Source organism: Camponotus floridanus, unplaced genomic scaffold (genome assembly GCF_003227725.1).
Source record: "Camponotus floridanus strain SB8 unplaced genomic scaffold, Cflo_v7.5 scaffold20, whole genome shotgun sequence".
Lineage (NCBI taxonomy): Eukaryota > Metazoa > Arthropoda > Insecta > Hymenoptera > Formicidae > Camponotus > Camponotus floridanus.
The window spans coordinates 793,261-933,188 of record NW_020229326.1 but is presented as its reverse complement, the minus strand read 5'-3'; the positions used below and the strand labels follow the sequence as shown (position 1 = coordinate 933,188).

Genomic DNA, 139,928 nt, shown 5'->3' with positions numbered 1-139,928 from the left:
TAGTCAGTTCGGTAGAAGCATAAGAAATAAAGACTTAAGCGATCGTTTCGTCCTCCAGTAATCGCGCGAATGTGAAGGGGAAACTGGGGAAAGATTCTCGAGGAGGGTCGCTCGCTCGCCATAATTTCTCCCGATGGAATGCGAGTCTGAGAGAACCATCGCTAAAGTATCCGTTATAGGCGAGCGAACGGTAGGAGAGTCGGTTATTTTTGTCGTTTCGTCGAGGAGAGATCGCGAATAAAGGAGCGGGCTAACGAAAAAACAACGAAGGTTGGCGCCCGGGAAAGAGTGGAGGAAGGGAAGAGCGATATAACGTACCGCATAAGAGCCATTAGGTTATTAAAAACAGTGGTCGCTAGATGCGAATAATGAACCAGCTGGCTGGTGGCCACCGAGGGGCGCGACAAAGGCGGAAAATTAGCCCTGATAACTTCACGTTTGAATGCGGGGGAGGTTCGGGCGCGGAGAGGAGTGAGAGGAAGGAGGGAAAACGAAGCGCGCTCGTAATCTCGACTCGCCTTTTCCTGTGATGACGGGCTTGTTCCCGTCGGCTGTGTGTTTGCGAAGACATCACGGCGAAGACGTCTCGATTTTCTCGAGCGTGACGCTCGCGCGATTTTCCACAGTGGAAAGCGATACCTCCCTTGGAATTAGTCCCGATGATCTTCGGTTTCCTCTCGGGGAGAATAGGATAGTGAAGAAAGGAAGTTCAAAAGAAGGACAAAAATATGCATTCGACATGCAAACATGATATTACTATACTTATCTAATCTTGATTAGACGGGGAAGAGAAATCTGTTCACAATCGATTTAATTATAAATTAATTCAATCTATTCAATCAATTTAATTACAAAGGACACGCAATTATTATTCTTGAATTAGCAAGCACTTACACATATCTACCTTTGAAAGACATAAATAAATATTATACGTATTTTTAGATATCATTAATACACTTTTAATCAAAATTTATTCCTTACATAAATTATTAAAATTTATTACAAATTATTCGTGAATTTTATTGCCATTTTTAAACATTAATAATTCAAAGATTTGATGAACGCGATAATGTGCGAATCAGAGCAGAGATTGACGTGTCGCTTATCGGTTACGATCGCGCCTATTATTTTCCTCAAATTTACCTGGTATTTCGCGGCTACACGAGCGCTGGATTAGCAAATCGTTTTCGCACGCGCACTCATGCGCGCGTCATCGGCGATAACGTTTCGCGAAAAACGATCTATGTCACGCTGTGCCGGTTGAATTGCGCCCGCGTTTGACGTCTCGCATAACAAATTTCGATCGAACGCCGATTGTTTTTGCATCGATTATCGATTTCAATAAAAGCGCGTATCTTCCCGCGGCTCGCAATTTCCATCAATTTTTATCGTCCACCTGGTGCGAAGTGACGTTTATTAAATTCAATCATTATATATACATATATTTTCAACGATGCTTGGGTAGGCACGTTCGATTAATCATCGAAATGGTAAGTTTTTCCACCGTCCTAAAGATACTTTTCAAATAATTAACAATTAAATTGTGCGACTGTAAATACTTATCGCGGAAGAAATCTCGAAACTACTGCATACGATGGTAAATCTGAATCGTTCTCCCTCTCGAGTATGCTTGAAATTAACACGCACACCTATGAAATACACGTGCAGCGTCTCTTACGTCTTAGAATTAGTCGAGTTTATTTTCGGCATCCTAACGAAAACTTCTTGCATAGAGGAAATTTCGTTACGAGGCTCGCAGCCCTCGCAGGAAATATCCGAAATCTATGAGAGTCTTAGAAGTACATAGAATAAGCTCCGTACGCGTTAATTTTCGCACGTACGTTTTGCGCGCGAACGAAATAAGGAATAAATAAGGAACGACCGTATCTAGGTGAATATCTGCTTTATACGGCCGTTTAATATAGCGGGCCTCTCGTTAGTATTCACGCCGAATACGAATTTGGGCTAATCGCCCCAATACTCGAGGACGCAGATTTATTTCCCGTTCTCAGAGAAGGGCGTAAACATCATAACTTTGATTAGATACGTTGCAAAGTATCTACTCTTCAAATAACGCAATATTAAGACGCGATAATTTTAACTGTCGGATAAATCGAGAACTTTATAATTTTTCAGAAAATTATCAGTTAAACGTTCATAATTATTATTATTGCTGTTGCATCTTAATATTAATAACGCAATGGTCCAACAAAAGAAATTCAAGAAAGAGAATAAGCATTCTCTGTAATTTCTGTTTACACTACGGTTCAGACTTTCAAATTGTTCCATTACAATTGTGAGAAATTTGCTTGATTTCACAATGCGAAGCAATTTGGAATTTAGCATCAAAACAATAAAACTATAAATTAATAAATGAATATTAACTATAGATTAATAAATGATTATTCTCTTTCTTGCATTGAAGAAAAAATTAATTTAATTTTTGTTGAACCGTGTAATTATTATTAATATAATGCATTATTGATGTCTTTACGACATTAATGCATTTAGAGTATAAATGCGCCCGGGAATTATAATCAATATAGATATTATTAAATCATAATTGTTATTAAACTGAAATTCTATTATCGCATTATTGCGTTAATGGTAGGAGACTGCCGATGTAGAGTAATATACGAATCGCGTAACCATGAAACTCTCCCCAACAAGCAATTAGAATGGCCATCGGCACAATGTAGTCGCGTTAGGACGTTCTTTTGACAACGGCCCAGGTAGAGGAGGCGAATGATCCCGAGCGACGTGATCGATACATCCGTTCATTCGACGCATGTAAACGACGCATCGTTCGCTGCAATGGGCCAATGGGCGTTTTGTTAAACTCGAAGCCCAACTTTTGTAGTAAACTATACGTTTTTATACGCGGATAAAGGTAAAGAGAAAACGCGGCACGCATCTGTGCGGGACGATTAGGCGATGGAGGACGAAGAGGATCGGGGAGAGCGAAGAAGCGAAAAGGAAAGAAGAAGGGTTGAAGGGACATAGGACGAAACGGAGAGAGAATGATACGAGGAGAGGATGGAAAGGACTAAAGAGAAAGATAGAGATAGAGAAAGAGAGAGGGAGGGGGGAAATGAGTGAGGAAGGCGGAAAGAGGAAGCATCGCGGGGGGTTGGTTTCAATTAGGAAGCAGTAACTCTCCCGGGCATTGTTCATTTCACTCTAGATTTGTATTCCCCGTTTGTTTGTTCCCGTCGCATTTGCGTTAACCTGAGCAAAAGCGAGCCACCATGCGTGTATACGCGATCAGCCCGAGCGGAAAAGACGAGGCGGGAAAGATGAGGCGATGACGGCGCGGCTTCGGCTCTGATTTTCAGAGTAACCGGATTTTCAGAGCGGAAAATATCGCCCAATGTGGAAGTGAGCGGTGATAGAGATAAAATATTATCGACTCAGCTAATCGAATTATGTATTCCAATTCGCTTATGTCTTTCCCCCAAAGAGACACATCGTCGATATTTTTGTAACAAATCGTATAATGATTCGTCCTTTCGCAAATTCTCATAATCGAAAGCGCGATCGAAGAATCGCGGGACGCCGAAGAACGTGAATTTTCGTTCATTTCGCACGAGACTAACGATCCATTAGAACGATCAATTAATCTCTCCCTCTCCAATACGCGACATTATTCACTTCATTAATAACCGATAAGCTCTTTCGACCATTATGCGATTCGTACGAGCGAGAATTGATAGAATTCGCGCTCGTGGATTTAAGTAGCGCGCAAAGGGAATTCGGGAATTCGCGGGAACGCGATTTTGGCCTCGTTAATGGGCACGATCGATGACCGATCGCACGGAATCGTCGTCAATTTTTCATGATATCCGTATTCGATATGTCGACGGAATAATTCAGACGGCCTTTATTAACGTGACTGAAACTACGGGTAGATGCGAAAACTGCATTTATCATATTTCAAAGACTTTGCTCTGGCGCAAAAGAGTCTCGAATTTTGCGAAAGTTACTCCCGCGAATATCATTCGGTCGGGAGGAGGAAAGGACAGAGGGATAGTAGCTTACACAGCGGATATTACGAGGTGGCACGAGTGCGGAGGCCAAGCGGTAAACAATTCGAGGCATTTTAATGGGGCCCCTAGTGAGCCGTAAGAGCGGGACGCCAAAACTAACGCGCGCGTAAAGACGCGACTCTTCTTTGGGAACGAAGGTGAGGAAGCCTTATCCCTTAAGGCCGCCATACGACCGTCGAAAGGGTATACGTATGCCGTAATGTACCTTCGATCTCGGATGAGCCTTACTCTCTCCAATTTCTGATCTGCCCGGATCTGTCCCGTTTTATTTTTCTTCCTTTGTCTTGTCGCAGCGCCAAATCCGAAATAAATTTGTGAGCAACGCGAGCTCGTATTTAACGAGTTTCCGGGACGGCCTTTGATTTCCACACGATACTTTTTCTTTTTAGATGCCTTTCACTACGTCCTCGTTACTTTTCGAAGCGCATTATTACGAATTTATCGCTCTGTCAAAATTAATAAATTAGTGATAATAATAGCGAGATCTTTATAAATCAAATTAAAATACATCCTTATTTTTGATCCTTATTAATATACATCCTTATTTTTGAGAAATTATGAAAATTTATTTTTGTTTATCGAATAAACATAACGTTAACTTTATTCGTCATTGAAACAAGTGGAACGTTTCAGATCTCTGAACGTTTTGCATTTGGGAGAATTGCGTTATGGTAGGAATTTTTATTCCTTGCTCTCTCGAAATTTTAGATGGAAGAAGTCGAGAAGCTCGAGCGAGCTTTAAGCGCGCGATGCTCTTAAGGGTGCGTTCACAAGGACGATCGTTGTAACTCCGAGTGTGGCGGCGTCTAAACGAAATACGATAAGCACTTAGCTGGGCCGTATCTATCAAGTATAACCCTTATGCTGCTGCTTTGAGGGTGTGGTGTACCCTGGGGAGAGAAGCCCGGGGGCAGGACAACCTCCTGGAATTTATACTACGGACCTCGCCCTCATCCTACCGCGGCTTTATCACTTATTCATATAGCGTTGCGCGAGGAAAAGTTGCCCTAAGTGCCTATAAACGTTTAGTCACCGAATGTTTCTGCGTTTCCCGCATCCGCGCAATTCGATATCATTCGATTTCTGTCACCGTGGGATCGGTTTCCTCTTCCCGTTGGTGCCGATGCTGACGGTAAGTGATATATCTCGCGAAATAATAATGTAGAAAAATCTATTCTCTTTTTCCTACGCGATAATTCAGAAATAGAATTACTAGGGATATATTTCATTCGAAGTAAAAGAAAAATCGATCGAAAAGAAAGAGTCGCATCGACGCATTTGCCAGATACCTCAAAATTTATTACACAAAAATGTAAATTTATTTTAACGTAATAGGGGACATATACACAGGAATTTATTTATTTGAAAAAAGTTATATAGTTAAAAAATTAATCATCCTGTCTGTTTTTTTATGTACTTTTCTACATTTATTTGCTTTATTATACTTTTCCCCTTCCCCCGCTTATATTTATTTGTTGCATACGCTCGTAGAGATATTTTTGAAAAAGATATTTCTGTATATACCAGGAAATTGATCAGCACGTATTGACAGCTTCGTGTATGAACTATTGTGTGATCGTACGTGTGTTTGGCGAGCGAAGATACACAATAATCGATATATTCTGACTTGATTATCGTGTAATGGAATGTAAATGTTAACGCATCCGGCTCAGTCGCGCGATTAAGTCGGTATGTAATTAATTTTATTGTGACGGCAATTGGAATACACACAGGCACGACCGCTTTTAATAACCGGGATCTTCCGTGTAATTGAAAACAATGTGGCGGATTAAAATATATCGATGTTTGCACTAATGATCCGTTTTCGTCCATCAGCGGTTTGTGCGATATTCGCGTAATTAGCCGAAGCGAAATAAATTTCCGAGGACCTAATGATGCCTATCGCCAGATCGCTGTACGCAGTAATACGGACGTCTCGCGGTTGAAATGATATACGATTCCGAGACGACAAAATCCCGTCTGATTCCTTCGGGATATTCCACGGGGTCCTTATTCTTCGTATCACGCACCATCTTGAATCCTTTCTGCCCCGACTTGGAATTACTTTCGCGCGTTTTGCGGTCTCCCTCTTCTAATTCATTTAAGTTAAATCCTCATTTCAATCATAACAATCATAAATTATTGTCTAATATCAAGCAATAGAGATATAATAATTAATCTAACGTTTACTTCTGACATGAAATTTGAAAGATGATTGTTTCAAAAAGCTGTATGAGATATTTGAAGTAAGCTTGACACATTTTAGTTTCTCTTTATTTCCGTAAAATATAAATTTGAATACGAAAGAAACTCTTCCCCCCGTTATTATGCGATAAGTTTCAATTATTTTATTCACCGACATGTGATTCATTCACGATACCAACGCGCGTTTAGATGCAATTCTCGATCCATTCGACGAATGGAAATCAAAGAACGTAGGATCATCCTTCCGAGGGTGCAAAACAGAGAAAAGGGAGGGAAAGCCACCGAAGGGTGGTTACAGAAGAACAGGGTGGAATTAAGCATCTCGCCTGAAGAGACTTCAAGTCACTTCAACATCGTTCCATTCCCTCCTTTGGTACGACAAGGATTAAAATCTGCCTGCTATAGCGACTCCTAGCCACCCCTCGCTCTTCCGATATTAAACGGATGTTACGATATCTCGATCGCCTCGTATGAGTTCCCGTCTTCCCTCGCGAATCGCTCGATTCCACGATTTTCCACACGAACAGTATACATATACATATAATTACGTATATTACCTACATATCATATTATTATATTATATAAAAGATATGATTTAGACTATCAGTCTATTTTATAAATAATTACTTGCACGAAAAAAGGCCCTGTGTATTTATTTTTATTTCATCTTTTTTGAATTTATATGTTAGAGGAATGCAAATTAAGATAGTAATAATAAGATTGTGATAACTATCGTAAGTGGTAATATTAGTGACGATTATATGCAAATCGTAATGTTGACAACGACGCTTTTTCCATTACCTGGTATTGTATGTTCAGTTATCTATACGCGCGCATGTAACAGTATCAAACTGTCAGCGTGTTTGACAATTCAGGAAATTACCGTATCATGACAGGAGCTAATACCGCTGATTACATACAACTCGCGCTTCGGTATCGCGCCGACAAGATATCACGCGCGTATTACAAGACCCCCTTCGAAGCTTTAATTATTCCCAACTACAATAGTACGTAGCTATTGTCGAATCTCTGAAGATGCACTCTTTATAATATGTACAATAAAATTAGGTAACTAAAAGTTATGCAATAAAACGCAAGATTAAATAACTTTACGATATATTAAATTTCAAATTTATTAATGTACATTAAATATAATTTTTTTATTTTGTTACCGATCAAATATATTTTTAGATATATTTGTACTCACACACACGTTGTTGGTTATCCTGCTATAAGAACTTCATATACTTTTGTAAAATATTTGCGCAGATTTCCAAAGGCAGACAACAAAAGTGTGGAAATAACGAACGCGGGAAATTACAAGGGAATCATCGAAAATCCGAAAAGAGCGACTCTCGCGTATATTCTCGCGTCTCTGGTCATTTTCCCCACGAGAGAGAAAGCGCGGGGAACTGCAAATTATTTTCCAGTCGTTCGCCCGGTAACCCCTCCCGGATATATAACGGGTGATCCGTCCAAATTCCCAGCGGACGAAACGAGCGTCCTATACAGTCGCACCGACGGCGTCAGCCACGTATAGACGGTCTCACGAAATATCCCTCCTTATGGTGATCCCATGGCACATCCGACGCGCCCTACGGAGTACATCCCCATAACTCGCCTGCCGCACTTTAGCCCCGTGCGTACACTGCGCGCGGATATGTTGCGTACGAAAGCTCTAATGGTATTGGATCCGCGATCTTTACGCGTTTCGGTGCGGTGACCGAAGATGAGAAAATTGAAGAGTCTGCATCTTGCATTGGCGCCAATAGGAAGTCGAAAAAGACGACAGAGATATCTTTTTCCTCCATTTGCATTGTCAAAACTCGTTTGCATATTTAAAAAAAAAATATTTTTTTTCCTGATACCGATAAAATGTGCTTGTAATAAAGATACTTAGATATTTAGATATTTTTGCATGGCGTTTTTACGTGAACGTTTCTCACTGGGAAATAGTTTCTTGTATCTCTTAGCGACGGTATCGCAACTTTTTACGGAGCATCGATCGCGTCTCTCCTCGAAAGTTCTCTCTCGTTACTCGATACACTCGAAATCTCATAATTAGTGTCCGATGGCAGTTGAGTAGCGGCGATTTTCCAGGTCGGCGCATTGGGAAAATGCGGCCTCCGCTTCCCCACTTTCCCGCCAGCTTTCCGCTCCCTCGTCGCAAAAAATTCCGTAGACATTTCCCCGATCGGTTCCCCCCCTCGCGCCATTTTCCCTCTCCAGCTTCGTCGTCACTCTTTTTTTTTTTTCATTATTTTTCAGCATTCTCGCCGGCAAATGTATCTGTGTCCTCGAGCGCGCTGCGCCTTTCATCTCTCGTCTCCGCAGGCGGAGCACTTATACACTCCTCTCGGCTTCGCCCCCCCCCGCCGCCTCTTTTTGTCTCTCCCCCGGATCCCTCCTGCGGCTGCCTCTCTGTCTAAAGAGACTTCGCGTTGCACTCGACTTTCTCATCTTTCCTTCCCTTTCCGCTCTCATTCCCGGCTACGTTGCCGGGAGCGCAACATCGCGAGCTAAAATACATCGTGATTTTAATACTTTTAACTCCTTTATAATCCGCTTTGCACCTATCCCGAGGACCGGTAATGCCGGCGATATGTTTCACTCGACTTCTCTCTCTTTCTTCTCGTCAAGCCGCGGTAAGATCGAGCTAAAGCGAGCTGCGGTTGCATCTCGCGATGACGGAAAACAGCTGCATCGGCGATGCTCGCGAGCGGTAATTTCGCCATTCATTTCTGCCTATCGCATCTTGGAGCGCAGGATTTTCTTCCCCGCTCCTTTTACGCAGCACTTTGGATCGCGTGGATTTCTGCATACGCGAGCTGAAAAGTCATTTGTCCCTATAAGAGATTATCGCGGATGATTATCGCGTTCTGTATAAGGATCGCTTTATAATCGCTCGAATTATGCGAGAAAGATTCAAATGGATGAGACGCACAGCTTGAAAAGATGAATTCGCGACTTGTAAATTGGGCGACCGGAAATCGATCGAGCGAACGATAGTGACTTCTCGCGTTCGCGCAGCGTAAGACAGTTCCTAAGTACAGGTAAAACCGAAGCAAATCCCGCGATCAGGTCCCACCGATGGTCTTTAAAGGGATTTCAGCCGGCACGTCGTTACACGCGGAAGGCGGACTGCTAAGTAAAGATTGCAAGGCAAAGGGGTTGCCGCCTTAATCCTTCCCGGGTGTCTGTTTGTGGTATTACCGCGTTAAGGGATGAATCTCCAAGACACAGCTCTCCCCCGCACCCTCCGCAGGCGCCCCGCAGCCGTATTACGCATCCGCGAGCGGTTTCGAATTCACCGCAATCTTGACAGCTGTTCTTGATTTACTTAAATTATTCTCGCTTACCTACCGCCATAGCGAATTAATTCTGCGCGCAATAACAAAGCGCGATGCACGTCCTACGAATTTAATCGCGCTTCGCAAAGATAGAAGACACGTGCGTACATCATGTTTAATTTACATCGTACATTGTGTTTGATATTGATCGTAAAATGAAAATGATTTTCAACTGCATCTTTCCTTCGTGAATACTTTTTTTTTTGCGAATTAAATTATAATTCGGATAGATACGTTGATAAAACTTTCCTCGCTTCTCGCGGCGACCCCGAGGGGTCGAAAATAGACAAAATTCGAGTGAGAAAAGATACGACGCTTCCTTACGTTTTAAGCAGGGGAGGTGCGTTTCCATTCTATTGGTAGCGCAATAGTAGTTCGATAGCTGTAGCGCTCCTCGCGAATTTGAATGGTCGGCTTTCTGGTTGCGGCGGCACCGCGATGCGGCAGCGGTACGCGTGGCATACATTCCGAACGCGCGGAATCACGCCGGCTGACACGTCGTCTTCTGACGGGACGAGGACGTTCCCGGTTGCGCCGGAAACGCAACGTCCGGCGATAATGTCCGTCAACAGACGACGATGCGACCGTCCCGCCAAACAATGCGCCATTGTTGCCAACTTATTCCATTACAGATAACTCCCCCGTTCATTGTCTCCTCTCTCGCTTCCTCTCCTTCTCCCTCCTTCTCGCACCCTCGCTCGCTTTTCCACCCCGTTTCGCAGCCCCGATGCTGCTGGTCTTCTCTCTCTTTCTTGAGCTCCGGTTGCAAACTGTCGCTCCCCCTCTCCCACCATTTTCCCTTGTACTTTCCGCTTCTCTCTTCTGCACTCATCCGCTCTCTGTCTCTCTCTCTCCTCATTTTCTGTCTTTCTCTGTAAGTCTCCTTTCCTCTTTTTCCATCTTTCTTCAATCCTTTCTCTTCGCCTTTTGCATCATCCTTCTCTCCTTCTCTATTTTGCGCCGCTTACCCCCGTGCTCTCTCTCTTCGACGGTCCTCTCGCGACACGGAGGGCTCTTCTTCACGGTTGGAAGATGCACCTGGGATCGCAGCGATAAAAGAAATTGTGCCAATAAGTACGCCCCCGCCGATAATTGCTCGATCAATCGTTCATGGATGGTTAAAAGGGGCCGCCTTAATGCACTCGCGCGCTTAGAATACGCGATTAACGTTTTATGAACTTTTCCCGCACGAAGCTACTACGGCGGTTTTGCTGGTTAGGTTTTTTGCCGGATGATACCAGCGGGAGAAACTGCACATCCATTCTCTTTCTCTAGAGCCTCCTTCTTCCCTATCTCGCGTCGCGTCTTCATGGTACGTCTAATTAAGTATTTAGATATTGCACGTCAATATCTGCAATAAAATTTAAAATGAATACATTTGTCGACGAGTAGTATGGTATTCGCAATTGCTGTCATAAAAACTGTTGCAAACTTTACAAATAGAATTTAATTTAATTCTAATTTAATTCTCTCTAAAAAACAAGGTGATCGAAAAATAAAAATTCCCTCCTCTTTCTCTCTCCCCTAAATAAAAAATATCTTTTTGGGCAATAAAAATCTACGCAATCTAGTGAAAGAACAGAAATATCGTATTTTTGTATTTTGCAAAATCTACTAGAGGGGGATAGATAATTACACGTACATGAATTCCGGTGCTTCGAATCGCGCAAATGGAGATGTCCGCTTCGCGGACAGACGCTGACGCGCCGCGAGTGTATTCGCGAGAGGATCGCGGGGGAGGGAAAAAAAATCTCGCGTGCCGGTCCCAGCCACCCTCGACGCGGATGCCGTCTTCTCGGTAATGCCGGGTCTGATATGCATCTACGTGCCTGCCAGGGGCAGATCCGCCCCGGCTTATTAATATTAAACAGCGCCACTTTCGCCGAGACGACGAAAGCGACCGCGGCGCTATTGTCGATCGGCTCGTGGCCCGGTCGTTTCGCAAACGCGGGCCTTAACTTACCCCGCCGCTAACCGAGGACACTTTTAAATAGCGGAACAAGCAATCCGCCGCTGGATGGGATCGTCCCCCGATCCCCGATGGATACTTCATCCCCTACGGCGCGCCTGTCTTCCGACAATCAGGTTGTTTAAGAGAGTCGCGTCAAAGAGTTGAATCGGCCGGAGTATCGGCAAAAATTCATTATCATTATCACATCGAAATTTATGTATATTTTGACATAATGGATATTTATTCTTTCATTCTTTAGCATAGATCTAATTTGTGATTCCTTAATTTTTTTTTTTTACTTTTAATGTTCTAATGTTAACTTTCATTAAATACTATATTTATTCTTTTATTCTTTAGCATAGATCTAATTTGTGATTCCTTAATTTTTTCTTTTTACTTTTAATGTTCTAATGTTAACTTTCATTAAATACTACATTTAATGAAAGTTAATTAAATTTTTATTGAAATAATATCATTATATTTGATAGAAAAGAGTAACGCTAAGAATTAAAAGAAACATTCTAAAGGGTGCTCGAGGCCTTCAACTTTGCTAGACAGGCTTGCAGTCCTTATCAGTTTCCGACAACGATGTTAAGGGTTTTATCCTCGCCTTTTTCCGTCGCGACTCTCCATTCGCGATTGCACACGTAGCAGCGGATTTCATGCAAAACCGAGTCCCGCGGCAAGAGCCGGAAAAAGGGGGCTCGAGCGACATCGCTCACCAGTGCACGTGTGCTCACGTCGCGCGGAGGATACACGCTCGATACGTCGCCTGTATGTGTTTTTGTGTGAAAGAATTCGTAAATTATATTCTAGATGTGCTATTTGCAACACGAAGTACACTTTTGGACATGGTGTAAAATCGCGTGTGATTCCGTCTTCGCATAAGAAGTGACATTCCTACTTTTTATCGTTGCATCCGTAGAGCCTCTAAAATTTGCGTACATCTAATCAAGTTTTAATTTCATCATCACGGTTTATTGATCTTTTCCGCGATGCAATATTACCACTGGAATTTCATTTCATTCTTACGAACATTAGGAAGATTGGCGAAAGTATTATAATTTATAAATTTATGAAAAAGAGTAAGATAAATCTGAAAAAACTTCTAAAGAGAACTAAATACATCTCTTTTTCAGTAAATATGTTATTGATTAAAAAGCAGTGGCTTAAGATTTTATCGAAAATTAGTAAATTTTGTATGATCTCTGTTTCTTTATTTTATGTCCATCATTAATTAATTCTTTCGGAAAGAAATTAGTGAGATTTCACTAATTTATACTATTATATTTATAATTGAAATGACTTTTTTTATGTGTTATTTTTCAGTAATAATATTGATTCCATTTAAGAAAGATTGCAATAAGAATCTGAATTAGTGCATCGCTATTTATATCAATGCATCCCAATTAATTAACGTGCAACACAAAGAAGGCCGACGAGTGTTTTGGTCTGAAAGGGTTGGTGCGAGAAAAGCCAAAGGGAAAGGAGGGGAGGAAGCTTAAAAGCCAATATATCAGAATAATAACTTGTCCATTAAAACGCTTAAGTAGTAATAAGTACGCGAGCCTAAGTGACAGGCACTTGGAGATTTCCGCGGATTAAAGTGTCCAACTCACGGAATTTATTGAAGAAAATAAATAACGCTGTGCATTCGCGTGCGACTAGCTTTTCTCGCTAAGTCCTTGTAAGACTATAGACTTTCACGAACGTGAAGGCCCTTCTCCGTCTCGAGAAAATTACGCCGCAAGTTTTCGAGCACACGACGCAGACGCGCCACGCAAATTTCCGGAAAAAAAAACTAACCGATTAAACTTGAACCATTCTGCGTACACTCGAGCTTCTAATCGTATAATTTTTAAACATACTATTTCGGAAAAATTCGAAAGAAATATCGCCGCATATTTCAAGAAGTAAAATAAATTTCATGCAAAACCGAGTCCCCCATTTCTTACTGTTTTTTTTTACGATTTTTAATAAGAGATAATATAATACTTGTAGCCTAAGTAATCACAAATTAAAGTATTTTCGCGACTTTTCGTACACATGATAACGTAATATATTTAAAAATTTATTTTATTATATTTTTTAATAAATTTTCTAGGTGTATTACTTGTGCAGTTGATATTTCTTTTATAACTTTGATTGCAAGATTGCCACAATATCCGTAGAGGAATCGTACAGAAAAAGAGATAACAGAGCATGATATTTTTCGTGCTTGTATTAATAATTGAATTGCTGAGGAATACAACGCGCAATCTTTGCCTGTGCTGGAAGAGCGGTTACAGCTTCCATTCGCCCGGGTCCTTAACGGAAGATTCAATTTTCGATAGACGGGAAGATGAGTTTTAATCCCGGAAGAATTGTGTGTACGTGCCTTATTGATTGTTGGCTTATCACGGATCTTAATTCGGCGGGGAGAAGATGTAACCGCGTTAAACTCACCGTCACAAACGTAATTAACTGTACAACTGAATATTCGAAAAATCCGGTGAAAAGGGTAAGAGGAACGTTGCTTCGCGGGTGGAAATTTTGTCGCCAAACATTCCGAACACGATCGTCCAGCAATTAATTCAAAAAAAATTCAGTATCAATATGAATCCTGATTATAAGCATATCCATGCGTATCTCCATATTTTTAGCGTAATCTGTCGCATGCATCGGCATTTCTATACATTTCTTAAAATTGCGCAAGAAAACTCAGCAACTTGCAACACGTATTACGCAATGTTACATAAGATTGCATAACACGTACGAGGCTCGCCTCGCAACCCGGCTCGGAAAATTATAAACAGCTTTATGAAACGAAGCCGGGGTATATGTTTCTTATGACGTATCTTAAAATTTTCTTCGAAACACCCAAGTCCCGTAAAGCACTATTCTACGGGTGGAAAGTACCCGCGGCCGCCATAGCGAAAGAAATACCTCGCGGTAGACATGCAACAGCAGCGATGGTAGCAGCAGCAGCAGCAGGAGGAGCGGGGGTGGCGATGGTAGTGGTTGTCGGGGAACAAATCGAAAATGGATTTTCTCGGTGTGCGATGTGGCTGGTGTAGCTTCAAGCGCCGGTGAGCGAAAGCATTTGCCGGTTTATTCGCGGCTGGCTGTTACCCGGCAGCCATCTTCCGACCGTCTCGCTCAGCATGAAAGTTGCAGCGCGCCTTCAGTGATACGCCCATATGTGCTAAAAGCGCACGTGTATGTGTGTGTGTGTGTGTGTATGTGTGGGTGTGTTGGTGTATCATGGGTGTCTACATGTGAGCACGACACCGCGGTACCAACCTTTCTACTGCCGCCAACCCACCGGCGAACTTCTTTTTCTTCTTCCTCTTCTACTATTGCCTCTTCGCCCGCTGTCTTTCAGGCTCCTTAATCTCCTCTTTCCCTCTCTCCTTCCGTCGACCTCGCATTCTCTCTCTCTCTCTCTTTCTTTCTCTCTCTCTTTGAGACCCTCCCTTCGCTTCAAACTCGAAAAGGATGAGAAGGGAAGAAGAGCCGGCGGCGGCATTTCCTCGGCGAAATACGGATGTACGTGCCTCCATATCCCGATCTCCTACGTGGAATACGGCGAGTCCAAGGACGAAGAGGCGCGGAGACTGCTTGACCTTTGAATGTCGATGTCGACTGCGTCGATTCTGCGGCTTTTCAAGATGAGTTACGTTGTCCCGGTTTTCTCTTGTCGTTTGCGAGCGAACGAGGTCGGTGGTAGAAACCCTTCGATGAATTTTTGATTGTGAAGGAGCGACCTTCGAACGGTCAGGAATCGATGTGTTCCCTGAACTCTTAGACTTATTTAACAAATTTTCTCAAGACTTATTCGTGCCGTTTTCGCTCAACACTTGAATCCCGTCTCGTTCATCGAGAGACTAGAGAGCCGCGAGAAGGAAAAATGTGGCGGACTTGATTTTTTTCCGAACAGTCGGGGGTGACCTCGTCGAGAGGTAGATATTGCAACTCCGGCTCGAGACTCGAGTAACGTTAGGGCCAAGAAAATTGGAACAGGAAGTATCGATCTTGCCGGGATCCTGCCGCTGCCCCCTCGCGTTATCGAAGATCCGCCGGATATTCTTGCGGCTCAAGGCTACTAGCTAGCGGGAGAGGCCAGGACGAAGAGGAGAGACGGAGTCCTCCCGCTGTCCTTCCAGCGGCGGAGCGCGACGGAGGCGGCGATAGCGACGGAATAAAAGAAAGATGGTCGGGGTTGCATTTTCGTAACGGAGATACGAGCGAGCCGACCTCCCTCCCGGCCGGGTCCTCGCGTGCAACGTCGTCAGGATGTCGTAGAAAGGAGTAGAGAAAAGGAGCGCACATGCATCGCCGCCGCCGCTGCCACCTCCGTCGCCGCGTAGGGTAGGTAAGTAAAATAATAAAATACAACCGCGGGACGACGACGGGTTCGCGGCCACGTCGATACGACGCGGCCAATGGGAGTCTGCGAGAGCTCGTGATGTCGCTGGAAGGGCGCGTTGGTTGCTAGGAGGGTTGTAGGTGGAGCCAGGAAGAGCGACGCCCCGGAAGGACAGGTGGAAAATGCAGGTGAAAGCCACCCGGGACCGTCGATGCCGAATTCGTGTTGCACCCCCTTCGCGCCCCGGCCGGGGATTCATCCCCCGCGTCGAACCAACCTTCCTCCGACTCACGCGCGGAACCCCCCTTCCGACCTTAACGGAAGCCTACGGCTTCGGGTGCGGCTCCGTCACCCGGGGAGTCGGCGAAACGCGGATGACATTATTCCTTAATCCCGCCGCATGCACTATTCAATTTTCTGTATATTTCTTCGGTAAACGCGCCGCGAAATTTCGTTATTTGTCGCGTATCTCGTATACACGAGATGCGTTATATGCTTGTCGCATTGCAAGATTTCGGGCGCGGATATCGAAGGAAGATAGAAGGCGATCACTTCAAGATTGCAATTGAAATGTTCTTGGGGATGCGAATGATTTTGAAATAAAAGAAAAATATTCTGCGAAAGAGTCAAGGCCGAGAATATAAATGTCGCGACGGTATAATTAGTAGCGAATGCGCTGGCGCGACGAAAATTCATCGGAAGGGTGTAAACACAAGAGCCGACATCGTAAACAAGCTGTCAAGATTATTAACCATTATGTCGCGGTTCCTATTCCGTTCACGTAGTCGCAAGCAGTTGCCATTTACCTTTCGCCCTTGTTGCATTCGTTTTTTTTAATGTTCAGAAACATCACTTTATTCGTCGTTTTTAAGGGCCACGTGGGAGGGTAGTGAAGACTTAACGGTCGCGGAAATGGAATTTCACTGAAGAATTCATCAGCGCGGATGCGCTGTTTTACTGCGCGCGGCTTTGAACCTCGAAACGATAACTCTGTGGATAATTCATGACGCACAGTGTTCCTTGAAAAATTCATCCTAGCGCGGACGTGTTCTCCGAATTTCTCTTTCTCTATCTTCTCCTAGCAGCACCTTCGTAGAGCAATTGCGAAGGTTTCGCCACCGTGCCTTGAAATTGCATCCGGTCGCGCAAACCTATTCTTTTCCTTGACATCAAAATAGCTCGACGTTTCAAACGTGGCGGGATATAAAATCTCAAGATTTAACTAGTCCTCTTATGCGCGGTTGAATAAATTACGCGAGGGAGAAGGGGAGAGGAATTTCTTCGGCTACACCCCTCGCACAGGATCATCTCGCGCGAGATACCACAAAGAAGAATGACTTTCCTCGGTCACGTAGAGAACACACTCTCGTCCGTCTAGACGATCTCTCCGTCTCTGTTCCATCGCCTTCGAATTTCTTAGCCGACCCTAGCCCGACCTTACGGACCGATTGGTTACCATCTTCTGGTTACGGCGCGACAGGGTAACGCGCCGCCTAAAGACATCTAAGCCGCAGGGGTTAACCCAGCACCTGGTGCACACTCCCACGAGACGCTGCTTGCTATTCGTCCTGCGCTACCTCTGTTCTTCCTTCACTTTCCCGCGTTACCTCACCTTCCTTTTATGTCCTGCCACTCTTCTCTTCTCGTACGATTGTATTTTCCGCTGGCGGAAAATTGGCGGGGGATGAGTAGTCGTGTCTGTGATAACACGGAGAAAGAGGCGTGTCGAAAGTGTCGAAGCTTTATATAAAAAGCTACATTCCCCGATTATATTTATCATTAATCGCATAAATAATAATTATCGATCAAGACTAACGCAATGATTTATACAAACGGCAATCGTGATAAAAGTGGAATTTTAATTTTACGCATAAAAAGTCGAAGTCGCATGTTTCGCTCCGATTGATAATTTCTAATGTTAAATTAAGCCGCGTTTCTTTTTTCAATCGTACAATAGAGTCAGTTTGAATATCGTGCATGACGATAAAAAAATATACTTTACTTATACATATTATACGTTATTAGTATCTTGGTAAAAAGTGCGTATCCTGTTCTGTGTGCAAAATTGAAGCCAAATGATGGCATGTAGACGGATATATATTCGTATATGCATACATTACTACACCATGACATCTATACGCGCGACAGATCCATACTTTTTCGCGCACATGTGTATCTCATTTCCCGTGATTGTGTCGGAATCCAATAAGACAGTCGATGCAACCTGTCCCTGTCGTAAAACAAAAGCAAACAAATTTCGAGCCGCGCGACGACACACCGAGTAAACCGCGTGTCTCTCCAGAAAAAATGGCATATAAAGCCGAAGCAATAAGGCATCGCGAAAGACAGTAATTAAATTAACACAAACGATCGAAATGATACAGTATCAATAAATCAGAGACCAATAAGATAACTTTTATATGACATTTTTAATTAAAAGAGGGACTGAGATTGATTTTATATTATATCTAAAAATACTTATTCATCATTTGCTTGTATGTTATATATATTTTTATCATTATTATTCCGCTTATATATTCATTTCTTAATATTGTAAAATGTTTTTATCAATTATGTTGAGTTTTTTTAAAAAGCAACAATATTTTTTATTTAAAAATTCTATCAATTTTATTATTAGAAAATAATTTTATTTACTTGCCATTTAATCACAAGTTTCAATTACCCTTTCTCGAAGAAGCCATTCTCAGACAAATTCATCGAGCACATCTTGTTAATGACTAATGTTGGCGCGTCGAGACGACGCCTCTAATTCCCAGCGCTTCACGTTCACGGCGAAATCTCCGTGCGATTTGGAATTAATCACCAATTAATAATCGGTCAACCTCTCCTCGTATTAATCGCCGACGAAATCTCCAAAATTGCTCAAGTTTAATCTACCGTGGCCCTTCGATCCCGAGTTTATACCTCGATACGCTCTCGTCATCGCTGTTGGCCGTCTGCTAACTTGGATTGCGTTTAATATTACAAAGTCAATCAGGGGAATAGTGTTACGCTGCTCGGTAAATGTGCATTAATAACGCGTCCCGGTGATTTTAATCGATATTACAACGCGTACGTCGTCCTGCCACTCGAGACGTTCCATCCTCCACGAATAAGTCGCGTAACGATATATCCTTTGACTTTACGTCGATGCGTTTCTAACTTGAATTATTCCTTCTCGCCACGACAGGATGGCGAAAGTGCCACGGAAGAAGAGTCCACCAAGTTTCGCCGCTTTGCTAGAAGCGCGATTAAGCGAGGCCGTAAGGTAACGGCGTGCTCGTTAGGCAGGGCTTGCCTTAAGTGATCTCGTATAACACGGGATTTTATGGAGAGTGCATCGGGTCTCTCTTTGCATGCATTTGCGGCGGTCTGAGTGCCTCTTACTGGCAAAATGACGATTATCGTCCATCTTGGCGCGATGTGCCTGCCTAGTGCTGTATCTACCCTGCGGGCCGATATACATTTCTCTCCAAGACTGCCCTCAATTTCTCCCCGCGATTTACGTCACTCTCTCTCTCTCTCTCTCTCCCCTCCCTCTCTTCCTCTCTCTGACCGATTTACACGTAGTGACAAGTATTACAACAACAAATGCCGCATGTTAGCTAATATTACAGCAGCCAATATAAGCTTTCCCTTAATTTTCTCATTCTTATCTATAACAAATAAAAAAAATTTTTTTTGAAAATAAAAACTGGAAAAGGAGCAAACTTGAACTTTGTCATCTTCTTTTCATTTTCGTTTTATAAAAATTTTTTCTCTATTCATGAATTTGTACTCTTTGCTTGATCCTATTATGCGATGATACCGTGTGTTTGGTGTTTCATCGTGTAATATGAGCAAATCGCAATATCGTAGCTGTTGCTCGCGACGAAGCTAATAGATCGGGTCGGCCGGTCGTTAATCGCCGGATTAAGTGCGAGCGGTTCATTTAATTCGATCTTAGAGTTAGTAGGCGCGCGAGTTATAGGTGAATCCGCGCTAAAGGGATGCGTGAAACCGACGAATCGATCATTAAACGTCCAAGCTGTTAGATTAACCGTCATCCACTCGCTAATAAAGTGATCATTCTCATTTCCCCTTCGAAAGTAATTATACATCCACGCTTCTCGTTATATCAATCGATGTACAACCACAAAAATTTATGGTGTTCATAAACTTGTGTCTTTATAATATCAGATCGATTCTGATCAGTTACGAAAAAATATACATCTTTGAGATAAATTTGAAGATAAATTGTTCAATTTTTTTACATAACATCACGTCTATTATATTTTTATATTTATATTCAAAATATTGGGTCATATATCTTTATACCATTAGCATTATTGTATGTATTTATATGCGCTTTATTTAATATATTGCGGCACTATTTTTGTATAATATATTTTTAATATTATAGAGAGAGAGAGAGAGACAAAGAATGCGCTGCTATTTAAATTACTTTTCAAGAAATTTGTAACACACTTATAATCGTCGTGAAAGGAGCATTTTAGAGCGATGTAAGCGTTCTGCGAGTGTGGAATTAATTCGGTAGGATCGTAGAAAGGAGAGCGAGTGCGCGAGTCCCGAGGGGACTATTCGCGAGTCCTTCGGGGTGGATCAATTGGCGTGCTCGTCCAGGTCGACAGCTGCGATAGTGAGACGCATTGTCCGCAAGGCTGCGGTGGATTCTTAATATTGAATAAGATCGACCTCGCTCTGCACCTCGACCGAGCGAAATAGTGGCGGTCACGACGAGTAATTTCGAAGGCGATTCGATTTTCGATGTCGAATTGAAAAAACGTAAGGGACTGCTACGAATGACTTTTCACAGAAGAGAAAAAATAATTCACAGATTATATCAATGACAATTCGAAAAAAAAATTCACTCTGAGAAAAATAAGAATTTATAAGCGAATTTTCTCTCTCTCTCTCTCTCTCGGACTATTTTATTGTGGATTATCTTTCCACCTTTTCATATAAAAAAATATATAAAATTTTAGTAATTAAAATTAATGTGAATCAGTTTTTTATCTCATTTTTAATGTGATTTAATATTCCTTTCAACGCGATCGAGAATGCTGCTTTTCAAAGATATTACTTTACGTAGATAAGGTAAATCGTCTGAATTATTAATCAAAATGGAACACTTTTAGCGAGCCGACCGAAATAAAATATTAATAACTTCGCGACACTTTATTCGCGGCATTTAGTCGGTGAATTACATGCAATAAGGCTAATTCATAATATTCGAGGGATCGAGTAATTAGTTCCGCCTTTCTAATTAATGTCTCGGTCCTATGGAAGGGCAACCCTCCATAGCGCGATAAATATGTCAATGTGTACGCGTTATAATCATTTTGTATACGAATTCAACGTTATGTCATCGTCATAATCCGGCTTGAAGACACTTTATTAGAAGGCTCTTACGAAATTTCGCGATATACTGCGCCTTTAATAATTTCGTAAGATCAACCAAGTCTCGATGTTGGCTTTCGGAAAATCGTTTCGATATGAAATATTTCGAGGGAAGGGCATCCAGAAAGAAAGAGTCGAACGAAATTTCTGGCAGTCGAGAAGGTCTCCGATCGAATTCCTGTATAAGCATTGGGGTCTCTCTCCTTTCGCTTGATTCCCTTCTGCTTGCCCCTCCCCCCCCTCTCTCTCTTTCTCTTTCTCTTTCTCGAACAAATTAAATTTTCCGAATCACAAGACGCACCGAAATCATTCGTCCGGCAACACCTTGCCATAAATCATAATCAATCGCATTTCTACGAGTAGCCGGTTCTGACAGATTGTCCTTTCTGCGTCTGCAATCTTTTCTCCTTTTTTCCTTCGATCTATATATGCCACGCTACATTTACTATATGTGTTTCCTTTATCGGACAAATACTTTCTTGAAAACTATTAGAAACTACGTACAAATGAACATGTAACTTGCACGCATCAATTTTCGTATTTTGATTAGATTTGATTACTTTTCTTATTGATAAATTATATCAAATTGTCTTTATTGCAACTTTTTTTGTATTTAAATTTTAAGGAAATCTTCAAGGAATGAAATTTTTCACATAATGAAAAATTGCACTTCGTTTACGTTGTCGCAGTTATAAGGAAAATTGTGATTTTCGTGGATCATTAGCATACGTTAATCTCCAAAAGTGCATCGACGAGGGAAGAAAACTCATCTTTTAATGAGATTAAATTGAATCTTACTCTTCCCTTGCATTTCCCCCCGCGTGAAAACGCTAGTAATTCTCCTCTAATCTCTCGCCTCCCCTCGCGACATCGCGCGTAGAGCTTTTACTAGCTTTAAAAGTAAAAGCAATCAATTGCTCCAATTCTGCAAAACGTGAAAATATAAAGCGCTTCGCGCAATTTACGCACGGACAGTCGCGCATATTAATTAATTAAAGAAAATAAACAATTTACATTGAAATAATCTTTTACTTTTGCCGTAAAAAATTTGTCTGAGCCTCCGAAAAGCGCGAAAATTCGAGAAAATCTCCGTATCCATCGCTATCCGGCCGCTGTCCAGTGCCAGAGCATCGCGAAAAATGGCGGAGATTAACGTGATACGTCCGTACGATCTCTCACATAACTTCTTGTAAAACTGAGGTCGGGTTCTGAGCCAGCGGCTCGCTGGTGAAAAAGGCGCGCAACCGCTCGGTACCATTTCACCTTCGACGTTTCTGGATAAACGATCGTCTAGGACGAATAAATGCGCGCATTCGTGAATTCTTCGCTCGCACTTCACAGTTATTTCGCCCTTTATCACGACTTGCGCAGCTCGCCTCCTCTTGGACTCTCACCATTTCCCGCCCGATAAATTCAGTATATCCGCTTACCTTCCTTTATCCCTTACGATGATTTTATCGAAGAAGCATGCATGCCCACGGTTACGCCTCAATCAAACATTCACACCTCGATATTCGCGCCATTCGCGAACGGCATTCCGAATCACGTACTTGTGCGCGAGGGGATTATATCCTTCCGAATGTTCCTTTTTCACTCGAGCGAGCGCGCATTTTCGCGAACGTAATCTCGTCGGTAAGTCGGACACGATATGGTCCGATGGAAATTTCGAGCGTCGAAAATATCTGTAGTAGGCCGTAGAGCAAAGCGTACACTCGGGTACGGAAATGTCCAACGAGATAGCCACTCGTAACGAACAATGGTTCTCTGGTCTGACCGAAGTCGGGAGTCTCCCGGTACACGATACGGACGCTCGTTCTCTGTTCAGCATCCTATGCCACGGCTCTTTCCACTCACTTTCGACTTCTATCTCGTGCCATAATGCACGGTATCGCTACTTTCGCCAAGTGAGCGACTTCCGTCTTCCTTTCGTCGTGCATGACAATGGTATCCAAATTTAAGAGTGTCTGCGAGGACGTCGCGGACACGTTCAATCGGCTTCGAAAAGATCTCGTCGAGTGAGATGCGTCCCGATGGCTCTTGAGACACACGCGAATGCTCGCAATGTGTCCTCCGATCCTTTCAGGAAGAAATTATCCTTTCGCGCGATTTATCAAATTAAACATTTTTGTGAAACGTTTATTATTATTTCTTTTTAATATTAGAAAGTTAAGATTTTAGAAGAACACGAATAATTTATAAATCTTGAAGTAACGAATTGATCAGGATATTCCTGTAACATTAATTATTATTCCTTTCGAGTATATTTTATTTAGTGATTATTGCAAAATTTCCAGGATTTGATTAAACCTGATGCGCTTGCGTATGTATTTTAAGAGACGAACGCGATCGTGGACAGGAAATCGGATTATCATTCATCGCATCTGTTCCATCATATGGATGAAAAATTTATTAGCACTCGGCATCAAAAGTCGCGAGGTATTTCCGAGCTATGATTGTTACTGCGCAAAAATCCCATCGAGTATTAATTTGCAAGAAACTGTCAACAAGAATAAATTGCCCGACTGATTTATACCAATTTTTCTATATCGGTTTATCGATTTAACAATCTAGCGATTATATATAATATTGATAGAAAAACTTATCTATTTGAAAAATCAGCAACACTGTTTTTAGTTCATTGTAGATTATAAAATCGCAAATAAATTAAAGTTGCTCGTTGTTTATATCGAAATTATTCTAATTTCTCTCGAAATTCGCTTCAGTAATTTCTATTATTCACTAGATATCATAGTTGAAAAGCTGGAAGCTATTGTTCAACGTGCAAGCAAGCGTGCAATTGTCATTTAATTAAAAGCCGAGTCCACCGTTTTTCGATCCATCATCGATCGTCAATTAGATGCAAGCAGCGCGCTAAACATTGCATCGGCCCACTCGAAAGATGTAATCGGCCGGACCGTTAGGCGAATCCTTGGTAATTAAGGAGGTCGATGCCTGTCCAGGATGGACACCGGACGAGCACGGACAGGGCGTGGTTGCAGTAAATGTCATCGGCAGGGCACTAGACGTCATCAGCATCACATACGCGTCACATTTGCATGATTCCGTATATACGCACATCGTGCGAGCGCGTGCGAACAACGGTTGCAATGCGGACGCGGTGCGGATGCGATCGTCGCCCGCCCGCCGCCCCCGCAGCCGCGTCGGCCTCTTCCCTCCCCCCCTTCTCCGGGCCCCGGCTCGAGTGCCCCGCGTTGACACTCTTGCCGAAATTTCGACGACCCTCAATGTTCCAATGATTTCCGGCTTCGCAGCATTCGCGTCCCGAGTCCTCGCGCGATCTATCCCCGAAACCAGCGGATGCACGAATGTTCTTGTACTTATTAAATCCGCCCCCAAAATATCCCGGCACGTTGAGAGGTTTGTTATAAATTGTATGTTGTTTGGAGATAAAATAAATTTTAATATATATATCTTATATATTAATTTGACAGGGATTTTGCACAATTAACATTGAGTTTTCGGAGAACTTTTCCATTGAAAACAATAGGCGGCTTTTGCGCAACGTCGACATTTGTGAACGATCATTCACAAAATGCTAGTCGCAAAGTGCAGGACTAATCGGTATTAAATCAATGTGTTCCTGAATAGTTTATGAGTAGTATTCTGATGAATTCCTGCATCACAGAGGCAATCGCGAGCGCGCGCGCTAGATGGATTATCGCGATGGAAATATTTCATTTCTCCCGAGAGAGAACCGATACCGCCGCGACCGCTTCATCCATCGTGATCCGCGGTGAGGAAGTGAAGCGACACGTTCGGAGGAAATGATGTTAATGAAATTGAAAATAATCTCACTCCGCTGAAATCTTTTATTATCTTCTTAAAGCGTTTTGGGAGATTTTAGAAAATTTATCAGATTTATTATCAGATTTATGCGTTATTTCAACTTGAATTAATAAGTCAAACTTGAGAGAAGTTTGAGGAATGCTGAATCTCGATTTAAAAAACCTCCATAGATAGAAGTGAGGTATCTTAGCAAAATTATCATTTAAAATTAAAATAAAAATTATAAAAAATTACTTTAAATTAATAATTCCCTTATTAAGTGTTATATAGATCAAATTTTTATTTGATTTATAGCTCTTTTTTTCTCTTATTTTATTTTTCTCTCATCTTATTTTATTTTCTTTTACTTTTTTCTTATTTTCTCCATTTAAAATATAATCTCAATTATGTAATTTAGTATACATTCTTTGTATTATTTCATCTCCTCATGCATTGAAAGTGATAGAAATTAGAGAAATACTTCGAATAGAGCAATATAAGCATAGAGCATATAAAGCATACAAATTTGACATTTCATGCGTCTTCTCCCTCAATAAACATACATTATCAGAGGCCGTGACACATTACGGATCAAACCCTGATCATCGGTATCCATATATAACGAACAAAGACGTTCCTAAGCCACGAGAATGTCAATAGATTTCGCGCCATTGCAATTGTCAATGTATATCTATTCACCTCAAAATTATCTCGATTATCTAACCAGAGAGAATCCCTTTAATATCTAAGATATAATTATCCAACTTAAAGAATATCTGAATGGTTCAATAATATCTGATACTTTTCTCGATTATAATTTTATCTACAGTACAATTAAAAAAAGAAAAGTCAGTTCTAAGAACATCGACCAAAGAAATATTAACTTCATATATATCATTTTATTATATTCCATTCATATATCTTTAATTTAGAATTAATATAATGTAGTTTATTTCACATAAAAGCTAATCCTCGCGCTTTTGTCGTCATGAATACGTGTAAGAGATCACTCTCGCGTGTCTACCCCATCGGAATCCAAGCTCATCGGAATTATACCCTTCTCCATCCTCTGCGGTAACCGCAGCCGCCCATCTTGCGACGATGCAGGGGAAACGACGATTTCCCCGGTAGTCGATGACACGAAATCGCCAAGTGCTCGCTATTGTTTTCACAAGAGCAGAAGACAGAAGGCGCGGGAGGAGGGGGGGGGGATGGACCGTCGCAACCCCTCGCGGTATCGGCTCGACATGCTCGCGCGGAAAGAGAGAGAGAGAGAGAGAGAAAGATAAAGGAGGGTAACCGCGGGTGGTCGTCGTCAAATGAAGACGGAAAGAGTCGCGCGGTCCGACTTTTTAATATCCAGGGATGATCTGTAGCCGCGGCGCGCTGCGTCAGCCGCTGTCATTGTTATACGCCCGGATCTCTCAGCGCAATGACAATCTCGCGGGTTTTATTCTCCGAGAGCGAGAGAGCGGGGGAACGCGCTTCCAACCCCCTTTCGTGTCAGCCCTCGTTCCAGTTTCCGTCGCGAGTAATACTGTGCCCTTCCACACCCCTCCCCTTGTTCCTCCGCGAAGATCGCCTTGTTCTCCGGCAACTTCCTCGCGAACTCCTCGATTACTTCGTTTGCACATGAGGCAAGTACACGAACAACTATGTCGACGGTTATCCTCGCCCTCGCTACATCGAGTTTTCTCCGAGACAATTGTCGGGAAAATGGCTTCTCTTGTCACATTGATTCTCTAATATCGCACATTGTAATACACATACGTAATCGTGTACAACGAGAGACAGGAGAGAAAAAGAAATTGATGATCAATTATCGAAAGAATACAAATATATTTAAATTATATATGTACGATATGAAGCAATGTGTTTTGTTGATCAGAATAATTAATATAATTATCAATAATAACTAACAATTGTTACACGTAATTAAAGTTTTTATTTGGCCTTTAAAACAATATTCAATAAAGGATAATTTTTTAAAAATATTTTAAATATATTATGATTTTAAAATACTAAATATATGTGTATAATATACATTAAAATATAATTCTTAATTAAATGAAATAAAAACTTTAATTTTATTTAATATATATGTGTAACACACACACATACAGACATATGTGTGTGTAAAAATATATTAATTATTAAAAATATAAAACTCGAAATATAAAATTAAACGAATCAGTTTTAATGACAATACGAGTCAAGTGTCGACCTTATAACACAGTTATTTATCATACAAACAAATAAGTATGGAACAAATTACAATAAAAAGATTGCGAAAGAGGGCTCAAAAATAGGGTCGAAACGTGCGCAATCTTTTATTAAAACTGATTTGTTTAAAAATATGAAATATTATATTTTTTACCTGAAATCTCGTCTTCTTGTTTTATTCTCCCTCGAAGTCTGATCTTCCTATCTCGGTCCATTCTTTGCTGTTTCTTCATCACTGACTTCCAGCACTGGCGTAACACTCACTCGCGAAAACACGGTTAATTACGATCGCGCATGCACTAATTAACAGAACACAACAGGCGTATATTTTGCACAGCACTCTCGATATTAATCGCACCGAATGCGCACTGTATTAAATTGCGACGGAAAATCTATAGTACATACATAAAGCCACGATACGCTCGACACTCGAAAATCGAGCGGACAAATGCCCCTCGACATGACAATATCACTTCTGTTCCTAACAAGCAATAAATGTAGGATAGTACGCGTAGGACAATTTTATTAGTTACTCATTGGTTATAATCGCGCGATCGATTTCGAAAGAATGACTGAAGAGCGTTCCCCGTCATCGCGCTTCTCCTTCTCCAAAAATACTGCGAGGTACAATTTACGCCGCTTACTCGAGTCTCGCGCGCGAATGACAACAAACCCGATGTCCTCGTAGTACATAGCGTGCTATACGTCATAAAAACACACCGAATATCGCGTGACTGCGAGTTTTTGTTGTTGCCACGAAATATTTAATATTCCTCAAAATACGTATATACAGAATATTCCGTCCTCGAGTTTTTACTTGGCCCTGTAATTTATGTACTACTGCGCGCACTTTGAATCTGCAAAAGACTAACGAATAACATTTGAATAGACAAAAAATTCTCTCAAAACGTGAAACGAAATATGTTTCAACTGAAGCATATTTAAAGAAGTATATTAAGTAAATATTTGTTCAAAAAAAGTAATTGATAATTTTTTTATTCTCTCTCTCTCTCTCTCTTTCTTTCTTCTTTCCCTTTTTTTCATAGGCCTACTTAGTATTGGCAGAAATTGTAAATCTTTGCTTTAAAAACATGTTAAAGGTCGACAATATAATACACAATATATCTGAGTTTTTCAAGCTATGTTTGATCTCCGACATATCTCCCTAACTCAGTATTAGAAATGACGCGCGTAAAATAGGAATCTACTCGCCAGACAGTAGGAATGGTCAGGTACAAAAACAGAAACTTCCATACGTGCGCGTTCATCTTGCAAGAACGTCGCAAAAACGAATATGAATACCGCTCGGGAGACGTTTGCGGGAAAGACGGCCTTGGAAGAAGGACGTTTTAGAAGAGACGGAGGGGAGGACACGACGGAAAGGCCGCGGAAAGGTGCGATCGCGCGTCTTTCGCGTGTGCCCTCTCGGCTTGGAAGTCATAACGGAGATAGACGCGCATCTGAGCGATCCTTCATGTAGCCTCCGTATGGACGAGCGTGTGTGGAACGTGTGCGTGTGCGTTTGTATGGCCGCCACCGCCGCCACCTTCAGTCCCATGGGGCCGGGTAATAGATTTATTGGACACCCGGTACGTGGGATATAGATATGGATGTTATAGGCGCTCGAGAGTTAGAGATACAACCCGCACTCCGGCATGCCGCTGCCACAGCCACCCTTGGCAAATACGAATGGCACATCTAACTTTATGAAACGCACGCCGTCCTCTGACCCCCGTGGACAACACGATGCCGGCTTCTCGCACGCATACGACTTACAACGAGGCTATATCGTAGCTTCTCGTGCGAAATCTCGCAAAATCGCCGATGCGATTTCTTTTACGCGCTCGAATTCGCTCGCGTATGAAAAATGTCAATGTGAAATCATCCTCCTTCCGGTTTCTTGTCGCGCATTTCGTCTTCGATATGTCATCAGACGAAGAATTGATATAACAATAAATTTATTATTTATTATTTTTCCTGGCATAATTAAGATAAACGATAATTTTGCGAAGATATTCGCGTTATAGAGTAGAAAAAAATGCGTTATAGAAAATGCGCGAAGGAAACACACTCGATCGTACGAAATTCACGGAGCAAGTATTTTGCAACTATGGTGTGGTGGTTCGTTTCGGAAATTAGAAACGTTATCTGGCTTTCTCATCCGGTGCTATCGTTCTTCTCATAACCATAGTCGCAAGTGCGGAGTGTCGCATTCATACTCACAAAGACTCGCGCATGTTCTATTAACGGCGTTAAACTGTCACACAATCGGCCGATGAAACTGTTATTATCCTTCGGTTACATGCTTTTAAACATTTATAATTTTAGATGTTAACGGTTTGTGAATAATCGTGACGATTCGTTTTATTAGAATACCACACTTTTCTTTCGTAAATTAAAAATTTGAATTGTAAGGAAATAATCATGAAATGTTTACACTTCTCGCAAATTATACAGCAGTTAAATATTTCTTCAGTTCAATTTGTGTAATATATTTGCAATAATTTTAGATTACAGAAAGATATTCGTCTATTTTTTATCTAGGAAGCTCATGACTTAAAAGTCAAGCGCGTTCTGAAATATTTACGAATACATCGATTTAAAAAGACAAGACAGATAGATAGACGTGCGATCAAAAATATATGGTCAATTGAAGTATTTCTTTTAAATTTATAGAACTATGATTGCTCCATAATGCGATTGCTCTCATAGTAAAATATTTTTCTCTCATTTTTATCCGAATAAATATAGAAAAATAAAAAAGAATATAATTAACTTTATTAAAGCAATATTAATAATATGCAAAATAAATATATCGATGAAATCAATGAAAATCGTCGCCGATTAAAAAATCTAATGTTAAAATTTTCTCACTAATTAAAGACTCATTCAGATTAATGATTAATGACTTAAAATTCAAATTTTTTAAACGGAATAAATTATTTTATTACTTTTAGAGAGAAAGTTATTTTATTATCATTTTTTATAATATATTAAAAATATTGGACAGTTAATTGCAAAAATCATGTCTGTGATAGAAAGAGTCTGAATCTCATTGTCAAATAATTTCGTCGAAATATGAGATCTGCGATGACGCATTCGAACGCGTTTCCGTTGCGCAAGCAAACTTACCTTCGTGCGCTCTCTTATTTAGGAATCGTGTGCATGTTTATATGTGTGTATATGTGTGTGTGTGTGCGTGTATGTATATCTTGTGCATACGCTCCTGCGTTCATTCGTGTGTTGGTCCGCGAAGGGGCTAGAAGAGGAAGGGTGTGTTGAAAGGGCTGGTTTTGATTAGCTCTGTGTAGACAATACTCACCCTCTGATAGTGCTGTGATTCTCTCGCTCCTTCTGTCTCCCTCCCTCCCGATCTCTCCTCTCTCTCTCTCTCTCTCTCTCTCTCTCTCTCTCTCTCTCTCTTCCTCTCTCTTATGCACACTGTGCACTATTCCCCTCCGCCCGTCCTTTTCGTCGCCCATCGGTTCGCCTCGGCTTCGCCTTCTCCGCAGCAGCCACTTTGTACGCCGACTGTTTTGTGTCTGACGAACAATGGACCTGCACCACTGACAGTGCACCAACATCGCCAGCACCGACCGTCATCATCGCTGCCGCGCGCATAGTGATGGCCTCGATCCAATTGACGAGTCCCGTTTTGTGCGATCAAATCGCGATGAAGGAGAGATTCGGAACATGCAATGATAAGAAATTGATTCTTAGATTTTCCTTAATTTCTTTGAAGAAGAGAATTTTTTAACGATTGATTCTGTCTCCGTAAAAACATTGACGCATCGAAGATGTAACAAATCGCGAAGAACTATCGATGTTACATCTTATACTAAATTAAGTTAATTAAATTGAGTCAAAAAGAAATATTCTGTAAAAGAAGAGAAACCATTCCTGAGATTTTTCTTGGTTTTTTCTAAGAATAGAATTTTTTAAACAACGATTCACACATTCTATCTTTCTAAAAATATAGAATCATTACAATAATGTAACGGTCACAAAAATATAACAAATTGCAAAGACCTATCGATATCGCATTTTATGCTAAATTAAGGTTGGTAAATTAATGGATCAAGCAAATATGGGTCACGTGAAATGCAGCTTCTATATAAATTCAACATTTCATGATTAAGTACAGATTAGAGACCTACTCAGCAAACTAGAAATTATTTTTAGATGGAACATTTTCGTAAAAGAGATGGCACAAAGGGTTGGCAGCGTTAAACACCGGAGTCGTCTACACACAACTCGACGCGTATCGCGATAACTTTCTTCACGTTATGAGCAACATTTGCAAGCCGGTCTGGATGTTTCGGTAACTTCTCTCGAGGTCGTTTCCTTCCGGGAGTACACGGTTGCAGAACGAAGATCTAATCGTGCTCGCAACGTTACACGACCGTATCGCGATATTATTGTGCGACGCCGACGTTTTCGACGGCTGACGCTAAGTGTCGCGGGATATTGTATTTTGGGAATACATTGTGAAACTTGCCGCACCAAGTTCGCCTATCAATGCACGCCCCGCGAATGTATTTACGCGGTAAACTCGCGCGGTTTGACACCCCTTCGTCAATTCGACGCAAATTAGTCGAATTTATTTATGTGCGAGATGAGAGAGAGAGAGAGAAGAGCGTGTAAAGTCTTAAGTTAATTGCGTTAGTCGACTGTTGTTCACGCTTTGAATTGATTTCGCACAAATCTCGCTTTGAAGCGTCACGGATTATTTACAGATTTAATCGCAGAGTTGTATATAATTGTTGAATGAATCGATCGTTCACAAATCTTTTATGCTTTTTATTGTTAGTACACAAATTTATAGACGCAAATATTGAAACTTAATCGCATTAACAAATTGAAAAATTTTAGGGTGATATTAAATTTATATACGACTGAAAAAGTTTTTCTTGATAAAATAAATTATTCGCAAATATTCTCGGCAGCATAAAAAGTTTTCAGAGCGGAAAGTGTGGTCCGCGGTTGAAATATATTTCTCTCACTCGTTGGAGAAGTTCAATTATTACGCATAATTGATTTTACGTCGAGGCGTACTTTATTCGTGATGTTTCTCTTTCTACACGGAAATTAACACAAACTTAAGCGGAAAGTCGAGACACGAATAAGTAGAAGATCTCGTTGTACAATTAACTTCTGAACATATGTTGCCTATGCTTGATAAGATTGCTCACTCTCACAAATTTATTTCACACATATATAAACTCGATTATTCGCTTAAAATCGATACATAAGATTCTTAAATATTATATTTCGAGCATATGTCGATACATTTTTATCTAAAAATTGCTTAAAAGTTATGATCACTAATGAAATAAAAGTTTCATAACTTCGTTAACGTATAGAAGCGAAGAGCATTATTGGTCGGTCAAGATAACACGATTGTCCGTATTCAATGTAGATACGACTAGTAATTTAGATAGACCGAAGTGAATACCTTTATGCAGATCGGCGTAACTTTAAATTAGGATGTCGCGTTAATGAGATTTCGAGCGTGGCCTCCTTTCCGCACGACCATTCATTCGCTGCGGAATATGTCAGCAACAGACAGACTCACAAAATTATCAATAACGAATGTTAAGTCTGCACAAATAAGTTCAAACATATCGCCATGTCTTTAATTAATTAAAAAGTACAAGTTTAATTAATTGAACTTTTTGCAATTTTGAATAGATATAACAATTTTTTCCACAAGAATAAAATGTATCAAAAATAATTATATTTGCGTGATTCTTTAAATATTATTCAAATACTTTTTCTCGTGGGATCTTTTAATAATATAATTCTACAATAATTTAATTTTATTTCGCAGAACAATAATTGTGCAGCGTCTTATTTATCGCGCCAGTGACCTCGATTTTCCCCGTTTGGACTTTACATATATAAACTATGGCTTGTTTACACGTCCACGTGTCGACTTGTACCATATACCGCGAAATATCGATATTAGCTGACCGATTTTCATTCGCTTCTCTCGTCGCCGTCGTCTCGCGCATTTCAAATAGCTTTTCTCATTCTGGCGTTTGCTGCGCGCGAACATCGGGGGTGAGTGATAGAGAGGCCGAGACTCGCGGGGGACGCGCAGCCCTCGCAGCCGGTCTCGATTGGAAATTACTCCCTTTCATCCCTATTTACGGGGTGAAAGAGTAAGCAGAAAAGGCGCGGTCGCGTCGGGTATTGCCTGGTCCCACCGTGACGAAAATATACCGCCCGAAATACCGGTTAAAATCGAGAGAAGTAGACTCGAAAAAGACTGTACATGTTTGCCAATGTAGTAATTATATCGGGGAAATGCGTTACATCTCTCTAAATCAAATTTATTTTGGAAAAAAATGATAAAGGAATCAATATTCTATTGCTTTTTATTATCAAATTATATAGATTGATGATACTAATTAAAGTGGACAATATTTATTAGTTAGAAAAAAGCTAGAAATTAGCTAGAAAAAATATTTAGAAAAATAGAGAAATTAATTGTATTTATTAGAAAGATAGAAAAATTAAAAAAGAAACTCACTTGCATTTATTGTTTTACATCTGATAAAATGTGATATTTTGTGCCGCAAATTTATTTTCTCGAAAAGTTATAGCTTAACAAATATAATCTCCATCGGTCAGCGATATTTCCGTGCGAGTATCGAATCGTCCGCTATAAAAAGAAGATCCCGAAACGCTCGCGCTCCCCTGCCTCTCCCCCGTTCTTTTTACCGCACGTTCTACGTTCTCCGGGCGCAGGCATGCATCGGGCGGCGCGATCGATTTGGATTTAATTAAAAAATGTTTAACAAGCGCGCCTCTCTTTTTCCTCGCAACCGCGTAAATATCCTCCACGGTGGTCGCATTCCGCGGTTAATTTCCTTGACGTGCCGTCGAGCTATTACGTCGAAATAAAGATAAAAAAACATGGCATCGCGCGAGCGCACCGGTGCGTAAATAATTGCACGCGTGCTCGCGATATTAAGAGTCGCGTTTTAATAAAGACGTCGCGTCTCCGGAAGCGATGCACGATGCCTGAACCAACGCATCGCACGCGTACGTATTGAATTACGCAACATGATGACGCATGAGTGCATCATGGTTCCTGAGAAGCGTTCCGTGCGTGCCTGCCTCTACTAAACGGGACGAACCCCGGCACGAAATTCCACACGTGCGTTTTTATTGCGTAAGCGGGGAAGGGGAAGAGCGCCGAGACCTGATTGAGGTATCCTCGATAGATCGATGCGTGTCCATTCGCTTCTTCTTCGTTTAAATCGAGGACACCGGACAAGAGGAGTAGGTTTATATGCAAATGCGATAGGGGAGGAGGAGAAACTAGGACGCACGCCACTACAATAATAATTTTTATCCTCAGAATGGGATCTTCGATATCGAAGAGAAAGGAATACGCTCTCGTAGTCGAACCGATACGATGACCTGGAGGGTCGATGCGACCCCCGATGAGTAAACAAATATTTTAATACGCCACGAGACGATACTTTCGCGGTAGACCGCTAATGTTTCCGCTCCGCGCGCGGTGAATTAAATACGCGTATTGCGGAGATGAGAGAAAAAGAGAGGGAGAGAAAGGGAGAGAGGAAGAACTGCGAGGGATGGGCTGCAGTATTGGATTTGTTCATACAGGCGTTCGTGTACGCGCTACGTACGGTAGAAAATCTGACTTCGCGTGGAATTTTTTAATTAGCAAAGGACCTGAAAAAAAATCCAATGCCGCGATAGCCCGTTACCAGCGAGCGAATGGAATCGTCGCGCTCTATAAAGGTGCGCGCACATCCGCCACGCAGGCACGACTTCCGATCTGCCGGTCGGTCGTCTCGCTCTCGCCCGGTATTTGAGAAACGAGTGGAAAAGAGGCTCGTTAATTAGTGGTTACGTTGCTCGGCGAATGAAGAGACAGCCGATGATGATGATGATCGCAAAAGTTTGTAGAACCTGCGCCATAATTGTGTACGCGTCTCTTGTTAATCATGGGTTCTTTAATGAATTTGGGGTCAATTCTTTCTTAGAATCAGCACAGGGGAAAGTTTAATTATAGGATGCTAATAAAAATTGAAGAAGCTCGGCAAATTAATATTTAGTCAACTGATTTTCGATCAATCTGACTCGTCATTTATATTTGAAATCTTTACGAAAGAGATTGAAAATAATTTATTCAAAGCTCGAAAATTGGATTTCGAAAGATTCGAGTTCTATTTTAAGAAGTGACAATTTGTTGTCCAAAAGAAGGGATAATCTATACAAAATTTGTTAAGATACGGAGAGGAGAGTCTATTTATTATCGACGGGAATACAGTGATTATTACGGAGGCGTCAGTTATCGGCTGTAGGTCGTTGAAGGCCGAGAGCATTCGCGAGAATCTTAAAGAGCCGTTATTTCCTTCCGGTACTGGCTACGGCTATATCCCGAGTGAACTTTAGGTCCGCTAGCGGACGATCACAAAATGACAGTGGCGCAGAGAAAGGGGCTATATATTATTGAACCCTTCGTTAGTTGGTGCGTGCTCGAAGGCTGTGCTTCAAGTCGGGCACTCGCGTGATCATGGTACGTCTCGGCCGGACTCGGCAATAATTGTATCTCGCACAGAATCGTGCAATGCTCTAGCGGGAAATATAAGGATTATTCTCCTACGACCTGTTAGGGAGATGTTCACCGCCGTAGACGTCTAGATGTACCCGCGTAAGCAACGAGAAATTTCATTTATAAGTCTGGAGATTGAGCTGATCAAAAAGTGTCGTTCACTAATGACCCTAGTTGGAGCCCAAGTCGACGTAGGATACTGAGACGCCGGTTTAAAAATACTTAACGTTAACAGATACTCGAAAGTGATTGACTAGAAAACTAGTTACACGTTAATAATACTCTTCGTAATTTATGTACGTCGAGTATACGAAACTTTGTAATCGAGCGGTTCGCAAACAAATGAAATGTCAAGCGACGAGCTTCCACAATTTCGATCGTCCCTCATTTAGAACTGCGGCGCAACACTTACATTAAGTTCGCGCACTCAGCTCGAGTAATTTCTCGATTCCTCAAAAAATTTTCAATCCAGTTACCATCGCGCATATCAATCAATTTACTCTTCGCGGCAATCTCCGCGATACATCACGTCGTGCGACACGAAGCGAGCACGGGAGCACGAATGTCAGATTGGGGTGTGTTTCGCCCTGTATCTTCATCTTTTTCGATGTCATCCCGCGCGCTGCCCATGTCCCGCGCGGGGGAGAGAAGCGGGGGGCGGAAGGCGAGGCACGGGGTTGACGCGGCGCGTAATGGGGTTACGACAGCGTTAAAAACCTCCCTTATCCTGGTATAATGTCGTCCGAGATCGCGATAAAACTTCCGCACTCCGGCTTAAACGACTGCGAGTTAACTGGAATTTGTTTCGTCGGTATCTATTTTTCTCCCGGTGAAGAGCTCGTCGCGATAAGAATCTTCGCGTTTCGAAAAAAAAAGAGAGGAGGAAAAAGAAGGAAAAGGTAATAATAAAACGAAGGTCGGGAGATCGGTGAAAGATGGGCGAGAAACGACGGCCACGTCATTGAATGTGCGCGCAAACACATCACCGTTAATCGAAAGGGTGTACCGATAATACTGCAGCGACGACGCTTTATTTCCGTTTTCTAACTCGCAATTGATTCACATTTTCAAATAAAAATAACGGGAAATTTATAGCGCGCAACGTCAGAGCTCTTTGCAAATATGTAATAAATTTTTATACGGCTTGCTTTTCTCGTGCAATTTTTTTTCTTTTTTTTTTACACATGTATACGTATGCGCGCACGTATCGCGTTGACCGATGATCAATGAGGTCACAAGCGGAAATGAAAATATAGCTGTTTGGCAAGCGCGGTGCAATTAATTTTTTTATGATTGTTCATTTCGTTTCCACCTAATCAATTTTTAACACCAATACCTTTGTTTACATATTTTTATTTTTTTTTATCGCAAGCTGTTTTATGCGTTGATGAAAAGGATCATTGGGCTTTATAAATACAGACTTTATAAATACAGATTTTACAAATACTCGTTAAACTTTTTTGGTTACGTAAACCGTGCTAAAACTAACAGCCGATTAGTAATTCCATTATAGCGTGTTTCTCGGTCGTTTTTTTTTAAACGACTTTGCACGGATGAATTCGCCGAATTTTTTCTAAAGCGAATATACATCCTTCGCAAGTTTCTAACGAGATATAAATCTTTGAATTAGTCCAACTCTTTATAATGTTTTTCGACGACGAATTTGACTTGACGAGCGATAAAAATCCCTGAAGAAAATCTTGGTCGTGACGCGTCTCGCTCTTGAATGCGGCATCGCGAATCATTCGCGCGTCGCTCGTGGGGTGCGTGTAAGCGCACGCAAGTCCATATACTTGGACGCGTGCTTCCGTACGAATACGAGATTCATAATGCGTGCGGTACGAGAGAACCGCGAGATGCGACGCGCTCTCTTTCCTCCACGTCCCTTTTTCTCTCCTCTCTTCCGCACGCGAGGGGAGAGAGTGGGGGACACGCTCGTATTCACCCCTTCTACACCCGTGGCAACAACATCACTGCGATGGTCCATGGTCGCGCAGCGATCAATGCCATCGTCGGGCCCCTCTATGCTTCGTCCCCACCGTGCTTGCCGGTCGTCATGACGACAGCATCCCCACCGACCCCTCCAGGAGCAACGTGGTGTCCTTGGTGGGGCACCTGGGTAGCCGCGAAAGGGGTGACATCCTCGTCTCCCCCGCCCTTTCCTCTCCCCACAAACCCCTCTATCACCGCCGCAGGGAGGAATTCCTAGGGAGACGACCAGGGGATTTTGACCCTCCACCCCCTGCACCATCTCTCTCTCTCGCTATCTCTCTCCCCCTGTTTATCCTTCTCTCTCTCTCCTTCTCCTTCTCCCTCCCTCCCTCCCTCTCTCTCTCTCTCTCTCTCTCTCTCTCTCTCTCTCTCTCTCTTTCATCTATATGTCTATCTGCGTGTCTCTGCGCTCGGCCACCCGCACGCATTACACGTACGTGCAGCGGAGGTCAGGTAGGTCGCTCCAGGTGACTCGGCCCTGACACCATATCGCCGGCCACCACCGGCCGATTCGTTGATTAGATTATCGGTCGGCGATCAACGCGACCGATATCGTTGCATAGCGCTGTACGTTGAAACTTTTACATCTCTGACTTTTACGGCTCATTTTGACGACTAAATACTGTTTATCGTCTTGGGATGGTTGAAATTATTCGCGAGGAAAACTATGCTTTATGCGATTATGAACTCGGCTATATTCCGCCCTGCGACTTGACTGTTTCCACTGAATTATGTAACATTCTAAAAGGACTGAAATGTGAGAAATTAAATGAGGAAATTAATTCCCCCAGAGTTGTCTTTCCGCTTGTAACATATATTTTATAAACTAATCGTATTTATATAAATTTTATTTTATAAATGTCTGAAAAAGATAAACGGAGATTATTGGATGACTTTTTCAAGTCATCTGACAATGTTGCTTATCGGATGTTGTTTACGATAGATATTTAAATTTCTTGATTATTTAACTTATGAAAGAATGGGAAGATAATTCAGTTACCGATGCCAATAGACAATTAAGCATTTATCAAGGGTCAGGTGGCTCCTAGTAAATAATCGTACAATACGCGGTTGTTACATTGCGCTTGATACAGTCATGTTTCCACGGTCGCTAGTTGGATTATATGTATCTGGTGTGTCGGAGTATGGATTTGCCACGCGTTGATTAATTCTCGACTGTTCAAGCCGCTCTCTCAAATTGAATTCCAACAATCTTGGCTCTTTAATCGTAACGCGATAGCGTCATTTAGAATCGCGTAGCAATATCTCTATCAAAAATATCAATAAACATTTGTAAAATTAGAATAAGCGAGAACAATTACACGAAGCTCGTCGAAAAAGAGCAAAGAGTCCGGCAAAATTATTTATTAATACGTTGCGCACATTTCTTAGACTTAATAAAATGTAAAATTTATATGAAAAAAAGAGAAAATGATTCACTCGCATTTTTCAATCTTTCAATATTGAAGTAAAAAATGAATCACTCTGGACATATGTGGGACACAAAGCGAGATGATAAGGCAGCGAAAGACGGGAGGGGAAGAAGAGTCCGATCCGACTCTCTAAATCGAGTTATGCGGCCTGCTGGAGATAATGATATTTATGCGCGTCAAGTGTATGATGTGTAGTCCGCCACACATGAATTACGAGTAGGCCGTAGAAGAACAAGGAGAAATAAAAGCGCGGAAAGTTCGAATGTGTCTGCCCGAGAATATCCCGAGAGATTCGTATCCTCGCGCGTGCGTGTCCTTTCGTGAAAGCGCGATTTCCAAAGTTTCGCACATTTTTAATGTCGTCGCAAATGATTTACGAATGGACGACATATACATCGAGATTTATATAAATTCTTTTTTTGGGGGATTCATTCGTTTGTCCTTTCGATTACTGAAGGATAAATAAATTCGGATGATTAACCCTATGTTCCTCGGAGTACAAATTACAGACAACAGGGTTTATAAATTATATCATCGCGCATGTAAATATGATAAAATGTTACAATTATTTAATGAGTTGCTCCGGCGCGTTGCAGAGAAATTAATACATCAATGACACAATAATTAACGCAAATAAACGCGAGCGAGGTAAAAAGACGAATCCGCAAACTATTTCAATTACCGCACATCGCGAGCACGCCGTAATATCTACATTCGGGTACGCAAAGTCCGTATTCACAGAGAGCATTCAATGCGCTCGTTGAATAAGTCCGACTATACGTCAAACCTCTGAAAATTAAGGGAAAGAAATTTATCCTTAGATAAGATCCTTAGTCGCGGAAAATTACGTGATAAAAGAAACTTGCAAATTTCAATATTTTACTTCTAATATTCCGGAGAGCGAAGAAAATTGAAGGGCACCCCCGATCGCGTTGTTAATAAAAACGGAAGCGCTTCCATTCGTCGCGCTGCGCTTTTGAGGTGGTGCATCGCGCGAGAGCGCGTAAATATTTATCGTGGATAATCCGAGTATACAGGCGTCTATTACAGCCGCCCTTCGTCGTCGCTGCCCCTCGGGCGGCGGGTTTGACCCCGAGGGACATTCCTGGCGTGACACGTAAGGTCTTTCTCTCTCTCTCTCTCTCTGTCTCTCTTTTTCTCCCTCTTCCGCATCCGCTCCAGCTTGCTATCCGAGAAAGAGACAGAGAGAAAGAGAGAGAGAGAGAAAGCGTAGAAAAGCTTCGTCCGGTGAGCCGCGCGGGATTTTGAGCCACGAAGTTTTCGCATTGTCATTTGGGACGCAACGCAAAGGGGGCTGAGGGGGAAAGGAGGATCTGCGCGAGCGAGAGACACGCGGAAGGGCGACGTTGAGGGGTTGAAAGGGCAGACGGGGAGCGAGAGAGCAAGACCTGGAGGCGAGAGGAGGACGAGCGAGCAGAGGAGGAAGAGAAATAAATGAAGAAAGAGACAGAGAGAGGGAGGGGGGAAAGAGAGAGAGAGAGAGAGAGAGAGAGAGCGATAAACGGATGCAACGAAAGAGCGACGAAGAAATGGTGGAGATGAAGAGGGAGAGGGAAAGAAAGTTAGGAAGCGCAAGGAGCGATAGTTTATTAATAATGCGAAATAACGTTTCCCCGAACTTTATTAAGTTTTGCGTAAACGCGAATCCACGTTGCTACGTGATTGAAGTCTATCGCGAGTTCATTGTGTCGTTTAAAAACGTACATTTTAATGTAATACGTGCGAAATAATTTCCAGCAAAATAATGCAAAGCACGTGCGCAAACAGAAATAAGCGATGCTCTTGACAGATAGATTGTTTTGATACAATTGAAGCGTCAAACGCCAATAGTAGCTTTTTGATACTACGATATATCGCAAATAACTGATAGGTTCAAGTAATATGATATACTGTAATAAGCCATATAATGTTACACGTCGATAAAGGGCTCGAACAACGTTCGCTTTAGATAATTAATAAGGTAAAACGAGAGAGAAAAGAGAGCAAAAGAAAGAGCGAGGGGAAAAAACGAGTTCACGAGATCCTGACACAAGAGCCACGAAAATCTCGCTTTCCGCTTCTAAACTTACCCTGTAATCACAATATTATTGTGCTTGGCAGTTAAAGTCATATATAGCGCGGGGAATAAATACACGTCTCGTCAATATTGTTTGGATAACAAGAGCCGTTTGAAGAAGCGGCAATAGCGAGGAGGTTCTCGCAACGTGAAGATTCCCGACGACATAGAAATCTATAGGCGAGCATAAATAAACGCGACACACGCGCAAAATTGGCGCGAATAAAAATAATGAAAATGAGAATAGCGATGTGGCACGCGAGAACCAGAGCGACTATGATAATGAAAGTCATCTTAACAAACGTCAGTTGCAAAAAAGGAGCAGCCACGCGAGAGGGAGAGAGACGGCGAAAGAACACACGGAGAGACAGGCCGAGGGAGATAGATGGCGAACAGGGGCGAGAATGCGCGGTCTCCCTCCTGTCCCCCCCGCCCTCCCCGCCTTTCTCGAGGGCGAGAAAGGACGCGAGGGGAATTCTGGATCCTCTCGGTGGACCACCACAGGATCCACATCCCCACGGCGCTGCCTCGCGCGCAGCAGCCGCCGCCGTGGTGGGGGAACGTCAGGGGAACGTTAGAGGGGTGGGGGGGCTATATAAGGCCGGCGCGAGGGGGGGAGAGCTCAGTTCGTCCAAGAGGAGCGTATCGGTTACATTGTATCGGGTGACACGATCGGGTGCGATCATACTCGGCGGCGACGACGAGGCGCATCTTGTACTCGCGGGCCGCACACGAGACGCAGTTATCTCTCGTTGAACGAGAAGCGAGCAGGAAACGGCGGGGACTTTAGAGGACTCGGACGTGTGTTGCCGTGGGAAGACCGCGGACCTTGGAAGCTACGAAATGTAAGTAGCGCACATCTCTCTCCTTGTTAGTAGATCGAGAAAGAGAGAGACGGAGAGATGGAGACGAGCGGATCTCTCTTGGCCGGTGGATGACGGATCATCGATGACGTGCTCCCATTATCGTCGTCCCGGAGAGGAGAGACGTGCGTATTATCGATCGACCGAGATGGATCGCCGTTTTGGACGAGTCGCGAATAGTGTGAGCCGAGAGTTGTGACGTCACAACCGGCGTCCGGACTCGACGCGGTGCCGACGAATCTCTCGTTTTCCGGTGTTAGTGATGTCGGTCAGGATTTTCGTTGGGCAAAAAAAACGAACAAGCTCCAAGCTCGCTTTCTCTCTCTCTCTCTCTTTCTCTCTCTTCGTCTCGCCGGCTATTCGCGTCTCCGTCTCTCTCGTTCTCTAACCTCACTCTCGTGTTCCTTCGTCTCTCTCTCTTTCTCTCTCTCTTTCCCACTATATCTCCCTAGTTACAGCGTAGCCATATTCGAGCATGTTCATTACGAATACGGCACGTATTATCTTGTTGCGGCTTAATATTCTCTAAAGCTTACATCGCGCACAGTTACACACAGCTGTAACAAAATTCTCCCCTTTGTCTCCTCTCTTTTTGTTTCGTCGCTCCATTTTTTATATTTTAGCTGTAGTATTTTCCGATGGATTTTGCTTATATTTTTCTCTATGTATGTATATATTGTATGATATATACATATATATATATATATATATATATATATATATATATATACGCATACAACACACACAGCACTTACATCATGAAATTTCTCTCTCGTTCGCTCTCTGTCTCTTTCTCTCTCTCTCTCTCGCTGGCGCGGCGATTCGATTGGACGCGTGAACTCTCTTCGCGAGACGGCCGAGATTACTCGCGAAATTCGATTTCATTGGGAAACCGCCGCGCCGCGGGGGAGTCGCGCCATCAGCAGCCGCCCTCCACGTTTACGTCCGTACAGATTAATTAAGCGATCGATGCTTCTGGAACACGTGAAATTTGCATTAGCCGGCGAGCGAAAGGCGCGTTTGATCCGCCACACGAGGGCGAGAGAGGAGGGGGAGGGGGAATGGAACGCACGATCGAGAGTATTGCCGATGGCAGGGGGAGGGCAGGGGGTGCTTACGCGTCTCGAATCTCTTTCTAGCCCTATTGTTTTTTTTTTTTAAATTCTCGGATTCTTATTATCGCGTAATCGCAAGCGTATCTTCCACAAATAAAGTCCGATTAATTAAGTTTCAATGTAAAGTCTAATGAATTAAATGTCAAAATCGCGGCCGGAAGGACAAGTAAAAAAAGAAAATAATTATTTAATATAGTTTTATTTAATGTCATTTATATTTTCCTTGTTTTTTCTTACACGAGAAGAGAATTAACTCTACCAAGATTTATTTACTCGGCACATTTTTGTAGATAAGTTTGACTCTTGCCATTTGTGTCAGGTCGATAATTTATAAATAATCGAACCGGTTATATATAACTGATTATATGTCAAAAAAGTTAATTCTCTAGAGTGAATTATTAATAGAGCACGTGCCAGAAATTATCCCCGATTTAATTTAATTGTTCCTAAAATCATAAAGAGGTTAACGATAATCGATGGATTAAAATAAAGCATCCAACTCGAAAATTTACTTGATTATCCAGCAAGTAAGGTACATTATTTGAATGAAAATTCACTCAAACGATATCGCAGCTTAAACAAAACAAGCTTACACAATCAACAACAATCTCATTTAAATAAATTCAAATTTTGCTATCTAACAATAAGTTTATCTTATTCGTAGCATTAATTTAAGATCATTAGAAAATTATCGACAAATTATATCTGCTCATCTGCTTGGTGTGCATTTTTAATTAGATAATTAAATTCTCGAGAGAGAGAGAGAGAGAGAGAGAGAGAGAGAGAGAGAGAGAATTATATATTTATATATCTGGTGAAAATATACAAAATATGCTCTCAAAAAATCAGTGTAACGAGTAAGAAAATAAACTCGGTAAATCTCGAGATGGATCGCAAACGCGTCATTTCGCATTCTTACAACGTGGAACGCGTGGAAATGTTGCAACACTATCGTGAGATAGAATTAACGGCAGCGAGATTAATGATTATACTCTTAATCGAGTTAAATACCCGTACATGTGGCGGCCTTTGTAACAGACCCTTTATGCGCATTGTATATATTCGGCGGATAAACTCGAGCGAATACAATTCTGTTGCGCGAAACGACCGAAATGAGATCGATTCATTGCTTTTGAAGATTACATCTCGCTTTCGCGTCGGAAAAACGAGCAACGTCGTCTCCCACATTATTCCGTAAATTAATAGCGCGCGGTCGCGTTTTTTTTTTTTTTTTTTTTCACGCGTGTCCTTTGATCTAAGGTACGCGAAAATCTGCATAACGAAATGGAGTGCACGTCGCTATAACGTTATTCGACCGAGACGAGATTTCTCATCGTCGAGAGACAATATAGCGTGAAAAGTTTGAAAACGGTAGTGACAAAAATTGCGCGTGCAAAATACGTAGAATCTCGAGAAAACAAAAAGATACATCGATGCTAAACGAGAATATCTTTTTTCAAGATTTCACCTCCTGCCCTTTAATTTTAATTGACTCTTTCATCTCTACGCGGGGAGTTATTTAACATCAAACATTGAACAATTTATAATAAGCTCTCACCCCCCCCCCTCCCTCGCGTATAACCTTCCATGCGAAATTTAACGCGCGCGCCCGAGAGGGAGGGAGAGAAAGAGAGATACGTATTTATTCCGAAAAACAGAATAATATATTTCGAACGCGAAACATTTCAACGGTGACGTTGCAACGCGACGCATTCGGGCCGAAGTCGCGTTAAGTACTCGCGAGGCGCGTTACACCCCCCCGCTAAATTAATTCAGGCCGCTTTGGTGCTGAAAGTTTTCTGGCCGTCGTCGCCGCGAGTGCGCCACGCAGCAAATCGCATTTACATGATATTTTCCGGCGTAATTTACATGTTTGAGTCCCGGGACACCACCACTCGAAAATGCGTCGGCCACCCTCTCTCTCCTCCACCTGTCTCTTTTCTCTTCTCCTTCTTGCCGTCCTTTATTTTTATTTACACGCTCTTTTGACCGGAGGAAATTTTTTGCAAATTTTCCGTCGCGTTTTCGCGAGGGTGGCTTAACAGAAGTATCTCATTGCGCTGGATCACGCTGAACTCACCTTAATCCTTTTAACCTATCAACACACTCGGAACCTTTTACGTTGCACGGAGATATCTTCGCGCTCGCAATCCCATTAAATCCCTTCATCCGGTAGCGCTCGGAATGCGCTGACTTTAACGGCGAAGAGATAATCTTCCATCGGCTAACATAATGTATCCTTCCGCTGATTTAAGCGAAACTTAGTCGAGCGCAAGTTCGCGCGAGTCGGAAATACCAAAAGCTCGAGATTGACGGGCACCGTGATTCTCTACCTCTCTGTAGTACACCTATAAAATTGAAATCTATACCGAAAAGACTCTCTTTCAACGTCACTTCTCCCAAACATCTTATTTACACGATCAAAAATAATTAGGAGAAATATAAAATTGCACAAGTGGTTTGCACAAGTTCTAAAAATTCAACGACGTCCTTTATCATAAAGGATTTTAATGGAACTTGTTAATTATTTCACCCTGAATAAGTAATTATTATTAACATCGCGCGAAAATATCTCGGTTATGATTTTCCCTTGGAATTTCCGGCAAATTTTTTCAGAGATAATAATGATGAAAAAGAATTTTTGTGGCTGCGTGAAAGAATCGAGAGAAAAATAGGACGCGACTTCGTCTCTCCCTCTCTCTCTCTCTCCCCCCCTAAAACAGAAAGAATCTCGTCGCGTTTGTGACGTGCTTGAATCACTGTCGCGAGGCGAGGGGAAAAGTGGATGAAAGGTATCAGACGCGGCGGCAAGTTTTCATTTCGCCGTATGCATCATCACAATGTGATTGAATCGATGCGGCCGGGATACAGGCTGTCTGCGCGGTGTGAATATTTAATGAACGTTGCCGTTAATGAGGCTCGGCCATATTAGTATTAATTAACGTCGGGACGCCTGGCGCTTTCACCATGAGCGAGCGAATAAAAACACTAAATTAAAATAGACAACGAGGCCGGTGTGTCGATATAACCGATCATTAGCTATTTATCACGAGCCACGTGTTATCATTAATTCGCAAATGTAAATGTATCCTTATATCGGATCAAGCTGCGTGTGTTTGTCAATCGAAGTGATAGAGGTACATCGCGTCGTTTGTCGTTACACTTAGTATCTTTTCAAGCACACATTTGTATCAAATATAATATTCATATCTGTTCTCAGATAAATAAACAAATAAAAATTGGCATAAGAGTCATTTTGATTTAATTTTGATTTAATTCTGATTTATTTATTTGAGCCAAATTCCTAATTATTAAATAAACTTTTATCATATTTAGAAAATATATTCAAATAATATAATCTATAATAAAATCTCGAGAGAAATCGATAAGAGAACGCTCGTTTTACGCCTATCTCTAGATAGGCTAGATCTATAAAAAACGGATTGTCGAATAGATTGTACATACTTTTGAAGAATTCGTGCCATCAATCTCTCCTTTGTCAGGCGATTTCATGGTTCTTTCGAGAAGTTCGGATAAACTCGATCCCGTGCATTTGATCGGTGCGGTGCGTCGAATTCTTTGTCGGATTCCAGTAAATTCGGTACTGAAACTGTTCACTCTTGCAATGATCTTTTGTGCGACATTCCGGAAATTCAACCGTATTTTTTCATTTACTACAGTATTTGCAAATACTGCAGTATTTGCAAATACTGTAGTAAATGAAAAATTGGCATATAGTTAAACAATTTGTATAGATAACGTTTAAGTAGCTTTTAATTATACGATGATATATTAATACAGATATTTGAATTAATAAAGTGACTTTTGTTATTTTAACATTTAAAAAAATTAAAATAACAGTAATCATTTTAAATGTTATTGTTCATAATACATGCTTTTTAAAATTAAATTTTTAAAATTAAATTAAATTAGCAGCCTGATTCAGTTATAATTAACAAATAAATTAATTGATGAGTAATGTGATGAAATTAATTATGGATTAGATTAATAAAAATTACGCGCAATAAAATATTTACTATAATATCATTCAACATATAAAAAATTGAATTTATTAAATAGTATACTTTAAATATATGATCATTATTCATCATTGTTATTCATCGATGTGCATCTAATCCACATTTAGCAGTTTTGCAACGAGTCGCACAATCGATTGTCTCATTCCATCGGATCATTAATGAGGAACGAACGGTCGAATGGTGTTCTTATTTCGCGCGAAAATCAGAATGCGTATTGTTCGAGGGGCTGCGGATGCAGGACGCGCCGGAAAGAAATTGGGCGCATCGCTCGGAGATCATTACGATATCGTTGCTTTCAGGAAACAGATGGGAGAGGAGGGAGCATAGACACTATATAAGTGTTAGTTTTAAGCTGCGTGCACACATATTGAATCATATCGTCTTTTCAATTTATATCTTTTTTCTCCTTTCTCTATCTTCAAAAGGAGATAACAATTTTATTTTAAATAGAAGTAAATGAAAAAAAGAAATGTAATCATTTTTATGAAATGTTGAAATTATTTATGTTTGACTATGGATTATATTTGCATATGTAAATGTTTATTTATGTTTGACAAGATCATTGCTCATATGAGTTTGTCAGTATGTACGTAACTTTAGTACCAATAGTTTGCATTTCGCATTATTGCGCAACAGAGACAGAGGGAAGCTAGAGAGTAATAGATTCGTGTACAGGGTGTTTCAGAGATTGTTTATATTTCAATATTGAATCGAGATAAATATCATTTATATCAATGTAAAATATCGAGAAAAAATTATGTAATGAAAAAGAAAGATTATCACTGATACTTGCATTGCATATAACACTATAATTTTCAATTAATTTCTAGTAATTCTTATTTTAACAAAGATTGATGTAATTAAAAGATCTGATTGCCTCGAAGCGATCGACTTTGGACTTTGGCTAAAACGAATAGCACATGTGTCTGATCGAATTTTTTGCCGAAAAATACTTGACTCCCATTTCGAGGAGTAGGAATAAACTCGGATAGTATGCGATTTCTGGGGCATCCTGTACACGACACCTCGGTGCAGGCGGAGGAATAGAGAGCAGAGCCCGAGGCCATCGCTAACGATGCCATTGTCAGCGGCCTGGCCATTGTGCGAAGCGTCCTGTACGGAGCGCCGATTCCTGGCCAGGATCGGATGGCTGGCTTTATATATATTTCAGCGAGAGGGAGACGAATAAAACAAATCATTTTGGCAATGACGACGCGATGGGATACGATCGATCCACGGGAAAATCCGCAAGAAAAAGCCGCAGGGAAAAGCCGCCGCCGGCGATAGCTTACTTATAGCGAGAACTAAACATTTGATTTATAAGGTAAACGTGCGAGCTTTTCATGAGTACATGTATTTTGTAATTAAATACAAAATCAAAGGGTGAGATTCTAAATATGCGGATGATCGCGTTGACAGGAACCCTCTCGGTGAAAATTATTTGAGCAGAAAAATGTCAACGTTGCTTTAATTATTTCTCTTCAATATAAATCTTAAACAGTCTCAACTTTAAACTTTTCTATTTTTAGGATGAAACATGATAGAAATGTTACGTTATAAAATTGGACAGCTAAAAAACTCATTAAAAATTAAAATAATTTATAAGAAACGAGATATTTGATTCCTAATGATTAATGAAAATTTTTATAAAAATGTAAAGCTCCTTCTCGGAGGATTTTTGTCTTGATATCAATATGAAGTTATTAACTTTTATCGGTAGGCAACATTCAAACCCGGTTATTCGAGCCGAGAAGATACCCGGAGGAGCTTCGGCGAGCTTTTCTCGTCACCTCCGAAGGTATTAAACGGGACAACAAGACCGGGCTGTCTCGATATCCTTCCGCATTGCCGTCTCCCACCGAACTTCTTCCCCTCGAGTCGTTACATTGTGTGTCTCGCACGACGAATTCCAACACGCCCGTTGTGTTCGTAAAACAGCCACTTTTCCATCTGGTACTCCCAGAGTACCCCTCGAGCACTCTTTGTTCGATCTCGAAGTGCCGTTTCCTCTTTTTCTCATTTTCTCCCCGCCTTCGTCTCGAGTCCTTCGCCCGTTCCTTTTTCTCTTTTTCGCTCTCTTTTGCTTACCTCATATTATATCCCTATTATTTTTTTCCTCGTTCGCCTTATTCCGGGTATCGTCGCCTCCTCACGAAGACGTTCCATGGGAGAAGAGGCGTTCGATTGAATATCGATTACGCTCGATTTGAAACGCGCGTAATGAGGAAGGCCGCTCGCATCAGCTCCGCACGCGCTACATCGTGAGTGAGGAAAAAACAGTTAATAGTACGACGTAAAAGGGCGGGAAAAGACAGAGTGCGACGGGGTGGGATGTCGGACTAACCGTAAAGAGCTTTCAGATACGTTAGGATGCCATACAAGAGAGAGAGGACGAGAGTAGCGAACGTATGGTCGAGCGGAGAAAGCAATTTGCTAGTTGTAAATCGGTTATACACGGAACACTGTGCTTTCGATAGACTTTTCTCTCGACAGATTATGACATTTGCTGTTTATATCGGATCGAAAATGCAATTGGAACATAAGCGTCGAATGAGGAGCTCGTATTTATTTTTTGAAATTTAGAAGAGTATTTTATACGTCACGTAGTGATATAATAAATATCGCGATCCCATTGAATCGAACATTATATCGATGACGAGTAATTTTTTATAAATAATTTTGATCTTTTAATGACGTCTTTTCTTAGTGTGCGTGAGTTGCGTTGCTTAAGAGAAAATTAAATGAATCCCAAATTAGTATACAATATTTAATAGATATAATAAATAATCAAAAATAAATATAATAAACAATATTTGATAGATATTAAATAGATATCAAATAGATGCAATATTTTATAAGGAATAGTGATGTCTTTTCATCATTTATATATAAGTATATCGAGCGGGGTAGAACAATTTAGAGTCGCTTAGAGCTTTTTGCTATAATACTTAATATTCCACAAAACAGTAGGCGAACATTATAATGCAATTAAGAAGGAGACACGCCCATTTCTTCCGTTCGAGATGCAAAATTGACGATTTATGCTCCGGCGAATCGTCGTGATATATCAGAGGGTTAATTGAACATAAAATCATCAGGGCGGCAGATTTTATTCGGCCGCGAAGAGGCGAGCGTTTCAAAGCCTTTTTTTCCGGATCTCTCTTCTCGGGATTGAACCGAGACAAGGGAACAATTACCAGGGCCGTGTTACCCTAATCCGAAAATCCTGTTACTCGGGATCCTCCTCCGCGCTCGTGTGCCCTCGACTACTCTTTCTTACGAAGACAAACTTCATCCCTGGTCCGGGAAGACGACACGGCGCGGCGTTTCCTCCCTTTCCCTTCCCTTCCTCTCTCTCTCTCTCTCTCCGCTCGGTCCCTATTATATCTCGCCAACGATTTGCTGGAACTGCACATCCCGCACGTTCCTACCGAAATTCTGTCACTTCCGTTTCGCCCCGAAAAAGCTCCCTTCGAACACTTTCAACCCCTCGAGCGCCTCTCACCCGATCGTCGACGAACGTCGATAATACATCTTGACGTAAATCGCGAAATCCGGCGTCATTCCGAGAGACCGTGAAATGGAGTTACTTTGCGTAAGCGGGCGGGAAACACGTTAAAGATATTAGAAGCTATAGTCAGCGCGAGAATTAAATGACCGAGTTTCATTAAAAGTTCAAGTAAGCAGATTATCGCGTCCGCAATATGGTCAGTAATCATTTCCGCTGTAATCGCGAAGTTCATCGTGCTTCGATTAAAAGTTGCCGGCTAAGCGCCGGCGTCGCAAAAACGTGGCAAACAGGAAAATCTCGCGTATATTATAAAATAAACGGATTTTATTCCTTCGCTCGTGTGGCAATCTCGGGGCGCCATAATATCCGTCGCAAAGCCCTCGCATCTGCAAGTGGATACCGACAGATGAGGTGTTGTAATAAGCTGCGTAAACATCGCACGCGTTATCGCAGACGTTTAATTAAAACGTCGAACGATCGCAGGAATACGCCCTCTCTTCACTCAATGAATTTATTTTTTGATTCTCTCTTTTTCTTTTCGTGCGTCCCGCCTCTTTCCGACCTCTCGTCTTCGCCATCCCCCATACGACAAACAATGGCGGAGGGCGAAACCTCTTATTTTCTCTTATTCCACTCGCCGGCATTAAATCCACTTTAATTTGGTCAAGATGGGCAAAACGATCGATTGGGAGGGTTAATTAATCATTGAAATTCGAACGCTCGAAGCGACGAAGAAGAATGATGCGTAACACAGTATTTAAAATTTTTTAATTAATTATTAAATTTTTTCAAATATCAATCAGAGTTTATTATTATACATATATGTAAATGATATTGAGTTTTTTTATATATCGGAGAAAAAAAATTATTTAATAAATTGCGAGGATAAGATGCTCGTAGAAGATTTAATTTATATTCTGTTAAAAGTTAATTTTTAATTTTCAAAGTTAATGTGGCTTGCACATGTTCCGCTAAAATTTTGATAGCGATTTCATTGATTAAACTCCCAAATATATTTTGTGTCTCTATCTATCATTCCTTGAGACAATATCTGTACAGATGGATAATAAAGCTTAGCTCTCCCTTTTTTTAAAAAGAATATTTTTCAAAAAAGAATATTTTGCTAGATGTGAAGTTACAAATTGAAACGTTACAATTGTGACGTTTCGGACGTTTGATTTTTTTTATTTTTTCTTCCTTTAGTTTAAAAAAAAAGAGACGTAGTGTCCGAGATGTCATATGTGCGACGTTTTAATTTTTCTAACTCCACATTGATTAAAAATAAAAAGAAATTTTCTGTCGCATTTTAAGAATTATTAATTTATCGCGTTCACTCTCTATTGTTTCTAGTTTTTGCATGTTATGAACAGATAGAGAAATTGAAAGGTTTCAAGAAATTAAATTTTCTTGCGGGCTAGTTACGCGAAACCATAGCGTTTATTTAATTTCCACTGTGCTTTAATCAAATATCCGTACTTTAAGAAAGTTTTTAGTTATTGAAATATTTGTCGTTAGGAGTGAAAAGATTTTGACAAAAAAATATCGATCGATCGCATTCACATTTTGAGGAAATATCAGTCTCGGATTCGGAAAAGATCAATAACCATGCTTTATACATGGAACTTACTACACACATTTTACGACGATCTCTTCATTCTATCGCGAATTTCGGTTCTTTGAAAGTCTTCCGAGCCCTTTAAAAAAGAATCGGGTAAGAATGGCAACGCGTTGGCTGTTTCATAAACCCGCTCACGTACGCATCGTCGATTACCGCGAATAACGCTAGTCTCGTCCAAGATCTTTCCTTAACGGCCACCGGCCATTGTACCTGATCCTGCGAACGTGTTTGGAACACGTCGTGGAAATTCCTCCCGTGGTGCCCTGGCCGCGGTCGCGTTAGCTAACGCAACAGGATAACTTCCGTGCTTCTACTTCTTCGAGTACTTCTTTTCTTTTCTTCCCTTCTCGCTTTCCCGCATCAACGACTTCTGGCACTCCATGGCGTTCGTAAAACAGCCACTTTTCCAGTCGACGTTCTCTCCGGGGATTTCCGAGGTGTCTTCATATCCGCCACCGACCCCATCGCGTCACGTTGCCCTCGTTCCCCGTTTTTTTAAGTTTTTTTTCCCTCCCTTTTTCCGCCTCTCGAATGTGGACTTTAAAGACTCGCGTTTATTTTACATTTGACACAGAAGCGAGAATATCTACGATTTTAATGAGAGAATGGAAGAATATAATAATTAAGATTCGTGAAAGAAAATTTTTAACTGCAAAAATAACGGAGTACAAGTATTTATTGTACGGAATATTTAACACACTTTAATAATTCTGAAAATATTTTTCTTTTATTCTTCTTAACCCAAATTTCTACAATTCTATGAGATAAAGTACATATTTCTGAAATTAGCCGTTAGGCGACCCGTTTATCTCGCAAATACGAGAAATAGACACCTAAGATATTACAGTGCATGCCACTGTTCGCATTCACCGTGTATTCAAGATACACAATGCATAGCGGATAACACCGCGATGAATACCATCGGGCTCCCTTCCAAAGCGCGAACCCGGAAACGCGAGAGGAAGATGTGGGAATAAGGCGAGGCTCGATATATATAAAAAGAGACGACTACCGATTCTCGCCTTCATTTTTTACACACGCGGCGAGAGAAAGCGGGAAGAGGAGAGAGGAAAAAAAAGCGGCGTGAAAAGCGCGATAGAAAGCAAAAAAAGCGACGCGAAAAGAGGAGGGGGGTGGGAAGGAAGAGAAGGGGGGAAGCTCTACGATAGATGGGGGGAAGGAGGTAGGCGCGCGAAAAGCGAGACAGGCAAAAGGGGGGCCTCGGTTTTCCGTGTGGGTGCTGGAAAAATATTTGCATATACCCCGCGGCCGCCCCTCTCCCAGCCACCCCCTCCCCCCTCCCCCTATATCGGCCGCGTGATTCCTCGATATCGGCTCCTGCGTCTCCATATTCCGAAGTTTCACCAGCCGAAGCGACTTTCGCGCGACATCGAGCCTCCACTTTTTTTTCTTCCCTCACCTCTTCCTTCTTCCTTCATCCTTTTTTCTCCTCCCTCCCCCGTCCGCTCTTTGCCTTTATCTCTGCTCGTGTGCGCCGGTTTCTTCATCCACTTCTCCCTTTCCCTCTTCGCTGTCTCCCCCGCGACGATCTTCGTCCTCTCGCTCTCTTTTTTTTTTCTTCTCGTTGGCGCAATGTGCATCGGAAAATATGAATCCTTCGCCGCGCATTGTCTACGACAGCGTTTCTCGAACTTTCCGCCATTGTGCGCGAATGATAAGGGGACAAAGGGAGAAATTAAGAGCCGTCCCCGATGAGAGCGCGAGAGAAGAAGCGTCGTGACGGCGATGGGGACGGCCGTAATTTGCATTGATGCACCGAGGCACTTTGTTCGCGCGCATATAATTATGTCGTCCTCTCTCACTTCCCTTTTTGGGGAAAATCATAATTTGCGGTGTGAGTGTGTTTCGTATTTTCGAAACATTCTGTCCACGGGAACGGGGAGCGGAGAATGCGTGAATTTATTACGGGTCCATATCCGATAATCGAATATTTTTAATTTACGCACACACGCACGCGGCGCACACTTTTATTACGATTCGTATTCAATATTCTACATTTGTAAAATTGTAACTAGGTTTTTACATGTGCGAACAAATGTTACGTCACAATGTGCAAATTTCTCTCTTTGATTTAGCCAGCGCAAAAATGGCGATCTCGCCGCAAGAAATCGAATTACCGCATTATTATTCAGGAAGATGCAATCAATGAACGGTTTGTTTTTCGATACTTGGAAACAACGTGGCGGCGAATAGATGGTGACGGAAGATCGATCGTTGCTACGTTATTCCGAAAAAAAAAAAAAGGCGAGCGGCCAATGGTCAAACGAATGCCGTTGTTCGGCAGACACGGGGATACGTTCTACGTGGAGGGGGGAGGGGGAGGGGGGAAGGCGCGGCTAGTTGTTACAATTTTTAATTGGAAATTTTTTTGGAGACAGAGTGTTTCTAATTGACTACCGTAACAAAGAACACAAAGAAGTGAAAAAAAGAATTTTTCAAAAAATTGCACTCCGAAAATATTAATACTTTTATTGTACGGCTGGAAACACTTTTGCGAAAGTAAAATGTGTGTAAGGATAGAAATGTAACAAAATAATATTCCTGCACTGAGAAAAAAATCTGGTTGAATTAATTAGACATTTGGTAGATTCAATCAGTATGTCTGTTGGAAAATGAACGAATCAGAATTCCTTTAGGAATTACCAGATGAGTAGGATTAATTTCTTCCTGTTAAATTTACCAAATTTTCTTAGTAATAATACTAAATTTACAAAAAAATGGCATTACTCTGTCTATGTTTAATTAATATAACAAGACGTTTATAGATCTAGAAAATACTAATCAAATCCTTGTAGTAAAGTCTATTAAACGTTCCAGTTATAAAAAATCGAAACTAAAATGCCTTCTGTCAGGTACATCTTGATACGATCAAACGAATAATATTCCATAAATGGTTTTGTTTATGGGAGGATTTCAGTTTCCGAATTTTATTTTCTTCGTTTTTCCACATAATTCAATTTTATCATCGTTAAAAAATAAATAACGAAAATTTGGGGAAACGTTCGCGCTGCATCATTTCGCCAAATGACGGTTGCGGGATCAGCAATGTGGGAAAGATGATAATAGCAATGTCGTATCACACTCGTATTATGCGAATGATGAACGATGACTCTGTATACTCCAAACGTCCCGTCGCGTTACGTCACGTCGCTTTAGACTGTGTCACGCGTGTTACATGCTCCGTCATTCTCGATGATGTATGAAGAAGGGTCCTGGTTTCTTAAGGGCTTACCTTTCCGGGGCTAACTCGGATCCCTACGATATTAGAACGACCGCGCGAAGACGATAATACATATCGGGTCAAAGTTATAATTGTATCAGTACCCTCTATCCCGAGTCTCAATATAATTTCATCAGGAACATTCACAGACATACGAAGGACACATGGTACTTTCTCTAAATCTTTCAAATACGTAGCAGTTATTTCAGTTTCAGTTAATACAATATATATCAGTATGACCTATGTGTTTGGAAACTAAATTCGCCTTTAAGATGTAAAATTGATTATTTCACGATTGAATTCTGCCAGAACTTTTGAGATAGACAATGTAATAAAAATCAAATTTTTATTAAAGGTAAATGGACTCCGAATGATTTATGAAATATATATATTTTCGATACCGTTGAATATCTCTTATTTCCTTCGGTCAGAAGTTGGACTTTATCTTCTCGAAGGCAGGCACGCTCGGCTCGTTTGGAAAAACGTTTCGTCACGCTCTTATCGAAGCGAACCGATACGATACGATACGATCGATCAGTCGCGGCTGGCGGCACGTGACATCTCTCTTTCGAGGATATCTAAACCGTGCCGTTTCTACGGGCGAACAAGTTCGAAGGAGGGCACGCGCGGTTAATTAAAGCGCGGTACCGAGTTAATAAGCGGCAAGTCGATGCTGTAATTAACGATCATTACCGTCGAAATATCCCCGCCAAAGAGGATCACTAGTGGGGGCAGGACACCACACGGCGAATTTTAATTAATTCGATCTACCGCGGCGAATTCCTCGGGAGATTCCGCGACCGCGTTTTAACACTTTGCCCGCGAGCTGTCGATTCGCCCGTCCCGCTTTTTCTTTGTTAATTAGGCGGCATGCAAATGCTCTCTGGATTTTTCGTAGCGTATTAATTGCATCGAAATTAAAAATCCTCGCGCCACTTGATAATGAGATGGCATTAATTAATAATGATCCGTAGAAGATGAATCTTTGCGGGACAAAATCAGATTTTGTATTCGAGATTTTATATAAATACAATTGTTTTACAATTGACTGACATATGTAGAATTATATATCGCATATATTTCTTAAAATCGAGAAGAAATAAATTCGTACTAGAATTAAACGCGAAATAGTAATAAGGTGAAAAAATGTATAAAAAAAATCGTTTAGTCCGAGCTAATAATTAGTTGTTTATTTAATCGCCTAGAAAGTATTTTTTTTTCTTAACATCGTCTAATGCAAATTTCAATTTTGCATAGAGACCGGCTAACGCATTAACCTCGAGAACAAAGTGCATTTCCAGCAGCTTTAAATGCACTTTGTTGCCCTTTAACGGTCGGAATGGCCGCGTGACAACGCGCGAGCACGTATCTCGGGGGAAAAAGCGCACGAAGAGTATCAAGATATGTTAGAGGGTAAAGTCATTTCCGCGAGCTTTCCGCGGCAACCGAGGGAGGGAAAAAAAAGAGAGGAAACTTAAGCGCCGCGTGATAATATCGACGGTAGGAGAATTTTCGTTATCCGCGCGTGCGATCGTCGCACGTCCCGGGCGAGAAGGGGAGGAAACGGGGGGGAAAGGGGACGGTAATTGGTTGGGAGAGAACCCGGGTTTGTACGCGCGTGGATACGCTTTCTAATATTTGTACACTTTGATTGGAGTTTGCCCAGACGGGGACTCAAATTAATTACACACTTTTTCCCGCGCGCGTCCCGCATTTGCTGCGCGCAATAACGCGAAAATGCGACGAGTTTCCGACAATCTCGGATGCAACACGCGACGATGATGCACCGCCGATGCGTTTGAACCAATCGGGTGATTCAAGAAGCGCCCGTTATTAGATATCTTATTTATTTTAAATCTGTCGTGCTTCTTTACGGAATTTACGATTCGCGAGATGTACAGGGTGTTTCTTAATAAGTGCGAACAATTTTAGGAGATGATGATTCTTTGTCGAGAATTAAGAGGGGTTTTCATATAAACATTAAAAAGTTGTAATAAAAAATTGATTAGGAGTTGCTAGTTTCACCCCCTTATAACAAAATGGGAGGGTGAAAAAAATATTAATAAATAACCTTTTTATTAGTAGAAAATATCCACCTAATTTCATTTCTTTAACTTGTTCCAAATATGAGAAAAAAATAAAAACCTAATTTTATAATTTTATATATTTTATATATGAAACCCCCTTTAATTTTCGACAAAGAATTATCTCCTAAAATTTTTTGCACTTATTAAGATACATCCTGTAGAATAATATTAAAAATATTTGTTTTCAAAGCGAGCATGCTCTCTTTTTTTACGCAAGTATTACGCTAGCTGTCAATTTAATTATATTTTGATGCTATTACTTTGCAAATTAACTTTGCGCCATTTAAATATTATTCAGACACTTGAACTCGGATATAAATCAAAACTGCAAAACTAGCAATCGCGTCGAAACTGATATATATGTATACGAGACTGATTTTCGCGAGTTTACTAGTTGGCGAGTATGCATAATCACCAACTATCTCCGACTCTATAAACTGAGATAGTTCGAAACTCTAATGTAATTGTATTAAAATCTTCACATAATATAACCGTGAGACTCACAATCGTGTATAACAACTCGTAATTACATAAAATTTCTCTAATGGACGTCGCGTCATAAATAGCTTACGTTATGCTAATATCAACCAGATGAACACTATCAGGCTCGAAGCTAGAAGATTCTTTTTTTTTTTTTTATTACCGCGGTTGTACTTTTCGTCTTACGCAATCTCTTAAAAGTACTACATCCGTAGTTTTTACCTATATTTTCCGCTCCTGTTCTCCTCCCTGATCCGTGAATCGCTTGCTTTATTTTAAGCGTGAAAAAACTGGGAAATATTAAAAGAAGCAGACCTACTTTCTACGTGGCTCGAAGAAAAGCTCGGCTTGAAGTTCGACCTCGTAACTCGCGCCGCCACCACTACTTTCAAATCTCGTACGTACTTTTCTACGCGACGACGGGGGAAGGGACGACGCGAGACCTTGCCGTCCAAAATTTAGAACGACCAGGAGATAGACGGAAGAGGAGAGGGAGGAGGACTTTGGCGGGAGAGATCGTAACTTAAATCCAGAAGTGATCATTTTAATAGGGTCAAATTAATTTCTCGCGAGAATGCGGCGGCGACACTGCAGCCGGAGGGTTGGCTCCGACGCAAGAGTTGCCGGGCGGTGAAGTGAGGACGGAGGGAAGGGACTGCTGAAAGCTCGACTGGTGCACAAGAGGCAAAGTGAGAGAGAGAGAGAGAGAGAGAGAGAGAGAGAGAGAGAGAGGGAGAGAGAGAGAGGGAGAGGGAGAGAGGAAGGGATGGCGAGAGGAGCGCAGGAAGAAAGGGAGGATCGAGAGAGGGTAGCGCCGGGATCGTGGGGCATAGATTATGAGATGGGTGACATTCTCTGACATTTTAGTAATGTCGCCACCGTCTAAGCCAACCGCCACCCGCGCCACCGTCTCCCCCTCCTCTCTCCTCTACGCGTCCTTCCTCTCTCCGGATGGTGGTATTTGGTACCCAAGGGGCATACGGGCATAGTTTGCCGCGCGCGGCCGTGGTACAATTCGCTCGGCAAGTTTCCGCAGCTAATTACCATATAGTGTCTTGCGGCGCGCACCCTTCTCTTTGTCCCTGCTAGTCGAAGTCCTTTAATAGACGCTACGGCAGCTGCGCAGCTGCGAGGAGCGGTCAATTTTGAGGTGCGAATGCGATTGCGAATTACGTTTACACCGTCGTCGGTCGCGTCCAGGTGAAATCTACGAAATCAATTGCATCCAGAACAATTGGATGCGACGGTACAATTAGATTTAGATACTTGGAGGATGTAAGAGAATCCGTCTCTTATATTAATTCCCATTACAGAATAATCTGTTAGAGAGTTTCTATTGAAAATTTAATGTAGAAGAATCTGTACTAAATTTATTTTTAGATTCCATATTTATTTATATTTAACACAAACTCTTTCTCTGTCTCTTTTTATTATATTATATATCTTATCTGGGACACGGTATTTATTTTTTTCCTTCCAAAGTTTTACCGTTATAAACCGGCTCTTAGTCCGATATTTAAGGGCCGAGAGAAAAGCTGAAAACGTTCGGTGTCTAAATTTACATCACTCTCGTCCGCCCTTCTCGTTCCGCTTCAATACAATCGAGATACCAGATACTTTGGTTGGCCGGGTCATCTATTTCCTCCCTCGGCTCCTCGAGCGACGTCGACTAAAGACGACGACGTCAGAGAATCTTTCGCCATCGGTCGCGCCAGCCCGGATATATTCACCCTCCCTTGTCCTCCTTCTCATTTTTACGCCGTCCATTGTAAACGGCCGCGATCGTATTTACATACGCCGCATTATAATAGCGCGGCTCGCTAAAATGAGACTCCGCGCAAATTTTCCGCGAGCGAGCGTTAACGAGCAGGGACGATCGCGAGGAGCGCGACGCGCTAAAAGAGGGAGTGAATACGAAATTAATAGTATTCCGCGCCGAGGGCAAAGAGCCCGCAACTCCATGCATTTATACGCGCTCGCTTGGAAAAACCCCTGTTCGCCTTCTTTCCACATTGTCGCGTTTTCGCACCTTTCCCCGATGTTCCTTCGTTTTTTTTTTTTACGTCCCTTTTCTCCCCCTCGCATGCTCCGTCACGCGATTACTCCCGGAGAAATGCGTGGAAACAATAAAGCGCATAATATAAGAGGACTGGTGTATTTATGGAATTAAATTTATATAGAAATTTCGCGCGCGCGGTTCGGGAAGCACGTGTTTTATTCACTGTCGGTTGAGGGATGGAAATTACGATGCGAGAGAATCGAGATATTAATAGAAATTACAGACATGCTTCACGCGAGCACTGATTCATGAATAATATTTAAGCGATAACGCTTAATCGCGCGCTTACAAATGTTTGCATTTTCGGATCATTGTGTTTGGGAAACTGTTTGCGCCTATTTGCATGTAGGTCGCATCGATACAATCGATCCGCCGAATGTAGTTGGAAATATCTTGAGAGATTGGGAACGTGTCGCGTCTTTTCCGCATCAGCTCGATCCTCGAAATCATTTCTGGCGCACAGCAGATAAGTAACAGGGAATCGCTTAAATGTCACATTATTGACTGATACTTTTAGACCAACTGTTTTAAATCAGACACGAATCTAAGACATAAAGTGTTCTCTTAAAAAATGATCCAAATTCCCAACTTGAAGTGAAAAACATGCTATGTTTTTCGAAAATTGCCCATATATATATGCTCATGAGGACGCTTTTTTCAAAATGCGACCTTTATTATAGTTCATTTATAAAAGGACTGTAATTTGAAAAATTGTTTTTTTCCTTCAAATTCTCTTTGGAGATGTTTCATATTTTATTTTTAAAAAATGTGTGCTCGAAATTTCAAATGGGATTCATAAATTTTTCGCGGGACAAACTCAATCACTGAAAGTGATCCGTTGCAAAATACACATAATCGATTTAATATACAATCGAATACACACCTCGCAGATGATAGTTAAGTTCGAGGAAAGAGGCAGCGCGAGAGAGGCAGAGTTAATAAATAGAGTCGTACGGTGTGATGGCGTATTTCACGTATTTTCATCGCCAGCGGTCCCTTAGGTCGCCGTAATATAGAAACGAAAGGGATGAAAGATAAGAGGGGGAGGACCCGAGAGATATAGCCAGAAGAGTCGAGTCTCGGAGGCTCGTAAGTAGTTTTATTAAGGGGTTCCTTTCCGAAAACCGTGGAAGGACGGTTGAATATACATCGTCGAAGATATATGCGATATCGATTACCGTTTCAAGACTCCCGATATTACGTCGTCGGTCCATCCGTGTACTTTCTTCCACATACTATCGCCGTCAGCTGTACCTCTCTCTATCCTTTTTTTCTTTTAGCTCGCGTACAGGATATCCGCAAAATAGCAAAATAGTGTAATTTTATATTTCGACAACGTTTATCAATTTTACTTTCGCGAAAGCCCTTCGCAAATTTACCCACCTAAAATTAATTATTCTTTCGGAATATCATAATTGAAATTAAAATCACTCATGTTTTATATCATAATACTTATAGGTTTCCTACATTTTTTATGTACTAATTATATTTTATAATATATATTATAAAATATAAAAAATATATATTGTATTATATTTAATATTATATTTTTTGAAAAATTGTTATATTTTTCCTCTCATAATTTCTACATTTAAATTGGAAAATTTAACTTAATGAAAATCTCTTTATATAGCGATTCCTTTGTTGTTTATGATAAAAATAATGATTATAATTTTATATTATTGTCAAGTGAAAATCGATTCCGAATTTTTTAATAGGAAAAATTTATAAATGAAGATAAGATAAAAATTCACGGATACTCTTTTCCCAGTTTCTCTCTTTTTACTACCTATCTTGTTCCATCTTTCTTTACTCTTTACAATGGTCCCTCATTCGTTTGACTTCCCATCGCGTTTACGAGTCAAACACGTACATGGGGAAATAGTACATATATAGAAGCGAGAGCCTATCTTGCAAAATAACTTTGAGGCACTCTATCTACGTAATAATATATATGTTGTCTACGTAATAATATATATGTTGTCTACGTAATAATATATATGCGTACATGGGTTTTGATTCCTTAAATAATGAAGATGTATCCCCCTAATATAAATATAAAATAGGACAATGCAATCGTATGATACTGAACAAAAAATTTGAAATTCTAAAGAAATTAAAGTATTATACGATTTACTTTTCTTTACATGTGAAATTTTATTGAAATTTATAATGATATAAATATGTGATTGAAATGATTTATACAAAAATTCGGAAAGTGACTTCAATAACGCAGTAGACACCGACGGATGCATAAATAAGGTCGAGGAAATAAACCGTGGCGAGCCGAGAATTTGATTAAGCCGAACAATAGTGGAGCATAACGGTTGACGTTTGGTAAGAGTAATTCGAGGATATAATGTGATTACAAATAATGTGAGTACCTAGGAGCTACGAGCGTAAAATAATTTCCGAGGAGAACGTGACGTATATGCGGAGCCGCGGTGAGATATGTACTCTGACCCCTTAAATAATCAAAGAATGCGCAGGATGTGTCATTTTGGAGCTACGTATCACGTGTGACGTAGAATTAAGCGAGAGCCCTTGGCGTTCTCGCCGAAAGCCCGTGTTATCTCAACTATGCAATCCAATTGTAAAATTGAATAATATATATAATAATCGATACGAGGAGCGTCGCACGTGCTTAATAAAAGTACAGAACTCGTAAAAGGAAGTCTACGCTCCTGTAAAACAATATTTATTTATTCAGGGAAAAAAAATAGAAAAGAGGAGAATGCTTCTCAATGCATCAAAATTCTCAGAGAACTTTCGAACAAAATATTCCGAACAAGCTTTCGGGCAAACTTTTTACAAGCTGCACTACTGGGTCTTTGTTATAGTTTTTCGTCGATTGACTCGCGAATAATTGACAAGCGCACCGTCGTTGCGCGCAAATTTGCGAAGGGCTTTCGCGAAATTTTAAATTCCGCTACGTTATAAATGTTGCACGCGCAAATATCCGTAACGGGCAGCGTAACCCACGGAAAGTAGCCTATGAACGTAGTAACGTAACGGCGTATTTTTTTGACCCCTTAAATTGCCAGGAAGGTACGGGCGGTCGTTTGTTAGCCACCACGTGTTATCGCCGTCTTGAATAATACAGTCGGTGTGTTTTACGAAAGTTATGCGCTTACACCCTTTAACTAAATTACGCTTCGCGGGAGTTTGAACGTTTACCCGATAGATACGCCACGAATAAACTGGTGGAGCGTGCATTCTCCATCGTTTTTTTTTTCTCTAATAAATATTTCGCGCGTTGCTCTCACGTACGAGTCAATAAGTTTTATCGCGCGATGATGGTGAATTATTCGCGCAAACGAATATTTTCGCTGGAAAAAATTATGCAAAGGGAGGAAGGAAAGTGAGTCGAAAGAGAGAGAGAGAGAGAGTAAAATGAAAAAATAGAAGGAAAAACATTTTATTTCAAATTCTGCGACTTGGTTACAAAGAGGTGGCAAAATTGCGTGGAAAAAAAATTACTTCGCAATACATTTAACGCAACGCGCTGCAACGGAGCTGACACGTGCCTTCGAGGTATCGTTGACGTTAAAGAATCACTTGGCCGACGAGAGAGATAAAAAGTGTAAAACGGGACACGTGCGAAATGGGCTGAGAAGAAAAATACGGCGAAAGCCTTGCTGCTCCTACGCCAATGTCCGCCGCCGTTCCACGGCGTCGGTCGGTCCATCGAGTCTCGATAGTCGGTGAAATCTTTCCCACATCCGTCTTCCGGTTTGCGCGCCCACCCCCGCCCCCGCGCGTCTCCTCCCTGCGATTTTTTCCATTAAAAGTAAGATGGCGCGCAAATCCCCCGCATTTTTACACCGCCAGGCTCCCCCTCGCCCTGGTTTAAAATCAATGTTCAATGCACATACGGCTTCCTACGTCTCGCACGAGCGGCGGGAATGTATGCACTTTACGAGGGGATCCCATACGCGTGTGTTCTGTCCGTGTGCCGAGAGATTTCGAGAGTGCGAATACACGGGGTGTACCGAGAAGAAGCGAGCGCAGGGAAAAGTATGGGATTAAATATTCAAAATATCGCGCATAAATCTAAAATATTGCCGAATTAATCAGATATGTAATATTTTGAGTGACGTGAAAATATTTTTTTCCTGTGAAGGAATGATTCGGCATCATTTGTTATTTCAAATTATGATCCTAATATTAAGCGTAGAATTAACGAGATATTCAGTTTTCACGTTTGCCATCGATATCTTTAACGCTAACGAATTTGATAGAGTATGCACAGAGAAAAATGTATACTGTATTCAAGTAAATATTATTTATTTTAAATATATCATAAGTTTGTATATCCGTAAATGTATCATAAGTCAGCACAAGGATTAAATTTAATTGAATATATTCTGAATTTTAGTAAGTGCAGTGTATTTTAGTCAAGAATATTAAATTAAAATTAAAATATTAAATTAAAATTGAATTAAAACAAAAATTTGGCTTACTTACTACAACAGTTGGCATAAAGTAAGTTTTTTCTTTGATACAACTTTACAATATTCTTGAAGAGAAAATAAATTCTTCTTTCGAGTAATGAGATTTTCTAACACTTGTAATGAATATATTTTATTATCAAGAACTATTATCAAGAATATATTCTTGTTGAAGAAAATTATTATTTAAAAGAAGAAAAACAAGCTGAGTCGCTTTTCTTGGCAGTAGAATATTTTCCTCTGTGTGCCACAATCGAATACATGCGAAGACAATCCTGTAATGAGCATCTGAATCGAATACAAATATGTATGGTGGTAGAGAAATCGATAAAATGTCCTCTACAACGCGTATCGTTTCATCTCGCGCATATAAACACACAGGTAAACCCATTTTGCAGCTTGATAAACCATAATAAATCGGATTTATTTATGGTAATATAAAATAAAAATTCAATTTTCCATACATCTCGTGCGCGCCGATTTATGGAAAATATATGCTCTTATATTTTATCGGAAAAAGTATCGCGATATTCGATTTTACCCCGATTTTCTCGTGCGTATGCGTGTGCGTGAATCACAATTTTATATTAGACTCTCTAAACTTCCACCATATTGGAAAATGTTCTTGTCCATTGTTGCTGTCGATTCGTCGCAGAGCTGGATAAATTTCGTTAACGAATCTCCTCGTAGCTGAGCGCCGAACTTTTAATAGACGTGTTAGTAATACAAGTTATCCCACGAACACGACGGCACAAAGTTTAACGACATAGTTACACGTGACGCACGAGCATAGTAGTTTCGACAACAACCCAGATCGATAGATATTAGATAGAAAACTTTCAGTCGAAAAAATATACTTATAAATTAATATTTTGATATAAAATAATCGATTTTAATGAAATAAAAAAACATGCGCATGATGTTTTATACATATTATTATCTCTCATGAACATTAGAAGATCTAAACCTATGTGTGTCCTCACAAAAGATTTGATTACGTGCCAAATTTTGCGCATGCAAAATTATATTATAATTATTTTTCTAGTTTTTATTCGCACAAGTTTTATTTGGGTCTTTTTAAATTTCATCCATGTTTTTCAGAATCGATGTTGCCAACAGAAGACTGCCTCGCGCTTTTGTCAGCCAGGGTAATCGAGGTCGCAATTAACACTTTGACGGCTTCGAGCTGTTGTCCATCGTCGTTACGTAAGACTCATTTAATTCATTCGATTTTAAATGCATGTCATATCCGTTCCTATACGAGGTCTCTGATAATAAACACATCATTTCTCGTATGTAAGTAGAGCGGAATAAACCGAATAGGAAAATCTTGTATCATTTGACGATTTTCGCAATAATGAATGAGAAATTAATTTTAGAAAATCGATCGACTCGCGCGAAACACAATACTTAATTAAATCCTTAATTATTAACTTCAATGCTTCTTCGCGCACCTAGCAACTGTACAATATTGGACTGCTTCTTTCGTCAATTTCTAATTAATTAATTAAAATCTCAAAATGGTAGAGAACTTTTTTATTTGGTTTATCGCTCTATCTTCACATGAGAAGTGATACAATTATCACCGACACTATATACGTAGCCTACATAAATATCACGCATCCATGCGTACAGGGTGACGAAAAATATATTTTTCTCAGAATATGCATCTTTGTTTCAATATTATATATCCATTTGTTTTCTCAAAAAGATTTATTCGCTGAAAAACAGTTTCGCGAAACAATAACGTGTTCTTTTACTACGAAAAAAATACGGTCACCCTATATACGCGCTTGCACACATATGCGGGGCTATTGTTCCATCGCGGGCTTCAAGTTCGGAGCCTCTCGAGACGTTTCGTTCGCGGGGTTCCCTTTGTCACTCGCTCTCTTAAAAGACATTTCACAAAACGCTAGAATAAAAAGAGAAAGGGAGAAAGACGGAGAAAGAGATATAACCGACAATCGTATAGGAGAATTTTACTCTAACGAGCGACGAGACTTTTGTGCATCTCTCGGAAGGATTCGATTGAATCGCGATTCATCGCAAAGTTTGTCGTTTAACGCACTATATAAATGGCGGAGAAACGCGATTATTATATTTTTTCCGTCGAGATATACGACTTCGCCGCTGAACGCGTCCCATATCAATCACAATAGATAGGCCTCCCGCCTTTCCTCTCTATTTTATGCAATTCCCGAGGCGTCGCGACGACCTAAAGAGACTCCCGAGCGAGGGTGCATTTCCGTTAAACTTTCTGATCGCCGCAGGGTGCGAGAACCCCCTATCCTCGCGCTCTCGCTCCATCTCGCTCTGCCGAAAGGGGGAGATTTCGATCCCCCTGCTTCTCTCTCATTTCTTTTTTCGGTGCAGTTTGGCCCTTCAGGAAACCTATCGCGTTTCTTTCTTCGACGTCTTCTTCCCGAGCCACGCCGGATTCCATCAACGCCTGTCGTTTAGCCCGCGGCGGCGCGTTGACGAAAGCAAAAGTGATTAGATGAAGATAGAGTGGAGAACGAGAGGGCAGGCCCGCGAGAGAGGAAATTGCCGGGATGCCGAAGCGTTTTCGTGAGACGTTTTTCTTGAGTGCGCAATTATTCAGCGGGAGATCTTCTCCTTTCATAATTTAAATTTAAGAATTTCTAAAAGTTTTCTCTTTTTTACCTTTTCTTCTCTCCCTCTTTTTCGTCTTAAAAGTTCAAAATCATCTCCGCCATGAAGCGTTACGTTTCAAAATCTTGCGCTTTTTTTAATATATTTAAATTTTTACTAATTCAATTTTCTCTCAGTTTCCCCAATTATTGATTTTGAAAATCAATCATTTTTTCACGATAATTTTTTTAAGGCTAAATGTCATTAAATTTGCCGCAAAAATTCGGGCAGTAGTTCTGGGATACTTTGCATCGTACCTGTCGCTGTCACGCGACGCGATATTATGTATTCCTAGCCGTCGCTCGCGATTTTCCGATTTTCGTAAAGTGTCAGACGTCGTTTGGCCACCCCCGCGTTGCACTATCACGGAGACGCGAGAGAGAGCGCGACGTTAACTACGCATATAAGTAATTAAATACGAAGCGATGCTAAGATTTTTCCCCGCTTCCCGCGGGATTCATTATCATCACTGTCATGGTCGGTATGCATAGTTAATGAAAGAAAATCCACAGGAGAATCCGAGATGTACACTCGCTGTTGATACTTTATATATAAAATTTAAATTACGTTCAATTACGATCAAAATTACAATTTTTTTCGCGAATTTATTCCCGGACTTTGACTCCCTCTAATAAAGTATCATTGGCGCATTTCGAAATGACGTCCCCGACGCTTTCTCTCAATCGCTAAGGGCCAAAACGCAAATTGGCGAACTTTCAGATTCGCGCACAATAGATTCGCGCGGCAACAATGAGTCTCGTATTGAGGCGAATCTCTTGGAAATAATTCACAGCCTTTCTCGGCGAAAACGGAAGCCGCGAAGAAAGTTGCGTCCGTCTCGGTTATTAAAGATCGCCCCGGGGCGATGGATTTCTTCGGTCCTCGTCTTGGACCCGATGGTTATCATCTAACGCTAATGAGAGGAAGCTCGCGTCGAAAAAACGTATTGCACTGTCCATATACATTTTTATCTTTTCAATACGATCCACTGCTTTCTTATCGAGGAAGTTATCGTTCTGGAGAAAAGTTTCCTGGTCACGTCCGGTTTTCATTTTGTTTACTTTATAATTCGCATCTATATCGTCTCGACTCGGTTTGGTTTGTCCTTTAAAGACGGTATAATTATTATCTTTTCGTATCTCTTTCTGAATCACGATTAGAACTTTAAAAATTAAAAAGTTTATATATGTAATATAATGGCAATTTTTTTTATGATTGAAAGTGTTTAAGAAAGCGATGTAAAAGAAATTTATTTATTCATATAAAAAGAAATATTTTGCATGATATACTCCTGGACAAAATTAACGCATAATTTTCTTTTCACCTTTTCTTTAAAATTTTTTCGTCAAAATTTAAATATCAACTTTTAAAGAAAAAGTGAAAAAAAATTATGCGTTAATTTTGTCCAGGAGTATATATATATATATATATATATATATATATATATATATATATATAATATTGCAGAGAGATTCTACATATAAATAAAATATAAAATTTTATTTTTCGCCAACGTTTACAAATTGATAGACGGTATTCTGCAGTTGATGGTCAAAGAGCGCGCGAATTATTATTTTCTTTTTTCCGGAGCGTTTAGCTCGCGACGGAAATACGTTTGTCCGACCTCTCGCCGAGCGCCGACAATATTCATGGTAATCCAATTCAAATTAATTCTCGATGGTGGGGAGTCGCTCTTCGTCCGCGCGCGTATCTCCCTCCTACTAAATGGCGTCTCATAACCCGCTCGGAGGAGGTTTGTAACCGGAAGTGACGTGAAATATCGCGCTGCGACGTAATCGGCCTCTCTCTCTCTCTCTCTCTCGCTTTCTCTCTCTCGCTTTCCCGGTGCTCTATCTATTGCCGCAGACCGGCGGATCTCTTCGAGGTTTCTCTAATTGTTACCGCGAGCCTCCGCGATGTTAATCACGTGGCCGGGCTGAGACAGTAATTCAGCATTACAGTGAGGCATAACTCCTATTCAGATCCGCGGGCAATACCGACTGCCTACCTGTCGGCTTATTGACTCGCGTTTATTAGGTCCGCGCAAGTAATCGCGATGTAATTGGGAGAGTAATTTCATGAAAGGGAATTCAGGACGAATGGCGTCTTCCATCATGAGCAAAGGGTACTGCGCGTTCTAGAGATCCTTTCGTGAAAATATGTAGGTAATCTTTGCAAATAGCGGGTACGCTTAATTAAAATATCACAAATTTTTATTTTTTAAGAAGAAAAGATAATTTTCTAAGTATTTTGAATTACTCGAAATGATTTTTGGACATATCTAATAATAAGTAAAATCAAATAATGTTGAACATACAAGAATGTTCAAATCTATTAAGTGTTTTTTTATCGATTTATTTTACTTGTATCAAAAGATACGAACAACTAAAAGCGCTTAAATGATTTACTCTATAAATCATAATTAAAATTTGAAATTTTAACAGCATCTCTATCAAAATATAATTAAATACATGAGGAACAAAATGAAAAGATAATTAAAATATGATACTAAGTGTGAAATAAAAAAAAACATGATAGATGGTTTTACTATATGATTTCACAACTATGTCTGCCTACTTTTTACGGTAGATGAAAACAAAACAACGCCACTCGAAAAATAATTCTTTCATTTTCACAAATTTTCTAGAAATATTATTTTTTGACACGTTTCATTTTCATTAATTTACGGAATGTCGATCATTTGTTTTGCATTAAATGAATCTCATAATGTAGCAAATATCTCATTGTAAGGGCGGTATTTGATTACGAGCGATTAACAACTGGTTTGCCTAATCCTTTGAGCTCAAAAGGGCGGGGAAGGCACGCGACTTATCGCCCACGCGCGGCAACAATCAACGCAGCGAACGCAACGAAATATATATAAGGCAACGCCGATGAACGCGCGCCGCTCTCCTCATTAGAATGCCGAACATTTCGACATGCGCTAGGCTACATCCGCGAGGTACTTTCCTAACTCGGCGCTTCCGCACACACGTTCCGCCGCAAACGAACGAACCAACGAATGAGCGGGCGCGCTTATGCGATCGAAATTCCGCGCGCGTCTCCGTTTGTAGCCGCGGCCGGGGCGGTTAACCGAATGGGTGATTAGCAGCGCGGCGGTTAAATCGCTAACCGGAGTAGTTAACCGGGCGAATCGGTTAACCGAGTAGTTAGCCGGTCGCTCCGAGAGCCGGTCCATCGGCTATCTGTATTTAGAGCTCGCGTGTATTCAGAATGTCCACTCCCTGAAAAAACATGGAAAATTTCGAATTCTCAGGGATCTCTCTCTTTTGTATTTGGAAAAATCAGGAAATTCTTCAGGGAATTTTGTTTAAAAAATTCTCTCCTTGATAATTTTCTATTGTACAGTTGAGAATCCAAAAGAATTATGTTATGTTTAAATTATATTATAATAACATATCTATCTTTGTGTTTACATATTCAATATCTGAATAAAATATTGAATATGTAAACAGTATATTTTTTATTGTAATTTTTAATGATAAAAAAAATGAAATTTTATAATTGAAATAAAAATGGAAAGTACAAAAATATAAAATATATAGAAATATACAAATTTTCAGTATATTTACAAATCTAGCAGTTAAAATTTGAGGACAGAACAAATGTTTAACTTACAAATTAATTGTTAATTTTATAATTATTATTATAAAAGACTAAAAGTATTTTTTTTGTCAAATTCTTGATTGACAATTTTTGACATAATTAATCTATCTAGTTTCTTTTTAAAAGGCTCTACTTTTTTCCTTCATATAAATTAGACGTTAGCATGCAATAAAAGAATTCATTTTTTTCGAAAGTTGCATTAAAACATCTTTAAAATATTCTCTTTTTATTTGGAATTTTTAACTAAAATCTAAGAAGATCAGGAAAATTTTCAGAGAATCTTTTTACAAGATTTATATAAATACCTTGGTATTTTATCAACAATATATATATTGGAATAAATGATAGAAATTATATGAAAAATAGAATATATGTTATCCAGAATATATGTTTTCCAGTATCTTTTGCAGTAAATTGAAAGATGATGCCTAAATTAAAGCTCGTAAAATCATTTGCTACAGATTAAAGTATTTTCGCGAAAGGGAGGAGAGACGTGATTTAAAGCGCCGATTAAATGACGACGTTAGCTAGGTGAGAGAAAGATTTATCGCGACGATGTTAGACAACGATGACACAAAGTGACGAACGATGTCTTACTACGTAAACAAATTCCGTTGGATAACCGCTAAGCCGCGTCTTATTCAGAACGATGATTGAGAACCGTAAGCGCGTTGTTGGCCGCGTACAAAGGCGCCGTGTGTTTGTAGAATAGGATCTCGCGCTAATAGACGTTTTCTATGAGATCGAAATGACAGGGGGGAGAAAGGGGAATACACAAGAATGCCGCTGGTGAGCATGAAGGTGATGGGCGCGTAGAATGCGAGCGTAACGCGCTAATAACACTACAAAAGGTGATCTTTATGAGTAAGGAAGACGCTCGGTATGTGTGCATTGATCGTGGGAGGAGATGCGCTGTGGTAATTTTAAGCAGGGGAATTTCGGCGAGATTAAACATTTCAAGTGGAAAAGGAAATTACGTCATTCTCCGTTCATCGAAGCAGCTTATTATTCCTTATTCTAAGCAACTTTATTTTCGCTTAAAAATTTATATCGATATTAAAATTACTTCGATCTCAAACACGTGGATTGATTCACATAAAAAGAAATGCGCGTTTTGTGTTTAGATTTATGAAATATAATATATTTTAAATGTAAAACGTGTTGGAACCGTACAAATATTCCAATAATTGATGTTTGCAAACGTCAAGGTGGAATAGAAAAGGATAGAGATGTGTCGCAATCGGTTAATTTGTCATTTCCTCTGCCTGACACATTCCTGCCCATCTGGTTTGTTTCACACATGGTCGTCAAACTTGCCATTATCTCACAGTGCGAAATAATGCGAATTCTTCTCTCGAACTTATGGAATACAGTTAGTTTATATATTTAATATAATATTATATTTTATATTAATTATAAAAGTAAAAGAAGAAAGCATAACCGTTACGTCTTAATCTAATCGTTAAATTGCACGTTTAATTTTATGAACTGTGTTATTGTGATGTAAATGATTCTTTTTTAGAAATGGAAAAATGCGAATATAACCTTAAAGCTCACACTCAAATATATCAGTTTCATTAAATACACTTTGTATACTTGAATTCTAAGTCTATCTAAATCGGTCAATTAATTGCACGGTCACGTAGTTGATTAGCATGACAGTTAGACGAGCACGTACGACTTTGTATGTAAATGTATAGTATGTACTAGTATGATACATCTGCAAGACTAAAAATTTAATAAGATAATTTACTACCTAGATTTAGAAAAATTGAATGTGATAAACATTTACTTTTACAAGTAAATACACGAAAAGTGATCAATGATATAGCAAATTATTTCGTGAATTTTGTAAAAATTATATCATTCAATAATATTCATTTTGTCATCGTATTAATAAATGTTTAAAACTTAATGAAATTATTTTGAATGTTCACTGAAATAAATGTAAATTAATTACGTCTGTAAAATACAATAATCTTTAAATAGAAGCGAAATTATTACAAGTTACTCGTTTGTAACTATTATTATTAAATATACTTTCAATAAAACACATTTAAAATAAGGTTATTAAAAATTATAAGAAAATTTAATTAAAAAATTTATTTAAAATTTTATAATTGCCTTTCTTTCACCTTTTATGATGGATTTGAAATTTTATTTGCATAATTTACATAACATGAAAAAGAATTTTTTATTCGAAATTTAAAAAAAAAGTTTACATAGAGATATCTTTAACAGTTCTTTAGAAAATGATTATACAAAAGTCAGAAAGAGAGTAAAACATCGTGTACATTGATCTCCCATTCTTAAAAAGATTCTCTATTTTTTATCGCTCTCTATTACAATTATTTTCCAAAATAATTTACGCAAAAAGTCCTGGGATTACACTATTATCTGCGGGGTCGGCCGTATGACTCAGCCAGCGATGAATATAGTCTACATTAGGTATGGAGACTACAATCGGTCGGCCAGCGGGGGCTAATCCGGTGGAGAGGCATTTTCATCTCGAGGGTTTCGGAACTTGCCGGTGGATTCCGACGCCGCCCATACTCCGCGAAGAGGGAAAGAGGGAGAGGGAGATGGAGAGATAGAGAGAGCCTTCCCCTTTGGCCGGGAACTTTGTTGCGAACTGGAACCGCTGTACCAGCCGCCGAAACCGGGGGAATTAATCGCTATTTCAACGATGCACCGGCCGCTGCATCGCGGCATTGCTCGAATGCTCTTATTTCCGCGCGTTGCTAGCTCGTACTTCGCGGGGGAGCGCGCCGTTGTTCGCGCTGCGAGTGCTGGAAATCCTGGAATCGCCCTAATAATTTCAGAGAGAGACACGAATCGATATACATATGTGCGTACATTAAAAGTATTGAAAGAAAATTTTCACTGATTTTTATTTTAAGGCGAAACATGTGATTTATTGCGACAAATCCGCATTGATAGTCGATCTTCAGAAGATCTGACGGAGGAAAATTATTGTTTGAAGTCTTGAAAATCATCTACTTAATTAAAAAAAATTTTTAATATAATTCAAAATGGTTACATATATAAATATAAAGTTAGTAAAAAAACGAGCTTACAAGTGGTTTTAGACTTGAATCCGCATGTGAACAAAGTAGAATTTGCCAGGTCTCTTCTCCCAACTTTGTTTCAAACTAAAGCAAAGCCGGGTCCGAAATCACGTTTCTAAATGCTATTTCAACAACGCGTTCAGTTGTAGCGCAATATCCGAGAATGTGCTGTTATTTTACGGTACGATAATTTTCACCGATTACGCCAATAGTATGCTCACCATCAGTTGGCTCGTACATCAAAATCTTCAATTTAATTCATACACATTAAAGCGATGTGGCAACATTATTATGAAATTTTACAGAGAAAAGGCAAGCAAGTGCATAACAACAATTAAATTAATAAATTTAATTAAATTTTAATTAAAGATCGATTTCATCGAGGAAGAAAAGTCACACCACAATATTGTGAGATTAGTTAGATATAGATTTTAAATTGAAGATACATATTGTTCCCGTATATCGATCGCGCCATAAATACAGACTGTGATATCTGTCTTCGCCTCCCTCTTTTCCCTCCTTTCCATGTCCCAATAAATGAATAATAAACGCACGCGTGGCATCGCGATTAACTTATTGAATATTCCGTTTGCTGTCGGCCTATCGAGATAAAACGCAAAGTCTGCATTTATATAGGATACATCAAAAATCGCGCGCCCCCTCTTACCTTGTTAAAAATGCGTGGAGTCTCTTTTTAATTCTCAATATTTCAAATTTTCCATTTTCTATCTTTCATTTTGTCATTTTTAACGTGTATCCTATACGTTTGTTTATTTACAATATTCAGTATTAACATGAAATATGCAAGATTATATATTAGATATAGAAGATTTTTGAAACACATCACAGTTTTCAATATGATGAACTCTTTCAGATTTATTTGTAATAATACAGAAAACGTACAAAAAGAATAGAAATGTGTATAGAAGTATTTCAGGGCAAGCCTAGTCGAAATTTGTCTACGTGAAAGCAGCATCCTGCTTCGTCTCTTGCTCTCTATCTCGCTCTGTTACATCAGCATCATCCCTTTTCCATCTCTTGCTCTGACCTAAAGCTCAGTACATGCGTATTCGTATGCGCGCAATGTGTGCACGGGGACTCTAAAAAAAGGTAGCCAGGCCATTCGATGGCAGCTGTTCCACATTTGAAGGATGGATATTCTTCGGGCTTTGTCGCAACGACAAAAGGCCTCCTCTCACAAAAGGCCGACGTGGTCCGAGCTTTGCGCCGTAGGCTCTCTCTTACTCTTTTACCTTGCTTGCCCTGCCATTGCATCCTCTTCCTCTCTGAAAGAGAGAGAGCGACGAATAAGTATTCGTAGGCCTAAGTTCCATATGTGATGCAAGGGCATATATCTCGATCCTTTGCTCTCTCATAACATTTGTCTCTCTCTTTTTTCTGATATCTTCACTCTACGACCTGAATATTCACGTGTGCGACCATTTATAAGTTTTTTATACTATAGTAACATTTTTCTGGTCGAATAAAATTAATTAGACTTTCCTCGTGTGATTGTATAATTATGTATAAAATATTTATTAGGTTTTCTATTTTGTAAAATTTTTTCGCACGATATTAATTTTCCCAGAAAAATCTACAAAATTCTGCTGATAATTACAAGAATATTGTTAAATTGAGAAAAAGAGAAAAACTGGAAGTTCAAGATTCGGAATTTAGGACAGAAGGCGCAGCTTGACACTGGGAAAAAGCTCTCTATGTGTTTCTCTCGACAATAAATAAAATAAAAATTTTCCGCAGCCAGTTGTGGTTACTTTCGAGCGGAACGTGTACATGTTATTCGTTTTAACGAATAAATAACAAACGCGAACGAGAGAAAAAGCAATACTACCATCAACAGACATGGGTTATACACAAACAACCAGAAAATGGCTATGACTGATTGCATGCATCAAAAAACCACAGTTCATTTCTGAAAAAATTCTTTCTCCCATTTTTTTATAAGAAACTACCGTTTTGAGTGATTTGTAACATTTTTACAATTGTTTATATAAATCATACATAAATTTCTTTTCATTATTTCCCATTTTTTTTCTCAAAGTTAGCTCGTCGCTGAAAAGCTTCAATGAAAATTAAATTAAATAGCAAATCGTGACATTTGTTACGCAAATTCGATGAGGGAACGATTTTTTGTCGCGGAACCGGATCAGTCTCAGCTTCGGGACGAGTTTCGTCAAAGAGAGAGCGACGAATCGGCTCCTCTCCGGTGACTAATGGGTTTGCTACGAGCACCGCATGCTCGACCTCGTTTGACCTCGCCTCACGCGCTTGATGACCCCGCGAAAAATTGCGTACAAACATTTACGAGATCGAGGAGAGCCCGACGAAAGGCCGTCCCACGCACTCGACTAACTCTGACTCACGCTAATAATTAAGTTCGTCGGCTGGAATTTCGAGAAAGAGATTCCTGTGACCACAAAGGTCATCTTCAGCACGCGTCGTGATCAAAGCGATGTTTTATGAGCTGAAGCTCTGCCGGCAAAATCGTGGCGTACGATAGAATCTCGGAGAGGATTTCGTGCAGATCTCTCTCAACTTCCGAAATAGCGTAATTCAGATTAACGAGTGAATAAGGAATAATATTCATTACTCAATTTTGTCATGTGTATTGTAGCCAAATAAAAATTTGAATAAGCATAATTATCTCCAGTAAGGTAAAAAAATAAAAATTCTCCATAAATTAGAAACTGTCCGAGAGACTCTCGCATTTTGGGGAATCGAAGATTTTTCCTCATAAAAGCGAGTTCCCATGCGTGCAAGAAATAATAATATTTGATTGAATAACTGAAAATCGATTCACGGGTAGCTGCGATAGTTTCGTAAATAAGTTTCGAGCGGCGGAACAAAGCAGAAATGGGGCTGTGTGTGGACCCATATTTATTCTACCCCCCACGATCGTACATCAAACGAGTAATTGCGGGTTGCACGATATGCAATATAGTGATGATATCATACACGAGAGAAAAAATTGCACGTTTTCAACTACATGGCACAATCCGCATTTCCATAAACAATTAAAGCTTTATCCAAAAATCAGAAGCTTAACGATGTACAGCATGTACATTGTAATTTCGATCAATACTGACTATGTCCATCTCTAATTTAATTTCCCCATTTATTTATATTTCCCATTATATAAATTGTACACAAGTTTCGATTAAGTTTGCATAGAGTGCACTTTAAGGAGCTTGGAAATTTCCATTTTAGACTTGTTTATCAGGAGGTCTAAAATTAGAGATGGAGAGTCCGTGAGAGATCCTCGTTCCACTTGTCGCTGGGATCTCCTCTCTCTGCGTCCAATCGGCATACAATCGAATCTGAAAAGTTTCCTCTCGACAAGATGAAAAGCGCTAGAAACGAGATGAAACGAGAAAGGGAGAGAGATGCTGATGCGCTCGAGGGGCATCCCCGGCGTTGATGATCCGCTCGGTCGTCGCCGACGAAACTCGGGCGTCTTCGATGCCTGAGAAACGTCGTGGAAAACGAGTCTGCGGCTTCATTCAGTTGCGCACAGTCCGTGCATCCGTTCGTTTCTCATCGTGTAGCAGGGACCGGTTCTTCCGACCGAGATAAACTGATATAAATGCGCGGCGAGAGAGATAAGCTGCTATGACGAGCGCTTTTCGTACGGTTGTCCCTGGCTGTTCGTACACGCGATTGTCGTCGTCCGTCGAACGGATCGCTTTGAAGCTATCTTCCGAAATTTTCTAGGTGTGCGGGTGTAACCGGTGAGTGTGCGATATCATTATATGTCAATTATTACGAACAAAGACGCGATAAAGCTCGTATTCGTCCGTGACGGTAAAAAATAATCGAGTGATACAAATAAATGTAGAAAAATAATTCCCTAGGAAATTATTTGATTAGATTTTAAACAGGTTTGCTATTATTCTTTTGATATAGTGTCTTTCCCTTTTAAATTTATCGCAAAATTAAAATTATACGTGTAAATTGTTAAGAAAATTTTGCTACAATTCATTAATTAAATTAGCATATTTCGCGATTTAATAGAGAATAGAGGGTCGACCGGATTTTAACGAGTGTATGCTCCCTAAAGGGGCTTGGATAGGAGCATTTTTTTCCGGACAACTTGCACGGCCCTGATGCGCCCTGGTTCTCATGAAGTGTTCCCCACGTGGTGCTTAGCCTCTCCTCCTCCATCTCTCTGCTCTCGTCTGGTCGTCCATCCGTTCGCCCATGTGTTACGACGATTCAGGCCGCAATGACCTAACCAGACTGTCAATTAAAATGCCACCATATGCCACTTAAACCGTTCTAAATTTCAACCATTAAGCAGCCTCTTTCGCGATGGGTCGAGAGGATGATAGGAGGAAGAGAAGGGGGAGGAAGGTGCAAATTGCGTAATCGGGCAAGATGGAAGCGTACTTCTATCTACCGTGTAATCGGATGTTTTTGTGTTGTCGATAAAAAAACGATTTTTATCCGCCTTCGAATGACGTCCTTATCAAAATTAGATCACATCGTTGCTTACGAGTTCATCGTTCTTGACTATTCCAACGATAGTCACGGTGGAAATTGAGCGGCCGCCACATCGAAATTATTTACTCGGAGTGTTATCTAACATAAAGTGATATTAATTGGAGTGCGCGTGGAACGTAATATGCGGTTATTATTTCAATCGAAGAGCTCGCACGCGCTTTACGAAGATGTTTACGCGGAATATTATGATGTTTTAATTGAGGAATAAAATTGTTGGGCCTTCCTGAGGTTTCAATATTTTTTGTCAAAATTCTCACATATTCTTATATATTTTTTTCACATATATTTAATATATTTAATATAATCTACATATTTCTGGACAAAATTAACGCATATTTTTTTTTTCACTTTTTCTTTAAAAGTTGATGTTTAAATTTTAACGAAAAATTTTACGGTAGTATACTTTATATTTTCTATCACGAACTTTTTTTTTTAATTCAAAGAATCTGTCACATTAATACATTATAGAAAAAAAATTACGAAATGCCATAAACGTTCAATTGCGGTTGATGTATCATTTCAAAGATTATAATTGATAGCTTCCAACATTTGCAATTAAATTATTAATTCTTTATATAAACTAGTGTATTTATATAAACTAGTGTACATTGATTGTTGAATCATTGAGCGTAGTATTTATTTGCGTACATAAATTACATTATATCTATTTATGCGTGACACAAACAACACGCCCCTTCTGAAAATATATATCGATGATGGGCAGCATATCTCGATCACTCGTTCTTAATTCTCACACACGTCTTTCGAAACACCAGGATTCGCTCTTTTGTCATCGAGTGCTCCCCTGGAACTTTACGAGCGTCGTGCATGTCTGCTCGACGTCGAGAAAGATTAAACGAAAAAGAGAGAGAAGAGAAAGAGAGATAGAGAGGAGGAGTGAATACCTTGTGTGGCATACAACCCTGACTCATCCGGCTTACGTTCCTGTCTCGTGACGAATCGAACAACGATGAGGGAGCCAACAAGCTCCCAAAATGGGGCGAGAGCGGGGCTATTCGGGGGATGTTTCGGCCGCGATACAATCGTTATACGAATACTCGAATATCCGAGCGTTAACGAGCCATTTTAATTTTTCATCTAATTATTTTTGACTGTTCGATCTCTTTATGCTGTCCGTTTAATTTATATTTAATAACCCAGCTTCGCGTCCTGCAATTTTGCTTATCACATATTGTCTATAATTCAAATAACCACTAATGATCTAATTAAACTTTCATTTTTGTTATTAATTAATAATTATGTACAATAATGGTAAAACAAGGCCTTCAATTTTGACGTCAATATGAATTCAGAATTATTGCAATGAGAAAATTAGGTATATATAGTTCAAATTGAGAAAATAAAATAATCTTTAAATTCCAACCCTTTCAGACTTATCCGTGATTTCTTCCAATCACAATCGCGTTCGCTGAAATTTTTAATTTTAAACGGAATCACGCGTGAAATATATACCATTAACGAAACACTTTGGGAAGAATTAAAACTTGTAAGGAAACCTTGCGAATCCGGAAATTCATGAAAACCCTCACATGTAGACTTTTCCCGATATATCTTGAAACTTATTCCGGATATCAAAAAATGTTCTACACAAAAGTTTCACGGTTAAAACATCTTTATTTAATTATATGAATACAATTTTGGAAAAATAATTTTTTTCACAGATTTTTCAAAAATTCTTTTCTCTTTTATTATGATTAAATAGAGATGTTTAACATGAAATTTTTGTACAAAACATTTTTCGATATCTCGAATAATTTTCGGGATATATCAAGAAAGATAAAAAATCTCTACATATGAGGGGTTTCATTCCTTAGAATCATTTTTAGACACCGATTGAAAATTTCAAAATTTATTTACCTCTTTCCCCTACGTGTGTGTAAAGTCTCAAAATCAGAATTTCCGGGTTCGCGAGATTCATTCGTTAGTAAGATTTGATGAAGCTTTCGTCGCGCGAAGAGAAGGAAATATCCGAAACGGATCACGTGGCAACTCATTCGGTTCATATTCGCGTTACCAGCTCTCTCGAGAGGAACGAAGCCGTGTGTCCGCGCGTAAATCGCGTCGTGGTGCGACCGGCTGCGGCCACCGCGCCGGGAAAGAAGTCACATTACTCTCGCAGACGTTATAGGACCGTGCTCATTAGTAAATGAGCCCCGGGCAATCGAGCGCCGCTGGTCCCAGGTGTTATCTCTCCTGGCGAACGGACGCGTTCACCTTCGCACCCTTAAACGCGAGCGAGAGGGCGGACGAGCGCGGGCGGCTCATTCTCCGCGCGGTATAATGCCTTTTGTTAATTATTACAGCGGCCACACTTAGGGGGCTTAAAATTCGCCATAAATAATCGCCGAGACAATACGGCTCTTCCCCTCCCCCGCCTTTTCCCCGCTTCGAGATGCGCATTGGGGATACATATATTGGCCTCATTCTCTCTCTCTCTCTCTCTCTCTCTCTGTTTATCTATCTATCTATCTATCTATCTATCTCTTTTTCGTCGTTTCTTTTCAGTTTTTAAGCAAACGAAAAGACACTATCTTCATTGCTTCGCGAATTATTCCATCTCTCTTTTTTCTCCCTTTTTGATAATTCGATTTCTACGCGCGTGTTGTTTGGTCGAGACAAGATGATACAAAAAACTGTAAGGTAGAAAAAAGATGTGAAATTTTAGACAATCGCGTGATCGTGATGGGATCTCTCTCACAAGGAAATTGAAAATCTGAAGAAATGTTTTATACTGGAAAATTCTGAAAAAAATATTTTATACAAAAGTTTCATGACAAAAATATCTTAATTTAACATTAATAAAAATGTTGGAAAATAATTTTTGAAACAAAAATTGTAAACAAAATTATTTTTTTCGAGATTTCATTAACATGATTAAGTAAAGGTGTTTTTACGATAAAACTTCTGTATAAAATATTTGTCGATATCACGAATAATTTTAGAGAAGAAAAACAAAAAGCCAGGGGTAGTTTCACCTTAAAATCTTTTTCGGGCTGTAAATAAAACTTTTTAATTTCATCTATTTATCTCCCCGTTCTTCTGCAGGTGTACAAGGTTTCATCAAAATCAGAATTTTCCAATTTGCGGAGATTTCTTGTTAGAAAAATATAAAGATATCGAATACGCACGTATGATAATTTTTCCAATTTTCTTTCACGCTCATGTCACTGCGTGCAGTTGCATTTGTTTGCTCTCGCAGACGGTATTGAATTCGATAACGACCTCACGTGAAGAAAAAGCTTTAATCGAGTCGTCGGCGATAGGGAAAACTTTGTGTTCACAGTCTGTCTACTCGCCATTTTCCTCCAGCCAATTAGCAGCGACACGATGCACCCTTACACAGCAAGAAACGGAATTTAGCTTCCTCTCTCTGTCTCTCTCTCTCTTTCCCTCCCTCTCCTTTTTCTCTCTCCTCGTCCGCATCGGTATCTGCATAACGCGCGCGACACAATATCGACTGCTCCCATTGGCATCGTTTACCTCGGATCGAATTTACGATACTTCAGCAGATCGCGAAGAATGGTGTGTTCTTGCGAGCGGAAAGTCGACGAGGGTAGCTAGTGGAGTAGATAGATATAGCGTTGCAGGGTTGGAGGCAACATTTCCGCCGTCGGCGCCGACAAAATTCACGATACCGTATTTCCCAGGGAAAAGCTTCGCGATACATCTTTTTTTTTTGAAGAACAAATAAAAATTTGACACGTACGACGGTTTCCTTTTTTGTCGAGATAAACATCAAACAATGCACGTGTGAGTTTAAAAATATCTAAAAATTCTCTGAAAATAATTTATTTTCGTTTTACGAACGAGAAATGTGGAAAATGTTATTCTACGATTTTATTGCATAATTTTACTTACGTGATTTCGACAATTCGACGAACTATATTATTTTATATGTCTACAAATTATAATACGAGTAAAATTAATTTTTGAATATCAACGATGATAAATTTTGCCAAATTGACGATTTATTAGTTATTGCAGATTTTTAGAATAAATAATTCTCGTGAATAATGATAACAATAATTAAAACAAAATAGGATTTTGGACGATTTTCGTTGCATCTTCAAGGCGGCCCTGATGCGGAGAGTTGGATGGCTACTTATACTTTTTCAGTCGGACGAGAAAGTCATTTTTTATCTGTCGGGTGTGTTCTCCGACAAGAAAACGAATACATATAGACGACCAGGTGTTGCGAAAATGCTGCGAAAATACGTTACCGCGAAACCGTAAATATGCGTGTTTATACTGTTGTTATCGAGCGCCATTTTATTGGACATTGTAGCATGTTGTATCGACAGTACTGGCATTAACGAGCTAGTATCCTCCTCTCTTCCTTCCCTCCCTTTGATGACTTTTGATAATTGATATGATAATTAACCATTTCTCTCTCTCTCTCTCTCTCTCTCTCTTTCTCTCTCTCTCTCTCTTTGCATCGCGATCGCGGTAGATGTGACCGCGTTTAATTGTTGTTATATTGATGCTCCGTTTTAATGACTTCTGTGGACGCGATACGTTAATGAGATGAAGAGTGTTAGTTGTGCACAATGAATTGTTATCTTATAATCAAACTTATAACAAATTTAATATTTCTCGAGGAAAATTCGAAAATTGACAAAAGAATAAAAAATTTCTCAAGTTATACTTTCAATAATTGAAATTCTTTGAGTCGTGAACAATACATCAATTCTCGAAAGTGATAACGCACCGTGATGACGAAACATCGCCGCATTCGAGTGCATCGATGATGCACTCGTGTACATTATTGGCTACACAGCGAACGTTATTAATGCCACGTATAACGGCACGTATCTGTCCAGTTCCACGCGTTGAGATTATCGTGTAAACGATAGCCGACGAAGTACCTTTTGTACGTCCGGTGTAGTGGCGGGCTGGTTGCAATGTGTGCGTACGTAGGAGGATGCGTCGTTGCATCGACAAGAGGGAGGCGTTGGCGGGATGACGGGGGCTGCGAACGACAAGGGTCAGCTGATAGCGAACAATTATCTTTCAGTATAGCCCGAACGGCCGAGGTCGCGTTGTTGTAAAACATTGTGTCTACTTTGTAGGACGCTCCCTTGTACAGTCAGTAATCCGGAATTGTCGTTAGTTTTATCGCGAATTCCATCCACGATGCACGTATACGTACTTGTATGTACGTGTATATGTGTACTCGTCGATAGCATTCCATAAATAGATCTTGACGCAAAAGATCGATGGGCGTCAAATTCGCGATTCGACGGACGCGTAAAATTTTATCGGGTTATTTACAGCGTTCGTCAAAGTCAGGCGTTATAAAGCTTCCAACTTTTGCAATTTTTTTTTCGTTTCGGTTGCTTTTTTTTTAGCTGTGTTACGCGTGAATTATGAGATACGTTACGAGGCACGGAGACGGAATGTTTGAAGTCGACATTAAAATTCTTTGTGTTTTAAATATTTAATTATTCGATGATTAAATTGAAAATTGGTTAACAATGTCAATAGGCGTTATCACATTGATGTAATCGGTTTTAATTTGAATGCCTTTGCTTTAGATTGGGAAAAAGTGCTTTAAACAGATTCAATTTATAAATACTTTTCGATAAAATTGCTAAGGTTATAACTTTATGAAAAATTAATTTTGATTGCAACATAAAGCGATCGAATCATTTTATTACATAATCAAAATTATTTTATTTCGCAAAAGGCGTAATAAAAAAATGGGAACACAGAGCCGAAATGATAAGCTGTGCAAGCTGTTATATCAAGGTTCGAAGCATTAAGAACGTTTCAAAATTGTTATCGGTGCGGATATAGCAGTGGTTATTTTTATAATAAAACTCAGTTATTGATATTTTATATTTAAGCGTCGATTTATGTCAATTTATATCATTTTATTATTTTTATCTTATCAATAAAATAATCGTACCAATACGGTACCAGTACGGTAGAATCGTTAAAAATTATCTGAAAGTCTTCAAAATTTTCCATTTATCGAAAATCATTAATCAGATGTAGAAATATATTAATAGCAGGTAAATAAAAAAATATAAACACTCCGAGTAATTTTATGTTTATTGGTTGAAAATAAATAAAGGGTACTTTGTTGTCTGGATTTCCCAGTAATTTCACTCTATATTGCTAAGGATGGATACGAATATAAATTAGCAACTTCCGTTATTCTTTACTACGACATTGCGTCACGTGTTTATTTCCGGCGGTGGCGATATACTGTTTTGAGTAGCGCACTCTATCAGTTATATTAAATTCCCGTGGCACATACGCAACGCGTCCGCTATTCCTATACCTATACTACGTAACGAATTTTGCAAGCTGTCAGTTGATAAGTCGCAAACGATATGCAATGATCCCTTGCTTTTTCTACGAAAGAAAATCAGCCGTTCACGACGAAAACAGAACTGCCGGAAGTTGCAGACGCTACATAGAATGTGTTTTGATGACTGGTGATACACGTTGAAATTACATGAAATTGTTTTGCATCTAATCTTCTTTATCTAATCTTATTAGTTTCATTTTTATATTTTAATCGAGATAGGACGAATAAAATTGCGAGTATTAGTAGATATACAGAATAATGAAACGACTGAATTATTAGAAATATCCAGATACTATTGGATGCGTGTGATTAATTAACATCATTTTTAATTATCTTCAACGGTAATTCACCTCTCTGTTTGACGCAGGGCGCATTAATACGTCGGAATGTAAGAATCCTCGCGGCAAAATTGAATTATGAAAACTGCATTAAACGATGGAGAGCCGTGCAAGAGATCCATTCCCGCCACTTCGGCGTAATACTTAAATGGAACTGAATCTTAAATTTAATCGAGCACGGCGTTTCCACTCTTGGGCGCTAAGTGGAACTGCAGGTTGCGCTTAATTTGTTAATAAAAGCGGAACGCAGACGGAAAAATGTTTAGAAATGTCATTCGGGGTAATTGATACGACGACGCCCATTTCGAATCGAATTTTCCATTCTCAAGACGACTCCGCCAGGGAATTAAAAGTTCCAGTCGATATCTCACTCTCGGAAGATACAATGTACCTTTATTCTCCATCCGTTGCGCTCATTCTTACTCGACGATCAATTTTTATTTACGACAAATCGAACTGATAAGTCTGTCTATCGGCGAGGAAGAAATTAGAACTTGCGATAAAGAAAAGAGGATGAGAAAGAAATAGACAATATTCAACTAAGCAATTTAACGCAATTGACGTATATATTAATTGGCTGTCAAATATTATTGAAATGGAAATTAGATTATTTTTTAAGCAATGGCAATTATCATAAGGATATAATAGCGCTTGGCGAGAAAGTAAGTGAACATTTGAAAAAAATATTCGCCGGAAACAAACAGTCTGCTAGTTGCTCTCTGATTTCCCTTTTCTCTTTCCCACAGCTCTCGATCAATTTTTATTTACGACAAATCGAACTGATAAGTCTGTCTATCGGCGAGGTAGAAATTAGAACTTGCGATAAAGAAAAGAGAATGAAAAGGAAGTAGAGAATATTTAACGAAGCAATTTTACGCAATCGACGTATATATTAATTGGTTGCTAAATATTGAAATAGAAATTAGATTATTTTTTAAGCAACAGCAATTATCGTAAGGATATAATAGCGCTTGGCGAGAGAGTAAGTGAACGTTTGAAAAAAATATTCGCCGGGAACAAACAGTCTGCTAGTTGCTCTCTGATTTCCCTTCTCTCTTTCCCACAGCTCTCGATCAATTTTTATTTACGACAAATCGAACTGATAAGTCTGTCTATCGGCGAGGTAGAAATTAGAACTTGCGATAAAGAAAAGAGAATGAAAAGGAAGTAGAGAATATTTAACGAAGCAATTTTACGCAATCGACGTATATATTAATTGGTTGCTAAATATTGAAATAGAAATTAGATTATTTTTATAGCAACTATAGAAATTAGATTATTTTTTAAGCAACAGCAATTATCGTAAGGATATAATAGGCGAGAGAGTAAGTGAACGTTTGAAAAAAATATTCGCCGGGACAAACAGTCTGCTAGTTGCTCTCTGATTTCCCTTCTCTCTTTCCCACAGCTTTCGGTTCGTTTACCTCGTTGGTCAAATTACGCGGTGGCAAATCCACACGGTAAATCCGAAATGGGAAACCGTTTCCGAGTTTGCAAGAGAGAAAGAGAACGACGAGGAAAGAGCAAGAGAAGAGAGACACAACCGGCGAGAGAGAAAGAGAGGGAGAATCATTTTAAGATGGCAACCGTCTCAATTGTGCGAATTAACCTTTAATGAGAAATCTCGACCTCGACGGAACGAATTAGGAAAGAGGATCGAGTTGACGAAAAGTTTTTTTTTGTTTTGTGTATTTTTACGAGGGTACAAATAAGACAAGAGATTTTATGCTCTGCTGTTTATTTATTATTGCACTTTACTGTCTTTTATTTTCTTTTAATGATAAAACAACATATATATAACCCGAATAATATTCTTCAATATAAAAGTAAGCATGATTTTTAATAGCTAATAATTTAATAATTATTTAATAAATAATTTAATAATAGCCAATAATAATTTAATAATTATTTAAAATAAATAGTTAATAATTTAATAATTTAATGATAAGTGAGTTTTTTAACTGACCTTTTGAAATATATTTTCGAGTAATTCAAGGTACATTAGTTTCAACTTTAATCTTTTATGGTAACCAAATTAATTATTTCATCCCTTTTGTTTTAAATCAAAAAGTTTACAATGGAATTGATACAGTACAGTCGTAAAAAGTAAGAAATACGAGATAACATTTTCTCTTGAGAAAATGTTTATTAAGGATTTGAATTTCTTCGAGCGGAGATATAATTAGCGAGCAAATATTTTCCCTCCACAATCCCTGCAATTATTACTACTAACCCAGCCAACGTTTTCCCTAAGATTAGCCTGCTGCTATTGGATCCTCTTTGGATGCCTACTGGATCGTAAAGCGATAATGTATGAGCATTACGGAAAATTCGCTCGAAATTAGTTTGTACACTGGAAATGTATCATAATCACCTCCCGTCGTAGAACAATGTAAATATTATGATAAGCGTGCACGGTCGTTATACAGCTCATTTGCAGTAAGAAACCGCGAAGAACGACGGTAGTCATCCATTTGCTCCGATCTTTATTCGAGCGGCGAAAATCCGTAGCTTTAAATAGTCGCTATTATCCTTTTTCGCGATTTTTTTTCGCGTTCCTCGATTCGTCCAACGCAGTCTCGTCGATTGGAAAAGTGTGTAATTGTAATAATATTTTTACGATCTAAAAAAATCACAAAACTATATTTTAAAAGCGCAGGATTGACAGGACTTGTTATTTTTATTTTATTTATTTTATTTTATTTTAGTTAAACAATTCGCCGCGTTGCGATGTAAAGGGGAGACGTGTAAATTGAGGTAACTGATTTTAACTTTGGATGCGTACATTTTTTTCTCATCGAGAAAGTTTCGATAAGAAATTACATGGCTTGTAGCCGGCGATTACTTGAAAAAAGCTGCGCTGAAGGGGATATGTCTTATGATTCTCTTGACGGCAATGTTAAGGAGACTTTTCGTCACGCGAAGGTTACCGTCCACGCTCTATAACAACGAGGACAATTGCCGCGAAACAAAAGCGCGCTCGACGATGGCCTTTACCGCGAAAAATAATCGAGTTAATCGCCCCGACCCCGCCTCGTCCCGACACCTTCAATCTCATGTCGCGATGTCTCCTTCGATATCGAGAAATCTGACAAACGTCCGATAGTGGCGAGGTGTATCTTCCGTCGCGTCGACAAAAATCATAAGAGAAATCATGATACGATTTCTTTTATGTAATAACTTTGAAAAAGAATCTATTTTCGCGAGTGTCGTGTTGCTAAAATTAAACGGATGATGGAGATATTACCGCGTATACATAATGAGTATTTGCTCCCTAGAAAATCTGAGATTCTCAGGGATTTCTTTTTGTACCTGGAAAATCAGAGAATCTCTCATGGAATTTTATTGCGAATTTTTTTAAAAAATTTTCTTTTTGATAATTTTGCCTTTATATTGCAAGCAGTTGGCAAGTCAAGAATTATTTATTTATAATATATTATAAATATATATCTATATTTGTTTATATATTCTTAATATATTTTAACAAAAAATTGAATATGAAACATGTTCTTTATTGTAATTTTTAGCAACAAAAATGGGAAACTTGATACAAGTAAAAAATGCCTATTTTACAAAAGTTATTCAATATTTTTTTAGTACATTTACAAATCTAACTTGAAACTTAAGGGACTCAATTTTTTCTTTGCACGAGAAAAACATATAATGAAAGGAAATTTATTTTAAAGTTGCAAAGTATTTTTAAATTATTCTTTTTATGTAGAATTTTGAAAAAAAAATTACCTAGAGATCAGGAAATTTTTTACAAGCGGTGAGTAGACATTCTGATAATAATACAAGTATTTATTATATATTTAGAGAAAGAGAGGAACGCATCGCACTCGTGACGTGCGGCACGCACGAGTTGAATTCGCATTTATGTATTTTGGAAGACTCGAAATAATGCAGACGCGATTGTTCGTAAAGTGACGTTTCGCAAGATCTCTGCGCGAGAAGATAAATAATTCCTAACCGCGCGTGGCGCGTTCGAGAGCAATCGCGGGATAAACGTACAAGGTGAGAATATACGGGCTGCTTAGTTTCATCGGCGATATTTAGGCATCTAGGAGTTTGCGTCGCGCAGTAGCGGATGGATTAAGTAACGCGATTAGGAATCAAGCGTATCTCGCGCCCGCCGCGCGACTTAACTCGAATCACGCGTCTCGAATTCACGCGAGACGTGCTTTTCGCGGAAAATTGATCCGCCCGAGCAAAGAGGCGAGTTACGTCGAGCAAGTTATACCGGAGAACCTATCGATTCCGTCATGACGAGACTAGAGCGAACGAAAAACGGGGAGAAGAGAGAAAGAGAGAGAGAGAGAGATGTCGAATATTCGAAAAATGCTCGTCTGCGGACACGTTCGACGGGAAGGGTTGCTGGGCGATCTAGAGGGATGAAGAGGAATGTGTGCGTGTGTATGTGTGTGTGTGTGTGGATTGACGGTGGAGTGGGTCAACGGCCGGAAAGCACAAAACCGATGCTGGAAATAATGCACACCCCGTCGTCGCGTCGAGCCGCGCGCGGAAAAATCGCAACATGGCTGTCGCGTCACTTTTCGCTCTTCTTTTTTGCACGCCGACGATTCCCCCGGACGATTGATTGACGAATCATACCAGTCGGCGCACGTGTCCCATCGTTATCGTGTAATATTCCGGCCGTTCACGCGCGCGCGAGCGACCGAGAGATATTCGCGGAGACATCCGGAAAATTGACAGTTCGCTCAGCGCTCGTTGATCAGCTTTAATCAGTTTTCCACCTGCTTAAATTGCGCGCGCCTAAAGCAGCACGCTTGAGGGTCCATTTTATTCGACGAAGTTACGTTCGAGGAATTACTGGAGCATTTTCAAATTTCTGACAATTGCAAGAAATCTCCATCGAAAAAAGAAACTTGAAAATACATACTTTACTATATTAAAAATTAAAACCGTGTTTAAATATTTATATAAGATTTTCAAAATCCGAAATTGGGAAATTCTCTAAACTTTATACGTGATAAAATATAAAATAGGAGAAAATGTTTTTATTCTTTGTGTTTTCTTAGCACGACTCCTGATGCAGCTTGCGTAGCATCTTAAGTCATCAGCTGATCGTGAGAATCATGATATGCGGGTTTGGCATCCTGGTGAGAGGCGTCACATCAGGATCGGACAAAAACGTTTATCCTCGCGGTAAATTTCACCAAAGCGTACCAGGAAGCAGCAGTCCGTTGGCTTTCTACGCCTCATTGTGATTCCGGGAACGTTTGATACCGCATTATCTTCTCTTTGTATGCCTCGGCGACGTCTGCTTTTTCCCGTCTGCCTTTGACAGTCATCTTGATCATCTTTTTCTGGATTTTTCTCGCTTCCTCTTCCCTCTTGCGTCATCGGTAAGCGGCTGAGGCGCCTTTTCAGCGGGGACTTTTCCGCGATTTAGCAATGCGAGAAGGTGGAAACGGTCGGAAATCGGCGGAACAAGCGCGAGGAAAGGAGAGGGAAAAAAGTGAGAAAGGTAGAGGTTGAACGGGGAAAAGAGAGATCGATCCAATAAAAAGTAATGGTTCGAAAAGCTCGGGACTTTGGCGAGAAGTCACCCTGACATCTTTTAAGCCCCGCGAACGAACGGGTTCGTCGCTCTTCCTTCTTGCTTCTCCGGGGTGCGTGGATCCTCTTAATAGTTCAAGCTCGATGCGATGGCACGTTCAGTCACGCGAGACGCGAAAATTAAGCGGCGCTTGAGGGCAAAAAAAAGTTTTCGCGGATGAAAATTTCAACGGCGAAAATGGATAGAGCTGCGAAAACCGCGCGTAATAATTTCCAGGTTGATCGAATGTCGAAAACTTTGCTTTCTTCAAACAGAAATATGAGATCGACCGGATTGAACGGCACTTTTTGAAAACATCCATAACTGAGAGATAAATGTCTGAAATGTGAGATGTGAATTTCGTTCACATGTAGTTTTCGGATTTATTCTTGCAAATTTTATTTTGCGTTTGAAACAAGACTTTCGCGATTTGAAGGCGATAAAAGTTTATTTTAATTTCATGCGAGTCCAATTTTTTTATTAATTTTTAAGAAATAACTGTTTCAATTAAAAGTGAATATTCAACATAGCGAGACGGAGAATCGCAGACTTTCCCCCTTAAATGAATAGCATCCGGCAGAAAGAGAGGGAGTCTCAGGGGGCATCTCGCGCGTCCACGGATTTGATTTTTTCCACGTGTCGAGTTCCGAAAGGGTTTCTGCGCTCTTGCCTGTTCTTCTCTATCCTCTTCAACATTTTCCCGTCGAAGACTAGAGCGGCGGAGGTCGCCCATTATCGCTGAAGAGATAATTAAAAAGCCAAGCGTATAGAAGAGATATTAAAGTGTCGGAGAGAGAGAGAGAGAGAGAGAAAGAGAGAGGAAGGCTCTTATCAACGAGCCGTTATCGTCCATGTTGAGGCCGACTTTTTACTTCGCTCGTTGTCTTTTTTTTTTCTCTTTTTTGTTTCTCTTGCAGCCTCTTGTCTCCTTTATTCGATGTCTCTTCTCTCTTCGCTGTCACAAGTAGTACACTCGCGTTTTAATTTCGTTGATACATATCTTCTCTCTCTTTCTTTCCGCTCTTTCACGTCCGCAGAAATTTGTAACCGCAATATCGAGGAAAAACGAGTCCTTGTATTAGCACGTACTGTTTTTTTACTTAAAATTATCGGATTAATTATATTAAATAGAAGCACGCGTGTCGTTCTCGAATCAAACTGAAATCAAACAAATCTTGCCAAATATTACTCATATGAAATAATATTTATTCACATAATATAGTGACTATTAACTGATATAATATTTACCTGCAAAATGAGCATAAATTATGCAACATACACGCCATTAACAAGATACGTAATCCATTACCAAGATTCTTCCTACATGCTAAAAGAGTCGTGCTGGCTAAAAGAGGTCGGGAAACGCTGATTAAGACGAAAGGGTGGACCGAAGCGAGAGAGACCGAATCGGGAGGGACGACAAAAAACTGGTGGGAAAGAGTCCGGGAGTGACGTCACGCGGCAGTACCACTCGACATCTTATTTCCTACGTGTCCCCGGCTATGATACGACGGGTAATCTACAAAGGGAAAACGAACCCCCGGCCGCGAGTCCCGTGTCCCGCCCTTTCTTTCAGAAAAGCGCCAGGGCTGTCCGTCCAGCGAGCCCTGAGAACTGGGAACACATAACGCCGGTCGACGTGTCAGGTGACGACCGCGATCGTTCCCGATAAGAACGTGGAATCGCCGCGGTTGATTCGCTCGCTGGGTTCGATTAATGTCGCGGGCGCCCCCGATAATTGCCTTGCTCCGATACCTATTTCTCGCTGACATATCATATTCGCGGAAAATGTTAGCTGATTAATGATGCTATTTGCGGGAGAAAAGTTCGAATTAAAGCCGTTTTAAAAAGAGGTCTTTCCATTTGCGCAAGTATTTATTAATTCATATAATATTTATATTAATCATACATATGTATTTATTAATTTATATAATATTTATATAATTTTATATATATATATATATATATATATATATATTAATTTATATAATATTTATAAGGTGTATATTGTATAATAAAATATGTATATATTAATATATTAAAATTATCATTATAAAATATATTGATATGAATATAATATTAATATAAAATATAATATATATTATATATGTATCAAAAAATGAGTGATGACAGAATTCGCATGCAAGTTTGGCGCGTTTATTTATTTCGATCGTGCACAAACTACATTAATGCGTAAAACTCGCGCTAACTGACCCGAACGACGATTAGCGTTGTAGATCACTGTTCGTGGGACGCACCGGATGCATTAATATTCTTGAAGGAATAGTAACGCTTCCCTCGCGCGTAGGCAGCGTTCCACTTTATTCAGGTGATAGTTTAGCAATGCGATCCGCAATACACTGTACATATATTAATATCGCGACACGCAAGATCCAATTAGTTGCGGCTGTCTGAAGAAGAGCGATTTCTTTTTTTCGCAATTGCACATTTGCCATTGATGAACGCATTTGTTTGTTTGTCAAACGGTCCCGTCGTATTTCCGTAAACGGAAATTTTTTTCCGCCGAACCGAGAAAGGAATGTTCGACGTGAAATAAATGGGCCTCCCCCGTGCGTGTGTTTTTCGTTAAAATAAAAAAGATGTGAATTGCGTACGCGAGCAATACGCTAAACGAAATTAACTCGTACATCATTTTTTTTTTACTGGGGTCATATAAAAAGGTAGATGCTGCATAAAACGCGCAAAATCGACGGAACGTAATTCATGTAAATTCGTGTAATTTTAATGCCGAGCTTTTCTATCGTATTATTCATTCCGTGAACGAGCTGTCAAAGGTGTAATTATATATCTACTTTTCCTTTTATCTTTATATTGCTTTATATTACGCACTACAAAATTGCATATATATTTCCATATTATCGTTCTATCATCTTTTAATTTAATTTAATTCAATTAACAAAGACTAATACAATTAAAACAAAAAGAAAAAAAATATATAGGTCAAGATTTTTTAATAAAAAATTGTTATATATTAATAAAACATAAATGCTATTAATTGTCGAGAGCAAAATATATAAAGCGAGAGAGGAAATATGTAAATATTTCACGACCTCGTACGATTTGTGCTATATAAATCATTCAAGGTCTCCGGCATCACTGGCCGGAGCCCTATCACTGTAATGACATGTTGGCTGCGCCTTTCACACCGGCACGACCGTTCATTTAGAAACCAATGAAAAGATTGGGCGCAATTGTCTCGTCCTGTATCGGGCCGCATACGATGCTACTGACCCTACGTGGCTTTAATTCTCGTCTTGCATCGAGATCGATTCTTCACGCATGCGAGTAAAAATCGTCTGTAATAAAAATTTAAAGTGTTGCTATTCATCATCTTGAATGAAGAGTTTCTATTTTTTTTTAATTTAAGAAAAGAGATGTTTGAAAAATATCACCTTTTTATGACTTATTTTTGTATCAAGTCTTTTGTATTTTTTGACTTACTCTTGTATCAAGTTTCGCGAGTTTTTTTCAACACTTTCTCTCTTCAATATTTATATAAAATTTTAACGCTTCTTCATGATTCTTTAATGTAAATTACACGGAGAAAAATATTATTCTATTGCCAAGAAAAGCCATTACTCAGTTTATTTTTCTTGTTTTAAGTAATAGTTTTCTTGAACAAAGAATATATTCTTGATAACAGTCTTAGAATATACTCATCACAAGTGTTAGAAAATCTCATCATGTACTCAAAAGAAGAATTTATTTTTTCTTCAAAAATATTGTAAAGTTGTATCAAAGAAAAATCAAATTTATTTTACGTCAACTCTTGTAGTAAGCAAATCAAATTTTTGTTTTAATTTAATATTCTTGACTAAAATATTGCACTTACTAAAATTCAGAATATATTCAATTAAATTTAATGCTTGTGATGAACTTATAATATATTTGCGGATATACAAACTTATGATATACTTAAAATAAATAATATTCACTTGAATATAGTATACATTTTTCTCTGTGTAGTTTGTATCGCAAATTAAATGTACATTTTAAGAATATTTTTATGGCGACAAAAAATCAATTAAAATAAAAAACGAAATTAACTACCGGCATTAAACTCTTTTGCCTCAATTCATCGCAGCGAATGTCATATTCTCGCATCTGACCACAGAAATGGAAATTATTCAACTGGTATTAAAATCGCCGTTCTCTGTTACGGTCATTTAAACAGGTATATTTATTTGTCGCCGTACATGGTGCGTTAGCGATTCCATTAGCGAAATTGTGACATTGGCTTTTCGTGACCGGAAATGGGACGAATTTTCCATGGATATAAATCGAGATTCAAGGAACGGGGCGGGGAGGATTCAATCGTAAAAAAGATAATGTTGCTTGTGTATTATCACAATCAGAGAAATAACATTCGGAAAAGATAGCACGGTATTTTGTCGGAATAAAAATTTCGTGAAATATCCCGTCCAATTTAAAGGTCAAAAAATTATGACATATATTTCACGCCGGCTTTAATTTATAACCGACACGCTTTTTCACATACCGGTCCTTTTATATTAATATCACGGATTTTCCGCTATCTTCAACATTATCGCGTCCCCGCGGGCCATCGCTTCTTTTTTCCCCATTGCAAATAGACATTTTCGGAAAATAAGATGATGTCGTCAGGCTTAGAGGGGAACAATAAAAAAATAAAAAAAAAAGAAAAAGTACAAGTGATTTTTTTCACCCTCGAGCTATCGCGCGATTTCTCGCTCGTGACTTGCATCGTACATCACGATATTCGCGAAACGTCAAGTTAGACACGAAACATAGTTGCGAAAAAAATTACCATACAAATCGACTATCCATCGAAACTCGTGACACGCGTATCCATCGCGCGCAAGTTTGGTCCACTTTGATCGCCCCGGAAGCGTTACTTTTCAGGGGCGGGAAAGGAGGAGAGACTGCGCGAATACGTGGCGTTTACAAGTCGTCTTCGTTCGAATGTTCAGAGCGTTCCTCGGATACATATTGCCTGCTGGCGGTAGCAGCGCAATTAACATCACTCGGGGCTCCGAGCCCTCCGTCCGACTCGTGGCGAAGGGGTTGAAGACGACGGGGAGGATCGGGAGAGAGAGTAATAGTTTTCCCAGTCAGTCGTTTCTAACCCCCACCCGCCACCCCTTTCCCTCCGTGCCCCGTTTTTGACGGTCGTCCTACTCCAGCTCGTGTACATCTATCTCTGTCTCTCTTGGCAGCGTCGATTTACGCATATTTCAGAACCGAATGCGAAAGGGTTATAATGAGCAATTCCCTCCCTCCCTCTTTCCCGACAATTGAAACAATAATAATAAATTAATTGTCCTGAGAATTAAGTTTCAATTTTTCGCCTTATTGTTGGCGAATCTCGAGAGGAAATATAGGATAATTGTTGATATAGGATAATTTAATATTTAGAATAATATGACTGATAATGTAATTATATGTATATGTCACTAATATGCATTTGTGTCGTAGTAATAATTTCGAGACATCCGAATAGCACCTTTTGTCTATATCTTTCGAATTGTATTTTCTGATAACATTTTCCTTCGAAGCATTGTCTTCTCATGATTTGCCTACTTTTACCACCATCCCTTTTGACACCCATAAACCTGCACCGTCGTCGTGTATTTGTCTCGTCGCTATTTTCTTTTTTCTCAGTCTTTCTTCTTGTCTGCTTTCCGAGTAATATCTTCTCGTTTATTCTCTCCCGAGTCCTATCTCCTTTTTTTCTCCTGTCCTTTCTGTTCTTTCGCTCTCTTTGCATCCCTCAGATCGTAACTTCTCTTTCGTTTTTCCCCCGGATCTTTCTCCCTCTCTCTCCCTCTCTCTCTCTTTTTCTCAGTCCACCCTATGTATCGTAGCTCTTCATTCACCCCTTGGTCGCTCTTCCTCTCGCCTGCACTTTCGCTTCAACCTTCCATCCGCCTGCTCTCTTTCCTCTCCATGGTAGCCATGGTAACCGCTTCCGTCCCTGTCTACATTTCCGTCTTCGTCTGTTCCCGGCCACTCCATCTTCATGTCCATCCATTCCGAAAACATTGACTTTACCATGGCGGTTGTCGCATGATCGGTGATCCAAGGACGACGAAGAATCTGCGCGATAGCGGAAGCGCTTTCGCCCGATTATTACGGTCGTGGAAAAATTTTCTAGCAAGCGATAGGAAACGCCAAATATAAAAATATCATTCATCACTAACGATACGTCTGCAGCGCAAATTTACATTTATATTACACAAGACATGAAAAAGTAATGAAGACAAAATCGAGATCGCGAAAGGCTCGAGATTGCCTCTATCTCTCTTTTTCTCCCTCTCCCTCCCTCCCTCTCTCTCTCTCTCTCTCTCTCTCTCTCTCTCTCTTTACGTGAAATATTTAGAAAAAGAAATTTTTATTTAGAATATCATATCGTGTACGCTACGTTAAAAGTTACATCACGGAATTAATTTAAATCGTATTTAAAACATCGTTCTAATTGGATTTACTTTTATTTCTCTCTCACTCTCCTCCCTCTCCGAGGAGCAAATGGAAGCGGGAGGTAGGAGGGGGAGGAAGGACTTCTATTTTAAGATGCGTTGCACAGTTGCAACGGAGCTAAAATAATAATCGTCAGGCATTTGCCTCGAAAAGAGAGAAAGACAATGCGGAGTAATTTTGTATGCGCGGAAAATGAGAGATGCTGCGCGCGACGATAACGGTAAGAGATCCTCGATAGAACTTTGATCCTTATCGCGCAACTTTGATGTAGACAATCGCGCTTTGAAATGCCTCGTTAGTCGTCTTATATCGATGTCGCGACTCGAGATACTCGTCGCGGCGGTTTGCCGGGATCTTTCCCGCGTAATACCCGAGTCTCGAGTAAACTATACATCGTAAAGTCGGCTCTGCAGCAGATATCTTAAAGCTAAATTTTCCAACAAGCTCAGCAGCTCAGCAGCATTTAACGGCTATTTATTCTGAGTATACATTCACAAACGTTCCGTACATTCTGTTGTGTGTATGACGTCATGTTCATAAAAATATGAAATTGTAATTGTCCACGAAAGATGTCCGTCTTCGGAAACTGTGCTTGTCGAGCTCGATTCACGAAAATTCGGTATTTAATTAAGATATTTAATATAGAAAATTGGAGTGTCTACTCTCTGGAAAATCTGAAATTTCCAAGGATTTCTTTTTTATCTGAAAAATGAAGGAATTGTCATGAAATTTTATTTAAACTGGGAGAATTTCTTCAAAAAAATCCTCTCTTTGATAATTTTGTCCTTATATTATAAACATTCGGCAAATCAAGTGAATTACATGTTTAAAATATATTATGAATATTGAATATGCAGCACATATTTTTTATTGATAACATTTAGTGATGAGAAAAATGAAAACTTTATGCAAATAAAAAATACTTCCAAATTTTTTCAGTATATTTATAAATCTACCACTTGAAACTTAAGAGGCTCTGCATTTTTTCCTACGAATGAAAGACATTAGAAAACTCATTAAAAAAACCTATTTTAGAAAGTTGCATAAAAAAAATCTCTAAACTATTAATTTTTTAATCTGGAATTTTGAATAAAAGAAATAGCTTGTCATGAGGGAATTTTCAGGGAACATTTTTTCCAAGATTTGAAAAGACACTAAGGATAGGCTATCGTAAATTACAAGATGCGATTGAAATTAGTTACTAAGAAAAATATACCTATCGATCGCGCGACTTTACTAAGGAATTATTTGTTCCGCGTTCAACTATTCTCAAAGGCGATGCGAGGCGATTTTTCATCGTAACCTGACTTTTCTTGGTTCCTCATTATGATTCCCTGGCGCAAACCGCCGTTCTCACTTTGTCACTGTCTAATAAAGCTTTTTGCTTTCTTGGCAGATTCACGGCGGTTCCGTGGTCTTAAGTAAACTTGACCCGGACCGTCAGTTAATGGATTCGGGAACACTCCCGGGTCCATTCGAGTATGCAAAACGACGAGCGGGGACGAGGTGGAAAGCGGGAGTAAACAGAACCATTCTGGCGATAGCGAAACCGCCGGTCGACTTTAAACGATCGGATACACTTTGGTTAATAAGATTATTTCACGCTCCTGGTCAACCGTGTATGTTCCCTTCTTCTCGCGAGAGAGGAACTCCTGGACGAAATAGCTCCCGATCGGATATTTTTGCACTTTCATGTCGTCCGCTTTCGAGAGAGGATTGTGTCCGCCTACGCATCCGAGGCTCGCACAATACACTTTCTCCTTTATTTCGCACTCTTTCGGCTTGCAACGATCGAGATACGCGTATTTCCACGTTAACGATGCAATTAAATCAGATTATTAAAGCAACAGATTATAAAATATCGATAATATCGATAATAAGCGCAAGCCGATCGAGGAAGTTACTGAAAAAAACCGAGTGAATTATCGAGATATTCCTCTCGATTATTATCGTAGATTCTTCCGACAGAGTCCCGCGCCCCCTTTCTCGAGCGGAAGCACACGAATCACGTATTAATTGGCGAATTAAAGGAAACTTTGCCGCTATAACGAAGTTGCTCGCCGACGATTGCCGGTCGTTTGTCAATTTTAATTAAGCCTCGGCTCTTACGCAAGCGATTTCGCCTTTTCCTTGTACGCGCGCGAAACCGGGTATTATGTATTATTTTCTTACTGCACCGGTGAAACGTTAACTGCAGCCCCAGCTAGTTAATTCTTTTCGCGGTGAAGCCAAGCACTTCTTTCGGCGTTGCACACACACGCCATTACTATTATTACTTCCATTACGATGCTACTTACGCCGCTGCACTTGCAATCCGCGGTATCATTAATTGTATCCTCAACGAGGATACCGCTATTGCATCGTAACGAAAAGTATGAATAAAAATGACTTTACGTTAGCTTTCGAGGGCATTTTATGTCGACGACCATCTTTTATATTTTATTGATTCTAATATTGTCTCTCAAGTATCTCCATTAGATACTTAATAAAACAGTTTAAAAAAAATAAATAAATTTAATAACGAGTGTAAAAGGAGAAAAATTTTTTTCTAATTTCCTGTTTTTTTTTTCCTTTCAGATATGTGTCGTGAAAATTAAAGAAGATCCGCAGAATCCAAAGAAATATGAAATTAGTCGATCGAGATGGAAATTGCAGTTCATACACGCAGGTATGTAAATAAAAACTTGTAAGAATTTTATCACACATAAGGAAATTAAATCTTTCTCATCAGTTGTAAAACCCGATGCGCGATGATTCGAGTCACGTGCTTGATATTACCATATGCCCACGTAAACCTAAATTTCGGATCGACTCGGGGGGAGGGGGGGGAGGGTCTAGCATTCGCACGATGCTCTTGACGATGTCTCGTGGCTGATTTATATACCCGGACCGGACGCGCTCGATCCTCAATCGAGCCTCGCGGCGCTAATATCCGGGCAGTCGGTGCATTAATTGAATTAATTCCCGAAAGTAGCCGGCGCGACCTGATCGTTTCGATCGACGACGACGGTCGCATATATCTCTATCGACGATAACGCGTCGCTCGAGCAGGAGGCAGAGGCGGAAGGAGGGAGAGGAAGGGGATGGGGTCATCGTCGACGCGATGAACAAAGATAGGGTCAATCCGACGTGGGAGTAGGAACGTCTGGTCGCGCAGTGGCGCATTTACATTTGTAATCGCATCGTCCGTGTCGTATCGTTTAATCCGCTCGCGCGACTTGCGAGAGCCTGATCGAGCTGAGTGCCAATGGCACTGTATCGTCGAATGAGGCAGATGCGAATGAGACGCGAAGCGGCGTTCTTGTATGAGGATCTATTTTTATGAACCCTAAAGAGCGCAGCGAGAGACGCAGAGCGACTCGTTTTATTTAGAATTTTCTTTTCTTCAAACACGCAAACGTTAATGTTCGCTTTTATATTTATAGATTTTACTGACATTAATTTATCGACGCTAATTTAGATTATTCTTCTTTATTTATATCCTATATTATTTTACGTTTTTATTATATTTATTGTGTTATTATTATTTTTATTTATTTTATTATTCTTTTATTATTTTTTTATTATTTTATATTTTATTATATTTATTATATTAATTAAATGCTAAGAATAATATTTCTATAATAATTTAATTTGCAATTTTAATCGAAGTGAGAAATATTTTAATATATCCAGTTTTAATAATAATAATTTAAGATTAAATTTTTATTTCATTTCATTCAGATATTTTTAAAGATATTTTAAGACGAAATGTTTGTATTATTTTACATGTACTCTCCAACATTATATGCATGTCGCACGCTTACGTCATAGTGCATACATATATATAGGATTAGCGATACGAAGAAACATTGCGTCATTGTGATAGAGCTTTGCTCGTTATATTTTTCTTAAGAGCGTAAGAAAATAAATAAACAAGATGAATCCGGCGAATGCGGTGAAACGAATAAAAAAAATAGTACTTTAAAGCGAGCCAATTAAAATTACATCTCTCGTGCGATATCAAGTTTTACCACCGTGCACAAGTAGAACAGATATAAATATTTATTTGATGTAATTAAATTTCGCTGCACAGAGAGAGTTGCATACGGATTAAACAGTGTGTCGCTGTTGTGCATCTCGCGCGTAATATATTATAATTTCGTAAAAAAGAATTCAACGTTATTACCAATTAACTGACAGCTATTATTCATATTTAATCTCGTGTTATCGGACGCCGCCTCTTGTTTACGTTTTCTTCATTCGCAAAATATTGTTACGACATGCAACGCTTTGCTCGGTGAACGGAAAGTCGATGGCTCTTATAACAAAAAGTACGACACCGAACGAACCGACGTAATTGAGATTTCAACAATTGGACCTTTTAACGCATTTTATAATTCGTTAGTAACAATCCGCGCGCACAAAGAAGGCCGAGGGATTTGCTCTTCTCTCGCATGATAAACGCCCATTTTCCATTTTGAAACTTTTGAAACAACGTACAACCGCACAAAGTTGAAGCATGCGAACAGAAAATATTTCACATAAAACGTTGAGCTAACGAAACATCGTGCAAATAAATGTGACACAATAAATGTAAGAATATTTTTATATCTTTCTCATAATTTTTTTTTCCGTTTTACAATATTAGTAATACATATAGATTATTAACACTTTAAGATATGTATAAAAATATTGTTGTGCGTGTATTTTGGAGAAATATAAAAATTTTCTTAAAATAATAAATTATAAAATAATAATATTATATTAAATATTGTACAAAGCTTTCAATTTCTAGCAGCATCATTTTAGAAAATTCATGTAAACGTACTTTTTTTTTTAATGTGCACAGATTCGCACGATATATATTCGACTTGATTTATTCGTTCCCGGCTGCTTTACAGAGATAATTGGCCATGAAAAGTTTACGATTACGACTTTATACTTCCTTCTCCGCAGACTTCTTTTCATAACTGACGATTATTAAAAAATATCTAGCTGAAGGATTAAGAAGATAAATATTAAGAATGCGCGGGAAGGCTCGTCGTTTCCCATACACTTATAAAAACACTTCCGGCCGAATTATAATTTCAAATAGATCTTTCAAGACGAAGAGAAGATCTAGAGCGCGTTTCGCTTCTTTTTCAAAGAAGAAATCGCTATTCCACATCAAGGATTTTTTTTTCTCGTATGTCCACAGGAAAAAGAAGATCGCGACATAATATCACATTCGAATACAATAGACGGCTTATTAGCATTTCGTACGTTCACCAGACCCCAATCACCTTTGACCCTTTCGACCAAACGGTTTCAACCGCGAGGCCTCAACAAAGTGTCGCCTCTCGTGTTGAAACTTTCAGCTTTCGCACCTGGTTTGAATCGCTCCTTCTTTTCTTCTCCGACGAGAAACTAAGTTAACGAACACCTTGAGAAAGTTTAACTTAACCAGACGTTTGTACATGAACTGTTCTAACGCATACATTTCTTTTCTCGAGCCAATTTGCTCAGCGAAAATGTCCAAAGATATCGTTGCATCGCGCAACAACTTTCTATAATTCTTCCAAATTATATATTTTATTATATATATATATATATAAGATTAAATCTTAAATGGAAAATTCCTTTAAAAGAGTTTACTTAAAATTAATTTAAAAAAGTCGAATATCTCAGAAGCGGAGGTTTACGAGATTGAAATACCTCGGCTGTTATATCTAGAAAACCTCTTGATGCTTGCATCCTTGTGCTCAATCTTCCTTTCAATTACCTTTTATAATCAACGTTGTATGTATGTGTGTGTACGGGATTTCAATCAAAACATAAATTAACCGAATAACCGGAAAAGCAACAAAAACAGGCGCAGGTAAGATTTATTCCATATGGGGCCGCGTAAAAGCGACTCTGGCAAAAAAGTATCCGGCTCGAAGGTAACTAGAAAAAAGAGAGAGAGAGCCTAGCCTTGTCGGAGCTCTTTCACGCTCGCCGAGAATACATGGAAAAGAAACTAGCTCGAAGCTGGCGCATGTATGCGCCATGAGCGAGAAAAGAGGGAATCCTTCTGGCCTTCCTTTCTTTCCTCGGGCAAGAGAGAACGGAACGAGCGAGAACGCATCCTGTGAAGGAGCGTAGGTACGCACCTAAGTGAATCCGGGAGGAGAAAGCCCGCGACATCCTCTTCCTTTTTTTTTCCTCCCATCCGCGACGCAAGAGCGGCTAGAAAAAGCGTCCTGAAACCGGTCCAGGTAAAGGAATGTACGTACGCGCGCTTTCGTAAATCGGCAAATGGTGAACACCTGGTCGCCATCTCCGCACACCACGCCGAGATTTAATGGAATTGAAGATTACCGCGGCAAAAGAGTTCTTGCCATTGTTGCGAGCGACGTCGTTAGCCGTTTTCGGCGTATTTACCACCTTTATGAGTTTTTCGCTCATTCCATCTCGCGATACGATCGTTATCCTCTCCCCCTAGTTTTAATACTCGCCACTGTTTTTAAATTTCCCCGAGCAAAATATCGCCGGTCATTGAGAATTTAATAAGAGTTCAATTAGGGATTAATTGTGACACCGCAATATCACTTTTCGACGATGAGATCCTTGATCGTTATAAAATTATTAATGGCCGTAAAATTACTCGCTCAATCAGTAACGTAATTAAAAATTACAGTTATGTATCATTTCAAAATATCGCTGATGAAAATGTCGCGTCAAACAACATTTTACATGAGATATTAATTCTTTCGTTTGCATCAGGTTATGCCATGTATACGTAAAAACTTTATGAAATAAAATTCTAATAAAATAAAATGTAATAAAATATAAAACTTTAATACGAATCGCGCTAGAGAGATTTAGCTATCGGATTAATCAAGCTATCTATGGCGGCGATCGAAATAACCAACGCGATATTCCTTGCAAATGGTCAGGTTTCCTGATGACTTGTCTCCTGTAAGATTCGTTGGAATCAATAGAACGACAAAGGACCATCAAAGGAGCCGGCTCTAGGACTCTTCCGGATTCCTCTTACTATCTATCCAATGATGGCTCCCAGAGATCGTCGTCGTCGTTTTCGGTTGCCTTTTCTCTCCCACCGAAATTAATGCTTCTCCCTTCATCTACCTATCTGTCTGCGTTGACGACAACGTGCGCCACGTCAAAACCACTTACCCCTCCCCGATACCGAGGACTCCGGTAATTAAGATAATTCAGGATGAAAAAAAGCGACGCTCCCGCGACTCAAGGAGCGGCGCGAATTGCGAGAAATCGCGGCGAAGCGGAAATAAAATGCGAATGCGAGAGTAGAAGCTCTGATGAAAGGATCCTCCAAAATTCATTCATGGATTCTGAGAGTCATGCATTTGAGGGTATTACACTTTTCGCCTTCTTCATCATTAAAGTGGGAAAAAAATATACATATGATATTTATTAACATTTTGAAGTTAATTCGATTAATGTAATAAAGCGATAATGATGTAACAGACAAAATACATTTAATTGAAATAGAAAAAAATATGACGCAAATATCCATGAAAAATAGACGATATTCAGTGTAGTTGAACTTGAGTCTTATCTGATAGCTATTTTTAACCACGCGATAAATAACACCTCGTTCATCTCGATAAGTATGAATTAGATCGAGATAAAGGCGGGTCCCGTTACCGTAAATAGCGGACACGCTCGATAATAATTTGCTTAGTGAATTTCGTCGATGAAATTCGATACACTCTGTATATCGAAGGCGAAATTTTTCCAACAAATTTCGTCGATAAGATCTTCGGAGATCTTACAAAGAAACGGCGAGTCATTGATATTAATTTAACAAATAATTGAGACTTGAATGATTGATATCGATATAAAAATGAAATACACGGTAGTCGAAAGCGTAAAATTGCGATCTTGAAATTGAACCGGGTAAAAGAAACATCGAGGAGGAATGGAAGAGAGCATTAAAGTGAAGGGCTGGGCTCACAAATGCGATGTCCCGATAACGAGACAATAATGTGCGGTGGCCCGTGCCAATAATTTCAATTTACCGGGTTGCGGAGGTTTAACTAAGAGTCCTTGAGAAGGATGTTATATCCTCATCGACGATGCATTCGCACCTGTACGGATCATGCAACGTGTGTGTACAGCGTTAAGATACGAGTATCAATTTAACGCCAGGGTAATTATTCGCGTCTCGCAACTAAATTGCGTTTATGAATGAAATTTATAAATGAAAGCCCAGCTTCCATTTTTTAGAAAATATTACGAATAATACGTCATATTTTGAAAAAGACAGTAATAAAATATCTCGTCCAAGCTCTCTTTAATTTTAATTAACGAGCTGTAATAAATTTCCGTTATACATTTACCAAATATTTTTATAAACGCACTTGTCTTACTAATATTTTCAATATTTAGTTTTGATTATTGTGACTAGTTAATCTTGTTAAAAATTTTTAATTGGAGCTTATTACGAATTAAGACGTATACTAGGGAGATTAAATCGATGAATAAAAAATACACTTCTCCAACTTCTTTTTACGGCGTCCTAATTTCTATCGTCTCTATCGTTTTGTTTCTTTTTTTCCCTCGTCGCAATGACTTGCCGTCTCGTTCTTAGGCCCAGGAGAGGCTCATTAAGGAATTCCACGTCGACTTGGGAAATCGCTATTATTCTCCGCGAGTTCTTGCGGCAATCAGCGCGTGGCGACATCGTCGCGGGTATCGCGGGACCAAATCTGCGCGTTATTTACCGCAAAATTCGAATCCTCGTCGGGACCACCGGGATATTGGCTGCGGTTAGGAAGATCGAAGATTGTATTTGTCCTCGCAACAGCGAATTTTTGCCCATTTTTGCCCATTTTTACCCTCCTCATTAGCACGAAATAGATATAAAGCAGTCAATTTATCGTTTTTCTTTTTTTTATGTTTAGTATAAATTATCGCCCGTGTGTGAATCCTCGATTGAATCATCCGCCATATCTGTGCCCGATACCGTTCATTCGGACGTGATTAATCCTATTTGCATTTAATTAACGTCACAAACGAATCGGTGATCTAATTCTGATGTACTTTCGCTTTCAACAGATTCGATGAAAATTCTATTTATAATATCAATAATCGATACGCTATTCGCCATTCGGGATTCGTGGACGTTAGCTACTTTCCGGGATTACTTTAAGGCTGAAAATAGGCTTGAAACATTTCATACTTCTGTCTTTTAACGAACGTGTTATAAGAGCGACCTTTGTTGTCATTTTTTTTGTCAGGGTCGAAGTTTACATTAGCATTGCATACGGAAGATTGAATGAGATATACACCAGTTTACAAACATCGACCAAAGTCGAACAATAGACACGTTTACCTAGACCGTATTCTCAAGTTCGAGAGAGTCAAGCGCTCAGTTTCGCTCGGAGCGTCAGAGAGATGACATCGCGTGTTAAGAGTAGAGTTTTTTCGGATAATGGGGATTAAAGTTTAGTCTGGATATAAAATCTGCACGCGTTCGTTTCTTGCAAATCTCGTGAGAGATCTTGCTTAATATCAGGTATGATTGTATTCTTTCTTAAACGAATCATACACTGAGAAAAAAATCTGATTGCGTTAATTAGAAATCTGGTAGATTCAATCAGTATGTCTGTTGGAATCAGAATTCCTTTAGGAATTACCAAATAAGTATGATTAATTCCTTCCTGTTAAATTTATCAAATTTTTTTATAATATTATAATATTTAAAATTACTTAAATTTACTTAAAAAATGGCATCATTATGTCTACGTTTAGGTAATATAACAAAAAATAGACTAGATCCAACTAGAAAATATTAATCAGATCCTTGTAGTAAAATTAATTAAACGTCCTACTTATAAAAAATCGAGTCTTATTGTGATAATTAGAAATTCTGCTCTTCTGGTTTAACTTTCTATTAGATACGCGTCTTGTTGATACAATCAAACCACTTTTCTCAGTGTATTGATCATACATCGATATTGAAATAATTAAGTATTGTACGATATAGTTGTCTAATTATATAAAGATTGTAGAAAAAACAACTAAATACATATTTTCGTTGATATTGAATCGAGATAACGTAATTTCCATAAATATCCGTTAACGAAAGAAAGAACTTGTCAAACAAGAACATAGATAGGATCCCCTAAGTGCAGCTCCAGGAATTCTTACAAAGAGCATAGATAGTGCCTATCGCATATAAGCATAACATATAAAATGTTTCCTCCTTAAAAGGCGTGAATAAGAGAAGATAGCTGTTAGAATTTTTTATTTTTATCTAATTCTTGATGCAAGAGTAAAAGAAATCTTTCCATTGTTTGTATTTTCAACATTGGAACTCGCCAAAATTGAAAATTAAAAAAATGGAAAATATTTTTCTGTATGAAATTTATGCGGCTTTCACGAGATTCATTGAAATTCACTGAAGCTTTTCTGGAAAGTTCAGACTTTATCGTGGAAACGAGAGAAAACTGCACACATGCGGATTGAGCTAATGCACCGCATGTGGATCTGCCTCTTTAACCTTGACCCTCGTAACAATAGCAAGCTCCCTTTATCGAAGGTGAATCATCCTCTTTCTGTTTCCCGTTGTTCGCCATAAACGTGCTTTGTCCTCTGATTTGAGTGTCATAAGTATACATGCTCGATCTTTTATTACATTTATATTCGTCAGGATTTCGTGCGGTATCAATCACGAATACTACACTGTATATTCTTCGTCATAAGATAAGCAAGTCGGCAATAATCCAATGTGTTACACAGAGACTACTTAACCATATTAAATATATAATTTGCTATAAATATACAAAATTAATTAATTATATAATTTATATAATTATTAATTAATTATATATAATTAATAATAATAAATTTGAGAAAAAAATTAATATTTATTTCAACATTTTGAAATTATCCACACACGCTTATATAAATATACAGAGTGTTTCTTAATACGTGCGAAAAATCCCCCTTAATTTTCGACAAGGAATCGTCTCCTAAAATTTCTCGCTTACTAAGAAACACCCTGACATATAAACAAATAAATATACGCGATAAATTGGCATGTGAGGGAAGTTCGCGAATTGCAAAATCCGAGGAAAATCCGCTTTTATTTTATTATAGACAGGAAACAAACACAAAGTGTGAGAGCTTCGCGAGAGACTTTTCCGTTCCTCTCGCTGTAAATAAAGGAAAGAGAGTACTTGATACGCGTGTAGCATCAACCAGCGTGTCGGCATATGGGATTCTCGCGTTAACCTTGACCCTCGTATATATCGCGGCGATGGTACCCACCACGCCCCAGTCGGTGAACCATCCCATTACTTCCCCGTAAACGCTTTTATCTCGGCTTGTGCGAGCGGACGCGAGTACTCTACACACCGCTCATTCCTCTTTTTCTTGCCTCTCTGTCTCTCTCCCCCCCTCTCTTTCTCTTCTACGATTATATAGAACTCGCGGGTATCTCGCTGCTGGCTCGTATCGATCTCTTCGCCCGCTCAACATCCGCCGCCCGGTGCTCTCTTTCTTCATCCACCGAGATCACTCGTGCATCGAATATTCAATACGACATCGGATAATACGAGGTAATAAATTGAAGACTTGACGCGACAGAGAGAGTCTGCCGGTGCCATATTCTGACGTTATCATTTTTCGAGGAGAACCTTAGGAGTCGCGAGAGATAATTTTCTGTTTTCTCTCCAACTTTTTCCGCCGATACATTTCTTACTTCCACGATATCTAGGACATAAAAGAGAGAGAATATTCCGACATATTTATATTTTTTTTATTTATACACATTTTTGAGAGCTTGAAAATTCTGTACCATCCAAGGATGCTCCAAAGATGGCATTCTAATTTCTTGATAATCGTTTTAGCGTATTCGTATTCGTGCAGAAATGCGGACAGAAACAGCTGCCATAGACGACGAAGGCCACCGGTATAAAGTATAATTAGTTTTACTCCTTATGGACGCAGAATAATAGTTCGACGTGGGTCCAATGTCTATGCGGCTGTTTAAACCAAAGAAGTCGCTTTGAAGAAAAAAAACGCCTTTGTGTATGTGACTTGCCGACTTTCCTTCGCCGGTAGTTGATCCTTCTCGAAGGCTGAGCCAGCCTTGGAGACCAACTGCGACATACCTGACCTATAACGAAACTTTGTTCCGGTAAATTCTCCTAGCCTGACTCGCCTCGAAGCAGTTACGCTCGGAAACGTGATTAACGCTTTGCTACAACGCCGAGGAGAGACGCTCCCTTGTTTGTTGAAGCCTAAATTCGTAGGAAATTCGAGTACAATCGAAGAGCTAAATGGATGAGGAAGGCGTATTGTGACAAAAATAATGTTCAACAAATTTCATAATTTTTTTTAGCGCATTCCGATCATTTTTCAGCATTTTTCTCGGTGCAATATTTTTTTTCCGTGAAAAAGAGAACGCGATTGATTCCTCCGTCGCTTTAAGAAAATAGATAAAACAATGTAACTTTCTGATGCAGGACGTGAAGCCCGGAAGAAATCCTGGACTTTTCTTGAAATGTTCGAGCAACTCTGTATCGTGAGAGGAGAAGAAAAGGGAGACGAGGGGGGCAAGAGGAGGGAAAGAGCGGAGAAAAGCGCTGCTACAGGCGTCAGGATGAAGGTACACGTATTCTTTTTAAGGCGGAACACTTTACTGCCGCTCGTTCCAGCGGCGGTAATGGAGGGAGCCCGGCCACCCTCGAGGAATTAATTCGGGGCTAAAGCCGAGGCGAGACCATCCCCGCCGATATCGAGTCGCTCGCCCGGAAGTGTTAGTGTCTACTTACCACTTCTTCAGTTAGCTTTTTAGTTGACCGCATTAGCGCAGTCTCCCGTTTCGCGGAGACGCCCGGGCGATTTCTAATTTAGCCACTAATTTAAGCATCGGGGTGGTAGTCGACTTCCGGAGAGAGAATCAGATAGTGAAATTTTCATCTCGACGCGAGGGCAAATTTCACTATCTCCTCCTTCAATTTTTTTTATTTCGTGCACGACATTAATTTTTTTTACACCTGCGCATCGCGTAGTAATAATGGCAATTTATTAATTGTAATTTATATGATTATTTTGCACCGCTATTAATAATTATATTAAATAATTACATTAATAATTATATTTAAAAAAAATTTCTTCGGTCACATCTGGATCATTTTGATATCGATATTTTAACAAGAGAATCCCGGGGAAATTAATCGATAAAGAAAGTTATATCCTTATATTTAAAATTTATTTTTTAACTTTTGATATACATGATTATTTTTTATACACGAATATCAAGGAATTTTATTTGTGGATTTTTTCAAGAGACAGCTTGAGAGACAGCTGCACGAGAGTGCGATTCATATGCGATCAAGAACAAAGCGACGAGATTGAAAAGATGCGTGACCTTTAAGGATTAACAATGGTACCTTCTAAAATATGAAAAAAAATATATAAAAAACGCGATATTTATTTAGGTATTCAACACATGTACAGTCATAGCGCGTTGATTGAAACACTCGGGCATCCGTCATATCGCTTAGAAAGTCGCCTTTTGACTGGCTCAACGGAACAGCTCGTAACTCAAGCTCGTCATTTGGCTCGCTTGAATTTCACTCGCCGCAAACTGCCTGCCTGCGGGGTGCCCGCCGAGCAAGAGCCGGTGGTTGCATACTCGCGTCAGTCTGCTTCCTCGCCCTGTGTTTAAACCTGAAAGTCCCAGAACCTCCTTTCTTCGTATTTACCGTGGTCCTGGAAGATTCTTGGCGTGGTTATGCCGTCTCTCTCCCCGGCTACTTCGTCCAAGCCTCTCCTATTCATCCCCCGAGACACGCAACGGTACCGACGTCGGTGCGAGTGAGACGACCGACGGCTAGAATAGCGCGGCCAGACGGTGATGAGGAGAAGCGGGAACGAGAAGCGAGAGAGAAAGAGAGAGAGAGAGAGAGTGAAGGAGGGAGAGCGGCGGCGCGCGGAGATGGCGCCCCCTCCACCGCCGTCGCGGAAACGGCCGAGGTTCGACGAAGCGGATCTCGGTGACCGAGCCTCAGTCGCGCGCGAGACGTGCAGCGTGTAGGGTCGCGCTCCCTCAGCTCCGCTCCGCTGCTCTCCGTTCCTTGTGTCGCGCGTGGAAAATCTCGAGATGCGACGCAGTCGGCCGTCGTTAATCGTGCGCGTGCGTTATATCAGTGACGTTGGTGTGGTTCTCTCGATAATACCAGGAGTCCGTGCCGTTAACATCGTCGCGACGTGCGATCCTCTCGTCGTGGGAAAGAGCGACGAGATTGTCTCGTTGACGCGTGGTACTCTGTTATATCGAGAGCATCGGAGATTTCCAGCGAGTTATCTACGCCGAATTTTTCGATCCATTGATTGTCACGATGCACAAGTGCGGGGAAGAGATTCCAAAGATTTCGCGAGTGCCCAGAAGTTTCGTGCCTTCGAAAAGCTAGGAGTGCCCGATATCGTACTTCCTGCGAGCAACTAACTAGTCTAATCCCGGAAATTATCTCTGCGTCTTATCTCTGCGATTACCCGTTTATCGTGGCATCTCTTTTCCCGGATAAATAATAGCGGTCGCGTAAAGAGGGAGACAGACAGAGAGAGAGAGAGAGAGACTCGGACCGATATTGAAAAATGAGTTGCGACTATTTGCGGGTAACCTTGAGCTCGCGATTAGAGGAGATCGAGTATAGTTGTGCGGCGACAACTCTTTGTTACGCGACGCGTGCGGCATGTGATATGAGCCTCGTGATACGAGAATACGCGCGAGTATCAATATTCTCGGTGGATCTTGTTTTGCGCGAGAGCTCGTGTTTCTTTCTCTGCTCTCTTTTGTGTTTTACCTCGATCGATTTTACCGTAAGAAAATCAGTTATCGCGAATCCATTCCGTTACACGTTTGTCGCACGTCTGCACGTTAGAAATTCTTGGAAAATCCACATCCGCGAGACGGATTTTTACAAGATTCATACTAACGCATTTAAATAAATATTTAAGTAATTTTAATAAATCCATCGATAAACGGGGCGAAAATATCTGTTACACTATTCTCTAAAAATCGAACGAACGCATTCTTAGCCACGAAGGTTAAACGCTTTTCAAGAGCTCTCGACCTAATGACTTCATTACCCCGAGTAAACGCGCGCGTGGCGGAGATATAAGGACGGAGAGATGGTAAGAAAAAAAAGATTGGACACTTGAGAGATACGTTTCGCGTAGATTGCGAGAAGCCGGCAAAGCGTTTCATTACTCGCGGGTCATCGCACGCGCGCACGTCATCGGGGCCGTTTACGACACGCGTTTACGATGATTCGACGAACGAGAACCTCTCCGCCCCCGGAATCGTTGCACGGCTACAATTTCCGCGAGCGATCCTCTCCTGTCCGTCCGTAGTCTGTATCCTCTCCCCCTTCGTCCCCTTCTCTCTCCATCCGCCGCGCTGTCTCCCTCGAACGCCGGCTGGACCTCTTCGGTGCGTGCAGTTTCCGCGTTTTGTATCGCGCAGTCCCGACGCCGCTCTCTCGTGTGCGTGCGTACGTGTATGTATTTTCGGCGGCGAACAGATCGATCGACGCGAACCGGCCCCCCCTTCCTCTAACCCCCCTCATCGTCCGGTGTTTCTCGGTGTTTGTCGTTCAGTCGCGCGCGCCCATGTGACTAACTGGCGACGCCGATCCGACGTCAGCATCGCTGATCATTTCTCGGCCATCGAGCCCGTCTGATTCGGATCTCGCGCTCGTTTCGATTCCGCTCTTTGCGTCCCTCTCCCGCGATACTGCGGGTCTTTTTGGCTCGGGTGCGAAAAGCGGACGAAAATCGAGTAAATCCGCGCGAGCACGTGGAACGACGCGCTAAATTCGCGTCTCGGAAGAGCGCGTACTCTCTTTTCCGTTGACGTTTCTAATTTATACGCGAGGCCTTTAATTTAACGTCCGATCGATGTATCTTTCAAAGCCGATTTCGGCGAAGGGCGAGGATAAAAATGCCGCGATAAAAATATCAGCGAGGATGCATCGTCACGGATCGAATGTAAAGATGAAAGAAAGCGAGCGTGTCTCTCTCTCTCCTTTTCTTTTTCCCTCTCAAGGCTAACGGACCACACGTATCTCTCTTAGAAACATAGAGAATTCGTACGCTCGGTTTATCTACGTCATATTGCCTCGTGAAAGTGTTTATTGCGCTGGTACGTCTTTCGCAGACTATAAACACAGGCCCAAGGCTCTTCGTTCTCCTTTCCGATCGCCTCTTCCGCCAAGCGTATCTATTTCGATCCGCGAGTCCCTATCTATCATGCTGTCTTGCCTTTGAAGCGATCACAATGTTTCCGTTAATCTCCTCATTTTTCTACGACGCGGGTCAGAGATAAAGGCGTAAGGTAGCAAAAATCGTATAAAAAAAACCGTGTAATATCGATTTAATTATTTCTGTCTTGCACGGTCAGGAGATTGAATTAAATACGAATCGTCGCTCCTCGTATATATCCTCCGCGATCTCCTCCCTTTTCGTCCTCTTATAAACTATCGTGAATCTACGATGTCGGAATTTTTGCCGTCTAAGAAAGTCAGGGAGAAGGGGTGGCGAGGGGAACGGGGGAGGGAGAGGAGGTAGGAAGAACCGCTTGGGGAATTTTGATGTTCCATACGTATAAGGCCGATGTATTAGTTATTACGTAACTTTTCTCATCCTTATACAGGATGTTTCATAAGTGGTGGGCAAAATTTCAGGAATGGATTCCTCATGCTTAGAGAAGAAAAAAAAGTTAATCAACATAGATCCGGAAATGATTAGTTTTTGAGAGTTAAGATTTTTCAGGCCGCCGAACTTGAAAAATATTGTTGATGCCTGTTGTAAAACGACTTCTAAGACGAGAAATGAGACAAAATTTTGTATTACAAAAAACTTAATAACTCAGAAACTAATCATTTCCGGATCTATGTTGATTAACTTTTTTTTCTTCTCTAAGCATGAGGAATTCATTCCTGAAATTTTGCCCACCATTTATGAAACACCCTGTATAGCGTGAGAAGAATACGTTTCTTCGGGTTTGGAAAACGAATCTCGTCGAGTATACCCTAGTCCGTGTACGTACATACGAGAGAAATTACATGTAGCAGCAGAAGGAAGGGGAGGGGGAGCGTGAGGCCTGTTTTTTTATTGATAGTGCGACGATCAAACATGGACGTGCGCGAGCGATGTGATGGGAAGGGTGATACAGGAGGCGGTGGAAAGGGGGAAGCCCGTCGAGAATTTCCGAATGCAGTAGCATACCGACGGGAAATCCGCCGTATTTATAACGGCCGCACGTGCCCCTCTCTCTCCGTCTCTCTCTCACTCTCTCTCTCTCTCTCTCTCGGTCTCTCCTTCGAGTGGCGGCGATGAATAACTGATGCCATATCCAATCAGTAAATGGAATCCGCGCGGCCGTGGCCGGAGAGAGCCTCGCTAACAAGAATTTAAGACGCGAATTTCGGAGCAAATCTCACCCCACGTACTTCCATATACGTGTGCACGGATAACGCGAAATCGTACTCGAGATATCAAGATATCTCGATACGTCGTTGATCTTCCGTTCGATCGCAGATTAATTTATCCGACCCGAGGCACGTCGCATTATTCTTGATCGAAACGAAATGACACACAGTCTGTCTCCGTGAAAATTCATTCGCTAGTTTTGTCGGGACTATTTCCGTCTGTCCGTGTTTTACGGCGAGGATACACTTGCGAAACTTGCCCGGTATTCGCGTGTACTTGGCTATGTACAGTTAATTCGTTAGTCGACGAATTAGATCTTTAATATTTCACGCAAGTTCTGGCGCGTACATTTAATATGAATACATTCAAGCGAGTTTACCAACACAAGAACGGGCATCTCTTCATAGTCGAGATTAATGTGTAACGTGCGAGTAATATTAAAGGTATACTGAAATTTTAATAACTCACCATGAAATTTTTCCGCATTTTTAGAAAATATCAACCTTCCTCGATCTTAAACTTTTTTTTTAAAATCGACATTTCTTAACAAATTCCTTGTAATGTATATCACTTGGTATAATTAAAATTAATGATTACAAGGTAGTTGTTCCTTGAAGAAACATGGAAAACCTGGGATTCTTTTGTATCTGGAAAAATCAGAAAATTCTCTCATGGAATTTTTTATTGAGACTCTGGGAATTTCTTTTAAAAAATTCTCTGATAATTTTGCCCTAATATCGTAAACAATTGGCAAGTCAAATGAATTATATATTTCTAAAATATATTAAATATATATTTATATTTTATATATTCATTATCTTAACAAAATATCGAATATGAAGTATATGTTCGTTATTATAATTTTTAATGAATAATGAAAATTTTATACAAATAAAAAATGTTCATTTTACGAAATTTATTCAATATTTTTAGTACATTTATAAATCCAACACTTGAAATGTAAAAGGTTCTAAATTTTACCTTCGTATGAATGAAAAATGTTAGAAAACATATAATGAAATTTATTTTAGAAAGTTCACTAAATAACCTTTAAAATATTCTTTTTATCTGGAATTTTGAAAAAAATACCTGGAAATTCAAAGAACAAGTTTTGAATAGACAATATCCTGTGGATCATTCATAAAATGTTTTGCTAATGCAGGTAGATTTCTAAAGGTTAAAATAAAAATATATTTTAATTTTTTATATATAACATTGTTTGCTATATAACATTGTTTGTGTAGAATTTATAACAGCAAATTCTAGAAATATTTTTCAACAAATTTAAGTTTCATTACAAATATTTATCACTGCATTGGATAAATGAGTTTCAATACTTTAGCTAGAAATTCTTTGTGAGAAATGTATTTATTATTTATACCACCGTCAAACTTCATAACAAATACGATTAATCTTAACAGATAAATATCACAGAAAGATATTTTAAATTTCACAAACAGTTCAAACATAAATTCTATCTCTGTCATTTAGATCAATTAAGTGTAAAACATAAATACACAATATTTATTGATCATTTATCTACCTCAATTAATTTTTCATACCCAAAAAATTGTTGCAAGACCACTTTTTCGAGCGATTATGATTTAAGTGAGAATCGATATTTTCATAATTCGTAATTTATTTTCGTAATTCTCTCTGTTGAGATATAATTTCCAGATATTCTCGCTATTATATAATTTTTATTTTCAGCACTAATATATGTATATAATACTTAACTAATACATGTACATTGGTCTTAAAAAGCGAAAATTACGTAAAATCCGTACTCAAGTTTTTCGACGCTTCATTATCGTATGTTTGCGACGATCGGGAACGAGAGAGGTTCTTTCGGTCCAAGGTTGGGAGATCATGCGTGTTGTATAATAGCCATCGCGGTTCAACGAGATCTCGAAACAGGGCCGTAAGATCGGGCACCTGCTCTTCTCGATGCTATTTCCGTACGCGCGGCGATTGAGCGGGTCGGCGAGAAGACGAATCGACGCCAAGAATTCTGCGAATGGATCGAACGCAACTTGCATGAGATAACTTTGAACTCGTTCGTTCATCCGATCTGCTCGTTATCGGTTCCGTAAGCAAGGTTTCAGCATCGTAAATGAATGGATCAGTCGGCGAAATGTCGACAAAAGTGGCGTATCGTACTTAGATGAGCCTTAAATTATCATGCTTATTTTAATCGGTTATCTGTCATATTTATCTGTCACAAATCTGTCAGGAGAAAACGTCTTTTATCTCCTTCGTACTTGAAAGAGAATCTGAATGCTTATAGAGAAACTTTGCTCGAGAACTGATAAGAATACTATTTGACCTAGAATAAAAACAACGGTAATGTTGTAGAAGAGAGAGAGGCATATTTCTAGATCTCGAATTTTTATCATTGATTTGAAGTGCACTTTTCATTTAAATGGGTCTTGGAAAAAAAATCCTTATTAGATGCATGACGTTTGTTTCTTTTGCTTACTCTTCGTTATTACGTAATTTAATTTTCTAACAGCGCTAATGTTGTAGAAAAGGGAGAAGAATATTTATAGATCTCGAATTTGTATCATTGCTTTGAAGTGTACTTTTCATTTAACGGGTCTTGAAAAAAATCCTTATTAGATGGATGACGTTTGTCTCTTCTGCTTACACTTCATTATTACGTAATTTAATTTTCTAACAGTGATAATGTTGTAAAAAAGGAAAACGGATATTTCTAAATCTCGAATTTATATCATTGATTTGAAGTGCACTTTTCATTTAAACGGGTTTTGAAAAAATCCTTATTAAATACATGACGTTTGTTTCTTTTGATTACACTTCGTTATTACGTAATTTAATTTTCTAATAGAGATAATGTTGTAAAAAAGGGAAACGGATATTTCTAAATCTCGAATTTATATCATTGATTTGAAGTGCACTTTTCATTTAAACGGGTTTTGAAAAAATCCTTAATAAATGCATGACGTTTGTCTCTTCTGATTACACTTCGTTATTACGTAATTTAATTTTCTAACTGCGATAATGTTGTAAAAAAGGGAGACGGATATTTCTAGATATCGAATTTATATCATTGATTTGAAGTGCACTTTTCATTTAAACGTGTCTTGAACAAAAATCCTTATTAGATGCATGACATTTGTCTCTTCTGGTTACACTTCGTTATTACGTAATTTAATTTTCTAACAGCGATAACGTTGTAAAAAAGGGAAACTGATATTTCTAGATCTCGAATTTATATCATTGCTTTGAAGTGCACTTTTCATTTAAACGGATCTTGAAAAAAATTCTTATTAGATGCATGACGTTTGTCTCTTCTGATTAAACTTCGTTATTGCGTAATTTAATTTTCTAACTGCGATAGTGTTGTAAAAAAGGGAGACGGATATTTCTAGATCTCGTATTTATATCATTGATTTGAAGTGCACTTTTCATTTAAATGAGTCTTGAAAAAAAAATCCTTATTAGATGCATGACGTTTGTCTCTCCTGGTTACACACTTCGTTATTACGTAATTTAATTTTCTAAACTTGATTACGTTAATACATTGCAAAAACTACTTCCATAGCGTGCTCTCTATGAAAGAATGTCTTTTATTTGTGGGCCACATGCCGTCACCATAGCTGGGTTTTCTCTCCGGGCATCTCACGAGCAGGATTGACTCATCGCCGAGGACGAAGGTTAAGGAAGCATCAGTGAAGCCCGAAGAGAACAGGGGCGAGTACTGTGCCCGGCTGGTCGTTATCAGCGTCTGTTATCGACATAAGAAAGCGGTTGACAGAGTTTACCGAATAACTGACAGCCTTAAAGGATGCTTTACAAGGTCCGTTGTGCTCTCGAACGTGACTCACTCAATTCGCCAAAGGAGAACGGAAATCTTGTTTAGAGAGAAAGAAAGAGAGAGAGAGAGAGAGGGACGTTTGTCCTTTGTGACGTTTATCTGCGTTCGATTGTCCCAAACAATCGTGTTTGTGGTCCTCGTTCCCCTGATACGATGCGAGATATTGGTCTGTTAAAGATCACAGCGGCAACACACACGTGTCCCGACAATCGGGTCAAATATATATTTAATCACGTTGGCAGATAGATATATGTATACGAAACGAGACTCGACAAGGAAGAAAGCGATTATTCGAAAGCCGAGATATAGAAGATATTTTAGGATGACTTAATATTACGTGGCACGTTCTAGTTTTTTTTATATCCGTTGCTAGATAACAAAGATAATGGACTATACTATTCTATCGCCCTTGTATGCACGTATGCATCAAATTACAATAATAAATTCTAGATTTTTGTAAGATAGGAAAACACATGCAATCGTGTTTTCGATTATTAATTTACTGCTTGTGAATGAATATTAAAATTACTTTCGCATTTTTTATTGCGAGATTTTCGATGAACGATATAATCAACTGTTTGAATTTTTTTTTCAGATATGACACTATTTTCTCGTGAGACGCATTCCAGAGCGGAATTCTCTATCCTTCGATGGCTATTTCCTGTGTTTGAAGCAATGCGTGCCCAAAGCCCCTTATCATTCTCCTGTCCGGTGTAGAATTGTTAGACGACTGGACGGAGAACTGATAAGGGCCCGAGGGTCACCGAATCATCGTGGGACTACTACTGGGTACATCACATCATTTGCTAACCGGCAAAAGCATATGGAAAGAACAGCATCAAACTATCAAACTAATATTTATCGATGAATATTTAATAATAAGTATATTTAATAAGTTATTAATTTTCCATAAATTTTTAAATTTTTAGATTGACGGTGATAATTCATTATCAAGAATAAAAAATATATTTTTTACAGAATCAGATTTATATATGATTATTCAATGTATGAAAGATTATTTATTGATTTTATTTGATATATATATATATATATATATATATATATATATATCTTAGAAACTATATGCATATGTGTTCATATATATTATTAAAATAACTTTAAATCATATTTTTATAAATAATATATAGTGTAAAGGATTTATCAGGATGAGAATCAAATAAATCATAGTTCTCAATAAAGGACTGTTTTATTGTAAATACAATAAATAATACAAAAATCTGGTAACTCCTATATCACTCCTTATTCCTCTGTTTACATATTAAGGATAAATCTGTGACATCAGTCTATGTTTTACATTTAAAAAAATATTTGTTAAATTATTTGATGGTAAAAATTTGATAAGACAATTGACTTGTTTGAAGGTAAAAAAAATGACAAAGGTTAAAAATAAATATTAATGTGTAAAATTAAATTAATTTTTTACACATGTCATTTTACCATTCGCGAGAGTTGATGGTTCATAGAATCGATTCATTCGATTAAATGATATTCTCTAGTCTTTGCTAAGAGTTTCAATTACAAACGTTTTCAAGAGCGATTAATTACGTTCCTGTACTTTTAGACGCCGCGTGTTCCACCTCGTAATTCGGATTAATTTGAATGACCTGCCTAGCCTCGCATAATTTTCGTGGTTGATTTTGCACGATGAGTATTTGCTTCGTTTCTTCGGGCTTTTCCGGTAAAAATTGATTAACCCCCACGATTTTCAATGCCGGTAAACTTTTTATGATCGTCGCGTTCGGAAGTGTGAGATTTGTAGTACCGCAATCCACTTTCGGGAAGATCACTGGATTTTTTGATACTGTTGATTTTTTTACCGGCGTGTTTGGACTGTCTGTGTAGGAGGCTGATCGCTTTACAGGAACATTATTGGTTGATATCGGCATCGTCAACACATCCGGATTATTAATTGATATTATTTTAGGTCCAAGAACTATCCCGTTTCCTAATTATTAAAATTAATTAAAATTATGACTAATTGAAATTTACTAATTGTTACTTAAAAATTATAATTAAATAAGTTTTCTTGTTATCTCTACTTATCTAGATAAAATATTTTAAAGAGTAACTTGCGAAATCGAGCTAAATTGGACGATAATTTATTCAGTATTGTGTCAAATTATCGATGTGAAAAATTTAAAAAATAGTACCGATAGTATGAACTCAAGCAATATGTTAAATTAACAACTTGCCTTTCTGCATCGCTTTCGTGATCGGACAATCTTTGTGTGCCAGTAAAAGAGTCTTCAGTTTCGCCACTTCCGAGCGTAAAGCCTTCACTTCCATTTGCAAGGCTGCATTCGCCTCGTTTACGTTAGTGACTGTTCTCTGAAGGTCTTGAATCCACGCCTTTCTTTTAGCCCGCGCACGCATAGAACTGGCACGATTGCGCTCGAGAATATCTTTCTTCTTTAGTTGATCAGTTTTCTTAACATTTTCTTTCTTCGATGTAGGAACTGCGTCCATTTTCGCGCTTTCTTCTGTCGCTTTTTGATTCTGTGTGTTCTTAGATAAGGTTTGTTTCAGTTTCTGCAATGCAATTTCTAAGAAATTCATTTTGAAATGCGAATTAGTATTGTGATGTGATCTGATGTAAGTTACCATTTTTGCCAAAGATAATCTGGACATTACAGTTTTTTTGGATTCCGATTTCATTACGCATCGCAAAGCTGGTTCGGTTTTGATGACGACGGTTTGCTGTCTGGTACTAATATTGGTCATATTGGAAGATTCGGATACCGCTGTTGCAGATAGTTGCATCAATTTACCATCCGCCGTTTTCAGTAGCAGTTGCACCTCCTCACCATTGATGGACCTTTGCAAAAAAATCCTAGGTTTGTTAGCGAAATGTCATCGTAATAATTTTAAAGATTTTTGAATTAAAAAAGATACATATCATATAATTGACTCGTATAAAATATGTTATAAAATTTATTATTATTTTCTTTCTTAAATCATTTATCTAGAACTATAAAAATCACGTGAGTTTTTGATCACAGAAAGAATTTAAATACTACAATGGAAGAGAAAATATATGAGTCAAAAATATGAGAAAAGTGTTACAATAAAATGCATAAAGATTTTAAAACAAGAGGAAATTCTTACAAAGGCGATGAAAGTTCTATCGGCGAAAGTTTAGGCCCTATGGGTATATTTGTATCTGAGACAACGATGTTTGGTGAGAGAATATTATTTTTTGCAGAGTTATCATTCGAATCCTTGGTCAATTCCTGCGTCTCGTTTGTACTTATTTTAATACTGTTACATTCGTCTGACTTTACAGTATTGTCCTCCTCTGTACTTTTTTCGATAAGAGATACAGTTGAAGGGCAATCTTCAACATGGTCTTCAGAAAGGATTTGAGTACTCGCAGGCAATACATCTGATATATAAGGAAAAATATGCGGAGTGTGCAGTGTGTCATCTGTAATTCCAGCCTGCAAAAAATGAATCCATGTCACATAAGTATTTCTGGTATCGATTTTTTTCTATAAAAAGGAGTAATGTGATTTTTATAAATTTTTTATATACGAATTATATTTGATAAACATGCATTTCTTGTTGTACCTCTGGTACTGTAAGCGTTCCTGTATTTCCAGTTTCAACAGCTCTTCGAAATGTCTCCTCAAAAGGATTAACTTGAAGATCTTGAAATAACCCAACTTCCTCACAATTTTTGAAGAACCTCGTCGGCGTTGGAGTTTGATCTGCTACATCATAAATTAATCTTTCAATACCACTCACTTCTAATACAATATAAATAAATCAAGCTGTCAAATATAGCTTACCTACAAACCCACTACTTTTAGAATTACTGCCAAGATTAAGCATCATGTCATGTTTCTTTTTATGCACTATTAATTGATCCTCATTTGTAAAACTCTGTAAACGAGAAATAAGAATCGTGTTAATTCTTACAATTATTATAGTTTTCTTAAATGTTTCAATAGTCTAAAATAAGTCACTTTTTTTTTCAGCGCAAGACAACTGTCACTTACCATATTGCAGCCTGATGTGGAACAAGCAAAGAGTTTTTCTGTATCAGTCATTGCAGATATGTTTCGATAAACTCCAAGTATTCCAAATTTCTTCTGGATACAACACAATATTTATGGAATACAAAAAAGTATATTCCAATTAAAGCATGAATGTGATCAATAATTGCTGTTTATGGATATTGACATCACTATAACTTTTTTGTATAATATAATCACCAACGAAGAAATTTAATTCCTTAACTTTAAAATGATTAATTGAATCACTTTGTAGGTACACAAGATTTGGCCGTTCGGAGTCAGCTGTAGCTGTAGCCATATTGGTACGCTGTTTGACACTGGCTGTATTGACAGATGCGTGCTGCCATCTTACATGAGGAAAAAGTGGAAAAGAACACATGACTTGTAGTCGATATTATCGTAAAAATGGATATTTAAATATTTTTCATCATATCATGTTAAATCTTTTTTATATACTAAAATTAATTAGAACATTACGAATGATTTCAAAACGCGCTCCATTTAATTTCTTTATATAGAAAGAAAGCACGAGCATGAAATACGTTCTAAATAACTTATGTAAATATAAAATAATTTATTTTTAAATAAAAATGTTATCTATCTTTTATCTTTTATGATAATTATATAATTTTTAATAATTAATTATATAATAATTATAAATTGATTATAGATATAAATAATATAATAAATATAAAATAATTTATCATATTTAATAATGTAATTACGCGAATATTTTCTTGCAAGTCAGTTCATAGAGAGAAAGCGCGCTCTTTATATATTATTGATATCTTGTGATTAAACTAATCAATGTCATTTGCATCACGAGTAAATATTTATGCATAATTTACGTTCTTTTAATTTCAGTTATAAAATAATATTTTAATTGACATATATTACTATTATATATGACGTTTATTAATCGATCGATGATTTCTCGATTCGTTATACTTGTAAATACTCTTCACAAAATATATAATTAATAGCTTTATATTATCTCTCCCGAGATCTCTCTCATTCACAGTTCTAAAACACACACACACGTACAGATATGTGCGGAATACAAAATTTGAATGCATAAAAATTATAAGACGTAATATGGCGAGAATGACATAGAAAAAGCAGCATAATATGGCATAGAATACCTGCATAAAATATCTTGGTAATGACGTTTGTAAATATATGCGCGGCTTTTCATTACGAATTATGTCATGTTGTTACATAGCGAGTTGCATAGACACTTCATTTGAAAGTAATGAAAAATATACGTGTATCTTTGTCTTGAGCGATTTAATGATATATAAATATATAAAATATAGATATGATGAAAATTTTGACATATAATCGACATGTATATTGAAATAAATTGTCAAACGATAAATAATTAAATAAAAGTCTGGTTGAAATAAATTGTCAAGCGATAAATAATTAAATAAATAATTAAATAAAAGTCTGGTTTAATAAAAATTACAGTATACATGTATCATTTGCATCCGATTGATTCTATCGTGTTGACATCAAAGATGTAATTATGCTTTTATTGCTAGATGCATGATATGATTGATGGAGAGAGCTAAAATTTTTTAAAACTCTTTAAAATAAAAAGATTTTCTCTTTATTCGTTTATTTCTTCAATCTGGTTTGTATTTATCTAGTAAACGAATAATTGCAAAAAATTGCGTATCGATTGAAAAAAATGTACAACGAGATAACGAGATTTCGAAGTGAAATCTCGCGCGGAAGAAAACAAATTATCTCGCGCAATTGTAGCTCTCTGTGAAAGTAAGTTTCGGAATCACTAAGCTCACGGATAGTGAATCATACGGTACGATATGTATTATCATAATTACACCCTCTAAGAAAGAATTCATGTCAAACGCATGCAAGAAAATTTGTAATTTAAATTAAAATTGTAGCGTTAGGTTTGTGGAACATACATTGTTCTTTGAGATCTATAAGATAAACATACAAATGATTGTACACGAATTAAAAACTCGAATATATATATTCACAATTTTACAATAAGATCATTAAAAAAGAAAAAATTGAACAAAGATAAGGAAACAAATTAGTTAGAAAAAATGATTTAAAAAAACTTTATATGAAAGAAAAATAGGGCCAGGAGAGCAGCTAGATGGAAAGTGATGTTTTCGCTAAATCTTTTTTTTACATTCTGGAAAGAACGGATATAAGAGTCTTTTATTACACTTCGATATAATTTCACTGGTACATAGAAAAGGAACGCTTTGGGCCTCTTCAGGCCTATCAGGAGAGAGTGAGGACAGGCCAAAGAGAGTGGTCTCGGATGCTGATGTTTCTGTTCCTCATCAGTAGTCAACCGCATGTCGCGATGCTCTATTCATTGGCTTGTAACGTGATATAAACGGTGATACATGTGTCTCATGGCACATACATGTCAAACAAATTAGATCTCAAAGTAACGTTAGAAGATTTCCTCGTAGCAATAAAAATATCCGCGAAGTGAATTTATTTAAAAAAAGCTCGCGTTTTAAAGTAATTGAGCTTTCAAATGCATGTGCAATTTTAATAATATTGTATAGAATACATTGTGTGTGTGTGTGCATTTATATACATTGTGTAAAACAAATATTCTACCTCTTTATAAACTATAATATTTCGCGATTTGAAACTTCTTTAAGTTTAAAAAATAACAATAATAATAAATGTATGTGATATATATTTAAATTTATAACAGAAAAACACAAGCGTGAATTATTGATAAATTTATCTCATCGAACTGTGATAAAAAAGAATCGATTGAATCGGGGAGAAAGCACGAGCCCTTTCGCCCGTCTTGTCTAGAGTGTTAGATCGTGTTCCACAGATGGTATCTCAAACACATTGTTGGCCTTGATCTTAATCGAAATCCAGGTGAGGTTGTTGATCTCATCGTGTCGCACGTGCATTCAATTCTTTAGAACGTGATCGGACTGATTCGGAAAAACTGTCCTTGTCGGCGCAACGATGCATGCAGTTATCCGCTCGTCCATGAAAATGCTCTTGGAGACATTCATGACAAAGATTAAAGTTCTCCACGCGCTTCACTGTATCTTTTCTTCTTTTCGCATTTTTATTTAAATTTTTAATTAATTATTTAAAATTATTTAAAAATTTTTATTAAATTTTATTAAATCTTTCTTCCTTTCGCATTTTTATTTAAACAAAAATTTTTAATTAATTATTTAGATAAAAATTTTTATTTAAATAAAAATAAAAATCTCGGCTCGGACTCTTGTACAAAAATTTGTGAAGAATCTATGCACGTCTGAATTACTTAAATAATGTATATTTTTCTAATAAAATATTTTATTAAAAATAATGTGTTAATTAATGACATAAATTAAGACTAGGTGAATACACTAGGTATGCGCGCGTACTGCTACACGTTTTATTTATTAGATGGAAGAAAAACATGAAGAAAGTAGAGTAGTCAAAAACAATAGCAAGTTCGTGTACGAGTTTTAACTCGTAATTCACGGCACGATGGTTGAAAGTGATATTTCACTCTTTCCTTCGTCTTCAAATTACCGCGTATCATTTAAGCGAACTAGCCGAAATTCATTATCGAAATTGGAGCGAGCTCCTTTTAACCGGTATATGCCGCGAAAAATTAATATATCTCACGAGCATAATTTCTGTTACATCTTCACGAAATAAAAGGTTTTTTAAATCTGATACTTTTAACAAATTTAATTAATGTTAAAAAACTAGGATCATGAAATTAATCGTAATAAAAAACGTTATATTTATATTTATTTATAAGTTTCTTGATCAATATTCTTTTTTATAATTAAATATCTCGTAATTCGTAAAAAAAATGGATTAAAAGACACTTTTCTAGAATGATGCTCTTAAATGTAATCTAGTGCGGGGACACTGCGGATGCGTTCACCATGGCGAATCGCCGTCGTTGTCAAAGTCGAAAGTTACCGGCTAACTTTCACTAATAACCCCAAGAAGAAAGAGGAGGAGGGGTACAGCACCGAGCGCGCGCGCGCCCGGTTCCGGTCGGTGTAGACCGACTGAACATTACGAAGCACTAAAAGGCGTGCCACTTGTCTCGGTGGCCTGGTTTCGTGTCCCACTTTTGTCTCGGACTGTACGTGAACGTCTTGGACACGCTAGCGTGAACTCGCGCTTACGGTACGCTGTCGAGGAACCGACCGACAAAGGTCCCCAGGTGCCAAGATCGATAGGGAAACCGGAGATGAGCAAGTCCGTTAGTTGCGATCATCATAATTAATATTTTTATATCGTATCTTTGACGTTAAAAAGATTCGCACGCGTAATCTGCATATCAGCATGCAACTGTATGATCCGAGCGTGATTGTATAATTCCAAAATACAGACAAAAATAAAATGTATATGCTATTAATTTTAAGGCATGTAAGATAGAATAAATAAATAATTTTGTGAAGAATTTCGCGTGAAAGAATGACACAATTTTAAGTTATTATGCTCAAGTTCAGTTCCGTATTAAACCTTTTGCGTGGAACAATTATCTAATTTTCATCTCGAGATAACCCAGTACGTGATCTTCGTACAATCCAGAATAAAATGGATAGGAAAAGTGCCAAACGCGCGTAGGACAGATTAATGGACTTATATAAATTTTGCAATCTATATATATATTTAAAAGTTCTATAAATAAAATAAGCCTGTAAAATAATAAAACAAAATAAAACATTACATAATGCGAAAAACTCACAAAAATTGTTGCATTAAAAAAAATTTACAAACGAACTCCTCCCAAAATCTGATCATGTTTTTGCTAGGTGGATTTTTTTTCACGGTTCCGACTAACAATTATCACTTTCCACATCGAGGTCCACCGAGTATTATTGGCTTCCCTTTGAACTCCTCGCGGCCATTCGATTAACGCGACGGTAAAACAAATTTTATTTCGCCCAATTGTAACGAGCAGATCACTCTGCGTAAAAAAAAATGTGTAAAAAGGCACGATGCTCTTTTTTATTTGAGTATTTTTTGCTTTTTTAGTGGAACAGCGACGAGACAGAAAAGCGCCGGAAAACTCTGATTTCAAAGTGAAATCGAGGGAGAGACGGCAAAATGATCCGATGTCGGATCAAAAACGATCGAACATAATTGGCGAATGACAGTGGATCGCATATTCACGTTGACGGCCGAGGAGAGAAATGGTTGCTTTCAAAACTGATGCACTTATCACGCTACTTCTAATCGCTAATATCTGCTGTCTTCCTAATACCAGAAAGAACAATCGATTTTTGAAAAACTTTGGTAAATAGATTTATACTATATTTCCAGTTGTATCAATGAAAATAATGATTTACTGATTTAAATATGTTTTTTTTAGATCAGGTGGAAAAAGAGGAAAATTTCGAAAATGCGATCGATTCACATGGACAAGTGAGATTTTTCGATGAACTTGGATGTAAGTATAACATTATTATATTTATATAGTGTAACATATATTATATTGCTTCAAGTATGCCACCGCGAGGTCTTACCTGTTTAAATTATCGTGAATTACGTTATCGTGAATGTAATAGGCTTTAAAAGTAGGCTTTAAAATGAATTTTAAAGCAAGTAGGCTTTAATGGATTTTAAGAATTGTTTCGAAAGAGAAAGGCCGCTCGTACGTTGTGAATAATAAATGAATCTCTCCCACGTCAGTTAAAAAAATGAATGGAGGACTCGCGCCTTTGATATTGCTATCGCAATGTTTAAGCATGATTTAAATACAATTAAAGAATGATTGCCATAAAAGAATAGGGTTGCCGCGATGAAAGCTTGCCACCACCCTATTTAGGGTCCACCACTGTTATTGGCAGTGAGGATATTGTTATTCAGAGGGATCTTGAGGGATGTGGACACTACGATTGTGCTTGTCGGTACCGTTTCTTATGGAAGGTCAGTCGGAAGTCAACATGCAGTGGGCGCGAATACCTCCACTGTCACTTATTTGGTCAGCGAGCGACCTTTCAGGGATCCTTCGTGGCAATCGGCAATTGCATCCATTGAGCGAGATACCAACATCGCTCTGGAATCGCATATCACTGTGTTAAAAAGCAACATTAGGTGTGAGGTCGGGATAGCTCAGTGGTCCAGAGCAATTGTCCGGAAAACGAAAGACTTGGGTTCGATTTTCGATCCAGCCACTTGCATCTCACATATTTTTCTAGTCCACGAATATTGTTTTCTAGTAATTATTCGTTGGACTGAAAAATGCTCTCGTGTGAATGCTCTCTTCACAGGATACGCGTCAATGCTGTTGCCACAGATGGATTCTGGCACTCGTTGACCAAATGAATATATAGATATGTCTGACCTCCTCCCACATCCCTATCTTTTCTATGTAACATATCAATGCGGTCAAAATGGTAAACGATATATTTGGTTTTGCCTCTCTTCCCTAAAAATAATTTCGAATAATAATTAAATAACGTGAAAAAAAATAATTCATACATTTACATCTCCGAGCAATAAAGATAACTCGAGAAACTGATAGGTATTGGAAAGATTTTAAGGTGGCAAACCGGTTAACGTTCACCGGATATGTATATTTATAAATTAAGACAATGACCTATATCATTTTATAATTCATTTTATAATTAATTTAATGTTTTTTCGCTATTTTGCAATAGTTATATTCAAATTAGTGCCAAATAAAAAATACATCGTCGTTTTTTTTGTTATATAATTAAAGTAAACTTAGCAAATATTATAGTAAAATTAGCAAATATTTATTATTACGTGCAAGATTATATATTCAAAAAATTAAAAAAACATTGAAGAGAGAAAACGATTCTCTTTTTGAATAATATTTTATTTGGCGTAATCATTTTGACATTTCTCACGAAAGGAGATTGCGAGTAATATTTTCTACCGTAAATTTGAAGAGAACACGAGAAAAATTCACAGTTGAGTTAACAAGGGAGACGAAATCGGAATCGTACTTGAAAGGCCACTTACTGACGCTTACTTTCTACAAGAATATTTATAATGAAGCGCACGGAAGTTCTCGTTTTCACTGCGACCTCAGTGGATCTTGTCTCTGTCGTTAAAAGCGCGCTTTACTAGGTTTACATCTTTCTTTGTACTGAAAATGAAATGCTACTTTATAGTCTCACTAAATTACCTTTCCTGTAGCAGTTGCTGAAATTTTAATTAATTCACTTAACGACGAAATTTCATGGTTTAACTAGTACAATTTAAGCACCTAGTTGTAGTTAATTTCTGTTAAATGGTAGTTAATGTGCATCATAATATAAATATTATCTGATATTATTCTTTTAATCTTACTTTTTCTTAATTGAACTTAATGAGTAATATAGTAGTGTGGTAGTAAAGTAAATATTCCGTGTTAATGTATGTTAATTTACTCTCAAAGATAAAAATACTTTCAGTGAAACCATGCGATGAAATTGGGTCACAACATTTCAGTGTGTCAAATCTATTCGATGGAAATAGTCATTCTAGAGTCAATCGAAATCAGGTTTCTCAAAAACATTTTTCTTTATAATAGAAAATTTTCTATAGAATAGAAAATAATCTTATATCTTTTATTTATATATATAATAAATACAATTTTTTATGAAGAATTATTTCGCAAAATACTTTTAAATTTTTATTAATTCAGGTCTTTGAATGCTAGGATAATATTAAAGAATAAATGTTATTTAATTATTTTTTAAACAAGATGACATATATTGTTACTGACAAAATTATTAAATTTCAATGAAAAAAAAATAAAATTAATACATTGGAAAGTATGCAATTTTTTGATACTTAATCTCTCTTCATTATATTTTGTTAGTATTAAAAAAAAAATATCAATAACAGAAACAAAACATAAAATAGTTTAAATTTGACAATGGATTTGTTAAAAAGGTGATAAAATCCATTCTTGTTTTCCACCCTCGTGAAACGATTGTGGCTTAAATCTTTTCCCGCAATTGAGAGTACGACAAACCCGCGGTAAAATAATTTAGAGAAGAAAGAAATGGAAAATAAGCATTCGGACGATGGCCAAGGTGGGGAACCAATGTGGGACCAACGACACTGCTGTTGCGGGAAAGCTGATGCCGGTGAAAGCAGCGGACGCCTCCTTAGATCCGAATCGAGACTCGTGGGACATCGGCTTGAGCTAGTCCACGTGCAGAAGGCGTGCATTGTCACGGCCTCTCCGCCACTTCTCGGTGAAGTGTCATAAAAAGCCTCCAAGACCTTTGAACCGGTTTCTCGATCGCACAAACACGTATTACCCTTGAAAACTCTTTGAAAAAAAAAACTCCGTCAATTGTCGTCTTGAAACTTACAGAAAAATTTGCAACGCATTCGAAGTTACTCCAAAAGGAATAAGTGATACCAAAATGGCAAAAAATCTACATTGGATCGTAAGGCTCGTCCGAGACATTGCATCTCATCGGAACCTTCGATGAAGCTAGAGATTTGTGAGAAAAACGTGAATCAAGTCTTTTATCGTATAAGATAGTCATCAAGAATCTATAATTCAGAATTAATTAGTGATTGAATCATACTAAATGTACTTGAAATTTAAAATTTATTTAAAAGATATCAATATTAATTGATCATCGAACAGGAGGTGGAAGTTACTGTTCGGAAGAGGAAGAAAAACAAGAAGTTGATGAGTCAAAGAAATCGTAATCAATCGTAATCGCTAATCAATTAATTTCTCCGTTTATGCCAGTGAAATTTAAACTAGTCAAAGCTTGAAAGGGACTTTACAGCTCTCAACTAAATCAAGTTTCTCCTGGAATAATTTTGGAAAAACTCGATTTTGTCTTGACATCCTTCTTCTTCGTCAGTCGTCATCAATGGTTCGAAGAAATGAACCATTCTTGAATTATTCTTATCGTGGATTATCCTTCCGTTACCTCTGATTTTTCTCGTGTGCAGTGAGACAATGACGTGCAAGATATCCATGAAATAATAAACAAAAGTTACAATCGACCATGAATATCGTGCTCGGGATGCTTCTGATTACCATAGCCGGCGCTCTCGATCATGACAACTACTCGTGGAAACGCAGAGAGGATGTCAAAATCGCGGCCACGAGCCGACCGGTTTCATCAATCAAGGTTAAAGAAGCTCGCTCGCAACGATCTAGTGTACATTCGACTCACAGATCGAGACCATCGAATCCATTCAAGGGCGACGTTCTACAAAATTCACCGAGAAGATTCGCGGCTGCCGAGGATTCGGAGGAGGAGCAGAATCTCTGGAATCTCGGTACCGTCAGGACGAGACAGGATGTGAAGCGCGAAAATCGAGCCATTGAGAGCACTTTGAAAAACGTGATCGGCAGACCGTCTTTGGATAAGGTCGAGCAGTATCAGTATTTTTCGAACTTTCCGTACGGCGATGAAGCTGCCGACGCCATATTGGAGAACGCGAAATATCCGCAGAATGCAATATTCTCCAAGGACGTTCAGCAAGAGTTCCTGGATCAAAACGCAAAAGAAGATGAGAAGGAAATAGATTGGAGCGGGCAGAATGTATTCCAGAAAGACCCACAAGACGAGCTGGAGGAAGAAGTTAATGTTCAGGAATTTCTAGATGACATTAGACGGAAGAAATTGAATGGAGAATTCGAAGAGCTGTTGAATGGACATCGTCAGGGCAGAAGGAGGAAACTTACCAGTCAGCAGCAAGGTGTTCTGCTGGTGGAGACACTCAGGAAGAAGCGAAATCACACCAATGATCATCGAGGGCATGGTTCCAATCTCCAGAGCGGCCTTATGGATATGCTGGGCAGAAGTATGTTTGTAAAATCGAAAAATAAAACGGAAATAATGTTACCGCTGGTGTTATCGAAAGGATTAAAAGTGCTTTCAGTAACATATATCGATCCTGAGAGTGAACTCTATAGGTTGATGAATAAAATGTAAAGAGAGATGTAAAATATAGATAAAATAGATAAATATAAAAAATAAAATAATAAATAAAATATATAAAATTATACTAAATTAGCAAAACAAGTGATTCATCATCTTATACATGATACTTTCGAGATTTTATAAAACAAAATTTGATATTGAATATCACTGATTTTCTATTATTGAAGTAAATTAATAATAACAACATGTTAATCAAAAGTTTATGACGCACTTGTTGTGGAGTTTTTTTTAGGTGAACTTCATAGACACTAATCTTCTGAAGAAAAACGCAACGCAAAATGGTGTAATTAGCACGATTAAAACTGGAATTGCGTGAGATGAAACACATTGATATCGTGACAGATTTTCACATTGAAATTAGCTGCTTTTCCATTATTACATTATTGAAGGAAATCCTAACTAAATCTTTTCCCATGATAAAATCTTCCGCTGGTATATTAATATTAAAACCATTTAATATTAAAACTATTTATATCGATATTAAAACGATTCATCGTGGAGATATTTAGACGTGAAATTTATATGTGAAATCCAACACAATCTGTTTCAGTGATACCGCAAACGTGCAAGTACAAAGGCGCAAAGTTCGAGTGCGGCCTTAGTATTAGCTGCGTTTTCGGCGGCGGTCGACCTGTCGACCTCTGTTCCGGGGGTTTAATATGGAGCTGCTGCGTGGACGACGACGATATACCTGAGAAAATACGACCGACCGTCGGCTTGCTACAGAATGCCAGTAAGTTATTTTTGCAGATCATTTTTAGAGCCGAGAGAATATCTGGTAGCATCCACCGAAAAATAATCTCTACAAAAATGAGTAGATTTTAATTGATAAACTTGCAAATTGTGTGTCCTTTGTATTATCATTTAGAAGCGAAAGAAACGCCGTATGTTTTTATCTCACGGAAGAATTTTTATTCCAACAATGCTTCAATTAATTCTCGAGGTCTTTTTCATCGTCGTGGCTCTATAAATTTACAACATCCTCAAAGAGAGTCCCTGTCCTCGAATGTCGCTAAACCGAGACTTTCTGTACCGAGACCTCGTGGTTGTATCACGCTTTCAGCGCGACTCGTTTGAGAGAGAACGAGATTCCCAGTAAACATATTTAAATTTGATTACGCTGTGAATGGTCTAATCATGATTTCTTTATTCGAAGTAATTATCTGAAAAAGAAACGAAGCGAAGTAAAAAGAATACATGACCATAATTTAGGGTCCTGGGAAATGTTGTGTAACGTTATTTCTATTAAGTCAAAGGGTTAAATCCTGATTAGATTGGGAGAAGGTTGGGAACATCTAATTTATCTACGTTTAATCGAAAGGAGACCACTGTGTGGCTGGAAGTAACCTGATTTCTATCCGGTGACATCCGAAATTATACAACCGGCAGCGTCCAGCTAGAGTCGCGCGAACGAGCACCTACGGAGTATATGGTCGGCACTTTCAAATACAGTTATTCACACCTAGTTTGCGACGGCAAACGCGTTACGCGCTCGCAGAACTTACGCGGCTTTCTCAAGCCGCAAGTCGCTCACCGTAACCGCGCCAACATCAATACAATAGCGCGATTAGGAACACAAGGAAATAATGTCACCGACGGAGCAACAACAATTGCAATTATTGCACATCTGTGTTTTATTATATTGTTTATAATATGTGAATAATTATAAATTACTTTTTCTCGCACTCTTTTGTTATAAGAGAGGATATTATACAGTAGAAGTGGAGGGAAAAATCATATTTATGATCTTTTTAATCCTGGAATTATAAAATGTCGTCTGCCTATTAAATTGACAATTATATATTCTTAATTATTTTTGAAGTATATACAGAATATCCCATGGGAAATTATAGAAATTAATCAGCTGTCATTTTTAAACGTACATAAACTACAGAAAAAGTATCTTTTAATAAAGGACATTTCACAGTTTTATTTGCATATGGATAATCGGAGATATTCTTATCATTTAATAAATATTTATAAAAGAATGTCAATGATATAATAATGATATATTTTAAAAAATTTTATATATTTTTTTTCCGATATGTCATTCATTACGAAAAAGACTTGGTATTTGTTTCAATTTTGACGATAAGATATCGAAAATAAATCTTTAAAACTTCAATTTTGACTTGGTATCTGTTTCAATTTTGACAATAAGAGATATCGAAAGTATATCTTTAAAAATTCTCTATAGTTTCCAAGAGGAGCTTGATCAAAAATATATATTATATCATTATAAAATTGTTTACATTTTTATAAATAATAAAAATATCTCCGAGTATCTTTAGTCTATATGTAAATAAAACTCTTAAACATCCTTTATTAGAATATTTTACTTTCTCTGTACGCGTTTAAAAATAACAGCTGATTAATTTCAGCAACTTCTCGTAGAGAAGATATACCCTGTATATACCCTGCGTAATCTCGATGTTACTGGACTTAACGCGACGCGAGTGATTCCGAGTAGCTAACAGCAACAACGTTACGTTGCCCAGCGTTTTCCATAAATCTCGGGCACCAACAGCCGTACGTGGATGACGACGTGAACATTTACGGGAACGCGATTAGGCCCAGCAGGCCGTCGCACAGCCAGGGGGGATCCCATCGACCCTCATTTAGCAAACCGACGACGAATCCTTACGGTCCGTCTTACGCGATCTGGAACCACGATCGACCGACGAACGATCTCGCGATCGGCCACGATCGACCTACGTACACCACTTCCCGGCCACCGCATCACACGATCCAGGACTATTCGCAGGACCAGTACAACGGTGGATACCCGTCCCACGCTTCCGGTATACACGTGTCGATGTTTGAGGAAGCCTCCAACGCTGCTGTGGACTACTCTAGATACCGTGGTAATCGCACGAGAATGCACACGCAGACCTGTTGCATATTGCATGATATGTGTCGAGCACGATATGTGTCGAGATTTATGAAACCGATTAATCGACGAGTTCAGACGTTTCCGAGGTTGTTGGGCGCAAAACTTTTGCTGTCCCTGCGTAACACGAAAAACTGAACTCATCGAGGATGCAATTAAAAAATATACGGTTCCAATGCCTGATCGACTTTGTGCTTTTATTATACTCGTTGCAGCGGATTAAAATTTCCAAGGTCTTCTAGGCGCACTTGATTATCAGTTTGGATACGCTCGACTATATTATAATCGATAAAACGACTATATTATAATCGCAAAAACATTAAATTTAGAAGACAGATGTTATTGTGCGATCTAATAGAAATTATTAGATGCTATCTATCAGTGATCAAGATAAGAGAATAGTTGGACTTTAAATGTGCAGAGACGAATGTACAGAATTATAGCTTCAACGAAATACACGAGACGAAACTATGACGAATTTTGTAAAACAGAACAAGGTACTACATTTATATTACTAAATAAATATTAAAACATAGAAATAAATTATCGAACTATAATGATCTAAACGATCGAAAAGTTTCATGATCGAGACAGTACCTAAACAAGCACGCAATCCTTTGCACGGAAACTGCACGAGAATGAATATTTCCGCCGTCACATCGCACATTCTAATGCACAAAGAAAACGATCGGAAAATTGGATTTGTGAAGAAAAAATGTGAGAGAACGCGCTGGAAAATGGAAACATGATTGTACAAAAGACAAAAGAAACGAAATATAGAAAAAGCGAAAAACAATATTAAATAAAAATAAAAAACAATACCGAATAGAAGATTATACAAGGGAACATGGAAAAATAAATAATTATAGTTATTAGGTAGTTTTCTGATTTTCTCAAGTAAACTATAAAATAGAAGTATGAGATAAAGATAAGGAATATTGAAATATAAAAAATTGATGAGAATTTTAATATTCGAGAAAAATACAAAACATTTACACATGTATGTATGTCTTATTTGTATTTTTATTTTCACGCAATTGTATTCACTTATTTATATTACAAGGGTTCTTCGTGTCAAGAAAATCTTGCGTTAATTAACCTTGAATAATATCTTTTCATCCCGGTAATAAAATTGCGATATATTCTCTAAAGTTGCGTGAACTTTCTACACTTATGATAACTTGCCGTATTTATTTTCTGCTTTCTGTCTCTCAAGCCGCAAACAACATAGCGAGTAATTTAATTGCACGCAATATATAACTGTAGAAAGCATCAGTTGAAAAATTTTCAGTATAAGCTTACTATCCTTTCGGTATAAAACCTCGTATTTTCATTTTCTTCCTTCACGACGCGAATCACACAAATAGCAGCTCTGCAATCTTTCGTCCCACCCGGAGAGACGTCACTTCGCGTCACATAATGTCATTATCGCAATTTATCTCTCAGGCACTTCCTCCTTCGTTAATTTTCGACTTACATTAATGATGACTCGTTGTTTCAGGCTGCGGCGAGCTCTACACCAGGAGCAACAGGATTGTCGGCGGCCACTCGTCCAGTTTCGGCAGCCATCCGTGGCAGGTGAGGTTCTTCTCTCAGTTTCCTCCTCCTCGTCGCCACCATAAATATCTCTCGCACAGCTCTCGCGGAAGGACACCTAACTCTTCCTTTCCTCTGCATTATTCATCGGAAACGAGCCATCAATTTGCGCGTCTAGCGAGGAGAAGAGAGAGAGAGGGGGGGAGGGAGAAGGAGGGAATAATAATCTATTAAATCTTTTCCGCGAGCCGTGACGCGGCCTCGGATGCATATTTCATGTAATGCACTATTAAATGAACCTCTCGACGTTTGCTCTGTTACAGGCCGCTATTATCAAGTCAGGATTTCTTAACAAGAAGCTATCTTGCGGCGGTGCCTTGCTGAACAATCGATGGGTCGTCACCGCGGCTCACTGTGTCGCGACGTTAGTATCGTGACATTACTATCGTAAGTGGTATGATAAGAATATTGATCGATGCATATTTCGCGTTCCAGGACACCCAATAATAATTTGAAAGTTCGACTTGGAGAGTGGGATGTTCGGGATGCATCGGAAGGACAGCTTCACGAGGAATTCAACATCGAGAGAAAAGAGGTTTTGCTTTATATAAAAATATATCATTTTTTCTTCAAGTATTACGTATTTTGAAATATCGATATCTTTAAAGTCTTATTAATTTAAGAATATTTAAAAGCAAAAAAAAATACAAGATACTTTCTTTTATACAAAATCTCATCGAGACAAAAGGTGATCGCTTGATGACGCTATAAATCATAATAATAATAGGTACACCCACAATATTCTGCTACCGACTTTCGGAACGACGTGGCTTTGGTTAAGCTGTCTCGGACGGTAATTTTCAAGCAGCACATTGTCCCGGTTTGCCTGCCGGCGAGGAATTTGAAGCTCTCCGGCAGAACCGCAACTGTCGCTGGTTGGGGACGGACCAGGCATGGTCAAACTTCGGCACCATCCGTTCTTCAAGAAGTCGACGTCGAAGTGAGTACACTCTCGCCCGACTATTTGCCTTTGATGATAAAATTCAAATTATCTCGCATCCTCGAAAGCGAATTATACATGTATAACATATATAATAATATTATTTATAGTAATATATTTTTCTACAGTTTTCTTTTTTAATTTTAAGTAATGTTTCACACACTAATATATTCATAAGATTTACATAAAACATTATGTATAATATATTTTAAATTATTAATATATATTGAATGAAAGGCTCTGTGATAAAAGTTTACTGTAAAAAAAAAGTTATATAAAGAGATATACACATATATTTATACATGATTGTTGTATATCTTTGTTCAGGTAATACCGAATGACAGATGTCAGAAATGGTTCAGAGCAGCTGGAAGAAGGGAGACCATTCACGATGTATTCCTGTGCGCAGGTTATAAAGAAGGAGGACGAGACTCTTGTCAAGTAATAAGATAAGATATACAGAATGATCGAAGAAAAATACATGTTTAATATTGATAAGATAATTAGCTAAACACACATAGAATTATACAGTTATGTGTATAAGTCAATTTGTTATAGGGTGATTCGGGTGGACCGCTTACGATGTCAGTGGAAGGCAGACACGTTTTGATCGGTTTGGTTTCTTGGGGCATCGGCTGTGGTCGCGAACATTTACCTGGTGTATACACCAATATCCAGAAATTCGTACCCTGGATCGATAAAGTTATGAGTTAAATGAAGAAGAGATAGCTCAGTTCCTTTAAAGGTTGTGCGTTGCTTCGCCCAGGAAAAGAAGAAGAAGAGGAACAGGCGAGAGAATGACATGCAGTTATCCCCAAAGTTTTGACTCGTCCTTTGAAAACTTTTGCGATCGTACTTGGTTATCCTTGAACAACGGGCACTTTCTCGAAAGTGATGAAAAACATAATGTTTGATACAGTTTGATAAAGTATACTCGAAGCTGAAAAGTGATAATGAAAAGTTATAATTAATGTAACTCAATGATCGGTTTGTTTTGCTAAGACGAAGTTGTTGAAATATTGATTAGTAGCAATGAATGGGATATATAATATGAAGAACATTTAAGCTGTTCGTAAGCCTCGTTATTGTTATTCATATAGCAAATAATTTATTACCATACATATTAAAACTGAAAAGTATGATTTGATTTGAAATTATCTGTTATTTAAATATATATTTTTGAATTAATATAACAAATTATTGAATTGAGATGTTTTTTACAATAATTATTTATATTACATGGAAATTCAAGAAATATTGTATTTTAAAAATATTTTTAAAAAATATTTATTTTAATAAAATGTAATGTAATGTATGAAAATTTATTAAATTTGTTTTGAGATTCTATCCATCAAACAAATCATATTTTGCCAAACTTTCACATGAATATTCATATATTTAAGAAACTTGAGAAAAGAAAGAAATATCAAAAATTGCAATTTTTGATAATAAATTGACAACATATTATTAGAATTTAATTTTATATCGATTTCTCGATAAATATAGACAAACAAGCTTTGCTTTACGATAATAAATATAATTTGTGCTAGTTATCGCGTTTAATTTATTCATAATATTTTTAATATTACAATATTTTTATTAAAAGACATTTAAAATATCGCTGCTTGTTTGATAGATATAACAGAGATTTCTTTAACTTCATATGATAGATATGTACTTCCTTATTTCAATCTTACCTCTTGTTATCGACTATCTGTAAGAATGAACACCACCTATCCATTCATCCGTAAATGTCCTACGTAGGATAACTGAAAACGTTTGGAATTCGCCTTTGATAATTATAACAAAAAATACTATGATTAAT

General features: G+C 39.0%; 2 protein-coding genes and 1 long non-coding RNA gene across 8 annotated transcripts; 2 read left to right on the top strand and 1 right to left on the bottom strand.

Moving 5' to 3' along the window:
- Positions 1-42,049: 42,049 nt before the first annotated feature.
- On the top strand, positions 42,050-119,608 carry LOC112637784. The gene is made up of 5 exons (XR_003122719.1): positions 42,050-42,249; positions 65,971-66,075; positions 100,024-100,114; positions 109,908-110,050; positions 119,316-119,608. It is a non-coding gene; the product is annotated as an uncharacterized LOC112637784 (long non-coding RNA).
- A 349-nt stretch (positions 119,609-119,957) lies between these two features.
- On the bottom strand, positions 119,958-122,984 carry LOC105249521 (cyclic AMP-dependent transcription factor ATF-2). Of its 3 annotated transcripts, none has more exons than XM_011255053.3 (7): positions 122,740-122,984; positions 122,530-122,623; positions 122,309-122,451; positions 121,847-122,178; positions 121,343-121,556; positions 120,934-121,246; positions 119,958-120,686 (listed from the first exon to the last, which is right to left on the bottom strand). In XM_011255053.3, the coding sequence occupies exons 1-7, from the start codon at positions 122,788-122,790 to the stop codon at positions 120,283-120,285; spliced, it is 1,551 nt and encodes a 516-aa protein (XP_011253355.1). In that variant the 5' UTR covers positions 122,791-122,984; the 3' UTR covers positions 119,958-120,282. The 3 variants fall into 3 exon arrangements, with proteins under 3 accessions (XP_011253355.1, XP_011253354.1, XP_011253353.1); XM_011255052.3 differs by having other exon boundaries at positions 120,934-121,270; positions 122,309-122,448; XM_011255051.3 differs by having other exon boundaries at positions 120,934-121,270; positions 122,740-122,790.
- Positions 122,985-125,489: 2,505 nt separating this feature from the next.
- Positions 125,490-139,299, top strand: LOC105248715 (serine proteinase stubble). Of its 4 annotated transcripts, XM_025408312.1 has the most exons (11): positions 125,490-125,646; positions 127,551-127,661; positions 127,774-128,034; positions 128,111-128,188; positions 133,228-133,410; positions 137,069-137,145; positions 137,427-137,527; positions 137,599-137,698; positions 137,891-138,103; positions 138,431-138,544; positions 138,662-139,299. In XM_025408312.1, exons 3-11 carry the CDS (start codon positions 127,932-127,934, stop codon positions 138,815-138,817), a joined length of 1,125 nt encoding a protein of 374 aa, XP_025264097.1. In that variant the 5' UTR covers positions 125,490-125,646; positions 127,551-127,661; positions 127,774-127,931; the 3' UTR covers positions 138,818-139,299. The 4 variants fall into 4 exon arrangements, with proteins under 4 accessions (XP_025264097.1, XP_025264098.1, XP_025264099.1 ...); XM_025408313.1 differs by lacking the exon at positions 127,551-127,661 and having other exon boundaries at positions 125,498-125,646; XM_025408314.1 differs by lacking the exons at positions 125,490-125,646; positions 127,551-127,661; positions 127,774-128,034; positions 128,111-128,188 and adding exons at positions 130,834-132,537; positions 135,176-135,541.
- The last annotated feature ends 629 nt before the right edge of the window (positions 139,300-139,928 follow it).

Excerpts from the sequence above, each read along its gene's own strand:
- LOC105249521 (XM_011255051.3), bottom strand. The coding sequence starts at position 122,790 with ATGACTGATACAGAAAAACTCTTTGCTTGTTCCACATCAGGCTGCAAT. Across the intron at positions 122,452-122,529 it reads TAAAAGTAGTGGGTTTGTAG|CAGATCAAACTCCAACGCCG; the intron begins GTAAGCTATATT and ends TTTATGATGTAG. Across the intron at positions 121,271-121,342 it reads GATTATCTTTGGCAAAAATG|AAACTGAAACAAACCTTATC; the intron begins GTAACTTACATC and ends ATTGCATTGCAG.
- LOC105248715 (XM_025408314.1), top strand. The coding sequence starts at position 131,733 with ATGAATATCGTGCTCGGGATGCTTCTGATTACCATAGCCGGCGCTCTC. Across the intron at positions 132,538-133,227 it reads TATGGATATGCTGGGCAGAA|TGATACCGCAAACGTGCAAG; the intron begins GTATGTTTGTAA and ends AATCTGTTTCAG. Across the intron at positions 137,699-137,890 it reads TCAACATCGAGAGAAAAGAG|GTACACCCACAATATTCTGC; the intron begins GTTTTGCTTTAT and ends TAATAATAATAG.